At 39.7% G+C, this 144,179-nt stretch overlaps 11 protein-coding genes, 1 long non-coding RNA gene and 5 pseudogenes across 13 annotated transcripts in view; 9 read left to right on the plus strand and 8 right to left on the minus strand.

Annotated features, from left to right (window-relative positions):
- Positions 1-15,879: 15,879 nt before the first annotated feature.
- On the minus strand, positions 15,880-17,278 carry LOC113663526. The gene is made up of 3 exons (XR_003445515.2): positions 17,149-17,278; positions 16,737-16,784; positions 15,880-16,474 (listed from the first exon to the last, which is right to left on the minus strand). It is a non-coding gene; the product is annotated as an uncharacterized LOC113663526 (long non-coding RNA).
- A 5,764-nt stretch (positions 17,279-23,042) lies between these two features.
- Positions 23,043-23,151, plus strand: LOC113636882 (annotated as a pseudogene).
- Positions 23,152-25,079: 1,928 nt separating this feature from the next.
- Positions 25,080-27,088, plus strand: LOC113663812 (annotated as a pseudogene).
- Positions 27,089-32,016: 4,928 nt separating this feature from the next.
- Positions 32,017-34,080, plus strand: LOC113663802 (leucine-rich repeat extensin-like protein 5). The gene is made up of 2 exons (XM_027179229.2): positions 32,017-32,930; positions 33,247-34,080. Exons 1-2 carry the CDS (start codon positions 32,927-32,929, stop codon positions 33,834-33,836), a joined length of 594 nt encoding a protein of 197 aa, XP_027035030.2. The 5' UTR covers positions 32,017-32,926; the 3' UTR covers positions 33,837-34,080.
- A 16,089-nt stretch (positions 34,081-50,169) lies between these two features.
- On the minus strand, positions 50,170-50,887 carry LOC125139640 (histone H2B-like). Its single transcript, XM_047804240.1, has one exon. It carries the CDS (start codon positions 50,654-50,656, stop codon positions 50,282-50,284), a length of 375 nt encoding a protein of 124 aa, XP_047660196.1. The 5' UTR covers positions 50,657-50,887; the 3' UTR covers positions 50,170-50,281.
- A 224-nt stretch (positions 50,888-51,111) lies between these two features.
- LOC125139654 (histone H4-like) lies at positions 51,112-51,490 on the minus strand. The gene has a single exon (XM_047804335.1). It carries the CDS (start codon positions 51,476-51,478, stop codon positions 51,167-51,169), a length of 312 nt encoding a protein of 103 aa, XP_047660291.1. The 5' UTR covers positions 51,479-51,490; the 3' UTR covers positions 51,112-51,166.
- Positions 51,491-56,019: 4,529 nt separating this feature from the next.
- On the minus strand, positions 56,020-56,573 carry LOC113663770 (histone H3). The gene has a single exon (XM_047804330.1). The coding sequence runs from the start codon at positions 56,475-56,477 to the stop codon at positions 56,067-56,069; it is 411 nt and encodes a 136-aa protein (XP_047660286.1). The 5' UTR covers positions 56,478-56,573; the 3' UTR covers positions 56,020-56,066.
- Positions 56,574-56,956: 383 nt separating this feature from the next.
- On the minus strand, positions 56,957-57,397 carry LOC125139652 (histone H2A-like). The gene has a single exon (XM_047804332.1). It carries the CDS (start codon positions 57,395-57,397, stop codon positions 57,011-57,013), a length of 387 nt encoding a protein of 128 aa, XP_047660288.1. The 3' UTR covers positions 56,957-57,010.
- Positions 57,398-57,955: 558 nt separating this feature from the next.
- Positions 57,956-58,986, minus strand: LOC113636860 (annotated as a pseudogene).
- Positions 58,987-70,187: 11,201 nt separating this feature from the next.
- LOC113636871 (tubulin alpha-1D chain-like) lies at positions 70,188-84,629 on the plus strand. Of its 2 annotated transcripts, none has more exons than XM_047804328.1 (4): positions 70,188-70,339; positions 71,238-71,460; positions 71,555-71,703; positions 84,537-84,629. In XM_047804328.1, exons 1-4 carry the CDS (start codon positions 70,337-70,339, stop codon positions 84,612-84,614), a joined length of 453 nt encoding a protein of 150 aa, XP_047660284.1. In that variant the 5' UTR covers positions 70,188-70,336; the 3' UTR covers positions 84,615-84,629. The 2 variants fall into 2 exon arrangements, with proteins under 2 accessions (XP_047660284.1, XP_026993032.2); XM_027137231.2 differs by lacking the exon at positions 84,537-84,629 and adding an exon at positions 72,968-73,276.
- Positions 73,872-75,303, plus strand: LOC113636867 (histone H3). The gene is made up of 2 exons (XM_027137227.2): positions 73,872-74,272; positions 74,830-75,303. The coding sequence occupies exons 1-2, from the start codon at positions 73,890-73,892 to the stop codon at positions 75,254-75,256; spliced, it is 810 nt and encodes a 269-aa protein (XP_026993028.2). The 5' UTR covers positions 73,872-73,889; the 3' UTR covers positions 75,257-75,303.
- Positions 79,465-79,887, plus strand: LOC113658759 (histone H4-like). Its single transcript, XM_027171328.2, has one exon. The coding sequence runs from the start codon at positions 79,523-79,525 to the stop codon at positions 79,832-79,834; it is 312 nt and encodes a 103-aa protein (XP_027027129.1). The 5' UTR covers positions 79,465-79,522; the 3' UTR covers positions 79,835-79,887.
- LOC113636872 (histone H2B-like) lies at positions 80,240-80,781 on the plus strand. Its single transcript, XM_027137232.2, has one exon. It carries the CDS (start codon positions 80,294-80,296, stop codon positions 80,666-80,668), a length of 375 nt encoding a protein of 124 aa, XP_026993033.2. The 5' UTR covers positions 80,240-80,293; the 3' UTR covers positions 80,669-80,781.
- A 9,680-nt stretch (positions 84,630-94,309) lies between the features above and the next one.
- On the minus strand, positions 94,310-96,962 carry LOC113636864 (annotated as a pseudogene).
- Positions 96,963-115,197: 18,235 nt separating this feature from the next.
- Positions 115,198-115,784, plus strand: LOC113658756 (histone H2A-like). Its single transcript, XM_027171324.2, has one exon. The coding sequence runs from the start codon at positions 115,401-115,403 to the stop codon at positions 115,782-115,784; it is 384 nt and encodes a 127-aa protein (XP_027027125.2). The 5' UTR covers positions 115,198-115,400.
- A 548-nt stretch (positions 115,785-116,332) lies between these two features.
- On the plus strand, positions 116,333-116,775 carry LOC113658757 (annotated as a pseudogene).
- Positions 116,776-124,936: 8,161 nt separating this feature from the next.
- LOC113658753 (ubiquitin-protein ligase E3C-like) overlaps positions 124,937-144,179 on the minus strand; it is a 51,480-nt gene continuing 32,237 nt past the window's right edge. Inside the window, exons 22-26 of the mRNA XM_027171321.2 lie at positions 138,567-138,779; positions 138,138-138,326; positions 134,667-134,733; positions 134,304-134,434; positions 124,937-125,280 (exon numbers count right to left, since the gene is read on the minus strand). Coding sequence (XP_027027122.2) covers positions 125,110-125,280; positions 134,304-134,434; positions 134,667-134,733; positions 138,138-138,326; positions 138,567-138,779 — 771 coding nt within the window. The 3' untranslated portion in view covers positions 124,937-125,109. The remainder of the gene's footprint in view (positions 125,281-134,303; positions 134,435-134,666; positions 134,734-138,137; positions 138,327-138,566; positions 138,780-144,179) is intronic.

A 144,179-nucleotide genomic window follows, 5' to 3' on the forward strand; every position in this document is an offset into this window, starting at 1 on the left:
CGGTTGGCTCACCGCCTGCACCACCTCCTCTTCTTCCTGCCTCCTATCATCGGGCCCTCCCATTGCTATGAAGTCCTCTGAGAAGAGGCTAGCAAACGTCCGCTGCCGAGATGGACACTGGCGGTAGAGGTGCTGCTCGCTGCCACATAGGCTGCAGGTGCAGGGCACAGCACTCCGCGGTCATGTGGTTGGCAGATCCGCATGTGCGGCACCGTCCGCCGGTACACGCCTCCGTGTGACCCAGGGCCCCGCACCGCCGGCAGTAGAAGGGCTGACCAGGGTAGTGTAGGAAGCCCCAGTTCGGCCCGATAGCGAAACTGCCTGGCAGGTGTAAAAGGCCCCCAGGAGCCGCAGGGTCCACTTTCAGCTTGATGAACATTAAGATGTTGTTGTTAGAGAATTCAAATAGTAAAGTAAATGAATGCCTATGTCAAAATCTTACAGCACCTGGTATTCCCAGGCAGTCGCCTATCCAGGTACTAACCCGGCCCGACTCTGCTTAGCTTCCGAGATCAGACGAGATCGGGCATTCTTTTTTTTTATTAAGAAATTTCAAACAATAAAATACAATACAATAAAAATTTTAATAAAATAAAAAAAACAATCATTTTTACATCACACCTCACACATTTTCCATACACCATACATTTACATAAATACTTTAGAATTCTCCTTCACTTCCACATTAGGTCTTTTAAATCACAACAAACTTGTGCTGTAAAAATATGATAAAAGGCATCCAGCATTTTTTCAGATTTAAAATACACATATAGACTTTCAATGTACACTTCTGATTTCCTTTTAAACACATTCCAAACCTCCCACACAATTTTTTCCTTTTTAGCCACAATTCTTCTCTCGCATATTGCACTTTATCAACATTACCCACAGATTTATAAACTTCTTGTTTTGACACTTCTTTTCCCAACCAAACCTGACCACTCTGTTCCATTCCATTTTCATCCCACTCCACTGTCAAATCTTTAATCACACATTTGCATTTGCTTAAAAAATTCTCTAGTTCTTTACAATACAAAAACATATGTAAAATCCCCTCTTCCTTTTCTTGGCACAGATTACACACAACATTTTGTTCCATCCCAATTTTATTTAAAATAGACTCAGTAAAAACCACTTTATGTCTTATAAAATACTCCAAACATTCCAACTTTGTCTCCACACATTTTCCCCTCATCTTTCTCCATATAAACTCTTCATTGAAATCTTTGAATTTTCCACCCAGTACTTATTTACAATCGGTTCTTTAAAAACACCATCTCTAAAAACGCAATAAAACATTTTTACAGTACATTCTTTAAAATCACACAATTTTTCCCCCAGTTTCATGCAAAGGTTTTTTTTTCTTTTTGCTCTTCTTCCATACACTATCAATCCCCACTATCGGTATTGCATTTTTAATGATTTCATATTTGTTTGTAATTTCTTGTTTATTGTACTCTTCTTTTGCTACTTCCATTGCATCTACAATAACTTGTGTTGGTAAAAAAACCTTCTTTAAACTCATACAAAACATCTCTCACTCTCGTTATCCCCGCTTCCATCCACTTCTTTCCCTTGTTTTAAAATGTTATTATTTAAGAACAGAGGTTGATTTAAAATGTTTTCTCTCCCATGTGGATCATACTCAATTTTCGTTAAAAACTTTCCCCAAAGCACTAAAAATTTCCCTATAAAACACAGCTAATCCTTCCGTCATTCATTTTTTTGTTTTCATCCATAAAATTCCATCCCCCATGTTAAAATCCCCACATTTGTTTAAAAAGTAATTCATTGTTTTCTTCCACTCAGTTTTGTGCTCGTTATTAAGGTATTTCTTCACAATTTTCACTCTCATAGCATATTTTCGTTGTTCCACATCCATTAACCCCAAGCCCCCCTTTACCACCGCCCCTACAATCGTTTAAGTGCAAATCTTGCAGGTTTCCCCTCCCATAAAAATTCAAAAAAACATCTCTTCAACCTCTGTTCTGTCCATAAATGCATTTCAGAAACATAAAACATACCAAAGTTTAGAAACCATTAAAACATTCAATATTAAAACTTTCCCCTTTAAATATAAATTTCTTAATTTCCAAAAATTCAACCTCCTCTCTATATCTGTTACAATTTGCTCCCACATTTCATCTCTTACTTTCTTCTCATTCTTCCCCATTAAAACTCCTAAAATCCTAATTTCTTTCACTTCCTTGAAATTAAAACAATCCGTTAAAACCACAGCTTTACCAAATCTCATATATACCGTTTTATCCTCATTTACTTAGAGACCCTCTACAATATTATTTTACAAAATTCAGTACTTCCTTAACACTTGCTTGGTCTTTTATAATTATCGTCGTATCATCAGCGTACTGAAAAACTTTCCCCTCTGACTTATTTTCTTCAATTTCAATACCTATTATATCTTCTTTTTCTCTAATTGCCAATCCTAACGGTACCGATACAAGTGAGTACAGTAATGCAGAGAGCGGACAACCCTGTCTTATTGAACGTGTTATTTTAAAACAATCTGTTAAAAACCCATTACATTTAATTCTTGTTAGTGCACCTGTCACGGATAGTCACAGGCGAATGCGGATCCATGTGCAGTTAATAATTTCATTAATCAAAAAACAAGTAACAAACAAGCAGGCAAAACAGATCAGAACACTGAACAGGACAGGAAACAGGACCAGACATAACCCCACAGCACAGCACATACCAACAACGACTCACAACCGGGAAGTGAACAAAACAGAGTACAAATAGTGAACGAGAACCAAATCACAAGACGGAGACAGACAAGGACTAAGACAAAACACCTGGGGAAGAGATTGAATGCAATTAAATGTCCGTGGTAACAAATAGGTGGGCGGGGTCACCAATTAACATCAGGGAATGACAGCAGATAGAAACAAGGGAAAACACAGACAGACTCATTACAGCACCTTTATATAAAATCTCAATCCATTTAATGAAATTCTCTCCAAAACCAAAACTCCTTAAAACCTCAAATAAATACACGTGCTCAACCCTATCAAAAGCCTTTTCGAAATCCAAACTTATTATAACTCCCTCCAAGCACACACAGACACAAGCGGTTCTCCAACAACTGATTTATTTGAAGACTGATCTCCAAATCCACCGTGAAAACTAAACAATATTAACAACAAAATACTGTAATCACATTAACTTGACAAAAAGTGAAATCAAATACAAAGTGACATCTTACAAACATATAATACAGAAAATAAAGCAAATACCTCGTTGGCTGCATGCTATGAGAAAGAGAAAGCGTCTTTAATTCTTCCTTATGACCATTCAAGTCCTTTTTGACTGGAACAAACTTTATCGGAGCATACAAAATGTCCGTCCTTGCTGCTAGCCCTTAATGACTAGAAGTCTCACGTCAATTAAGCATTTAAGCACACTCTTACAACGAGGCGTCAAAATAAAAGTCCCACAACATACAATAATTTGAATAATATATAAAAGTCTAAACAACAGACACAGCTTATATTCAATGAAAATTGTTATCAAAAGGTAACCAAATAAAATGTTGTTGCTGCAGTTACACTTATTATATATCCCTCTTCATTTTTTTCTTTCATGTACCATATTGTGTCTCTTATACTCAATGTTGTGTCGGCTATATCTCTTCCTTTTACTGCATATGCTTGATTTGTTTTAATTATACGGGGCATTACTTCTTTTAATCTGTTTGCTAAAACCTTTGCTAAAATCTTAAGATCTGTGTTCAACATTGTGATCGGTCGGTAGTTTTTTTAAATCTACTTTTTCTCCTTTCCTTTTATATATCAGTTTCATCAGCCCCAACCTTGTTATTTCATTTATTTCTCTCTTTACGAAAATGTCTTTATTAAAACTTCTTTAAAACATACATAAAATTCAGTTCCCAACCCATCTATTACTGGACTTTTCTTTTTAAAAGCCGTTTGCTGCAGTCTCAGTGCTCTAGCGCCTTTCTTTCATTTTTTTTGTGGTTGTTTCACCTGTCCTCCGGCCGTATGTCTTGAACACTCGAGTAAAGAGAGGGGTGGAGCTGTAAACTGATCACCCCATTGTGGTGAGTTGGATCCGATGGCAGGGGAGGAAGTTGGACAGACTTGGCAGACCCAAACGTACTGTGAGGGTCTGCTGGGAACGTTTGGCAGAGTCTCCGGTCAGAAAGATCTTCAACTCCCACCTCCGGCAGAGCTTCAACCAGATCCCGAAGTTGGAGACATTGAGTCCGAGTGGACCATGTTCTCCACCTCCATTGTCGACGTGGCTGCTCGGAGCTGTAGCCGTAAGGTCTCCAGTGCCTGTCGTGGCGGCAATCCCCGTACCTGGTGGTGGACCCTGGAAGTAAGGGATGCTGTCAAGCTGAAGAAGGAGTCCTATCGAGCCTGGTTGGCTCGGGGGACTCCGGAGGCAGCTGATAGGTACCGGAGGGAAAGCCAGCTTCAGCCCGGGTGGTTGCGGAGGCAAAAACTCGGGTCTGGGAGGAGTTCGGTGAGGCCATGGAGAAGGACTATCGGTTGGCCTCGAAGAAATTCTGGCAAACCCTCCGGCGCCTCAGGAGGGGAAAGCAGTGCCCTGCACACACTGTTTACAGTGGTAGTGGGAATCTGCTGACTTCGACTGGGGACATTCTTGGATGGTGGAAGGAGTACTTCGAGGATCTCCTCAACCCCACTGACATCAATCTTCCACTGAGGAAGCAGAGGCCATCAGATTTTCGACTATAAAACAATCATCAGATTTCATCAGATTTTCGACTATAAAACATATTTTTATCAACATATTGGCCTTTAATGTGAATTATTAAAGTTTATATTATTGACCTTAAAAAAATGTAAAAAAGCTTTTCCCCAAGATTTCTGACATAAACACACCGTGTCCTATCATGTTTCATCGAAACAAGGTGAAACAGCCCTTTTCAAGCTTGTCAGATGTGTGCTTATTATAAGATTGCACGATAAACAACGAAAGGAAGGCGCTAGAGCACTGAGACTGCGGCAAAAGCCTTTTCAGCTCCTGAGAAGCACTTTTGTACATGCATGCAGGGAATCACTCAAAACACATGCTCATACCCATGATTGCATTAAACTGATCATACCACACACATACAGTATCATCAGATTTTTGAGTATAAAAAATATTTTTATCAACATATTGGCCTTTAATGTGAACTATTAAAGTTTATATTATTTACCATAAAATAATGTAAAAAAAGCTTTTTTCTGAGATTTCTGACACAAACACACTGTGTCCTATTATGTTTCATGGAAACAAGGTGAAACAGCCCTTTTCAAGCTTGTCAGATGTGTGCTTATATAAGGTTTCACGAAAAACCATGAAAGGAAGGTGCTAGAGCGCTGAGACTGCTGCAAACTTGGTTTTAGGTAATGGCCCTACACAGTCAATCAAGATTCGCTCAAATAGTTCTCCTAACATGGTTATTGGCTTCAACGGTGCAGGAGGAAGTACTTGATTACTTGGCTTACCAGCAATTTGACAGGCATTACCAGATTTACAACTACATTAAAATTTACTAAATTACAATTTACAACTACACTAGAACCACAGCTAGACTGTTCAGTAAATGGCAACACACTTTGCAAGATAAAGGACAGAGTGGAGCCAGTTTCCCTAAGAATGCGAATACGCTTTGTCTCAGAACTTATTTTCAGACAGTGAAATTACACCATCATAAATGACTGGTTCAAAAGTTGACTCAATTGACGAATTTACAGATTCGTTTTGCTTGAGTGTCAAAACTGACCTCTCAACCAATGCAATACTTTCTAAGAGTTTCCCCTGCTGGTTTTGTGTTTCAAAGTGGGACAATTAGAAATGAGGTGCCCAAGCTCATGACAATAATAACACTCACGGCTTTCCTGGCTGTCTACACTTCCCATTTTCTTATGCACCACAGCAGTATCCTCAACAGTACACACTCGACTAGGAACATTACATTTTACAGGTGAAAACGTTACCCTGGGCGTAATTACAAACTCATCTGAAAATATTGTGACTTCAGTAAGTGACCACACTGTCTGTTCATTTAAATACAACGACAATTTCTCTGACAGACAATTCTTGAATTCCTCCCACAGTATTAACTCTTTAAGTTGCTCAAACGTGTCTATTTTATTTGTGGCACACCATCTATCAAACAAGTTCACTTTGTCTTTAGTGAATTTAACGAATGTTTGGTTAGGGGTTTTCACAAGATTTCGAAACTTTTGTCCGGATGTTTCAGGGACTAATTCATATGCATGCAATACCACATTTTTCATTACATCATAGTCTAAGCTCTGTTCAAGCATTAACGTGGAGCAGACTTCTTGAGCTCTTCAATGTAGCAGCAATCTGCTCAAACACAGTGAAATAAGTATCTACTTCACTTTATACTTTTTATTTATTTACCTCCTTTTGGTTTTTATTTTATCCTTAATTCCATTCCTTTTCATGCTTGAATACTGGACAGACGTAAAAAGCATTTCACTGCATGTTGCATGTATGTATGTATATGTGACAAATAAAATCTGATTTGACTTGATTTGATTCCTTAGCCATCAGTGCAGCTTTAGGATGATGTTGTTTCATGTTTCAACCATCTCTTTCCCTTTGAACTTTAGGCAAAAAATTCATTTCAAACCTTTTGGGTCTTTTTATGTTTCTCAGAGACTTTTGTCCTCTTCTTTTTCCAAAACGTATGGATACCTCCAAACATCCAGCTTGTTGCAGTTTTGATCAGTAATTACGCATTTTGCACCTGAGGCTATCATACCACACATTCAACCCCTTAGAGGAGTCAGGATGGGTATGGCAGGGCTACCCTACAAAGGTTAAATAACTGAGCTAGTTTACTGAAGTCATAGTGACAATTCATCAAAAATGTCTTATTTAGTCTCCTTTTATATAATTCAAAACACATTCTTTGAAAATTGGCACATCATAAAAAAAACATTCTCACCTATCCTTGCTTATATGGCTTGCTTATATTTAAAAGTAGACAAATTCCATGTGACTTGGAAATGGATATGGATTATTCTTGATTCTATCGATGCTTACAGATGATGCTGTGAGTACATTTGTTGAAAGCAAAATATACACCACCTTCTTTGTCTGGATCAATGGCTTGAATAAGGACGGCAAATGAATATGTTAAGCTATCAGTCTTTGATGCCAAACAGCCACGGCTTGTGGAACATTTTTGAAATTTCTGGTGTCAGAAATGAAGCTTTCCTTCAAAACACATAGGTGCATTTTGGATTAACTGTAGCCTATTTATTTAAGATGCAGGACAACCACCAAGATGCAGGACAAATCAGACAAGTAGGATCTAAACCATCTTATTGTCAAACTGACAAATATGTATGCAGTTGGGTGGTTTTCTGGGTCCATTTGTGCTAGGACAACCACAAAGAGAAATACGTGTTTAGTGTAGTCTGGGTAGGCTAGTGCTGTACAATCAGTAGTGTTTTTAGGACGACAAGTATGTCATCATCCACGCTTATGCAGACCACTTGATTCCCTTCTGACACAGATGAGTCATTGTTGCATAGCAGGCTTGAGGAGTCAAAGAACTCCACTTGTACACAAGCAATATTACAGCAGCAATAGCTTAGCAATAGTAACAGTATAAAATAACGAATAGGTAAGAGCTTTTAACATAATATCACGTGACATAGAATAGACTCATAGAGTGACTTATAATCAGTAAAAATCATATACAGGAGAAGATAGCAAAAGGGAAACTTACTCATTTTAGTTGAATGCAGGATTAATCCTCAGGACAGACGTCTGTCGCAAAAGACTCAGAGGTAAATGGCAAATGTAACTTTGACGAGGAAATTGAGCCCTTTTTTGTGCACATTTGTAATAACAAATGTAAACTTGTTATGAAAAATGGGAAAGACAGTGGTTCTCAGACCTTGGCCCATAGCGATAACTTGTTATGTAGAATGGAAAAGACCATTGTTCCCAGACCTTAGATCACAAATTGTTATGGAAAATGAGGAAGACCATGGTTCTCAGACCTTAGCTCGTAGCGATAACTTATGTAGAATGAAAAAGACATTGGTTCTCAGACCTAGGCCCTGAGAACTAAAGGGAGGAAAATCCATAAATGGGCATGTGGTGCTCATAAACTTGTTGTGCAGACTGAAGAAGGCCCAGGTGTTTAGTCTGAGGTCATGAAAAATAAGGGAAGGAAAATCCATAAATGGGCATATGGTGAAAATGTAATGGGAAATAAGGGGAAATTAGGTCAGTGTATTTAGAAAACATAGGAGGTAATGCCGGTAAATAAGGTGATATGGCACCTGGGACTCCAAAAAAAATACTGGGAACCAAAGAGGGGGCGAGGAGTGCTAGGGTATATATATTGAGAAGATCTCGGGGGTCAAGGTGGGTGTTTTTATTTTTGCAAGGACGCCACGAGAGTTCTTGTTTTTCTTGATTGATTTTGCATGACATGCTCTTTTTGGGGGTTTTCATTTGTTACTTTTAATTTGGCAACTTTGTTACTTTTAATTTGGCAACTTTGTTACTTTTAATTTGGCAACATTGTTACTTTTAATTTGGCAATTTCTCTTATAAATTGTTGGCTGATTGACCACAATAAAGAAGTTTGCTCATTCTCATCCAGGCCTGAGGAGTTTTCTCAGTATTTTTTGTAGTAATTATAGAGGTAACAGTAAGTCTAACTAACACAGTTTTTAGTAACCAAAAAGGCCTAAGAGAAGAGGACACCCTGTTATGTGTCGGCTTGGAGACCGGCTCTGAGTTACGACATGAGCCCAACTATATCTAGTCGGTATCTCTCAACCTCCCGCACCAGCTCAGGCTCCTTCCCCCCAGCGAGGTGACATTCCATGTCCCTAGTGCCAGATTCTGTGTCTGGGGATTGGGTCGCCGAGGCCCCCGCCTTCGACTGCCACCCAATCCACATTGCACCGGCCCCTTACGGTTTCTCCTGCAGGTGGTGGGCCCACAGAAGATCGGCCCCACGTCGCTCTTTCGGACTGAGCCCGGCCGGGCCCCTTGGGGCAAGACCCGGCCACCAGGCGCTCGCATGCGAGCCCCAATCCCAGGCCTGGCTCCAGGGCGGGGCCCTGTTGCGCCTTTACAGGCGACGTCACGGACCTTGGTTTGACTTTACTCATAAGGGTTTTTTGAACCGATCTTTGTCTGGCCTGTCACCCAGGACCTGTTTGCCTTGGGAGACCCTACCAGGGGCAAAAAGCCCCAGACAATATAGCTCCTAGGATCACTCAGGAACGCAAACCCCTCCACCACATTAAGGTGGCGGTTCAAGGAGGACAGGATTATATGGACAGGATTATATGGACATTCTTATATGGACAGGATTTCTAGGCGCAGTATGGGGCCGGAGGGAGTCTGGTTTGGGGACCACAGGATTACGTCTCTGCTTTTTGTAGATGTTGTCCTGCTGGCTTCCTCAAACCAGGACCTTCAGCGTGCACTGGGACGGTTTGCAGCCGAGTGTGAAGCGGCGGGGATGAGAATCAGCACCTCCAAGTCCGAGGCCATGGTTCTCAGTCGGAAAAGGGTGGCTTGCCCCCTTCAGGTTGGTAGAGAGCTCCTGCCTCAAGTGGAGGTGTTTAAGTATCTTGGGGTCTTGTTTACGAGTGAGGGAAGGATGGAGCGGGCGATCAACAGGTGGATTGGTGTATCTTCTGCAGTGATGCGGTCGATATACCGATCTGTTGTGGTGAAGAAAGAGCTGAGCCACAAAGCGAAGCTCTCTATTTATCGGTCGATCTACGTTCCTACCCTCACCTATGGTCATGAGCTTTGGGTCATGACCGAAAGGACGAGATCCCGGATACAGGCGGGCGAAATGAGTTCCCTCCGCAGGGTGGCTGGGCACAGCCTTAGAGATAGGGTGAGGAGCTCGGTCACTCAGGAGGAGCTCAGAGTAGAGCCGCTGCTCCTCCACATCTAGAGGAGTCAGCTGAGGTGGCTCGGGCATCTGTTTCGGATGCCTCCTGGACGCCTCCCTGGGGAGGTGTTCTGGGCATGTCCAACCGGGAGGAGGCCCCGGGGAAGACCTAGGACACGCTGGAGGAACTATTTCTCTCGGCTGGCCTGGGAACGCCTCGGTATTCCCCCGGAAGAGCTGGAGGAAGTGTCTGGGGAGAGGGAAGTCTGGGCATCCCTGCTTAGACTGCTGCCCCCGTGACCTGGATAAGCGGTAGAAGATGGATGGATGGATGGATGGATGGATGAATACTATGGCATACTAAGTGGAACAGTGCACGAGATGAAAGGTGTCAAATTGTGTGCTCTGCTTAGTGAAAAACAAGGTGGCATTCTAGTTTTAGCTATATGCTAAGCTAAATGCTAAACTAAATACTCTTTAGTGATTAAAAAAACTAATTTAAGCTAAACAACATGACAGTAAACAATAACAATGATGCTGCACAAGGCATTGTTTCAACAGGAGCTAGAATTCTATGACATCACAGACCAAACTTTTGAAGCCAGACAAATGGCGCCGATCATATCTGAGCCTAATAGTGAATTGAAACTACAAATCTACCGAGCCTTTTTCTCAGAGTCAGTGTTTTAGTGTTTTAGTGTAGTGTTCAATCCAAACTGATTTGCAATGTTTTCTTTTGCGTCTCCAGTAAATATAGCCAGACAAATGGCACCAATCATATCTGAGCCTAACAGTGAACTGAAACTACAAATCTACCTGAAGTTAAGGTGACTTGAGCCAGGCCACCACCCACCCTGTTGTATATTATAGCTTCTGATTGTAAAAATAAAAACAGTGAAATATGACAAAGTGCTACATGGTACTTAAAAAAAAACAATTAAATAAAAGAATATTTGAAAACTATGGCATACAAATGTAAGAGTGTAAAAGATGAAAGCTGTCAGGGGTCTTGTAACTGGTGTAGAGTTATTACTTGAAAGCCGTGTTTTCGGATTTTCAGAATAGTTTTGCGTTGCCACTCTTATCTCCCTATTTAGTGTGTATTTGGCCGGTTTGTACAAAGCTTTTTCCGCACTTCTGTAGGCATCCTCTTTGGCCTGGCAAAGATTTATTCAATTCATACCACAATTATACCATGGTTATTCAACTTATTTTTTTGTATTTAGATATGTGTGCCTTGGTGGACAGTAGGTTGACATTTCTGTTATTTCAGTTATCCTGAAGTAATTTGGAACTGTGATGACCTCTAGTGCTGTGCATTGCGTAAATAAATCAGAATCAAGAAATAAACAGTGCTGTGGTAGGCCAAAGCTGTTTATTGCAACCAGATTCGGGGCTGTTAGGCCTAGTCAGTCTGAGCACATTTGTAATAACAACTTGTTATGTAGAAGGGAAAAGACCATTGTTCCCAGACCTTAGCTCATAAATTGTTATGGAAAATGAAGAACACCATGGTTCTCAGACCTTGGTCCATAGCAATAACATGTTATGTAGAATGAAAAAAACAGTGGTCCACAGACCTAGGCACTGAGAACTAAAGGAAGGAAAATCCATATATGGGCATGTGGTGCTCATAAACTTGTTGTGCAGACTGAAGAAGGCCCAGGTGTTTAGTCTGAGGTCATGAAAAATAAGGGAAGGAAAATCCATAAATGGGCATATGGGTGAAAGGTAATGGGAAATAAGGGGAAATTGGGTCAGTGTATTTAGAAAACATAGGAGATGATTCCGGTAAATAAGGTGATATGGCACCTGGGCTCCTAGGAGCGCCAGGGTATATATTGAGAAGATATCTGAGGTTTTTTTTTTTTTTGGGTTCTTTGGGGGCGAAGGTGTGTGTGTGCGTGTGGGGGCGCGTGCCCGTGTCCGCGGGTCAAGGTGGGTGGTTTTTATTTTTGCAAGGACGTCATGAGAGTTCTTGTTTTTCTTGATTGATTTTGCATGACATGCTCTTTTTGGGGGTTTTCATTTGTTACTTTGAATTTGGCAATTTGTTACTTTTGATTTGGCAATTTGTTACTTTTAATTTGGCAATTTGATACTTTGAATTTGGCAATTTGTTACTCTGAATTTGGCAAATTATAATTTGTTGGCTGATTGACCATAATAAAGAAGTTTGCTCATTCTCATCCAGGTCTGAGGAGTTTTCTCAGTATTTTTGTAGTAATTATAGAGTTAACAGTGAAATTTAACTAAAGGCCTAAGAGAAGAGATCACCCTGTGATGTGTCGACTTGGAGACCGGCTCTGAGTTCCGACATGGTAAATCATTTATTTAGTTTGAATTATGTTAGTTGTAAATGTTTTCAAAGTAAAGTGAAAGTGTCATGGAGTAGAATTTCATCAGTATACAGAGAAATAGTTACCTATATAGATAAACATAGAGTAGTATTTTTTCATAGTGTTTTTTTTTTAATTAAATTAGAGAATGTTTCAAAGTGACAGAGGAAGAATGAGAGAATCTCCAGGGTAAAATATCCTGCATATTTTCTCACATCACATTAATTACTCTTTTTCATCAGGAATAAAGTTAGTTCATGTTTATGATAAGATAATGTTTATTATAGGGGTGTATCTGTATCATGGTGATGCTTACAAATGGATGTAGGTTTACACAAAATGTGTGCAGTGAGATAGTAATTCATTACACGTTCGCAACTTTATCATTATACCTTAAACACCCCAAATATCAGCTGAATGACTGCTAATATTATTAAGTTTTTTATTATAGACAATAAAATTAAAACTGTTAGAAAGAAAAACTTAAATGTGAATTATTTACTTGACCCTTTACAAAACATTTAATAGTGAACTACAGTATATCTCATTAACTTTCCTAATACAAACAGATTGCTCACACTAAAAATGTTTTTTTACTATTTAGAGTTTAGTACTATTTAGTATAAATTTCTTCCTTCTTGTGAAACACCTTCCCATCTGCTTGTTTTCTCCATTTCACTGTGATATTCTCTGCCATCCCATGATCCTTCAGTTTCTGCCTTATCTAAAGAACAGAAAAATCTATAATACTATATACTGCAAAAAAGAAATACAAAAGCAGTAAAATTTAAACTATCAGATTTGGGGAGAATGGAGAAGTTTTGTGGAGAATGAGATTCACCTGATCCAAGATGGCCGCGTTTACTGCAGGATCATTTATATCCTGATTGGAACGGACATTCACTGCCATGATTTGCTGTGTTTTGGTTACTAAATGTATAAAAATAAATATAGATAAATACAAATACAAAAATAAACACACTATGTAACTGAAATCCTAAAAGCAAGTTTATCTAAACACTCAATGGAATGAATATTTAACTCACATGAGTAACAAAAGAAAGGCATTATGTCTGAGCATTGTGCATCAGCAGCCTGACCGTTGTTTATATAACCACAGTCTTCATTCCCATCAAGATTATCAGGTTCTCCAGACATCCAGCTAATGGTAGACATTTTGGTTTGGTCTGTCCACTTCCAGGAGTCTCTGAACAGACCGATCCATGACCAGTCACCGATCACACCTAATATAACTGAGTTTTCTGTTGCATCTCTATCACTGGCCAGATCAGTATACATCATTCTGCAGTAGGCCTGAGCTTCAGGCCATGTCATCAAATTATTGATGTAAATGTACCTGTCAGTGCCAGTTTTAGTGTCTGTGAGGGGAAAAATATATTTAATTTGATTGAGTTAAATTCTTAAAAGAGAAATGTTACATGATGTTAAAATAAAGACCTGCAGTACACTATTTGTTGTTAGGTCAACTAAATTAACTTCATAATGGTAAGGTGTTTTTGTTTTGTATTTATAATTTTTTCAAATTCTGTGTTCCCCAATCAGAAGCCATGGATGAACCAGGAGGTCCGTCTCCTGCTCAAAGCACGCAATACCGCTTTCAGGTCTGGAGACCGGGGGGCCTACAGCGTCACCAGAGCCGATCTGAGGAGGGGAATCTGCAAAGCCAAACATGCCTACAAACAGCAGATTGAGGAGCACTTCAACTCTGCTGACCCCCAACGTATGTGGCAAGGAATACAGGCTATCACTGACCGCAAACCACCCAACGCAACACCTGCAACCAGTTCTGCCTCACTCCCCAATGAGCTCAACCTCTTCTGCGCTCGCTTTGAAAAGGGGAACATGGAGCCCTTGCTTAAAACAAAGCCGTTACCAGGTGAGCAGCCACTTACACTCTCCACTTCTGAAGTGTGCACCAACCTGGGAAGGGTGAATGCAAGGAAAGCAGCTGGCCCTGATGGCATCCCTGGTCGTGTACTCAGAGCATGCGCAGAGCAACTGGCCGAGGTCTTCATGGACATCTTTAATCTGTCCTTGGCCCAGGCAATTGTCCCCACCTGCTTCAAGACTGCTACGATCGTGCCGGTGCCAAAGCACTCCACTGCAACAGAAATGGCTGACTTTTGTCCCATCACACTCACACCTGTCATCGCTAAGTGCTTCGAAAGACTGGTCCTCACCCACTTTAAAACCTTTCTGCCACCCAGCCTGGACCCTTACCAATTTGCATATCGCCCAAATAGATCAACTGAGGACACCATTTCCACCGTACTTCATTCTGCCCTGACTCACTTGGATAAACCCTTACACCTATGCCAGGATCCTGTTTGTTGATTTCAGCTCAGCTTTTAATACAGTTAGCCCTTCCAAGCTAACCCTGAAGCTGGAACAACTTGGCATCAGCACACAACTCTGCAATTGGACTCTGGACTTCCTTACGAACAGATCACAGTCATCTGAACACTGTCACCTTCTCCAGTCTCACCATCAGCACTGTGGTCCCCCAGGGATGTGTATTGTCTCCACTACTATACTCCCTTTTCACCCATGACTGCATACCTGTCCATACCTCAAACAGCATTATAAAGTTCGCAGATGACACCACAGTGGTAGGCCTGATTGAAGGTAACAACGAGACAGCTTACAGGGAGGAGATCCAGCACCTAGTAGCATGGTGTGAGGACAATAACCTGGAACTTATCACCAAAAAGAGCAAGGAGGTCATTGTGGATTTCAGATGTGCTGGCAATCACACTCATCCTCCAATTCACATCAGCGGAACTGCTGTTAAGCATGTACCCAGCTTCAAGTTCCTTGGAATACACATCTCTGAGGACCTCACCTGGTCTCTGAACTCCTCCATCCTGATCAAAAAAAGCACAACAGTGCCTATATTTTCTGAGGAGACTTAAAAAGTCTCGTCTGTGCTACAGGATACTGGAGAACTTTTAGCGCTGTACCATTGAGAGTATCTTCACAAGTTGCATCTCAGTGTGGTATAGCAGCTGCACAGCTTCAAACCGTAAAGCCCTTCAAAGGGTGATGAAAACCGCCCAACAAATCATTGGTATTACACTACCCACCTTGGAGGACATTTTCAAAAACCGCTGTTTGCAAAGGGCGAGGGGCATCATCAAAGATCCCTCTCACCCCAACCACGGACTGTTTACACTTCTCCCATCAGGCAGACGCTACCGTTGTCTCAGAACCAGAACAAACAGACTGAAAAATAGCTTCTTTCCCGTGGCTGTTTCTGCACTGAACAGCTAATCACCACTGTACTGTCACTTTTTCTTCTGTATTTTGCACTATTTTGCACCACTTTAAAATCAGGCATCCTTGCACCACCCAAAAACTATCATTACACTTCTGTGTGTCCATCCATATTTATTCTGTTTATTCTGTGTATATGTATGTATATACATACAGTATATATATGGATGTATGTATGTATAATGACATTCCTTTTGTACAGGTATCTGTCATACCACTTCATACTGTAACATACTTGTATAAAAAAACACACTATATATACCCTTATTCAGTTACATGTACATACACCTTACTACACCTTCTGTATTACCTCATACCCTTATTTATTACACTGCCACTTGTAAATAAGCCATCTATGCACTTCTGGTTAGATGCTAACTGCATTTCATTGACTCTGTACATGTACCTTGCACAATGACAATAAAGTTGAATCTAATCTAATCTAATCTAATTACAGTTAAGGTTAAAGGAACCCTGAAAGCACACAATCTACAATATTTTCATGACAACCTTCTGTAATAATAAGTTAATCATCTGCTATTTCTTAATGTCAAAGCACACAACGTTGTTTTCTTCTGTACATGGTCTGTCATTCCATCCACTTGGTTCTATCACACTACACTCCTGATGTCCATCACTGTTGTTAGGCTCATCTGTATCCCATTGTCTCACACTTCCCAGTGGCTCATTTCCCATGGACCAGCGCCAGCTGTTGATGTCATTGTACAGTCCAATCCAAGCATTGGAAGTGAACTTTTGTCTCTGTGCTTCAATCATAAGTTGAACCATCTCCTCATTACTCTGGATAATAGCCAGATCGGTGTGTGTAGCTTTGCAGTAAGCCTGAGCATCAGTCCAGTTTTTCGCCTGCTGGATCAGATAGTCAGATACTTACAAGAGATAGACAGGCTGAAACTGACAGTTGCTGTGGAGGAGAGGTTTGAAAGGTTATGTATTCTGACTGTGTCAATTTTTTTTTTTAATTTAATGAACTTATATTGTAACTTTTCAGTGTGCATTATATTGTTCTCATATCGTCTAAGACATCTATTGTAATTATATATCTTCATACTTATCTATCACTAATTCTCTGTGTTCTGTATCAGATATTTTATGAGATAAATGTTATCATTTGCCTTCCCCTGAGTCATATTAAGCCGTTGATAAATCCACACACACACTCTCACCTGAGAAAAACAGAAGTATGGACAGATGTAGTGCCATCCTCAGATAACCTTAGTTAACAAAAAACAAAACCTTTAACTGGGTCATCCAAATAGACAATGTCCTCTGCACACCAGCAAATCAACATGAATGACAATAAGAAAAAAAAAATCAAACATTTATTATATATATATATATATATATATATATATATATATATATATATATATATATATATATATAATATATATATATAAATAGTATTTGGATTCAATCAAATATTGTTTTAACAGGCCAAGGTCAAAGGTCATAAATGTTTTGTGTATGTCAAGGGTTAATGATTAAATGGAGTCCATAAACTGTGGTTTGAACCTAAAAAGTTAAAAACCTATGTGTAAAGTACAAGCACACAATCACACAAAAACACATACATACCAGATGGTAAAATCCAGCAATAAATTTCCAAGTTATCCTTCAAAAACTGAATTATATCTCTCGATTACCCATTGATTACAACCTCCACTCTTTCTCCCCTTCTTCTGTAGCTTCTGGCACTCTTTTTTCTCTTCCTGATCCTGACTCCCTTTCCTCACAACCCTTGGACTCAGCCACAGACACTTTCCTCTCCTCTCTTTCCACAACCATGGACTTTCTCTGTCCTCTGTCCAACTAAACCCTAGAAGACTTCTTGTTCTGCTCCTTGGCTTTCAGATGTATTGTGTGACAATTGAAGAGAGCTAAGAGAATATGGAAGAAATCACAAATTGATGCAGATTTTGACTTTTACTGTACACTCCTGGACAAGTTCTCTTCAGATGTGACTTCTGCCAAGACTTCCTTCTACAAGGAAAAGCTTGAAGCTTCGTCACAAAACCCTCGTAAGCTCCACAACATCTTCTCTTCTCTAATCAACCCCCTGGCTCCAGCTTCTTCAACATTCCTGACTGCAGAAGACTTTGCATCTTTTTACCATGAGAAGATTGAGAAAATCTGCAGGACCTTCATTTCTTCCTGACTGTACCTACATCTCACAGCCAGGATTCACCTTGGACACACCTTCTCATTCAAAGAGTTTTCTTTATTTTCATGACTATGAAAATTGTAGATTCACACTGAAGGCATCAAAACTATGAATTAATACATGTGGAATTATATATGTACATAACAAAAAAGTGTGAAACAACTGAAAATATGTCATATTCTAGTTTCTTCAAAGTAGCCACCTTTTGCTTTGACTACTGCTTTGCACACTCTTGGCATTCTCTTGACGAGCTTCAAGAGGTAATGAAATGGTCTTCCAACAGTCTTGAAGGAGTTCCCAGAGATGCTTAGCACTTGTTGGCCCTTTTGCCTTCACTCTGCGGTCCAGCTCACCCCAAACCATCTCGATTGGGTTCAGGTCCGGTGACTGTGGAGGCCAGGTCATCTGGCGCAGCACCCCATCACTCTTCTTCATAGTCAAATAGCCCTTACACAGCCTGGAGGTGTGTTTGGGGTCATTTTCCTGTTGAAAAGGTGGTGTGTCCAAACTTTTGGAATGTGTGTCCAAACTTATATATATATATTATATATATTTAATATATTATGTGCCAAAATTATATATATATATATATATATATATAATTTTGGAGTGTGCTGATGGATATTTGTGTTCAACAGCTGCAAGATTGTTACGAAAGGCAGGCACTGATGTAGGTGAGGTAGGGTGGAGTCAGCGTTCACATTCATCCCAAAGGTGTTCAGTAGGGATGAGATCAGAAAACAACCACATATAGCAGGAAAGGTCAGGTGACCAAATACTTTTGGAAATATAATGTATACCAAGTGTATCACCAAGGCCATATCCCAAACTGTAGGGAGATTCCAGCTCTGTCCTTGAAAACAACTCAAAATTATTGTGATGTTTTACAAATGACAAAATTAATGTTAAATATAGCTGCAAGCAGCGATGGCGGGCCCTCGCACGTTTTTTTTTTATCGCTATACGGTGCCTCCCAGAAAACAATGCACGGTGGGCCAGTGCATGAAGTTGGTAAATATCAGTGGACTATTTTACGTTGTTACTGACCCATTTGGGGACTGTAGGTAAATGAAACCCCACATTTTAGACAAATGGGGTGCTAGTGAGCTACTTAAGAGACACACCTTTGTCTGACCTTTTTGTCCACATTAACAGCCGACAAATGTGATGTATGTGTCAAATTTCAAGTTAATCTAAGCACGCCAAAAGCCTTAAATATGCCTGAAATAAAAGTAAACTTTGACACGATGCCATGGCAACAGTGTTTGAGATATCAACAATCCGTTCGCAATTTCACATTAGATTCAATCGCATGAATCCTCTAGGAGGAGTATTTAAAAGTTCATTGCATGCAACTGTGAAAAAATCCACCTTTGTGACTGACACACTTCCTGGCGCCTGTTGGTGGTGCTATGTCCAAGATTCACAATAGGCACTTCGATGCGATCTGAATTCTTGGCGAACATACACACTGCGTGTCATCCCAATAAGACATTTTTTGCTTTAGATATTAGACATTTCCTGTTTCTCTGAATTCGCCATAACTTAGTCGCCTGGCTGTGGCAGCACCGTTCAAGATATCAAAAATCCCTTCGGAATTTAGCAAGTGCAATGTCTCGGTATCATGTTCAGCACATTTGATATCAATCGCATGAATTCCTTGGAGGACTACTTAAAAGTTCACCACATGCAATTATTGAAATAATCCAAAATGGGCGACTTCCTGTTGGGCGGAGCTCATAGTTTAGAGCACGAAAGTTGTTCGGTCGATTAAATCTATATGTGTACCAACTCACGTACATGTGCGTACATAGTTGCCCGATCTGTGCACAAATGTTTGTTTTTGCATTACAGGGAGCGCTACAGAGCCCCCCTGCCACGTCCGTATTCCAGCCTTTGCCCAAGCCTAGCGTCGCCCGACTCTGACGTGTGTGCCAAATTTCAAGAGTTTTCAAGCATGTCAAGGTACCCCAATTGGCCAATGTGTGCAAAAAATAAAAATAAAAAAATAAACCCGAGCAAAAACAATAGGGTTTCGCACCATCGGTGCTCGAGCCCTAATTAAATTAAGCTCTTTGTGTTTTTTTCGTTGACACCAGGGGCGGTTCTAGGATTTCATCTTTAGGGGGTTTAGCCCTCAGTGAGAATTTAAAACAAGAAGAGTTCTACATTACATATTATATGACAACTCTGGTAATAAGAATAGTGACATTTCACTGCTTTTGGTTTACATTTACATTTACAGCATTTGGCAGATGCCCTTATCCAGAGCGATGTACATAAGTGCTTAAATCTCTAACAATGAATACATTAATGCTGGTTCACTAGGTTACATACTTAAGATACCATGAGTTTAAAACGTTTGTTCAACGTTACAATGAAAAAGTTTTTTTTTTTTTTTTTAATGCAAAAGATAAGGAAAGTTCTAGTTGAAGTGTTTCCTGAATACGTAGGTCTTCAACCGCCGCTTTTGGTTGCCGTCTTTGCGTCTTTCTGCCGATTAACGTTATAGATAAACGCCTCCAGCTCTGACTGCGTGTGCACGCTGCGCGTACCTGTGCTTTTCTGTTCAAATAAAGCAGACAGCTGAAGATGCACTTTTGAAAGACTACAACACACGCGTGTAAAAGCAAAGTAAAAAAAAAATCGCTCTTGGATCAAACTGATAAATAATTTTCTTTCCCATCGACGACATGTTCTGCATTTTAACATAATTTTTATTGTTTATTTATGAAAGTAAAAATGATCCTTATAGTTTTAGGGTGGCTGAGATTACAGACAGGGGGCTGAAGCCACCCTAAAAAAGGTCTAGAACCGCCCCTGGTTGACACAATTCGCAACGCATTCGCCAGGAATCCTTTTTGACGCCGATTATTACTAACATCTCCTTCATATATGGCCATGTGTGTTCAGGAATGTCCTCGTTGTTAGTTATTTTAACATTGGTGACTCCATCTGAATGAACATTAGCCATTCCTTTTGTAGGTGTGCTGCTCATTGTTAGCTCCGCTATCCTTAGTCTATGTCTGATAGCCAGTAAATAATACAGTACACCAGTCACATGGGGAAAAAGCCGCACAATGATAGGATGCTGGGCTGGAAACAGCGCTCAATGAGAAGAAATAATACTAAAAGTAACGAGTCCGTTTTGAAAATGTAAGAAGTAAAAAGTACAGATATTTGTGTAAAAATGTAATAAGTAAAAGGTGTCTGAAAAATAAATAGTGGAGTAAAGTACTGATACCAGAAAAATTTCCTTAAGTACAGTAACGAAGTATTTTTACTCTGCTCATTACTTATTTTTACAGGCTATATAACCTCAATTCACAACCAAGGTCATTGTCCGTTCTACAGTTTGGGCTGATGATATTTAAAAGTGTATGAGTACCAATCTTTAAGAATAAGGGTGACATGCATAGTTGCAGCAACTATAGGGGAATAAAGTTGATGAGCCATACAATGAAGCTGTGGGAAAGAGTAGTGGAAGCTAGGTTAAGGAAGGAGGTGGAAATTTGTGAGCATCAGTATGGCTTCCTTATTTAAAATTGTGTTGCTAGTGGTGTTTAGGGACCATTGGCAAAAAAGAAAAGAGTGAGAAGAATGATATTAACTATCTAATTTCACAGCATCTTACTGCAGAAGAGATATGCAATATACAGAACATGTATAATAAATTTCCATATTTATGGGAAATAAACCGTTTAGCAAAATGTCTTAAAAAATCTAAGTAACTTTGTAACTAACAAAGTTCCGGTCACGCGGAAGACCGGGGTTCGATTCCCAGACGGGGGAGACTGCTTTTCTGCCAAGTTCCAACTCTAAGAAGGGCAAGACATCTTGGACAAAAGTAGCACTGCTCTCAACTTGCCTGCGGAAGGCCGTGTTTTGATTTTGTTTGATTTGATCTTTGACCTTGGCACCCTATTTTCAGCATTTAATTGATCCTAGTTAATGTAATGTTACAGGTTTGACAGAAGCAGCACTGCCAAGCCAAAAGACTCAATCAGAGAGCAAGATGCCTCATGTATTGATTTGAACCCTTAACCTGGCACCCTATTTTCAGCATTTAACTTGCACTCGATGGGGAGGTTGCTTTATAGTTCAAACTGTAAGAAAGCCAAGACTTCTCTGATAAAAAGCAGCAACTTGATCCTAATTAGTTTAATGGAACAGGTTTGACAGAAGCAGCACTGCTAAGCCAGAAAACTCAATCAGAGAGCAATATGTCATACGGGTTGATTTGATTCTTTAACCTGGCACCTTCTTTTCGGCATTTAACTTGCACCCGACGGGGAGGCTGCTTTTCCGCCCCGTTCCAACTCTAAGAAGGCCAAGACGTCTTGGACAAAAGTGGCACTGCTCTCAACTTGCCTGCGGAAGACCGTGTTTTGATTCCTCGATGGGGAGGTTGCTTTATAGTTCCAACTGTAACAAAGCCAAGACTTCTCTGACAAAAGCAGCAAATTGATCCTAATTAGTATAATGGAACAGGTTTGACAGAAGCAGCACTGCCAAGCCAGAAAACTCAATCAGAGAGCAAGATGCTACAGGAATTGATTTGATCCCTTATCCTGGCACCCTATTTTCGGCATTTAACTTGCACTGGGGCAAGCGCAGTCTAGTCCCAGTTGCCAGCAGCCTTCAACTTTCAGGACAGGTATTCCTCATTAGTATAGTGGACAGTATCTCCATCTTGGACAAAAGTGGCACTGCTCTCAAGTTGCCTGCAGAAGACCGTGTTTTGATTTTGTTTGATTTGATCTCTGAACCTGGCACCCTATTTTCAGCATTTAATTGATCCTAGTTAATGTAATGGAACAGGTTTGACAGAAGCAGCACTGCCAAGCCAGAAGACTCAATCAGAGACCAAGATATAAAGTGGTTTTTACTGAGTCTATTTTAAATGAAATTGGGATGGAAAAAAATGCTATGTGTAAAGTGTGCCAAGAAAAGGAAGAGGGGATTTTACATATGTTTTTATATTGTAAAGAACTGGAGGATTTTTTGAGAGAATGCAAATGTGTGATTAAAGATTTGACAGTGGAGTGGGATGAAAATGCAATATGCGAGAGAAGAATTGTGGCTAAAACGGAAAAAATTGTGTTGGGGTTTGGAATGTGTTTAAAAGGAAATCAGAAGTGTACATTGAAAGTGTATGTGTGTATTTTAAATCTGAAAAAAATGCCTGATCTCGATAAATGAATGAATGAATGAATGAATGAATAAAGTAAAGAAAGAAAGAAGTAAGAAATAGGAAAAAATAAAAAACAAACAATTTATAAATGGTTTCCATACCATCTTTCATCTAGCTTATGGCCATTCCACTCTGAGAATGTCTGATCTCGTCTGATTTCGGAAGCTAAGCAGAGTTGGGCCTGGTTAGTACTTGGATAGGGGAATGCCAGGTGCTGTAAGCTTTTGACATAGGCATTCATTTACTTTACTATTTGAATTCTCTAACAACAACATCTTAATATTCATACCCTGTAGCTAATGTTTTGATAGAAAACAACAATTACAATAAATAAACATAATAAATAAATAAATAAATAAATAAATAAATAAATAGGAAAAAAGAAATAGGAAAAAAGAAAAAACAAACAATTTATAAATGGGTTCCATTCCAACTTTCCTCTAGCTTACGGCAATTCCACTCTGAGAACGCTAGCGGGCGCTGGTGAGAAGGAAGTGACTGGCTGCAGTTTGGAGAGAGAGGCTCTCCACCATTTTGAGTTCTCTGTTTGTTTTTTTGTATTATTTTTTGATTTTAATAGTTCTGTTTGTTTTGTTTTTCTTAGTTTTCTAAAACCACCTTACAGCAGCCTTGGCTGACTGGAGGGTGGTTGACATTCTTTTTTCTTAAAAATGGACGGATTAATGGCGAACGACCCTGGACTGGATGGAGAAACACCTATGGCAAACAACCCTGGACTGGCTGGAGAAGGACGCATGGCAAACAACACTGGAATGGATTATCGACGACTAGTAGGACACGGACAAAAACGGGCCGCGAGAGAAGGAAGGATGTATCTAAAGGAAGCGACAGTGATTGTGAACGTGGAGAACTTAAATGAGGTCAGAGCTATGGATATTATTAAAGCAGTAACTGAGAAATGTGGAAATGGGAAAATTCTGGCATTGAGGCCAAGGCAAGGAAAAGAATATGAACTAACGATGGAAAAAGAGGAAACGTGTGAGGCATTGATTGATGGACTGATTATAAAAGGGGTGAACTGTGAAATAAAAAATCTACAAAATAGAGATTACGTTGTTTCCTTCATGCACCTGCCCGTCTACCTGGATGATAGAGATATAATTGGAAAATTGGAGGGATGGGGAGTTAATCCCATATCTCAAATTAAAAGACGACACTACCTGGGCACCGAAGTCGAGGATGGAACAAGGTTCCTGAAAGTAAGGTTCCCCAAAGAGGTGGCATCATTGCCATACAGCACAAAAATGGAAATTGCGGAGGGGTCGCAGTATTTCTGGGTGATGCATAGCCACCAGGTGAAGACCTGTAGGCTGTGCATGAGCCCGGATCACCTGCTCAAGGACTGCCCGGATTTCCAGTGCTATAAATGCCAAGAAAGGGGACATTTTGCCAGAGAGTGCAATTCGGTAAGGTGCCTGGAGTGTCAGGAAATTTTAAATAAATGTACGTGTGAGATGGAGGAAGAGGAGGGAGGAAGGGAGGAACGGGTGGACGGACAGGTGCATGAAGGAAACAGCAAGGGGGAGGAACAAATGGATGAAGGACAAGAGGAAGAAGGACTACAACAAAAAGAAATGGAAGGAGAAATGAGTAACAGAGAGTAAGGGGAAAGAGAGAAGGAGAATATTAACTATACTAACTATATTAACCATAATGAACAAACAATTGAGAAGGACACGAAAGAAATGGTGACATCGGACAGTTTTAACAATGTTGAGGAAACAGACAGTGAAGAAGGAGCAAAGATGGACAATATGGACAGAAGGGGGAGAGGACAAATTAGAAGGAGAGCAACAAAGGTAACTCCAAATTTGGAAAGGGTAAGAAAAAAAGTTATGAAAAGGATACAGAACAGATATGATGTTATGAATGAGTATAAAAAGAGATGGGATGGAGGTATTTTTTATAATAATGGAGATGGGAGGTTGGGGAGAGGTCATCCTTTTAATGAAGGATGATGTGTTTAAAATGAGTAAAATTGTATACACAGATAAAATAGGGAAATGTATGGTTGTTGAGATAAAAGATGAAGGAAGAGATTTGATTTTAGTAAATGTACATGCACCAGTGTAGGAGAAGGAAAAGAAGGAGTTTTTTTAATATTTTAAGAAATGTTGTAAAGAAGTACAAAGAAATAATAATGATGGGGGATTTTAACACGGTTTTTAGTAAACAAGACATGGCTGAAGGAATGTTTTTTTAAACTGATACAGGTAGAAAAGAATTAAAAGTATTAATGGGAGAAAATAATATGATAGATGTGTAGAGAGAAAGAAATGAAAGGAAAAAGGAGTTTTCAAGGAGGCAGATAGTGGGGCAGTTTGTGTGCCAAACCAGAACTGATCTTGTTTTATGTAGTAGAAAGGTGGAGAATTTTATAGAAAATATTTAGTATGAGGACACAAGTTTTAGCGATCATAAGTTTTTATTTTTTACATTGGATTGGAGTAAAGTGCAAAGAGGGCCGGGAGTATGGATTTTAAATACACAGATTTTAAAGAATGACGACTATGTTTTAAAGTCCTTTTAAACATTTATGGTGGTGATGCTCATTCAACACAAGCCATTCCTTAACACCCCACACTCAACAAAGGTCATCACTCAACTTCCACTCAACACGAGCCACTCCTAACTCATTTTGCCTGTGCTTACACACAAGATGATTCCAACTCAACACGAGCTAGTCTTTACTCACCCCCCATTCAAAACCAGCTCTTCCAAACACAGACACAATGCATCTTGATATAGTTTGTACTGAATATTTGATATATATAAGTGATTATCAGCTCACAGTCACTTCTCACATCTCAGTTTCAGTTGTTTTTATATTTTATAATTCTTAAAAGGATTTCTGTGTTTCTGCTACCTTCATATCATTTAAGCCTTGTAAAGAGTAAACAGCACCCACTTGACAGTTTGTGTTTTTTCTGTTAATGCAGTGAGTCAGAGTCGTTCCAGTTCCAAGTCACAATGAGCTGGAGCTTCTTAACTAGCCTCTTAGAAGAAATTCACAACCATTCGACATATGTGGGAAAAAATTGGCTCATGGTCCTTGTGGTTTTTCGGATCGTTCTCACTGCCGTGGGTGACGAGTCCATCTACTCTGACGAACAGAGCAACTTTGTGTGTAACACACTCCAGCTGGGCTGCAAGAATACATGCTTTAATGCCTTTTTGCCACTCTCACACGTCCACTTCTGGGTATTTCGGATCATTTTGGTCTCCACCCCTTCTCTGTTGTACCACGGCTATGCAATGAACAAGATTGCCCGGTTGGAAGAAGGCAAAAAGGGCACTTCAGTGAAATTTTCCAAGAGTAGAAAGTTTCCCCTAGGCAGACGTCAGACTCGAGATCAGGAGGTTGCTGAGGAAGATCAAGAGCTTCTGTGATTTACGAGATGACCACAATGGAAAGTCTAAGTGATAGCGTAGCTCCGGATGCAACAAGAAGTGGTATGAAAACACGACATGATGGTCAACAGAATCCAGCGAGATACACTCTCATTAGTCTATGTCCTCCATCTGCTAACTCGGTCTGCTTTAGAAATAGGCTTTCTGTTTGGTCAGTATATGGTTTAAGGTTTTGCTGTTCCGTCTTTTTGTGTGCTTGAGTAAACCATGTCCTAACAGTGTAGATTGTTTTGTTTCCCGTCCGACAGAGAAGAAAATCTTTTTGCACATCATGTATGCTGTCAGCATTCTCTGCTTGCTACTTAATGTCTGGGAGATGCTCCATCTGTCTCAGAATAATTACAACATTCACACAGCGCTAGCATTAGGGCTGCTGGCATAAGGACTGGTATTGATTATTTCAGCCAACATTTAAAGGAATATGCCAAGGGCAGAGAGTTTTTGGATATCAGACCTGAAAGAGTTTTCCTTTAAACATTGAGCTTATCTAGAGCACAATCATAGGCATATCCGAAAAGGAACTGAAGTGAGGTGACAGTAATTGTCTGGTTCTCATTGAGGATAGTGTTGTTTTGGTGATGGACTGCATTTTGGGTAAAAGTTAAAGCGTTTCCTGGTTGTTTTCTTACTCGTTGTTATTTTTTTTATTATTTTTATAAATAATAATAAGTGAGAAGATTCTCAAGAGAGAATCGAGTTATCAGCATTACCCAAAGTGCATTGTTGCAGTTTGTGTTTCAAGAGGGATGATGAATCTAAATTTCACATGTTAACAGAAGCAATAAAATACTTTATTTCCTACATATAATGGTTTTTGTTTCCTCTAACATCCTCTAGCAGGCTCATAAATATAAATTAGGTGATGCACAGAGCTGAGAAAAGACAGTGCTGTCATGGTAATCACCACACTGTTTCTGAGTGTGTCCTAATTCTGATTTCAGTCTTGGCACTAAACCCAATACAAAAATTCTGATCATAAGTTTTGAAATGATTTAAACCTGTTGTGATTTAACATGCTCTGAAAAGATGTGGTTGTTTTATTACAACATAATCATTGTTTTTTAGTTTTCTCACAACAATAGCAAGTTAAACTGAGTATCAGAATGTCTCAGACACACCGAAGATGAGTGAATGTTCTTTATGACCTTTTGCAAGACCACATCCGATATGTCTTCATCCAAGTCAGATTCCCACCTGTGTTTCAGAATGTCCAGATTGGTCACATGCTATGAACTGAGCAGTGTGTAAATCCTGCTCAAGACCTGTTTAGTGTCTATCCTACAATCAAATATCTTATCCATAAGGGACTGAGCTAGACACTGAGGAAAACAATCAGAATTGTCCATAACAAAGTTTCTCAATTGCAAATATCTAAAAAAACTGTGATTTTTTAAATATTAAATTTCTCTACCAGTTGTTCAAATGAGGCAAACTTATTATCAATGTACAGATTATACAGTGAACGTAGTCCGTTCAATGCCCAACTATCAAAAGCTTCATCAGTTACCGAAGGGATAAACATGTGGTTCTCAACCAATGCAACCACGCTCTAATATTAGCTGCCCAGTTATAGTACATGAATTTAGGAAGTGCCATGCCCCCCAAATTACGGGGCAGTTGTAATATCTTTTTGTTGATCCTTGGATGCTTTTTATTCCAAATAAAGGATGATAGAGGGTTTTTATCCTTTTTAAGTAGTAAAGAGATGCCAGCTTGACACATAGATACTGGAAGTGACAAGTTTACAGAAGACTCATTGAAAACTGACAGTAATAAGGGAGACAGCGGTTCTGAAAATGTCTTGAAAAATTCGGCTGGAAAGCCATCTGGTCCAGGGGACTTGCCACTTTGCACGTCTCTAATTGCAAAAAATCTCATTTACCAAAATATCTTTTTCCAATTCATAGGCCAGATCCGGACTTACGGAGGGAAAGTTTATACCTTCAAAGAAGGTCTCCAAATCAGACTGATTAGAGGATGAATCAGAAGAGTATAGTGACTGGTAGAACTGACGAAAACATGTATTAATTTTCTCATTGTCTGAGCATTGAATAACTTGGCCATTGATTATAGCTGGAATATTTTGAGTAACTGATCTCTGGCATAGCTGATGTGTGAGCAGATACCCCGCCTTCTCACCATGTTCATAGTACCCATGCCTTGACTTAGAAATCAGGTACTCGGCTTTTTGGGTAGACAGAGTATTAAATTCAGCTTGAAGTGACTAAATCTGGCGAAGGGGAATGGCTATATTCCCTGTCCACAAGTAATATCTCGTCTGTCAACAATCTTAACCGTTCAGAGCTTCTCCTCTTCTCGTTAGCACAGTATAAAATTATCTGACCCCTTAAATAGGCCTTTAAGGACTCCCAAACCATAGAAAGTGGCATTCCTGGGGTTTGATTAACTTCAAGGAAGAATTTAATTTCTGCTCTTAAAAAACTGACAAAATTCTCATCTAAAAGTAGTAAAGTGTTAAATCGCCATGGGCGGTACAGTATATTGATTGTGAATCTGAAAAACACAATTTCATACTGAGGGGCCCATGGTCTAAAATGACTATGGCACCATAGTCACATTCCCTCACCAAGTGTAGAATTCAATTATTGATGAAAAAATAATCAATTTGAGAGTACGTCTTATGAACAGAGAAGAAAAATCAATATGCCCTCGAGGTAGGATTGCGAAAGCGCCACACATCAGCCACACCATACGTTTACAGAAATTATTTGATCGACTAAGCAGACTTAGTAAGGGTTGTTTTTCCAGCTGCACTCCGATCTAGAGATGAGAGCACACAATTAGTATATCCACCAATTATGAGACTGTGTGTTGACATATGTGGCATATTTGAAAATAATGTGTTAAAAAAGGTATAAACATCCCAGTTTGGTGCATAAACCGAGACTAAGACAACTGGAAGTGTGTACAATTTCCCTACCACGAGAACATATCGTCCAGCAGAGTCTGTATGTACACTAGAAGCAGTGAATTGTATGTGTTTACCAATCATGATGGCCTCAAACTCTTGATCTAGAGTGAAAATTTGATTAAACACCTGACCAGACCATTTTTAACCTAGACATATACTATCCGCTAAAAACGCATGGGTCTCCTGTTAAAATGCAATGTCTGTATCAAGCTATTTTAAATGCGCTATAACTTTTCTAAATTTTAAGGGACTGTTGAGGGATTTCACATTCCAACTCACACAGTTAACTGGATATTCAGAAGAATCCCTAGTACCTCTTTTGTTAGCCATGTTAAAACTGTGTACAATGATATATACACATAAGATCCTGACAAGAAACAACCCAATAGTATACAACTCCAGTATAATCCCACCCCCTTCTCTAACAAGAACCAGGAGAAAACAAAACCTCACAACAAAGAGATCCACACATTATAGTGCTTATATTGAGGAACATAACTCTAACTGCTAGGGCTCCTGACTAGCCCCCAGATATAATTAGAAAAGAAATCACCACAATAAAAAAAAAAAGTGATACAGTAGTGTTCTCAACGAAAATAATATAAATGTAAATGTTGAACCTCCAAAATTAGTTAGTTGTAAACAAAGTAGTCTACTGCCATCACCTGGAAAACATTTTTGTATGCAGACAATGTACATATTTCGGGATATAAAACAATTGCGACAATACAACCTGAGAAGTATGCAGGCTAAGGGAAACCCGGTTCACAGTCAATGTCCAACATCTGTCGCCAAGATAATATTCTCTTTCACATAAGCCATGGCCTTGTTTGGATCAGCAAATTCTTTGTCTTCTTCTCCGTGGGTGATACGAAGTCGTGCCGGAAAAAGTAATCCATGGCAAACACCCTGTCGGTTTTGACGAAGCCTCCTCACCTCTGTGAACGCTGCCCGAGCTTTGGCCACGCTTGCAGTGTAATCAGGAAGAATTGTAATATGCGCGTCATTGAAGCGAAGTGGGCCACGAGTGCGTAAACGGCACAGAATCTCCGCACAGTCTTGATAATAGTGTAACTTAGCAACAATTACTCTTGAATTACCGCCCGGTTTCTTTTGTCCTGGTGTACGATGTGAGCGATCAATCAGTGGCTCTTTCTCAAGTTGTAGCACCTCAGTTAGCATCTTGGCAACTCCTATGGATGAGCTGGAGTCCGGTATCTCGGGAACACAGAGAATCCGCACGTTGCACCTTCTCATCCGGCTCTCCAACACACATCTCACATGTCCTCACATCTCACCTTTAGCTCCTTTAGTTCCGATTTCAACTCACCCACTGTACTCTGTAGGGCGACAACCTCATCCGACCAATTAGATAAACCACCCTCTATATTGTTGACACTCGCTTTGACTTGGTCTAACTCCGAACGAAGCGCCGCGGTGCTGTTTATTATTTCAGATTTCACCGCTCGTAATTCGCTCTTAAGAAAGTCAAAGTCTTCTGCAAGAGCATCCTTCAGTTCTGATTTAATCACCGCTGAAATATCAGACTTCAGTGCAAGAAGTATTTCAGACTTCAAACCAGATGTATCCATTTCACTGGGATTTGGTGAGGGTGGAGCCGATTCACTCCTGCCCTTAGAAACATTCCGGTCCAAGGAGGCGTTCGGCCTATCGCCCGCAGGTACCGTGTACTTATATTTTCTAAGATTTGTCGTCATTTTTGTAGTTTTTAGAATCAACTTAGCAAGAGGGTCCAGTACTAAAACTTCTGGCGTTGAGTTTTGAAATAATACTTTAAGAAAAAACACTACATTAGGTAAGCATGCCAGGAATCTCTCTCTCTCTCTCTCTCTCTCTCTCTCTCTCTCTCTCTCTCTCTCTCTCTCTCTCTCTCTCTCTCTTCCTTTATGATATGTGAGTTTAATTAGCCACTTCCCCTAAACAACCTTAACCCTAACCCTAACCCTGGGTTAGGTTAGGGGAAAGTCCTTTGGGGAGATTTTCTTTTTGTTGTTGTTTTTTTCACCCTTAAAATTAGCATAAATCATCATAGTGTCTGGTGTTTATTATATTTAATAAAATAGTGTATAACAATTTTAAATGCTGTCTATGTTCAGTGGAACATTCTTGCTGGTTTTAAGTCTAACGTAAGAAAACATTTTCTTACAAATCGGCAATACTGTATATGATTTTGTCGTAAAAGTTTTAATCTGTTCTTCAGATCAACCAGAAACTGAAGGATCATTTGAGGACAGAGAACATCACAGTGAAATGGTGCCAACAACCAGATGGATTTGTTTCACAAGCTGAAAGAAGGAAATAATACTTTAGTAGAAAATAAAGTCTGAGCTCTAAATCTGAATTTTTAAGTTATCTTTAGATACTTTAGTTATCTTTAGATCTTCCTCACTGTTTGTGTCTTTGTGTTGCACAAATGATTTGTAAAAGTGTTTGTTTTTAAAAGGAATCCCAAGTAGGAGTCACATTAGAATTCATATGAGGAGTTTACTACAGGAATCACAAACAGACATTCCAAACATAAAAAAAAGAACTGAAAGGTAGAAACCCGCAGAGGTCCAAATATAAGATAAGATAAGATAAGATAAGATTTACCTTTATTCATTCCCAGTGGGAAAATTTCTATGTTACAGCAGCAAAGGAAAGAAAAAATATGGAAGCTTGTTTCACCCTCATTTTAAAGAATAATATTAATAAAAAAATAATTCAGACTTTATATGTCAGAACTCAGATTTTGTTCTCCTTGCGACACACAACCACTAGATGGCGACATCTGACCGCAGTATGTGAACCACACAACGTGCTGCATCATTTACTGCGCTCTTTCAGCCTATTGCAGCATCTCTGGCTACAGGCAAGGGTATGTCGGAACTTAGAAACCACCTCCAAGCTGACATATCACAAGGGTGATTTATACTTATAACTATAGCTGTGTTGTCATTTACTTTAACCAAGAACTTCTAGTAACTCTATAATCAGAATTGATGAAGTAATGATAAAACTCTTCAGACCTGGATGAGAATGAGCAAAAACTTCTTTATTGTAGACAATCAGCCATCCATTCCATTGAGCTCAAGAAATCAAATCACTAAGTCAAAAAAAGGAACAAATGAAAACTCAAAAAGAGCATTCACATGTAAAACAAAAACTCAAAGTATCAAAAGAATGAAAAAGCTGCAGCACTCAAAAATAGGTTCACCGTCTGAACTGCCCCACGAAAAGAACTGCGTACTTCCCCATAAAAGTCCCCTCAATATATACCCTGGCGCTTCTAAGCGCCTCCTTCCTCCTAAGTTGTTCTCTGGGGCCCCGCCTAGTTATTTACATGTTTCTTCTGAAATCCCCTTATTTCCCCGAATTGCCTCATACGCCCTTTAGTGACTTCATATCCTGCCTTTCTGAATTCCCCTTATTTTCCAGAATCATCACCTGACCCTTACTCATGTGCCCAAATATGGATTTTCCTTCTCCCGTATTTTCCGATTATTTTCGGCCTTTCTCGTCATTGTTATTAAAAAAATGAGCTCAAGAGAGCTTTACTTCCTTATTCTTATCACATTTATCGCTCAGCCTTTCATGACAGACGTCTCGTGGATTAGTCCTCTTGTCAGCTATAATGAGTAAGTTCTTACCATTTCTGTTTCTTGGTATTTAAAAGTGTGTATTGACTATATGTCTTAAATGATTATTTGTATGTTTAACTATTATAAGCTCTTACTTCTATTTGGTTATATTTTAATGTGCTATTGCTGCTAAGCTTTGCTGTTGCTGCTGTGTATATTACTAGAGCCCATAATGTTGGCTCTTTTAAGCTATGTTAAACTTTTCTGAACTTTACTCTGATCTCAGTCTGACCTTCAGACTGGGCTTGCTCATTGCATTCTTTAAGCCTTAGTTCCACTATTTCTTATCTGGGCTACTCCCTTTTTCCCTTAGATTCTCGGCCTCAGGGTCAGCCAATTCGTCCTGGTCACACCATCTGGATTTCTCGGTCTACTCCCTATAGGAGGCCTGTTCCTGCTGAGGTCATAACCAGCTATCGCCGTTATCAGCTGCGTCATCTTACTCAGGAGTTCTGCTCTTTCCTGGAACATCTATATTCCTCCCCACTTCCTGAGCAGCCTCTCTTGCTGTCTCACATTGTACAGACACCTCTGACACATACTTCTTCCACTCAAACCTCTCTGCCTCCCATCCTGGTGGACCAAAGGACACAAACTGATGGTTGTCCTCATGCTGAACCCTGTTGCCCTAGGCTGACAACTCCTGCCTCTCCTCCTCGTACATCCTCTCCCCCTGTTGCCTATATTCGCCCTTTGGCGGCTCCTTCCTCTCCTTCTCGTCTCACCTCTCCTCCTTTTGGCTACATTCACTCCCTTTCGTCCAGTCCAGCCTCCTCTCCCTCTTACTCTGAGCCTGGTTCCCCAGGCTTTGTTCCTTTCTCCCCTTCTCCTAGGCCTGGGTCCCCAGACTACACTCCTACCTCTCCCAGGCCTGATAGCTCTGGGTCTCCTTATTTTTACTAATTATATCTGTAATAAACTCCTTCTTTCCTTTCTATAGTCTCTGAGTGGTTCATTTGTTTATTATAACACTTACATTTACCCTATTATGACATCTGGGCTCTTATGCCCATATATCTTATGATACCAACCATAATAAGCCTTAATTATGCTTCCTTGGGGCGTCTCTAGTATATCAATCGATTTTTCACAACATCAGGTACACACACACACACACACACACACACACACACACACACACACACACGCACACGCACACACACTTACACTTATACACCTTAGAACAATTTATAGTGAGACAAATTTACCTCATCTGCACTGGTGTAGCAGAAGCTCTTACACAAAGAGAATGTATTATTTAATATATTGTATTATATTTTCCAGTATATTTACATATATGTTTGTTTTGTAATATATTTGTTGTTTCAGAATGGAAGACCTTATTTGTTTTTTTCAGAGAGAGAGAGAGAGAGATCCTTGTGTTGACTATACAGAGAATGCAGGAGAACAAGGTATTTAACCAAACTAAATGACCTATTTAATTTAATAGAACATAATGGCAATTGTTTAGGGGCAGTGGCTAATTAAACTCACATACCATAAAGAGAGAGAGAGAGAGAGAGAGAGAGAGAGAGAGAAAGAGAGAGACAGAGACAGAGAGAGAGAGTTCTGTAAAATGGTTAGCCAATGAGAGTGACAGACATCGTAACCCAAAGACTTCCAAGATTTTTGTGAAAATATGTTATTTGGGTAAACTATTTTTTTTATTTATTTTTATTTTTTATTTTTCTGCAAGATTTTGAAGATTACAAAGTGAAAATGTCCCGTTTTGTGGAATGACACGTGAATGTTGTAACCTGGAAGTATGTAAGTGTGACACAGTTCATTATAAAAGGTGGAGAAATGTTCAGACACTTACAGAATCTTTAGTTTTCTGAAACATTTCTCATTGTGCATGCCGCCTTTAACACAAGCTTTAATAATGTGAATGACGTTTACTTTTCAGGGCTCTCAAGTTTTGAAGACAGGCACGCGTGACCTTCTACAGCTTCAAACCCCGGCCCCCCCACCCCCATGCGGGGACACCCCTTCCGACAATAAAAAAAAAACAAAGAAACAATGGGAGTGTTGTTGTGTTTGGCAGGGGCGGTTCTAGACCTTTTTTTAGGGTGTTTCCAGCCCCCATGTCTGTGATCTCAGCCACCCTAAAACTAAAAGTATAATTTTTACTTTCATAAATAAACAATAAAAATGACGTTAAAATGCAGGACATGTCGTTGATGCAAAAGATCAGTTTGATCTATGAGCGATTTTTTTTTTACTTTGCTTTTACACTGAAAAAAAAAATTCTGACCCCTTGAAAATGTTACATGTTTTTATCTGGTTAATTTCACTGATTTTAATGTTATTTAATCCAACTTTTTTATTAGTAATTTTCAAACTCACTGCCCTTGTTTAAAACAAGCCAATTTAATTCAATTAAAAGTAACTAGAAAAACATACGTTGAATTTAAAAAAGTTTAAAATATTTATTGGACAATGACATTTGCCATCACACTGTAATTTACACATGTGCACAAATAACGTTACACAATATAACCTTTACAACACACATTTTCAGTCTTAGCTTCTCTTTTAGTGAGTAACAAGTAGTATGTGCTGACGATGACCATGTTTTTTTAAGAGGTGCTACCCGGAGTCGTTTGCCTTTAGACAACTCCTGCTGTATGTCTGCTTTATTCTCTGAAAAATTATAGAAAAAATAAGAAACAAAACTATATATCACTCATTTGTTTATATTGTGCAGTGAACGAGTTACGATAAAACAGCTACTGCTTAAGTTACATACCTTTAAGCATTAGTATTTGTGCCCTGAAGAAGTCTTGCTTCCATCGTACCCAATAAACCTGAGTTTGGTTAAACATGTCATAGTTAAAGTCCTTAATTTCGCTAGTTTATACAACAGCCGTGCAGCCGTCATCCAGGTACCTCACGTATGCAAACATTCTGATCCCCAGTGATCAGCAGATTCGTCGTGTAGAAGTGGAAGCTTTTTATTTACCCCTAAACATAATCCTAATTACGGTGGCAAAAACATGATGATCTGGAACACATGCACTTATACAGTACTAATTTCGATAAACACTGTAAGGTATATAAAATGTAGTCGAAAACATTGTGAGATTTATTTTTGGAAAGTGCAGGAACTACATTTACATTCGTGAACATAGTTGCTTTAAAGGTTGCATAGCAACGTTGATGCTGGGTAATATCTCTTCACATTACCGCTTTACTAAAAAAACAAACAAACTTAAACTTAAATACTTCTTAAATGAGACAAATGGATTTTATATATATCCAATATATCTTTCAAAAACCATCATTCTGTATGATTTATATGCTGCTTCCCTCATGGAGCATGGGAAGTCAACATTTGTTGGTATTACTATATTTAATTTGTGGAGACACTTTAATCGCTAACGAACGATTTTTAAATGTTTTTATTCTTTGTTATTCAAAGCTTTTTGAGTTTTGTTATTTCAGTTCTTTATTCAAAAGAAGGAGCAAAATAAATAACACACTTATAATTAAATATATTCCAATATATTGTGGTTTAATCTTATATTAATATGTTCTCAGTGAGAATTTAAAACAAGAAGAGAAGAGTTTTATATTATATATTATATGACAACTCGTAATAAGAACTTTACTGTTTCAACAAGAACCTCCTTCATAATTGAAAGAAATAAGGAAAATTCCTATTATCTTATGTATACAAATGCCACGTATATTGAATATTTTAAAAGGTTAAATTATTAATTTACGATATACATTAATTTTATAAGATAATATGTAATCTAAAGCATGAGCCTGCCTGAGAAAACCAAGCTAAGGTCATTTTTTGGCCATTTAGGTTTTTTTAGGGCTCTGTAAACAATAGATTTTTTCGACACTAAAGAGTTTAAAATGTGTTTAAATGTTGGTGATGACACACACAAAAAAAAATCTGGTCTGAATTAAGAAGTCACAATATCTGCCTTGCTTTCACTGACCCTATTGTTGTTATTGTGATTTAATATTATGGTCTGTTTACATTTTCATATGACAGGAAATAGGTTCCTGAAACTAATGATATAAGAATCTTCAGGTGTTTCTGTGTCTAAAATGAATACAGAGACGAATAAAGTCAATGTATACAAGCCAAGTTCAGGTATATTTGTGCAGAACTATAAAGTGTAGTGTCTATAAAATCACTAATTTCAGTATTTTTCATGTTATAAATAAAAGTTTGAATATTATATACTGATAGTTTAGTTTTTATTCTATTTACAGCAATAATCACAAAATTGCACATTTATGTCATTTGTATGGTCATGAATTCATTGAAGCTCTAAAATAGATCACATGACTTTAGCCAGGGTTTCACAGGTGGGTCACAAATGATTCTCTGACATTATACTAAATGTGATACGCACCTGAATAAAATGCTGGAAGAAAAACTGAATGAGACATTTGTCAATAAAGCGGTCAACAAAGTGTTCATCTTCTTTAAGTTGTTCAAAATGATCCATCCAAATCTGTATGCATTGGCTTCTGGCTATGTAGTGTGCCTCCACCAGTAAAATCAGGATCTCTCTATTTGTGAAAGCACAATGAAAATAATACTCTATAATGTTATCCATGACCATACAGCAAGATCTAAAATCGAAAGATTGAAAGTCAAGATCAAAAATCAGTAAGTGGAAGAAATGATGTCAGAATGATAAAATATATGGTGCATTATATTATGAAGCAATAGAATAGAATCACAAGAATTGCAGAGAAAAAAGTCATAATTCTGAGATATAAAGTCAGAATTATCATTTATTATTATTATTATTATTATTATTATTATTATTATTATTATTATTATTATTATTATTCGTAGTAGTAGTAGTATTATTATTTTAAACGAGGCAGAAAGAAGCTTCCATAGACATTTTAGAATAAAGGAAAACATTAGATTATAAAAATATATTTCTTCTTTTTCTACCTTAACGGTGAACATGTTGTCTGTAACAGAGTGGTACAAAAAAGCTCCCTTTCCTGAATAAAAAGAATAATATGAATAAGGATTTTGTGTCTGAGGTGGGAAAATATGGTAATTTGGGTGGACTAACATATCTTTAAGTTTGCTCTTAGATTTTGAAGATTACAAAGTGAAAATGTCACGTTTTGTACAATGACACGTGAATGTTGTAACCTGGAAGTATGTAAACGTGACACTTCACTATAAAAGGAGGAGAAATGTTCAATTACAGAAGAATATGAGTTTAACAGATTAGACACATTGCTTCATGTCATAACATGGTTTTACCAGCAGATAGCAGAAAAGGATTGTTGTATTTTCTTATGTACAATTTCTTTTACAGTTAGTGAGATGTATTTATGATTACTGTGTTCACATTTACAAACCTCTTCACACAGTTAGAACAACAACAGTCTATGTGACTGAATCACCTTTCACTGCTTTGTATTATGGAAAAGCATTAAATAAACTCAGCTTTCAAACTTCATGAATTCTTCTATTGTTCAAACTCATCAAAATCAACAAAACTGTGTATCTATAGAACATTTTTCACCTTTACATAATGTTTTATAAACTAATCAATATAATTAAAAAAGCCCAACCAAATTATCTTTATTATTATAGTAAAATATATTTATTCAAAGTTTTAATAAAATAAATAAACCAATAGAATAAAAATAATGTAACTAATGCAGAATATAATTAAGTGTATTATTAATGTGTTATGTGTAACTGAAGTAAATAAGTGTATTGAAGTGTAGGTGTTAAAAATGCAAACAAAATAATAATAATAATAATAATAATAAGAAGAAGAAGAAGAAGAAGAAGAAGAAGAAGATGAAGAATTAAATGTAAATATAATCCTTAGCAAATATAATCCTTATCATGTTAGCTAATCTGCTAGCGACCATAGCTGTCAGTTTAAATTCCATACTAAAATCCTGAAAGGAGTTGATGAGCTTAGATAACGAGAATTTAGTTTATTTCCACAATCTAATATTCAAGTCCATTAAAAAGTCACTTTTCACAACCCTGACTACTGGATTTACACTAAATCCTAATTAGACTAGTGATTAGTCAGATCTGGTGATAAAGGGCTTGGTGACAGATGTATGTTGTCTACCTAGAGAACTTCACTAAGCATTTCATTTACACAACATTATAGTGACTATAAAGATTGTTAGCCTGCTGAAGTCAGTTTGAACAATTATACAGGAGCATTTTTAATAGATGTGGGTGGTGGACAGGGGCAGGAGGTTTTAGAGAGTTTAATCAGGTCACTTGTACAGTCATTTTAAACTGTTTAAATCTATCAAAACATTTGAATATCTGAATATTAATATGGTGTTAAACTAGTAACCAGTCCCGAATCTGCTTAGCTTTCCAGATCAGACGAGAACTGCCGTTCGCTCTTATTTATTCGTTTACTTACTTACTTACTTACTTACTTACTTACTTATTTCCTACATCAAACACAAAATAGTTGTATTTACATTTACACATTCATTCGTTCCCCAAAAGATTCTACACTAACTATTTTAAAACATAACAAACACTTGGTGTAAAAACATCATAAATGCTTTCCTTCTTTTACTGTTAAAATGTACATACAACTTTTTTATATATGATTTGTTTTATTAAAAAAAAAAGATTCTGTTTTTTTTTGGCTACAATTCTTCTTTCCCATATTGCACTTTTCATTAACGTCATACTCAAATTTCTATTCTATTCCATTCCAAATCATTTTCATTCCAATCCCCACTCACATTTTTGATTAAAATTTTACATTGTTTAAAAAACAATCCCAAATCTTTACAATGTAAGAAACAGATGTGAAACTTCTTAATCTCTTTCCTGACACACTTTACACATTGGACTTTGTTCCATTTCTATCTTGGTTAAGATTATGTCAGTAAATACTGCTTTATGTCTTATAACATATTCAAATCTCTCCAGTTTCACTTCCACATACTTCTCTTTCATATTTCTGTTCTTTTTCTGCTTCCGTGTTATCTATTGTCCTAATCCACTTCTTTGGTTTTGAATCTTTGATTATTTTATATTTGTCCCTCAGTTCTTTCTGATCATATTCCTCTTTTGTGTCTTGCATTGCATCCATAACAAACTGTTCTGGTAGAAACTACACCAGGTTACGTATGTAACCCGGTTCCCTGAGAGGGGAACGAGACGCTGCGTCAGTGCTGACGCTATGGGAATGCTTCTTTGAGGAAGTTGTGTCTGAAGCTCTGTGTGCACACACGCCATTTAATGGCTCGGAAAGGACACGTGACGGAGTTAATTACTCGCCAGTAAGTCCATATAAGGGCATCTACGTCACGCTGCTCCAGCTCTCTTTGTCTGAAGGAAGCGGGAACGGATGCCTGGGGCGTGGCCAGCAACGCAGCGTCTCGTTCCCCTCTCAGGGAACCGGGTTACATACGTAACCTGGTGTAGTTCCCTTTCGAGGGAACTCGACGCTGCGTCAGTGCTGACGCTATGGGAATGCCGATACCCACGCCGCCACGCACCAGTCGATGACTGCGCCAGAGGCCGTGAGAGAGCACGAGCAGACTGGGAACAGCACATCATAGGCCCCGCAGTACCTGGGACCCTGGAGTGGGGTCCAAGTCCAGGTCATAGAATCTGATAAAGGTGTGCGGAGAGGACCATCCTGCCGCAGCACAAATATCTTCAATGGGGACACCCCTGGCCAAGGTACTGGATGAGGCGATACCCCTAGTGGAGTGGGCCCTGATGCCAAGAGGTGAGGCATGACCGCGCACCTCATAGGCCTGAGTAATGGCCTCCACCACCCAGTGCGCCAGGCGCTGTTTGGAAACTGGATTACCCCTATTCCGGCCCCCAAAACAGACAAAAAGGGCAGAGGAGTTACGCCACGAGCTAGAGCGGTGGACGTAAGTCCTCAGGGCCCTTACCGGGCAAAGCAAGTGCAGCCTCTCCTGCTCCGCCGACTCATGGGGCGGGGGACAGTAGGCTTGCAGGATGATTGGACATCCCGCCATCCTGGGCACCTTAGGGACATATCCTGGCCTGCGTGCAGGATAGCCTTGGACATACCGGGGGCAAACTCTAGGCAGGCGGGGGCGATCGACAAAGCCTGCAAATCCCCGACTCTCTGAGAGAGGCCAAGGCAAGAAGCAGAGCAGACTTCAGGGTCAGAAACTTCTCAGAGGCTGTCTCCAAGGGCTCAAAGGAGGCTTCCAACAGCCCCTCCAGGACCACGGAGAGGTCCCAGGAAGGAAGGCGTGGCCTAGAGGAAGGCCTCAGCCGCCTAACACCACGCAGAAAGCGAGAGACCAAAGGGTGCCTACCCAAGGAGGCCCCAAGGACAGGTTCGTGGTTCGCGGCAACTGCGGCCACGTACACCTTTAGAGTAGAAGGGGACAGGCCCCGAGAAAAGCAAGACTGCAGGAACTCCAGCACTGTACCAACCGGGCAGTGAACTGGATCCTGAGAGTGCTCGTCACACCAGAGGCGGAAAAGCCTCCACTTCAGAGCATACAGTTTCCTAGTGGAGGGAGCCCTAGCATTCAGCAGAGTCTCTGTCACCTCAGTTGAGAGGCCTGCATCTAGGAGCTGGTCCCCCTCAGGGGCCAGACCCAAAGCTTCCACATCTCGGGGCGGGGGTGAAGAATTGCCCCCTGCGCCTGAGAGAGGAGATCCCTCCTGACGGGAACCTCCCATGGAGTGCCGTACAGGAGGGAGACTAGGTCCGTGAACCAAACCCGAGAGGGCCAACGGGGGGCAACTAGGAGAAGGTTGACCCGGTCGTGGCGCACTCTGGCTAGGACTTGCGGGAGCAGAGCTACCGGGGGAAAGGCGTACAGACGGAGCCTCGGCCACGTCCATACCAGGGCATCCAGGCCCAACGGGGCCGGGTGAGAGAGGGAGAACCACAGCGGACAGTGGGTCGACTCCTCTGAGGCGAACAAATCCACTTCCGGCCGGCCGAAAATCTGACAGATTCGCTTCACCACGTGAGGGTGAAGACGCCACTCCCCGGGCAGAATCTGCCACGCCAACCTGAACAGGGGGCGTGAACGCAGACCGCCCTGATGGTTGATATAGGACACCACCGCGGTGCTGTCTGTTCGCACTAGGACATGACAGCCCTCCAGGTGCGGGAGAAATTGTTGCAACGCTAGGAAAACAGCCCTCATCTCCAGGCAATTTATGTGCCATGAGAGACAGGGGCTCTCCCATAGACCCTGGGCCGGGAGGCCATCTAAGGCTGCGCCCCAGCCCGAAAACGAGGCGTCCGTCGAAAGAGTCCTGCGACGGTGACACGCCCCTAGAATGGGACCCAAGGCCAAGAACCGGGGTCTTTTCCACATAAGGAGGGTACGAAGCCCACGGCGCGTAACCCGTATAACCCTGAGGGGATGCCTGCGAGGATGAAAGCCCGCCCCCTTGAGCCAGAGCTGGAATGGCCTCATGTGAAGCAGACCCAAAGGAATAACGTTGGCTGCTGCTGACATGAGTCCGTGCTCCCTCTGTGCCTTGGCAACAGAGAGGCTGCGGCCTAGCCGAATAGCTTTCACCGCCGACAAGATGGAGGCCACCCGGGTGGGAGACAGATGTGCCCGCATCGTGGTGGAGTCCCAAACCACCCCCAGAAAGGTGGTTCTCTGAGAAGGAGAAAGCACACACTTTCCTGGGTTCAGCCTGAGTCCTAAGGACCTCATGTGGGCAAGCACAGCATCTCGATGCCTGGCTGCCATAGCCTCCGACTGGGCAAGAATGAGCCAGTCGTCCAGGTAGTTCAGTACACGAATGCCCTGGAGACGCAATGGTGCCAGGGCAGCATCTATGCACTTCGTGAACGTGCGTGGTGAAAGGGCTAGGCCAAAAGGAAGGACACGATACTGGTACGCTTCGCCCCCGAAAGCGAACCTGAGGAACTGAGCTCCGGCAGAATGCTTATGTGGAAATAAGCATCCTTGAGGTCGATCGTGACAAACCAGTCCTCGGATCTGATCTGGGACATGATCATCTTGAGCGTGAGCATCTTGAACTTGTAAGTCTTCAGAGTACAGTTCAGAGCCCGCAGGTCCAGAATCGGACGCAGCCCCCCGTCCTTCTTGGGAACAACAAAATATCGGCTGTAAAAGCCGGAGTCCCGCTCTGGGAGGGGAACATGCTCTATGGCCCCTTTCTCCAGAAGTGAGAGGAGTTCCTCCCGGAGGAACGCCGCCTGGTGCCCGCCCACATTTGTGGGCAACACACCCTGGAAACACGGAGGACGGGAGGAAAACTGGATCCTGTACCCTCTTTCCACAGTATTCAGGACCCACTGAGACACCCCTGGCAGAAGTTTCCACGCTGCCAGGCTGCCTGACAGTGGCATCAAACTTGTGCAGACCTCCCGGGCGCCCTGAAACAGCGCACCGGCAGGCGCGAACCCGGGAAGATCCGCACAAGAAAGGGGAGCCGACACAGGCCCCACTGCCCCCCGAAACGACAAAGGCGGCGGGGCTGGCAGTAGGGGGAGCGTCTCTGAATAGGGCGCTCCCAGGAGCCCCTGCCCTCGGGCATCAGGACTCCTTCGTGGCTTGCTTGGCTGAGAGGACAGACCTAAGGTCCTCTCTCACCGGACGGGTCCGGGTCCGGGCATGTGAACCGGCCTCCCTAGTTTTAGACGGGGGGGCTTGGGCCGCCACACTAGCTCTTCTCACTGCCCTGAGTGAGCTAGAAGGGGGGGAGCGGCTAGATGATGGCCCAGGCTGCTCCCCGCGGCGAGGGAGAAACTCCTTGAACGCCGCTGACTGGCGTTTCACCTCCTGATGCCTGTCGACGACAGTACTAACTGCGTCGCCGAACAAGCCCTGAGGTGAAACTGGGGCGTCCAGGAGAAAGGACTTATCCTTCTCCCTTATGCCTGTCAAATTAAGCCACAAGTGCCTCTCTGCGGCAACCAGCACAGCCATAGTACGGCCTATAGAGCGGGCCGTCTGCTTCGTGGCACGGAGCGCGAGATCAGTGGCGCGGCGGAGCTCGGACACCGCCTGAGGTCCCAGCCCTTCACCGCCATCCAGCTCTGCTAGCAGATCAGCCTGGTAGGCCTGCAAGACCGCCATGGTGTGCAGCGCTGCACCCGCTTGACCCGCTGCCTCATAGGCCTTACCCACAATGGCCGAAGTGGTCCTACATGGCTTGGATGGAAGGGCAGGTTTTCTCCATGCGGGCGATGCAGGGGAGAGATAACTGGCTAGCATCTCTTCAACCCTCTGCATCGTCTGCATATACCCATGGTCTTCAAGCCCATTAATGGCTGAATAGTCTGACATGGCTGGAGAAAATACACGCGCCGAAAAGGGATTTTTCCAAGACCTCGATACCTCAGTATGGAGGTCTGGAAGAAATGGCAGACGCCTGCGTGCAGGTGGCTGACGGCCTGAAGTGAGAAAGCGGTCGTCCAGCTTAGAATGGGCGACACCAACTACCTCCTCAGGCCAATCTAAATTCAGCTTCTCAACAGCCCGAGTTATTACCTCGACCGTTCTGAGGTGGAAAGCCCCTCCCCTTCGACATCGAGCTCCTCAGAGCCGGATGCGGAAAGCAGCATGCTCTCTTCCGGGTTGGGAGAAATCGCAGCGCGAGCTCCCGAACGCGAAACCGAGCGATCGGAGTCAGGGGAGAGGGCAAGAGAAAGGTGAACACCCGTCTCTTGCTCCGCCTCCGCTAACTCAACCTGGGAACCCCATGATTGGAGCCGCCGCGCTGCCTTGGCAGACGCAGGACCCGAACCACGAGGCGCAGCCGAAGCTGAAAACACAGCCAGGCGGGATCGGAGCGTGCGGAGAGGGAATCCCTCACAATGCACGCAGCCGGCTCCCTCGAGAGCCGACCGGGCATGCTCCTCTCCCAAACACACCACACAAAGAGAATGCGCGTCGTCCGCCGTGATAAAGCGGGGGCAAGGATGCACGCATCTCTTAAAGTGCTTAGACTGCAACATTTTGCCTAGTCTTTCCCTATTTTTTTTCTTTCCCTGCACTTGACAGACAGACAAACGACACACATACACAGAGCGCTTCCTGAAGACAAAGAAAGCTGGAGCAGCGTGACGTAGATGCCCTTATATGGTCTTACTGGAGTAATTAACTCCGTCACGTGTCCTTTCCGAGCCATTAAATGGCGTGTGTGCACACAGAGCTTCAGACACAACTTCCTCAAAGAAGCATTCCCATAGCGTCAGCACTGACGCAGCGTCGAGTTCCCTCGAAAGGGAACTCATTTTTAAATACATATGAAATGTCCTGTACTCTTGTTATTCCTGCTACCATCCACTTCTTAATAAATATTGACATGATGTGTAGAGAAATTATATTCAGTATTAAACTTTTTGGCATCTGTTTGGTTCCAAAGAATGCTTTTCCAGAACCGGTCAGGCTTTTTTTTTTTTTTTTTTTTTTTTTTTAATATATATAGATGTTTTTTTTCTACTCTGGCCTTTCTATTCTTGAGGCTTATGAATGGTTTGCTATCATCTACTACTGTTGTCTTCCGTGGATGGCCAGGCCTTTTTATGTTGCTGAGCTCACCATTGCATTCTATTTTTTTATCAGTATCTACCAGACTGTTGATCTGGCCACTCCTAATGTTCCTGCTATCTCTCTGATGGATTTGGTTTGTTTATGAAGCCTAATGATGGCCTGTTTGACTTGCATGGAGAGCTCCTTTGAAGGCATGATGTAGGTTCACAGCAACAGATTCCAAGTGCAAATACCACACTTAGGATCAACTCCAGACCTGTTACCTGCTTAATTGATGAAGTAATAATGAAGGAATAGCCTACACCGGTACATGAAACAGCTTTTGATTCAACTGTCCAATTACTTTTGGTAACTTGAAAAAAAGGGGTTGTGGCTACTCTCAAGAGCTGTAATTCCTAAACCCTTCCTCCAATTTGGATTTAAATACCCTCAAATTAAAGCACACTATAAATATACAACTATAGCTTGGATATGTTTTGGTAAATACCTAAAAAAAAATCTAAAATTGTGCCTGTGTCAAAATATATATGGTCCTAACTGTATATGAAAATTGTACTCTACTTCTAAAGATTATCAGTCAAGAACGAAATGTATTGTTGCAACTTTGAAATTTGGCCAACAACTTATAAGATCAAATAGTATTCATAACAGTGAAGGTTTAATTATGCAATTTATTGCTTTTATATTAGTTTTCTTGTTGTTGTTGTTGTTGATGATAGTTGATAGAAGCAATATTCTAAAATGTGCAGAAGTAGCACTGGGTTAAACAAACAAACAACAACAGCAACAACATCAATACTACTACTACTACTACTACTACTACTACTACTAATAATAATAATAATAATAATAATAATAATAATAATAATAATAATAATAATAACCTTCAACTATATGTACTAGGGCAGTCTAGGTACCGCCCTATTAAACGCGGTTTTCACCTGAATGACCGGTGCGACAGCCTATTGGCTGCTGCTCCAGGTGTATTTAAGGCGTAGTTTGTCAACTGGGTACGCATCATACAATTAATACACATTTAAGGTGTATTTGTTTATAGCCAGGTTATGGTCCCGATTGGTACGACGTTGCTGTTGGGTACAGGCTGTCTTTCACTCCAGGTTGTGTGTGCTCTGGATTACCTGCATATTTGAAGTTCGTTGATTACAGATAAAGCTGTGAGTAACTGAACCTGTGTGCTTTACGCTCTACTTCCGGGTATGTACATTCAGTCCTTTTGAGCATAATCGGGGTGGTGTTTTTGACTATTGATTTTATTAACTTTTTATTTATTTTAGTGCATCTGCTCGTAAGCACATCGTTGCTGCGGACTGCATGGCGAATGCTCCCTAGACCACGTGAAGACTGCACTGTTTTGTTCTGCTGCTATTTTTATGACCGTGATTGTTTATTTGATTACTTTTTGTTTTTGTTTGTCACGCTCATGCTGGTGGCTTAGGTGAAGTGGGGTTAGTTCGAGCCGTCTTGAGCGAGAGGTTCCGTTAACGGTGCCTGCTCAACTTCACCGGTTGTTATATCGCCACCAACAGCGTGTTTGTTTTGTTTAATGTTGATTTTTGAGTTTTCTGTGACTCCTTTCAGCTTTAAGTTTTGTCCTTTTGTTAACTTGTTTTTTTGTAATTAGTGTGCTTTAATTTGAAGACTGTCTTCATGTGCATTGTTTGCTTTATTTTTTTCCTCTTGGTTGTGCTCTTCTTGTTTAACCCCTTGCTGCTCCATGGCATGTCTAGGTTTGAGCTGTTTGACACGAACCTAGTGTTACATTTTTCTGTTTGATCCTGGTGGCCAGTAAATTGTCCATTGTGTTCCCCTTTACGGGTGCACTTATTCTAATGCAAGTTGTTGGGTTGATTGTGAGTTGAACTAAGTTTTTTATTCTTTTGTTTTTCATTAGCTGGAGGCCCCAGTGAGGGAAGCTAGCTGTCTTGGCCCTGTGGTGTTTCTCACAGTGTTTGTTTGCCATTGATATCTGCGTTTCCCTCACTTAGAGTGGGTGTGGTGTGAGTGTTTGGGAGCAGTATGTCTTAGGATACTCCCTGTTCAGCTAGCTACCCTACTGGTAAGCCTCCGCCAGAAAGTTTCTTGTCTGTCTTTATTTTTTTGTCTCTGTTTGGTCAGTTTTTATTATTAATTATTGTGTAATAAAAGTATTTGATATTTGTATCCACGTCTCCTGCCTTCAGTGGTAACGAACCTGTGTGCTCTATTTCTGGTATAAATTTCCCCATTTATAGAAACAGGGTGGCGTAGTCTGCTCTAATCCTTAGTTGTATATGGTGCCAAGTCTTGCCATCCACCGCCCCGCCACATATATGTAACTATGAGGTTTTTTTTTTTTTTAATCACAATTCTGGAGATGTACACATGGTTCGACATGCTCTTTATCACTATTCAAATTATGGTTCATTTTAACTTGATTAAACCTTTTCTCTCAGTTCCTTTTCACTCGGTTTCTTTACACTGTATCACTAAAACTCTGGGTCCACCAAAAAGTTCCCCTTAGATGTGACAAATTCAGAAAATGAATGAAAATCCTTGGTCTTGGGTTTGACTGAAGATCATATTCAGAATATTTGATTTTCACACACTGTGTATACATTTTACACTATGTTTTTAGCTTTCTTTGTTTAGCCACATCATTATCACAATTTTATACAGACATCCAATAAATCCAGCTCAGTATGAGCTTGGATATTATATTACCCCAGGTACAATAGATTATCTGTATAGTTACACAGAATTATAGCAATGATGTCTTTTTGTGACTAATGTGAATAATGTCTTGTGTTTTATTTGAATTATTATTCCAAGTCTTAAGTCCTGAACTTCAAACCATGTGACTGGATCAGCAGAACAAACATGGGGATGTTAGAATAAGAAAAAGGACAGAATAAGACTTTTATGACTAAATCATGTATTTGCATTTTTATTAAAATGTTTTCTTACATCAGACTTAAACCCAGTAAGAATGTTAAACTGAACATAGACAGCATTTAAAAATGTTATACATTAGAGTTATAGTGACTGTCAGTAAATGCATTATATTTGTTTATTGGTTATTGAATGTAATGTTTATTAAATATAATAAACCCCAGACCCTATGATGCTTTATCTTTATTTTAAGGGTGAAAAATCAACAACAAAAATAAAATCCCCCCAAAGGACTTCACTATTATATGTAAAGACACTAAAGAAGCAGCGCTCCTGAGTAGAGACCAGGTAAAGGACAAAAGATCAATCTGTTCCTTCCCCAGAATAATCAACATACTCTATTACATAGACTTTGTATTAGTATCATTTACTGAAAGTGGACACTTTATTAATACACAATTAATTATATACACTGATGTCATATCTATTCATATAAGAGGTGAAAATCATGAACATTTAGGAGGGGGAAAGCAGCTATTACTTATTACTTTAGCTTATTACGATCCAAATGACAAGACATTACAGACAGAACATGAGGACTCAGGACACAAAGGGACAGGGGAGCTAGACTCACAATGGTAGGAGAACATTGACAGTGTAAATAAATAAACAGAATTAAAAACAGAGCCTCATGTAGTCTGTTTTTTTTTTTTTTTTTTTTTTTTGAGCTAAATAAATTGACAGCAAAGTACAGTGGGTGGCACCAGGACTCTTAGCTCTACATCAGGGTCATCTCTCTGCCCACTGGTGCTTTTCTCTCTTTTGTCCATTTATTTATACTGAACTGATAAACAGTGAACTGTCAATTCAGGTGGATTACAGACTTTAACATGAACTGTGAGTAAACATTTGAAGTGACGTTTCATATAAGAGCTCGTTCTGAGCTGAGATCTAGTGATTTTTTTAAAGTGCTTTTTTTAAAGGACATCCAGCTGGCCCGCCGTATTCGCGGAGAGCGCGCTTAAATCTCTATTCTGTCTAATGTACACAAAGGCTCTTTTAAGAGCCACCACAGTCTCTCTGATTAATGAGCACTTCTTCATCTCTCTCTCTCTCTCTCTCTCTCTCTCTCTCTCTCTCTCTCTCTCTCTCTCTCTCTGTGTGCTCAGAGTTTGTTGTATAAAGTTCACTTTGTGTGTATCTGTATATCAATTACTTACACCCCCATCTCTGACAAGTTAGTGTATGTATATATATATGTATATACATATATACATATATATATATATATATATATATATATATATATATATATATATATATATATATACACAATTTTGACACTAATCTCAGTCTAAAACTCAGTGTTGGAGACAATATTGCACATTTAGACTATAAACCTTATAGATTCTGTAATATTTTGTGTATATTAATATGTGTAACTGAAGTAAATAAGTCTATTGAAGTGTAGGTGTTAAAAATGCAAACAGAAGAAGAAGAAGAAGAATTAAATGTAAATATAATCTTTAGCCTAATGTTAGCTAACCTGCTAGCAACCATAGCTGTCAGTTTAAATTCCATACTAAAATCCTGAAAGGAGTTGATGAGCTTAGATAACGAGAATTTAGTTTATTTCCACAATCTAATATTCAAGTCCATTAAAGTCACTTTCCACAACCCTGACTACTGGATTTACACTAAATCCTACTTAGACTAGTGATTAGTCAGATCTGGTGATAAAGGGCTTGGTGACAGATGTATGTTGTCTACCTAGAGAACTTCACTAATCATTTCATTTATACAACAAATTAAAATACAGAAGCACTGATGAAATACATACGTGAAACAAGTTCCTGTGTGTGTGTGCGCGTGTGCCTGAGACTCACACAGAGAAAGGAGATTTGCACGTTGTATGAAAAAGTGGGTGGCTCTTAAAAGAGCCTTTGTGTTGATAAAGATGGCGCTAAGGCGCTTTACTTGGAGCTGGTGTACTTGGTGACGGCCTTTGTGCCCTCAGACACGGCGTGCTTGGCCAACTCTCCGGGAAGCAACAGACGCACGGCAGTCTGGATCTCCCTAGAGGTGATGGTGGAGCGCTTGTTGTGGTGAGCCAGACGAGAAGACTCACCGGCGATGCGCTCAAAAATGTCGTTGACGAACGAGTTCATGATGCCCATGGCCTTAGAGGAGATCCCGGTATCGGGGTGCACCTGCTTCAGGACTTTGTACACGTAGATGCCGTAACTCTCCTTCCTGGTCTTTCTGCGCTTCTTGCCGCCTTTCCCTGCCGTCTTGGTCACGGCTTTCTTGGATCCCTTCTTGGGCGCGGTCTTAGCTGGTTCAGGCATGGTGTTGCTGTTCGAATGAACTGAGAGAGAATGAGTAACAACCACCTAGCGTCTGCTCTATATACAGTCTGACATTGTAATTAGGCACAAGAGAACAAACGTGTGTTATTGGTCATAATCCCAAAGCTCCTGATGCGGAGCGCCTCCTCCCGCTCCTCCTACACACTTACTCCTCCCCCACTGTCCCCTCTGTGCTTTGTTCCCCTTCCGCCGTTTTACACTCAACTTTGTGCTTTATGACAAAAGGGGGAAAAAAAAATCCTGTTTCTACCACCAAACTTTACACGCATTTCTCACACACTATGAAAGAAAAAGAGTAAAATCGAGGCATATACACGAACTGACTTATATAATACTGGACTTAAAAGCATTTATAATACAAATTTCATCTTACACGGTTTTTGACATCATTTGCATCACACAAACACAGTAAATAAGGAACACCTCTTTGTGGATATTTGGGTGGCTCTTAAAAGAGCCGTTGTGTTGACGTGGTTTGGTGTTGAACGTTTATCCGCCGAAGCCGTACAGAGTGCGTCCCTGGCGTTTCAGAGAGTACACCACATCCATGGCGGTGACGGTCTTTCTTTTAGCGTGCTCGGTGTAGGTGACGGCGTCACGGATGACGTTCTCCAAGAATACTTTCAGCACACCGCGAGTCTCTTCGTAAATCAGGCCGGAAATACGCTTAACACCGCCACGGCGAGCCAGACGGCGAATAGCCGGCTTAGTGATTCCCTGGATGTTATCTCGAAGGACCTTACGATGACGCTTTGCGCCCCCTTTGCCGAGTCCCTTACCGCCTTTACCTCTACCAGACATGATACTACTTTATCAAAGTGAAACCGCTCAATAAAATACACCACACAGAGGCCGAATATTTATCCTCCATCTCCTGGACCTAGTTGAGAACAGGCAAGGAGGCGGGTCTAAGACCAGCGCTCACACAATAGAAGCCGTTCATAAACAAAGAGAAAGTCACAGCTTTTAACTTACTAGTGTATTTTTCTGCTGCAACCTCTCTGTACACACAAGGATCATCATCATCATCATCATCATCATCATCATCATCATTATTATTATTATTATTATTATTATTATTATTATTATTATTATTATTGATGTTGTTACTATAAGTCTTAGTAGTAGTAGTAGTAGTAGTAGTAGTAGAATTTAACCCAAGGTATACAAAGTGAGTATTTGAATAAAAATATCCAGACCAACACCCAGCAATGTATGGAGGTTAGTAAGAGCACTCTGTGGTTGTACAACATTAACCTGCACTGTTTAGATGTAAAACATCCATTTGAGCACATCTGTGGCTTGAGAACTGTATTCTATACTCCTAGGTCCACTACTAGGAGGCCCGGTGTTCCCCGATCATCTGGGTACATTATAAACCGAGCCCATGTTTAACCCTGATAGTAGATTACAAGAAACACAGAAAGGAATGTAAAGACAACATTCAGGAGTCATACAACCTGGTGCAAACTGTGCAGGACAAGACAAACAAGACAGTGCAGGACAAAAGACAGTGCAGGGCAAAAAACAGTGCAGGCACAAAGTTACAAGACAATACAAAAACTACAAAAAAAAAATGCAATATAGAAAAGAAAATATACAGTAACAGAAACAGTGCCAACATATACTGTGTGAATACTGAATGTTCAAACAATATTTCGTGCAGTAACATTAGAATGAACACAGTTTCTTAGCAGCAGGTCCTTAGGATAATACAGTTGAGGCCAAAATTATTAGCCCCCTTATGAAATTAGACAAAACTCTTGATTTCCCCATGGAAATGACCATTAACAACAAGTGTTTTATAGTGTATTTGTTTCCAAAATAACAAAGACAAAATGTCCACTAAGTTTGATTAGGATTTTTAATTGAAATAGTGAGTTGAAACAAGAAAGGGCAAAAATGAAACGTCCAAAATTATTAGCCCCCTGGTCATTAATAGTCAATAGTGTACCCTTTTGGTGCCACAACTGACAACAACCTCTTAGAGTAGTTCTTTACTAGGTTGGCACAGGTCTCCTGAGTGATTTTAGCCCATTCTTTCATTGCAAATTGCTCCAGCTGGTCCAAATTGTGTAGTTTCCGAGCATGGACATTCACTTTGAGCACTCGCCAGATTCTCAATAGGATTGAAGTCCGGGCTCTATGCAGACCACTCCAGGACCTTGGTTTTGGTATCCTTCAGGAACTGTTGGACCAATTACGATGTATGCTTTGGATCATTGTCTTGTTGAAAGGCCTATTATGAGGCATATTATCCCTCAAAATGTCAACATAATTGTCATTTTTGATGATGCCATGCACTCGAACAAGGCTCCCTGTGCCTGAAGCTGCAAAACAGCCCCACAGCATGATGCTCCCACCACCATGTTTAACTGTGGGAACCGTGTTTTGTGCAAAAACAGCAGAAAAGTGTGCAAAACAGCATGTAAACAGTTTGATGGATTGTAAGCAGCATGTAAACAGTATGATGTGTCAGTGTGTGTTTTCTGTGGGTCTGTGCAGTCCATACAGATGATGTGTTTGTATGTTGTGCTCAGTACAGTTCAGTTCAGTTATTGAGAAGTCTGATGGCTTGTGGGAAGAAACTGTAACACAGTCTGGTCGTGAGGGCCCGAATGCTTCGGTACCTTTTTCCAGACGGCAGGAGGGTGAAGAGTGTGTGTGAGGGGCGTGTGGGGTCTATAAGTAGACTCTGTTTGTTATAGATAAACAAGACAACAGCTGAACAACAGAGTCTGATACACTGTACACTCTGTTGTACTCAAAGCAGAGCAATGCAGTGTGATTGTGATAGGTGTGTGTGTGACTGCCAGAATCTGGAAATCAACATGTAAACTGGTTATTAATCACTGTCTCTCTCTCTCTCTCACACACACACACACACACACACACACACACACACACACACACACACACACACACACACACACACACACACACACACAAAGTCCATATATATTTGGACACATGCACACAGTAAGTCCATATATATTTGGACACATGCACAATTTTCATATGTATGCCACAGAATAAATTGAAAATGAAAAAAAAAATAATAAAAAGATGCATTTGAAGAGCAGATGTTCAGCTTTAATGTAAGGGATTGAATAAAATTAAAAAGTAATAGGTTCAGGAGCTGCAACCATTTTTATGCACAGTCTCCACATTTTCAGGGGCTCAAATGTAATTGGACAAATGGATATAATCATAAATAAAATGTTGATTTTTAATATTTTGTTTAGAATCCTTTGCAGGCAATGACTGCCTGAAGTCTGGAGCCCATGGACATCACCAGAGACTGGGTTTCCTCCTTTCTGATGCTTTACCAGGCCTTAACTTCAGCTGTCTTCAGCTGATGTTTGTTCGTGAGTCTTTCTGCCTTTAGTCATCTACTACTGTTGTCTTCCGTGGACGGCCAGGCCTTTTTATGTTGCTGAGCTCACCATTGCATTCTATTGTTTCTCAGAATCTACCAAACTGTTGATCTGGCCACTCCTAATGTTCCTGCTATCTCTCTGCTGGATTTGTTTTGTTTATGAAGCCTAATGATGGTCTGTTTGACTTGCATGGAGACCTCCTTTGAAGGCATAATGTAGGTTCACAGCAACAGATTCCAAGTGCAAATACCACACTTAGGATCAACTCCAGACCTGTTACCTGCTTAATTGATGAAGAAATAATGAAGGAATAGCCTACACCGGTACATGAAACAGATTTTGATTCAACTGTCCAATTACTTTTGGTCACTTGAAAAAAAGGGGTTGTGGCTACTCTCAAGGGCTGTAATTCCTAAACCCTTCCTCCATTTTGGATTTAAATACCCTCAAATTAAAGCTGAGAGACTTTCAGCCCACTATAAACATACAACTATAGCTTGGATAAGTTTTGGTAAATACCTAAAAAAATCTAAAATTGTGCCTGTGTCCAAATATATATGGTCCTAACTGTATATGAAAATTGTACTCTACTTCTAAAGATTATCAGTCAAGAACTAAATGTATTGTTGCAATTTTTAAATTTGGCTAACAACATCAAATCGTATTCATAACAGTGAAGGTTTAATTATGTCATTTATTGCTTTTATATTAGTTTTCTTCTTGTTGTTTTTGTTAGAAGTAGCAGTAGAAGCAATATTCTAAAATGTGCAAAAGTAGCACAGGGTTAAACAAACAAACAACAATACTACTACTAACCCTAACCTGAATCTATTTGTGAGGTTTTTTTTAAATACAATTTACTACTAATACCACCACCACCACCACCACCACCACCACTACTACTACCACCGGCAGCAACATTACTACTACTTAAAGGAGCAAATTGTAGGAGCAAATAGAAGCAAAATTGGCAATCAAACATCCATCGTAATTCTAGAGCTCTGTACCTGAGGTAATAATTAGCTCATAATAATCAACACTGGTGAATTTTGCTCTCTTTCTGTTTAAACACAAAACAAAGAAAAAACACATTTTTTGTCCATTCTACTATATTTTAATATGTAATTACAAATTAGATAATAATAATAATAATAATAATAATAATAATAATTCAGCCTTCTGTTTACTCAGTAAGGCAATAATCTTATTTTCCCAGCTTCAGTTGGACTCTGCTTCATTAAATATTCAAATATACTAAGAGGAGATGACGACTACATGTGGTCTTTGAGTACAACATCCTCATCATCAATACAACATTGTCAGACTGTATATTTACAATCACACCTTCCAGTGTCACCCACATGAGGATGAGATTCCCTCTTAAGTCCGGTTCCTCTTAAGGTTTCTCCATAAGGGTGTTTTTCCTCACTACAATCACTTGAGTCACCTCAGGCTTGTTCATTAGAAATAAATACAAACACATTTAAATACAAGTCTAATACTATCTTTGAGTTTTTGTTTTATATTAATCTCTAAATAACTAAATATGTTGTGTTCATGTTCTGTGAAGCTGCTTTGAAACAACATCCATTGCTAAAAGCACTATACAAATAAGTGTGTATTTATTTTCAATTACTCTTCTTATCCCTGAACACAATATTCCTAACACAAACTCTCTGTACTGTGTCTGTAAATCATTTCTCTAAAGCAGATTCACATTTACATACATGTGAGATATTTATATACAATATACATACATACATATATATATATATATACACACACATACATATACATATATACATACATATATACACACACACACATATATATACATATATACATACACACATATATATATATACACACACACACACACACACACAAAGTGAACTTTACACGACAAACTCAGCCCTCTCTCTCACACAGATATGAAGAAGTGCTCATTAATCAGAGAGAATGTGGTGGCTCTTAAAAGAGCCTTTGTGTACATTAGACAGAATTGAGGTTTAAGCGCGCTCTCCGCGAATACGGCGGGCCAGCTGGATGTCCTTAGGCATGATGGTCACTCTCTTGGCATGAATGGCGCACAGGTTGGTGTCCTCGAACAGACCGACCAGGTATGCCTCGCTAGCCTCCTGCAAGGCCATGACGGCCGAGCTCTGGAAACGCAAGTCGGTCTTGAAATCCTGAGCGATTTCTCGGACCAGGCGCTGGAAGGGCAGCTTACGGATAAGCAGCTCAGTAGACTTCTGATAACGGCGGATCTCCCTCAGAGCCACGGTGCCGGGCCTGTAACGGTGAGGCTTCTTCACGCCGCCGGTAGCCGGGGCGCTCTTGCGAGCAGCCTTAGTGGCGAGCTGCTTCCTGGGCGCTTTGCCACCAGTGGACTTACGGGCGGTCTGCTTGGTTCTTGCCATAGCGTCGAGCTGTGAACTTCACGGAGGAAAAACACACAATAAACGGCGCTGGCGAACGCTGTCTATTTAAGCCCTAAGGCCGCCCTGTTCTTATTGGGCGGATTGAAAGCACACGTCTGCCATTGGATAGAGCGTGTTACGTCACCTGATGACTATTGGACCGTTCTCTATCACGGACACAGTTTGATACCCAAACCGCCCGCCCTTATTTTACTGGCGCTCTCAGTAGCACAGCGCTTTTGTTTTCTGTAAGCAACCTACTGTCTCTTTGTGTCGTTTAGACAGCAGGCTTCATTATTTATTATCGTTATTATTATTATTATTATCATTAATGTTGTTGTCTGTCATCCGTCTTTAAACAAGACCAGTTATTATTAGAGTTAGATTTTAACACTTATTTGGGGAAATTGTCTTTATAAAGTTGACACTCACAGTATTAATAAAAAGTAGGATGAAATTGCACTTTTTCAGTAAAAGTGGGTGGCTCTTAAAAGAGCCTTTTTGTGTGGTGAGAAACGCAGCGCTGAGCGAGTTTACTTGGTCTTGACGGCTTTCTCGGTCTTCTTGGGCAGCAGCACGGCCTGAATGTTGGGCAGTACACCTCCCTGAGCGATGGTCACTCCTCCGCGCAGTTTGTTCAGCTCCTCGTCATTACGCACAGCGAGCTGCAGGTGATGGGGAATGATACGGGTCTTCTTGTTGTCACGGGCGGCATTACCGGCCAACTCGAGGATCTCAGCAGTCAGATACTCGAGCACGGCGGCCAAGTAAACCGGAGCGCGGGCACCGACGCGCTGGGCATAATTACCTTTACGCAGAAGCCTGTGTACACGACCCACGGGGAACTGCAGTCCGGCCCTGGATGAATGAGTCTTGGCCTTAGCCCTAGTTTTACCGCCGGTTTTGCCTCTTCCGCTCATCTTATAGTTCAGATATGTTGTAAGAACAACCCCGAAATAACAGCGCTGTTCTTCTAGCACTCTGTCATATAACATCACGGCATCTCTCTTATTGGCTAAGATACTTGTGACGGAAGAACGAATCCGAAACACACCGTAGAATTCCAGGGTCAGTCCATCATTCTATTGTACGTCACACGCCCCTCCCACTGCAGTGTGTGTGTGTGTGAGAGAGAGAAAGAGAGAAAGAGAGAATGAAATTAAAATAAAAAAAGATTAAATGCATATCATTGTAGAGAGAAAATATTTTGTAAACTGATTTATGATCAGTATCTTGATTATTCACTGGTTTTATATCTATAAAGCATATATTAGTACAGAAGAGAGTAAAGACAAATACACATGGATTTAAAATGTAAACTGTCCAATTGTCCCTAGTTGTTCATACGTTTATGTGAAGGTGAATGTACAAGTCTGTAGCTGCCTAAACACTCGGTACAGAATCCACTAAAGTCACCATGACGTCATCATTTTGTTTTTTCATGTTTATCAGAATAGGAAACAGCTCTTTAAGGAAAACATGGGTGGCTCTTATAAGAGCCGTTTGAGGAGTAAAAAACATAAGAAACACGTTTACTTCTTCTTGGGAGCCTTTTTGGCCTTCGCTGCTTTGGGCTTTACAGCCTTTACCTTCTTGGGGGTCGCCGGCTTTTTGGCCCTCTTGGGGCTCTTGGCTGCTTTCTTGGGGGTCGCCGGCTTTTTGGCCTTCTTGGGGCTTTTGGTGGCTTTCTTGACGGCAGCGACGGGCTTCTTTGTCTTCTTGGGAGACTTCTTGGCTGCGGGTTTCTTGGCCGCTACTTTCTTGGGCTTCTTAGCCGCGGCGGGCTTTTTGGCGGCCGCCTTTGTCGCTTTGGGCGCGGCTTTTTTGCGGGCTTCTTCACTTCGGTCTGCTTCTTGTTCAGCTTGAAAGATCCAGACGCGCCGGTCCCTTTGGTCTGCACCAGAGTGCCTTTAGTAACGAGACCCTTAACGGCGAGCTTGACGCGAGAGTTGTTCTTCTCCACGTCGTATCCGCCGGCAGCCAAAGCTTTCTTCAGGGCGGCAAGAGACACGCCGCTCCTCTCCTTGGACGAGGAAACCGCTTTGACGATGAGCTCGCCGACGCTAGGGCCTGTTTTCTCGGTCCTCGAAGCTGCCTTCTTCTTGGGCGCTTTGGCCGGCGCAGCGCCGGGAGCGGGAGCGACTTCAGCCATCTCTCTCTCTCTGGGAGCTAATAGTAGAATAAACGAGTGTAACGCTGTACGCTGTGTAACACAGGAACCTTCCTCCTCTCGACCGGGAGGCCGGGCTTAAAAGTAAGCATGAGAACGTTGTAGACTCAACCCGGCCGTGGTTGAATGACTGCGCTTCCGAGACACAGTGACAAGTGTGTTTTCTCATGGCGTTTCTCGGCGAACATACGACGCTGCAGACAAGATCCCGAGCGTTCAGCAGCATGTTTGTTGAGCAGAGACTTTGTTGCTCGCTACGAGATCACGTCGGGTCTCGGGAAAAAGGACAATGTCGTGCAGCGAGCACAAAAGTGTACGGCGCGTCTGGGGCTCGCTCCGGTTTGCAGCGCATGTGGGGCGATGTGGCGTGTAAAAACTAGACAAAAAGAGGCTCGGGGCTTGTAAGTCATGTTTACTGAGTTGTGGGAGAACCTTGTGAATGACACTGATGTATTTGTAGCGTTGAGTGTTGTGTGTAATAATTGTAACGGAGCTTCGTTTGTGCTGCGTAAAGCACATGTATACTACAGATAGACAGACAGTCCTGGCACAAGCGCTCTCTCTCTCTCTCTCTCTCTCTCTCTCTCTCTCTCTCTCTAAGTGAGACGCCCTTCTCCCTGACAGCTCTCAATAAAACTTCAGCTAGTGCCATAGAAATTAAACACTATTTGTGTTTTGGTTTTTATTTATTTATTTAATTATTACCTCTGATTGAGTGATCAATTACATGAAAGTAGTTAAAAATAATTTGCAACATTAAAGAAATAAAAAGAATAAACTTTTCAGAAATTCCTTATTAATCTTCAAAATGAATTGAATTTTTTTTCAAGAATACATTTCAAATTTTCACCTTCTAACATTCACTTAAAAAAATCACTAGATCTCAGCTCAGAACGAGCTCTTATATGAAACGTCACTTCACATGTTTACTCACAGTTCATGTTAAAGTCTGTAATCCACCTGAATTGACAGTTCACTGTTTATCAGTTCAGTATAACTAAATGAACAAAAGAGAGAAAAGCACCATTGGGCAGAGAGATGACCCTGATGTAGAGCTAAGAGTCCTGGTGCCACCCACTGTACTTTTAGGTAGTTTAGATTAGGGTACGCAGCTAGATTTTCTTTGCTGTCAATTTATTTAGCTGGGGAAAAATATGTATTTACACTGTCAATGTTCTCCTGCCATTGTGAGTCTAGCTCCCCTGTCCCTTTGTGTCCTGAGTCCTCATGTTCTGTCTGTAATTTCTTGTCATTTGGATCATTAAAGTAATAATCTGTCGATAGCTGCTTCTAAATTTTTTTGATTTTCACCTCTTATATTAATAGATATGACATCAGTATATATAATTATTTGTGTATTAATAAAGTGTCCACTTTTAGTAAATGATACTAGATTGATCTTTTGTCCTTTACCTGGTCTCTACTCAGGAGCGCTGCTTCTTTAGTGTCTTTACATATAATAGTGAAGTTCTTTGGGGAGATTTTCTTTTTGTTGTTGTTCTTTTTTCCTCCTTAAAATAAAGATAAAGCATCATAGGGTCTGGGGTTTATTATATTTAATAAAAATTACATTCAATAACCAATAAACAAATATAATGCATTTACCAACAGTCAAGGCAAGGCAAGGCAAGGCAAGTTTATTTGTATAGCACATTTCATACACAGAGGTCATTCAAAGTGCTTTACATAGAAATTAGGAAACAGTTTATAAAATAGAAAAAATAAAATAAAATATATATGAAAAATAAGAAACAGGATAAAATCATAACAAAAACAAATAACAATTAAAGAAAATAGATGTGATTTTAATAAAAACAGTTTAAAATCTGTTAAAAAGAATAAAACAGGAGTAAAAGTGATTTGGATAAAAAGGGCAGTCAGTGTGAAGCAGCACAGTCAGTGTGGAGCAGCACAGTCAGTGTGAAGCAGTACAGTCAGTGTGAAGCAGCACAGCGCTCATTCAGTAAATGCAGAGTTAAACAGATGTGTTTTTAATCTTGATTTAAAAGTGTCTACTGTTGAAGCACATCTGATCTCTTCTGGAAGCTGATTCCAGCTATTGGTGGCGTAATAACTAAATGCTGACGCACCTTGTTTTGAGTGAACCCTTGGTATCTCTAACTGACCTGATCCTAATGATCTGAGTCGTCTGCTTGGTTCATATTCAGTTAGCATATCTGTAATGTATTTCGGTCCTAAGCCATGAAGTGATTTATAAACCAGTAACAATACTTTAAAATCTATTCTAAATGTAACTGAAAGCCAGTGTAAGGACCTGAGGACTGGACTGATGTGCTCAGATGATTTGGTTCTGGTCAGAATTCTGGCAGCAGCGTTCTGTATGAGCTGCAGCTGTCTAATGGTCTTTTTGGGGATCCCAGTAAGGAGTCCATTGCAATAATCCACCCTGCTGGTGATGAAAGCATGAACAAGTTTCTCTAAGTCCTGTCTTGAGACAAAACATCTAATTCTGGCTATATTTCTGAGATGGTAGTAAGCTGATTTGCTTATCGCTTTCACATGACTACTGAAATTAAGGGCAGACTCTAAAATTACACCAAGATTTCGGACTTTATTTTGTGTCTGTAGACCCCTAGAGTCAAGGTGTGTGTTAACCTTGAGAGTTTCATCTTTATTTCCGAATACAATGACTTCGGTTTTGTCTTTGTTTAACTGGAGGAAGTTTTAACGCATCCAACTGTTAATTCCATCAATTCACTTACATAGAGAGTCAATGGGGCTGTAGTCATTAGGGGACAGGGCTAAGTATATCTGGGTGTCATCTGCATAGCTGTGGTAAGCGATTTGGTTCTTTTTCATTATTTGACCAATTGGGAGCATATACAAATTAAAGAGAAGCGGTGCAAGTATTAAGCCCTGTGGGACTCCACATGTCATGGATGTCCACTCGGATTTATGGTTACCTATGTTCACATAGTAACCTCTCCCTTTTAGGTATGATTTAAACCATTTGAGGACCACCCCAGAAAGCCCTACCCAGTTTTCCAGTAGTACCTAAGAGTATGGTGTGATCTACCGTGTCAAAGGCAGCACTAAGATCTTGTAGCTCCAGCACTGATATTTTACCTGAATCAGAGTTTAAGAGAAAATCATTTATTATCTTTATGAGCACTGTCTCTGTGCTGTGATGCTGGCGGAAACCAGCTTGAAAATTGTCCAGATAGCCATTTGAGTTTAAGAATTTGTTCAGCTGATTGAAAACAACCTTTTCAATGATCTTGCCTATAAAAGGAAGATTAGAGATTGGTCTGTAGTTGCTAAGTATGGTTTTGTCTAGGTTATTCTTTTTTAGGAGAGGCTTAACAACTGCTGTTTTTTAGGGACTCTGGAAAAGTGCCTGTGAGCAGAGAGATATTTACTATTTTTAAGAGGTCAGTTTCTAAGCAGTTAAGTACCCTTTTGAGAAAGGATGTGGGGAGGGTGTCAAGGCTGCAAGTTGATGCTTTAAGATGTTGTACTGTTTCTTCTTTTTATATCAATTATGTCAAATTCTGAGAAAATGACAAATGTTTGAGGTTGTTGTAGTGAGGTCTGACTGACCACATTACAATATGAGGCCGTATTGATTGCCATTCTGATATTACTGATTTTCTCAGAGAAAAAGGTTGCAAACTCATTGCATTTGTTGTCAGAGAGCATTTCACTAGGAACTTGATTTGGGGGGTTTGTAAGTGTCTCTACAGTAGCAAAAAGAGTGTGAGTGTTATTTATGTTGTTGTTTATAATGTTAGAGAAGAAGATCTGTCTAGCTGTGCCTAGTTCTACATTGAAAGCACAAAGACTGTCCTTATAGATGCTATAATGTATTTCAAGTTTTGTTTTCTGCCACATACGTTCAGCTTTTCTGCATGTTCTTTTCATGCTCTGTACCGCTGTTGTGTTTCTCCAAGGTGCTTTACATCTGCCAGTGATCATCCTGACCTTTACTGTAGCTATACCATCAATAACATCTTAAACTTTTTAAGTTAAAATTTTCAAGGAGAACTTCAACAGAGTCTGCCGATATGTTTGGCAACATTGATATAGCCTTCATAAAAACCTCACTGGTGTCTTCATTTATGAACCTTTTTTTGACATAGAAAGATCTAGCATCAGTGGCAGGACAGATCAATAAATCAAAGTAAACACAGAAATGGTCAGATAGCACTTCATCCTTGATAACAGTGGATGGAATGTTTAGACCCTTGCTAATGAGCAGATCAAGAGTGTGTCCCCTATTGTGTGTAGGACCTTGCACGTGCTGGGTCAGATCAAAAGTGTTTAAAACATTTAACAGTTCAATTGCAGTATTGTTTTCTGCATTGTCTATATGAATGTTGAAATCTCCAGCAATAACAAAATAATCAAATTCAGAGGAGATTGTTGATAAAAGTTCTGTGAATTCATCAACAAAAGTTGGGGTGTATTTGGGAGGCCTATAAATAATTGTAAACAGAATGCGTGGTGTACCTTTTAGAACAATACACAAATATTCAAAAGACTGGTGATCACCAAGTAACACTTGCTTGCATTGAAATGCATCTTTAAATAAAGCAGCTATTCCTCCACCTCTTCTAACAGCTCTACAGACACTTATAAAAGTAAAGTTGGGTGGGGCTGATTCATTGAGGACTGTAGCGATGCAGCTGTCATCTAACCAGGTTTCATTTAGAAACATGAAGTCCAGGTTGTTAGTGGTGATAAGATCATTAACTAAAAATGATTTGTTCTTTAATGAACGGATGTTCAGAAGTGCTACAGTAATTTAACAGTAACTAGTTTTGGCCCTGTCTCCAACTCAGAATGACGTCTTAAAGGCAGTAGATTAGATAGAGTTGTCGTGCGGCTGGAGAGGGCCTTCGTCTTTCTATCACATACCAGGACAGAGATAGGGAAAGCTAAAGGGACATTGGGCTCCCGCTTGTTCTGAAAACATTTCTGATTGTTACTGCTGTCATAGTGGGGACCCAACACATATCAGTTACCAGTGCTGTTTGCAGATGAGGGCTGGTGTGATCCCTGACATTGAGGCAGAGGTCGGAGTGCCCTCTCAGATGGAGGGGGAGGGCGGGCTGGGCCCGGAGGCTTTGGTGGTTGTGGAGCCCGCCGTTTCTTGGTTGGTATTTGGGGACTCGCAGCAATAGAGTGGGAAAGCTTAGTTCCAGCAGATACCAGTTTCTCCATTGTCTCTGAAAAGCACAGAAGTGGTGATGTTGAAGAGAGGGAGAGAGAGTGTGACGACATCAGCTGTGATTCTGGTGTTCCTGGAGACTCGGGTGTGTTATCTTGTTTTTCCAGGTTGTTATCCACAGAAACGTCCTTGGGTGTTGATTCACCATCCAGCTGTAGTGAGTTCTGTGGGCAGGGCTCAGCCTGAGCTGTGTCTGTGAACAGTAGTTGTTGTGGCTGCGGAGTTTTATCCTTGTCAACTGAATGTCCATCCAGGTGTTGGTGTGAAATCCTGTGGTCATTTAGGCCGATCAGGAGTGGACTGACACACTCAGCTGATGAAAGATGAAGGAAGAAAAAGATATTGTCTTTAAGCAACCTAGCACCTAGTTTGTTTGGGTGGATACCATCTCTGTTAAAAAGTTGCCTTTGACTCCAGAAGATATTAAAATTGTCAATGTAATTCAGTCCTCTCATGGTGCAGGTTTTTTGCAGCCATGAATTTAAACTTAGTAGCCGAGAAAACATATTTGTTCCTCTGGCTGGGAGAGGTCCACTGATGAATGATTGAACTTTCAGTCTTGCAAGTGTTTCAAAAAGTTCAATGAAATCCCTCTTGAGGAGCTCAGACTGCTCTTTCCAAATATCATTCTTTCCCACATGTATGACAATCCGACTGAGAGACTTATGTTTCATCAGAATGTTGCAAAGTTCCTTGTTAACAAAGTTTCCGTTGCCCGAGGAAAACAGTATGTACGGGTAGCCTTGCTTCCAATGTTTCTGATAATAGAGTCACCCACTATCAGCGTGCTTGGCTTGGCTGCTGTCTGAGTGGAGTGCCGCTGCCTGTATGATATTGAGCGTCTGTTAGCTCCGTTAGCTACTGGCTGATGTGATCTGTGTCCATTTGCATTTGGGGATTCTTCACTCAAACTCACTAGTGCTTCAAATCTATTTTCAAGCTGCACAGGGGGTGGTGGAATACCAATATTAGCTACTCGAGTTGGACCCATATCTGGGGTAGATGATGCTAATGCAGCACCTTTGGGTCTCACACCCTGTTTATGCCATCGGTTTGTGTCCTCAATTACTTTAAATTTCTCTGAGCTCACTATGACCTGTTTAGAAGCATTATGTTCACAGGACTCACCAGCTTTATGTTGAGAGGGACCACGATGAAGCTCTGCTGTATGTCCTGGCAGGGTCGGCAGCACCACAAGTAACTTTGTTTCGAGAACTGCAATCTTTTGTAGAAGTCTGTGGCAGTTTGAGCAGCAGGTGGATTGAGATCCAAAAGAAGGCATTTTCTCTTCTGTTTGAGTGTGGGCAGCTGTGTTGTCCTGATTTAGGATTGTAAACTGCCGGCAATAGCAGACTGGTAGACCGCTATGACAAATTCCCCAAGTTGTTGAATATTCCAAATGTCAATATAGTTCCAGGAATTTGTAGTTTTAGTGTGAGTGCCCAATTGTTTAGTTAGAGCACTGTGCTGAACTACTGGTAGTTAAATCAAAAGATAAAAGCGAAAAAGCAAAAGCGCAAAGCACAGAGCGCAAGTAAAAGCATCCGAACAGTAGCGAAGCAGGAAGTCACTATAACTCTAATGTATAACATTTTTTAAATGCTGTCTATGTTCAGCTTAACATTCTTACTGGGTTTAAGTCTGATGTAAGAAAACATTTTAATAAAAATGCAAATACATGATTTAGTAATAAAAGTCTTATTCTGTCCTTTTTCTTATCCTAACATCCCCATGTTTGTTCTGCTGATCCACAGTCACCTGGCATGAAGTTCAGGACTAACAGTATACTGTATAAGACTTTATATCTCAGAACACTGACTTTTTCCTTGCGACACACAACCACTAGATGGCGACATCTGACCTCAGTAAGTGATCCACACCATGTGCTGCATCTGTTACTGCTCTTTCAGTAAACTTTCATCCTCAACATTAGTGTGCAGAACATTTCACGTCAACAACGTATGACATTACTGTACAATATTTAATACAATAAAAGTAAATCTGACTTCATCCATGTGATGTTACCAGCATCAGTAAAGCTGATATAGACCAACATCTTCACAGAATGTTTATCTAACACAGTTATATCTCTAAACTGCCCCAATACTCTAAAACCATTCTAATACTTAGTTAACAATGTTAAAAATGAATGCATCTTTTGTTTGTAATGTTTTAGTTGTCATCGAAAATGTATACAGTGTTAAAGTTACACACCATTTTATTAAATAATTTCAGTCCATCCATTCATCATCCATCAATTTTCCAATGTCTTAACCTCTGTAAAGTCACAGGAGGATAGGAGCCTGTCCCAGCATCTCGGGCCACAGGCAGGGTACACCCAGTAAACACACACACACACACACACACACACACACACACACACACACACACACACACACACACACACACACACACACACACACACACACACCTAACAGAAATTTATAGTGAGCTCGATTTACCTCATCTGCATGTTTTTAGACAATGGGTAGAAACTGGTGTATCAGAAGTTTGAAACTGGTGTATCAGAAGTTTGAAACTGGTGTATCAGAGAATGTATTATTTAATATATTGTATTATATTTTCCAGTATATTTACATATATGTTTGTTCTGTAATATATTTGTTGTTTTTTATTTTGTTTCAGAATAGAAGACCCTATTTCTGAGAGAGATATCCTGGTGTCCACTATACAGAGAATGCAGGAGGACAAGGTATTGAACCAAACTAAATGAGCTATTTAATTTAAAAGGATATAATGACAATTTTTTAGGGGAGGTGGCTAATTAAACTCACATACCATGATGAGAGAGAGAGAGAGAGAGAGAGAGAGAGAGAGAGAGAGAGAGAGAGAGAGAGAGAGAGAGAGAGAGATTCCTGGAAAATAATTAGCAAAAGATCACAGACATCGTAACCCAAAGACATCATCAAACAGAGGACAGTTGGAAAAGTTAAAGGGACCATGATAAGAAGAAACAGTGAAGAACAACTTAATTAAGCTTGTTTTCTAAGCTAAGTTTTCTGAGGCTTTCAGTGCACTATGACAGCTATCCTGACCTTAGGTTAGAAATGAACAAAAATTTTTATTCCCTGAAAAATAATGGTTTTGGAAATACGAGGATTCCGCCCGACAGCGACGATATGTGGAACCAATGAGATTTGTGTGCATTTATGATACAGTGGCCAATATAAGTTGTGCATTAAACTTGTGCATTAAATAATAAATTAAATAAATTCACTATTTAAATATGTATTCCAGTTTTTTCGCCACTAGGAAAACAATACAATTTTGTAGAATCTTGTTATTCTAAGGCACTTCAACAGTGGTAAATTGTACAGAAATACAGCCAATTTGGTCAGCTATGAGTGGTAAATGATGTCTGAATATAGTACTATTTAATGGTTACCTCTAGAATGGAATTAAAGGGGTTTTAGAGCAAAATATCCCAACATTCATAATGTACATTTTATTCAAAATACCAAGATGATAGAAAAAGTTCATCAAATTTTAAGTGTGTGTGTGTGTGTGTGTGTGTGTGTGTGTGTGTGTGTGTGTGTGTGTGTGTGTGTGTGTGTGTGTGCATATAATATATGTATATTATGAATGATATACAGGGAAAATTTTACTGTTGAAATCAGTTATAGTTAGATTGTTGAGGTTAAACGTATTTACTGCACCAAAAATAACCTTTTTTTTTTTTTCTTTTTTTTTCCTGATAACTAAAATTAAGCAGTTTATACACAGAAGATCTCCAGTCATTTCTGCCCTGGGATAACACAAGGGATTATTCACATTAGTCACAAAAAGACATCATTGCTATAATTTTGTGTAACTATACAGATAATCTATTGTACCTAGGGTAATATAATATCCAAGCTCATACTGAGCTGGATTTAATGGATGTCTGTGTAAAATTGTGATAATGATGTGGCTAAACAAAGAAAGCTAAAAACATAGTGTAAAATGTATACACAGTGTGGGAAAATCATTTTAGGATATTTTCAAATATTCTGAATATGATCTTCAGTCAAACCCAAGACCAAGGATTTTCATTCATTTTCTGAATTTGTCACATCTAAGGGAAACGTTTGGGTGGACCCAGAGTTTTAGTGATACAGTGTAAAGAAACCGAGTGAAAAGGAACTGAGTGAATAGGTTTAATCAAGTTAAAATGAACCATAATTAGAATAGTGATAAAGAGCATGTCGAACCATGTAGACATTGTACATCTCCAAAGGTTTTCTGTGTTAGCCTTGATAAGACATGGTGCACCGGGACACTGGGCTACTGACCCAAAACATAGATCTTTTAGAACAGACTTCCAGATTTACTGCCATCTGGAGTAATTTACTGGCATAAAATCTGTCCCTCCAACTTCACCAGGTTCTGCCAGGTACAACATGATATTGCTCTTAACCTTTAAAAGGCAATTAAACATTTAGGAATTAAAAAGTTAAAATGTAAATCAATTCTTCTGCTAAAGGGACTTGTTTAAGAAGAATTTTGGTTATGATAATAAAATGGCAGAAGCATGACCTACTGCTGATATTATGTGCTGCTTCAACTTATAAATAATTATCACAAAAAGTGCCTTCTTTAAATTATGTCTTGTGAACAAAGCAAGTTTATGGATAAGACAGAAACTGCACACGTCCACATTTATGCTAGATACAGTTGCTTGTCCTGGACCTTAGACACACCCCTTTTTGGGATAATGATATGAAAAGTGATAGTTACTGCACAAGAGCTGTGGATATATATATATACCGTATTCGGAAAGGCACAAATAGCGTGTTTTTTACGAATACTTATTTCGAACAAATACTTAAAAAATAATTTGTATTCGGGAACAAGAAAAACTTCATATCAAAAAGCTGCGTTTTCTCATGAGACCGCAGTGCAGCCCGCATGAGTGAGTGAGTGACGTTCGGGAGGGGGGGGGACGGGGGGGACTTCACTGCATCACTATTTTTGTTGAATAGATTTTTGTACCTTAACTGGGTTCCGGAGGCAGTTCATAACGGAGTTTGATCGGGAGATTATTTCATTACGCTGCATTATTGACGTCTGCAGTCGGGTGCTCTTATATTCGCTCTGTTTACGTACAGTAGCTCTATTAGCTCGGTAATTTAGACAATAGGCTGTTGACAGAGTAACGTTAACGTTCGGTTAAAAAGGATAAACAATGCTTGTGTAGTTGTGTTGAATTGTATGTACTTGTGGGAGTTATATGGTACGTTTAAGGTACTCTGTCTTTTGCAGACAGCAAGATGTAGGCTATAGGCTAGAAGAGTGTGGCTGCTGCTGAGCATCTCTTGGTCCTCCACCTGCCAAAAAAAAATTGCTCAACTTCTGTGTGGAAGCATTTATCTTCTTCCAAGTGAAATATGGTTAAGTTATGGTTAGCATAAAACATTTAAAAAAAAAAATAAAAACATAAAAAAAAAAAAAAAAGAATTAAAAAACATAAAACAACCTTTGTGTCTTTTTTGGCAGACAGTTGACAATAGCATTGCTGTATCTTTTAGTATTAAATAGAAGAATACAACTTTTGTTCTGCCAGATCTCCCAGTCAGTGGGTGATAAAGTTTAGTTCTTGGAATTCTGTGCATTAGAAAGAAGTTCTTTCAGAAGAAGAACAGTTCTTTGAAGTATTATTTGTTTTTATTCTATCTGTTCAGCATCCTCCAACAAGGACGGGTGGTGGTGGGGTTCATAATGTTCACAATGCTATTTTATTAGTTGTTAGTTTAACCATGGATGAGGTAATGGCTGTTATGTTATTTTCTTTTCAGTGACGTTCCTTGTTACATGTTCAAAAACATCAACCAATATTGCATATGCATAATTATTATAATGAATATAAAGAATACTTACACTATAACGTAAATTAGAAGTGTAACGCAAAAAAAAAACTTTTTACGGCTATTTTGAATACAAATACAAATACTTTATATATATCTGTGTGTGTCTTTAATTTCTGTGCTTTTTTGTGTGTGTTTGTGTTTTTTCCTTGTATTTTTTTTTATTATTTTTATACTTACTATACTTCTTGAGCTCTGTTTCGAGCTATTGTGTTTCCTTTTTGTTAAATGTTCCAGTCAACCTGTTCATTGTTTAAAAAACCTCCCACCAATGCACCCCGGTTGAAAATGTTTTCAGAGGAAGAAAATTAAATTCAAAATTCAAAATTAAAAAAAATTAAAAAGCACCAATGGAATAAAAATAATATTTTTTAGCAAATAGCTAAAAATTAAAAAGCACCAATGGAGTGCGGCTTAGTGTTTCTCCACCAATGAGAGTCAAATCAGGAAGAGGAAATGCCCCATCTCCATGACGACGGAGCCGAGAAGTATAAATAACTCCACCCCCAAATTTAAGACCATTCCGTGTTCTCGCTACAGACTCTTTACGTTTAAACTTTGAGAATTCAAGGTCAAGTTCAACTTTTTTAAAGAAGCTTGTATTTAGATACACATTAAATCCACCGTCTTCAAAATGGTAAGTATTATCTGTCTTATTATTTGTCTACCATAAAAAATGGTTACCGATCAGTTTATTCATACTTTATGAGTGAAATCGTTAAAGTTTATTAAACCTTAATGTATGCAATATAATGTTTTTTATAAAGTCTTTGTACTGAATTTACTAAACATTTTACACGGTTTGATTTGTATTTGATCTAAGGTTTCACAATTATTTCCTTGTATGAAATAATAATGGACATTTAGAATCAGAATCAGAAAGAGATTTATTGCCAAGGATGATTGTGCAAATACGGAATTTGTTTTAGTGTAAAACCCTTCCAGTACACAGAGACGACACACAGAAAATAAATTAAAAAATAAAATAAAATAACACTTATTTAAATATAAATATACAAACAATTTTAAAAGTAAATAAATTGTCTGCTAAGTAGCAGAGGGCTTTGTGCATGCTGAGCAACACCACAGCCATTGCCGAGGCCTGGGCTCGTCTCGATCACAAGTTTGAGCTGATGTACGCCAAGCGTGCCTTACTCAAGTGTAATATTTTCACATAACCCGCATAATTAAAAAAAAAAAGAACATTCTGTTCAGAAGAAATTTAGTGTACTCTGTTTTAGCAGTTACTCACTTAGTGAGGTTGCTAACAATTATTAGTTGTGCACTGCCTCTAGTTTTCTTTTTGGAGAGAGGCCAGTTTTATATACACACACACACACACACACACACACACACACACACACACACCACACACACATATAGATGTAGAAATTATATGTTCAATGTGGAGATAGAAAGTTATCTGATTTTCATATCTGCGCTGCCAGGAAGTTAAATATTGTGTTCAACAGCACAACAAATATGGCATAGAGCAAGAATAAAATGTCTTGCATCTGTCCTTTTTGTTTCTACAGCGTGAGTGCATCTCTATCCACGTGGGTCAGGCTGGTGTCCAGATTGGCAATGCCTGCTGGGAACTCTATTGTCTTGAACACGGCATCCAGCCGGACGGACAGATGCCCAGCGACAAAACCATCGGAGGTGGAGACGATTCCTTCAACACTTTCTTTAGTGAGACTGGAGCTGGAAAACACGTCCCCAGGGCTGTGTTTGTGGATCTGGAGCCTACTGTCATAGGTAAGATTAATATCTTATGGCACATGTCTTTCAGTTACTAGTGCTCTGGATGTTAACATAATTGATTTATATTTGATTTTTTTTTTCCCTTTAGATGAGGTGCGTACTGGAATATACCGCCAGCTGTTTCATCCTGAGCAGCTCATCACAGGAAAGGAGGACGCTGCTAACAACTATGCTCGTGGTCACTACACCATTGGCAAGGAGTTGATTGACATGGTACTGGACAGGTGCCGGAAACTGGTGAGCACCTTTTGGGCAATTACTTTTATTATATTATATATTAAAATATATATACTTATTATATATACTTATATATATATATATATATATATATATATATATATATATATATATATATATATATATATATATATATATAATTATATACTTATATAAGTATATATAAAGTATATATATAAATATATATACTTTTATTATATTATATTATTAAAATTTAAAAGGTAAGCAAAATAATGCCAAATATCAGGGCTGAAAGTGAAACGGAGATTTCATTATTTGTGTGATAACACACAATTTATTGTGGCAATTTATTGCCACAATAAAAACTACAGATTAAAGTTAATGGCTGTGTAACAGAATTATTTCTCTGAAGCGCTGCACTCTAAATCAGTTTACGCAAAATATTCATAAAAAAGTCATTAGAGAGTACATGGTTTAAGAACAGTGGCAGGAAAAAAAAATCACAACGTTTGATATTAAAAATGAACATTTTATTTATGATTATAATCATTTATAATGAATATTATATTCAATTATATGGACCTGAGTGTGTGTGTGTGTGTGTGTGTGTGTGTGTGTGTGTGTGTGTATACTGAGCTGAGATCTAGTGATTTTTTATATGAATGTTAGAAGGTGAAAATTTGAAATGAATTCTTGAAAAAAAAAAATCAACTCATTTTGAAGATTAATAAGGAATTTGTGAAAAGTGAAAAGTTTATTCTTTTTATTCCTTTAATGTTGTAAATTATGTTGAACTACTTTCATGTAATTGATCACTCAATCACTCGACTGGTTCCACCATCTCTCAGGGTAAGAGGCAAGTATACTACAAGACTCTTCTCTGTACTGGCACCAAGGTGGTGGAATGAACTTCCCATAGAGGTCCGGACAGCCGAGTCACTGGCTATTTTCAAGCGGCGGTTGAAGACCTACTTATTCAGGAAGCACTTCAACTAGCACTTCTTTCCTTATCTTTTGCATTTAAAAAAAAAAAAAAAAAAAAAAAAAAAAAAAAAAAAAAACCTTTGACACTTTTTCATTGTAACTTTGAACAAATGTTTTAAACTCATGGTATCTTAAGTATGTAACCTAGTGAACCAGCATTAATGTATTCAGTGTTAGAGATTTAAGCACTTATGTACGTCGCTCTGGATAAGGGCGTCTGCCAAATGCTGTAAATGTAAATGTAAATGTAAATCAGAGGTATTAATTAATTTAATAAAAAAATATATATAGTATTTAATTTCTTTATCACTATCCGAAGTTTTATTGAGAGCTGTCAGGGAGAATGGCGTCTCACTTAGAGAGAGAGTGCAAAAGCCGGTGACCCCCAAGAAAGCAGCCAAGAGCCCCAAGAGGGCCAAAAAGCCGGCGACCCCCAAGAAAGCAGCCAAGAGCCCCAAGAGGGCCAAAAAGCCGGCGACCCCCAAGAAAGCAGCCAAGAGCCCCAAGAGGGCCAAAAAGCCGGCGACCCCCAAGAAGGTAAAGGCTGTAAAGCCCAAAGCAGCGAAGGCCAAAAAGGCTCCCAAGAAGAAGTAAACGTGTTTCTTATGTTTTTTACTCCTCAAACGGCTCTTTTAAGAGCTGTTTCCTATTCTGATAAACATGATAAACAAAATGATGACGTCATGGTGACTTTAGTGGATTCTGTAGCGAGTGTTTAGGCAGCTACAGAGTTGTACATTCACCTTCACATAAACGTATGAAAAACTAGGGAGAATTGGACAGTTTACATTTTAAATCCATGTGTATTTGTCTTTACTCTCTTCTATACTAATATATGCTTTATAGATATAAAACCAGTGAATAATCAAGTTACTGATCATAAATCAGTTTACAAAATATTTTCTCTCTACAATGATATGCATTTAGTCTTTTTATTATTTTAATTTCATTTTCTCTTTCTCTCTCTCTCTCTCTCTCTCTCTCTCTCTCTCTCTCTCTCTCTCTCTCTCTCTCTCACACACACACACACACACACACACACACACACACACACACACACACACACACACACACACACACACACACACTGACCCTGGAATTCTACGGCGTGTTTCGGATTGGTTCTTCCGTCACAAGGATCTTAGCCAATAAGAGAGATGACGTGATGGTTATATCACAGAGTGCTAGAAGGACAGCGCTGTTATTTCGTTGTTGTTCTTACAACGTATCTGAACTACAAGATGAGTGGAAGAGGTAAAACCGGCGGTAAAACTAGGGCTAAGGCCAAGACTCGTTCATCCAGGGCCGGACTGCAGTTCCCCGTGGGTCGTGTACACAGGCTTCTGCGTAAAGGTAATTACGCCCAGCGCGTCGGTGCCGGCGCTCCGGTTTACTTGGCCGCTGTGCTCGAGTATCTGACCGCTGAGATCCTCGAGTTGGCCGGTAACGCCGCCCGTGACAACAAGAAGACCCGTATCATTCCCCGTCACCTGCAGCTCGCTGTGCGTAACGATGAAGAGCTGAACAAACTGCTCGGAGGAGTGACCATCGCTCAGGGAGGTGTACTGCCCAACATTCAGGCCGTGCTGCTGCCCAAGAAGACCGAGAAAGCCGTCAAGACCAAGTAAACTTGCTCAGTGCTGCGTTTCTCACCACCCAAAAAGGCTCTTTTAAGAGCCACCCACTTTTACTGACAAAGTGCAATTTTATCCTACTTTTTTATTAATACTGTGTCAATTTATGAAGACAATTTCCCCAAATAAGTTAAAATCTAACACTAATAATAACTGGTCTTGTTTAAAGACGGATGAACAATAATAATTAATAATAATACCGTTGTTAAGAACGACAATAAGAACGCTAATACTACTACTACTACTACTACTACTAATAATAATAATAAATAATGAAGCCTGCTGTCTAAATGACACAAAGAGACAGTAGGTTGCTGACAGAAAACAAAAGCGCTGTGCTACTGCGAGCGCCAGGAAAATAGGGGCGGGCGGTTTGGGTATCAAACTGTGTCCGTGACAGAACGGTCCAATAGTCATCAGGTAACGTAACGCTTTCTATCCAATGGCAGACATGTGCTTTCAATCCGCCCAATGAGAGCAGGGCGGTTTTACGGCTTAAATAGACAGCGTTCGCCAGCGCCGTTTATTGTGTTTTTCTTCCGTGAAGTTCACAGCGCGACGATATGGCAAGAACCAAGCAGACCGCCCGTAAGTCCACTGGTGGCAAAGCGCCCAGGAAGCAGCTCGCCACTAAGGCTGCTCGCAAGAGCGCCCCGGCTACCGGCGGCGTGAAGAAGCCTCACCGTTACAGGCCCGGCACCGTGGCTCTGAGGGAGATCCGCCGTTATCAGAAGTCTACTGAGCTGCTTATCCGCAAACTGCCCTTCCAGCGCCTGGTCAGAGAAATCGCTCAGGATTTCAAGACCGACTTGCGTTTCCAGAGCTCGGCCGTCATGGCCTTGCAGGAGGCTAGCGAGGCATACCTGGTCGGTCTGTTCGAGGACACCAACCTGTGCGCCATTCACGCCAAGAGAGTGACCATCATGCCTAAGGACATCCAGCTGGCCCGCCGTATTCGCGGAGAGCGCGCTTAAACCTCAATTCTGTCTAATGTACACAAAGGCTCTTTTAAGAGCCACCACATTCTCTCTGATTAATGAGCACTTCTTCACATCTCTCTGTGTGTGTTCAGAGTTTGTCGTATAAAGCTTACTGTGTGTGTGTGTGTGTGTGTGTAATTAAATATATATATAGTTCGTTTTAATGAACCAGTTTTATAATCAAGTTCGCCAGTTCTTATACGTAATGACGTAATTATCAATGACGTCATGACGTAAATTCCTTCATCCCGCCGCTGCCGGCAGATATTTATACAATCAATTTAACGCATTTGAGAACTTATTTGTAATCATAACTTTAGTTGAATACGTAGGCATTTATGTGCAAACGTGGATGTTTTACGTGTCTTAAAGATATAAAGTTAATAAATGAATCATCATCTTACAAAAACTTATAAAAAGCATAATTTTGAAATGTTTCTTTCGCTCCATTAGTTAAAAAAACTAATGCAACTGAGTTAAACACTCATACGTTGATAAGACATTAAATCATAACCATTTCTATTTGTTGCTGTATCAGTTCAGTGATGTACGCATGCGCAGTAACAACAGGTCATCGGATCTCAGTATGTCGGACGCGTCCGAAAGAAACAGTTCTCAGTTCAGTGTACTGATGATTCGCTGTATCGGTTCAGTGTTTCACGCATGCACAGTATCAACAGCTCGAGCTCACAGTTCAGTGTACAGGAGTTACATATACTGTAACTCTGGGATATTAGTTTATTTAGAGTCGGAAAGGCATGACCGAAAGTGAGTAACTTTAGTAACTTTAGTAACCCTGATTCAAGACGCAAACTGTTTAGAACGAATCAGTCCGTTTTGGTGAACTGGTTCATCCCGTTCAAAAGAACGATTCGTTCACTAACCAGCCATCACTAATGTATGTAAATGTGAATCTGCTTTAGAGAAATGATTTACAGATTGAGAGTATGGAGTGTTTGTGTTAGGAATATTGTGTTCATGGACAAGAAGAGTAATTGAAAAAAAAAATAATAAATGCACATTTATTTGTATATTGTTTTTAGCAATGGATGTTGTCTCAAAGCAGCTTTACAGATCATGAACACAACATAATATAGAGATTAATATAAAACAAAAACTCAAGGTGGGGCATGGTGGCTTAGTGGTTAGCAAGTTTGCGTCACATCTCCAGGGTTTGGGGTTCGATTCCCGCCTCCGCCTTGTGTGTGTGGAGTTTGCATGTTCTCCCCGTGCCTCGGCGGTTTCCTCCGGGTACTCCGGTTTCCTCCCCCGGTCCAAAGACATGCATAGTAGGTTTATTGGCATCTCTGGAAAATTGTCCGTAGTGTGTGAGTGAATGAGAGTGTGTGTGTGCCCTGAGATGGGTTGGCACTCCGTCTAGGGTGTATCCTGCCTTGATGCCCGATGACGCCTGAGATAGGCACAGGATCCCCGTGACCCGAGAAGTTGGATAAGCGGTAGAAAATGAATGAATGAATGAATGAATGAATGAAAAACTCAAGGTTAATATTAGACTTATATTTAAATGTGTTTGTATTTATTTCTAATGAACAAGCCTGAGGTGACTGAAGTGATTGTGGTGAGGAAAAACAACCTAATGGAGAGACCTTGAGAGGAACCGGACTTAAGGGGGAACCTCATCCTCATGTGGGTGACACTGGAAGGTGTGATTATAGATATACATTCTGACAATGTTGTATTGATATTGAGGATGTTGTCCTCAAAGACCAAATGTAGTCGTCATCTCCTCTTAGTATATCTGAATATTTAATGAAGCAGAGACCAACTGGAGCTGGGAAAATAAGATTATTGCCTTACTGAGTAAAGAAAAAGAAGGCTTTATTATTATTATTATTATTATTATTATTATTATTATTATTATTATTATTATTATCTAATTTGTAATTAAATATTAAAATATAGTAGCATGGACGAAAAAAGGGTTTATTCTTTGTTTTGTGTTTGCTGAATTTTGCTCTCTTTCTGTTTATACACAGTGTTCAGTGCACAGTGATCATGAGCTAATTATGACCTCAGGTACAGAGCTCTAGAATTACGATGGATGTTTGATTGCCAATTTTGCTTCTATTTGCTCCTACAATTTGCTCCTTTAAGTAGTAGTTGTACTGTTGCTGATGATAGTGGTAGTAGTAGTAGTAGTAGTAGTAGTAAATTGTATTAAAAAAAAACTCACAATGGTTACAAATAGTTTCAGTTTACTGTTCTTATTATTAGTAGTGTTTTTTTTTCCACTTTAACCCAGTGCTACATTTGCACATTTTAGAATATTGCTTCTACTGCTACTTCTAACAAAAACAACAAGAAGAAAACTAATATAAAAGCAATAAATTGGATAATTAAACCTTCACTGTTATGAATACTATTTGATCTTATATGTTGTTGACCAAATTGCAACAATACATTTAGTTCTTGACTGATAATCTTTAGAAGTAGTGTACAATTTTCATATACAGTTAGGTCCATATATATTTGGACACATGCACAATTTTAGTTTTCAAGTATTTACCAAAACATACTCAAGCTATAGTTGTATATTTATATTAATTTAATTTGAGGGTATTTAAATCCCAATTGGAGGAAGGTTTTAGGAATTACAGCTCTTGAGAGTAGCCAGCCCCCTTTTTCAAGGGACCAAAAGTAATTGGACAGTTTCATGTACCGGTGTAGGCTATTCCTTCATTATTTCTTCATCAATTAAGCAGGTAACAGGTCTGGAGTTGATCCTAAGTGTAGTATTTGCACTTGGAATCTGTTGCTGTGAACCTACATCATGCCTGCAAAGGAGCTCTCCATGCAAGTCAAACAGGCCATCATTAGGCTTCATAAACAAAACAAATCCATCAGAGAGATAGCAGGAACATTAGGAGTGGCCAGATCGACAGTTTGGTAGATAAAGAGAAAAAATAGCTCAAATCAACATTAACTGAAGACAGCTGAAGTTAAGGCCTGGCAAAGCATCAGAAAAGAGGAAACCCAGTCTCTGGTGATTTCTAGCCAAAAGTATGAAAATTTTGCATGTGTCCAAATATATATGGACCTGTGTGTGTGTGTGTGTGTGTGTGTGTGTGTGTGTGTGTGTGTGTGTGTGTGTGTGTTTCAGTTTGTCTGTACATTCTTTACTGCTTTTGATTTCTTTATTTCTTTTATTGTTTTGTATTGTTTGGTTCTGTCTTCAATTCTGAATCTTGGTTAACCCTTTGTTTGAATACGGCATGTCACAGTGATTAATAACCAGTTTATATGTTGGTTTCCAGATTCTGGCAGTCACACACACAACTATCACAATCACACTGCATTGCTCTGCTTTCAGTACAACAGAGTGTACAGTGAATCAGACTCTGTTGTTCAGCTGTTGTCTTGTTTATCTATAACAGAGTCTACTTATATACATCTAACATAGCTGTTCAAATGATCCCATTTACAGTAAGTCCTGTGTCTAGACGGTGTCGACTAAATATTTCAAGTAGAACAGTGACGTTTTGTTTTGACCCACATTTGATATTTGAATTTTGACTTCAATGAGCTTTCTTTGTGAATGACACTGAGTTTTAGAATGAGATTAGTGTTGGAGACAATATAGCACATTTAGACTATAAACCTTATAGATTCTGTAATATTTTGTGTTTTACAGCTGATAAAATGACTCCTGAATGTTGTCTTTACATTCCTTTCTGTGTTGCTTGTAATCTACTATCAGGGTTAAACATGGGCACGGTTTATAATGTACCCAGACGAACGAGAAACACAGAGCCTCCTAGTAGTGGACCTAGGAGTATAGAATACAGTTCTCAAGCCACAGATGTGCTCAAATGGATGTTTTACATCTACATAGTGCAGGTTAATGTTGTACAACCACAGAGTGCTCTTACTAACCTCCATACATTGCTGGGTGTTGGTCTGTATATTTTTATTGAAATACTCACTTTGTTTAACTTGGGTTGAATTCTACTACTAAGACTTATAACAACAACAACAACAACAACAACAACAATAATAATAATAATAATAATAATAATAATGATGATCCTTGTGTGTACAGAGAGGTTGCAGCAGAAAAATACACTGGTAAGTTAAAAGCTGTGGCTTTCTCTTTGTTTATGAATGGCTTCTATTGTGTGAGCGCTGGTCTTAGACCCGACTCCTTGCCTGTTCTCAACTAGGTCCAGGAGATGGAGGATAAATATTCGGCCTCTGTGTGATGCATTTTATTGAGTGGCTTCACTTCAAAAGAGCAGCATCATGTCTGGTAGAGGTAAAGGTGGTAAGGGACTCGGCAAAGGGGGCGCAAAGCGCCATCGTAAGGTCCTTCGAGATAACATCCAGGGAATCACTAAGCCGGCTATTCGCCGTCTGGCTCGCCGTGGTGGTGTTAAGCGTATTTCCGGCCTGATTTACGAAGAGACTCGTGGTGTGCTGAAAGTCTTTTTGGAGAACGTCATCCGCGACACCGTCACCTACACCGAGCACGCCAAAAGAAAGACCGTCACTGCCATGGATGTGGTGTACGCTCTGAAACGCCAGGGACTCACTCTGTACGGCTTCGGAGGATAAACGTTCAACACCGAACCACGACAACACAACGGCTCTTTTAAGAGCCACCCAAATCCACAAAGAGGTGTTCCTTCTTTATTGTGTGTGTGGACGCAAATGACGTCAAAAGCCGTATAAAGTAATATCTAATATATATTTATATAATAGATATTCATTTAGTACAGTATTAACTTTATTGTTTTATATGCATCTCTATCTTTTTATTTCATATATTGTGTGTGTGAGAAACGCGTGTAACGTTCCCCCCCCCCCCCCCCCTTTATCATAAAGCACAAAATTGAGTGTAAAACGGCGGGAGGGGACAGTGGGGGAGGAGGCGCTCCGCATCAGGAGCTTTGGGATTATGACCAATAACACACGTTTGTTCTCTTGTGCCTAATTACAATGTCAGACTGTATATAGAGCAGCCGCTAGGTGGTTGTTACTCATTCTCTTGCAGTTCACTCGAACAGCAACACCATGCCTGAACCAGCTAAGACCGCGCCCAAGAAGGGATCCAAGAAAGCCGTGACCAAGACGGCAGGGAAAGGCGGCAAGAAGCGCAGAAAGACCAGGAAGGAGAGTTACGCCATCTACGTGTACAAAGTCCTGAAGCAGGTGCACCCCGATACCGGGATCTTCTCTAAGGCCATGGGCATCATGAACTCGTTCGTCAACGACATTTTTGAGCGCATTGCCGATGAGTCTTCTTGTCTCTCTCACTACAACAAGCGCTCCACCATCACCTCTAGGGAGATCCAGACTGCCGTGCGTCTGTTGCTTCCCGGAGGGTTGGCCAAGCATGCCGTGTCTGAGGGCACAAAGGCCGTCACCAAGTACACCAGCTCCAAGTAAAGCGCCTTAGCGCCGTCTTTATCAACACAAAGGCTCTTATAAGAGCCACCCACTTTTTCATACAACGTGCAAATCTCCTTTCTGCGTCGGAGTCACACAGACACACACACACACACACACACGGATACCTACTTTATGTATTCCATCAGTGCTTCTGTGTTTTTGTGTAATTACAATTAGATGCTTTGCTGTTTTTTTTTTTCTTTCTTCCAAACTTTTAACAAAGATTTCAAATTACTTTATAAAATTCTCATTCACAATTACATGTCTTTTACAATCATACATTTGAATACAAAAATATTAAACTTAAGTCAGTTACAAAAAAACAAATTGTCATATCTGCTTTAAAATTGTAGACACATTTACACATTTATAAGCATCTGTCAATGAACCATTTTTAATAAAGTCCAACGTAAATTGTTTTTTGATTGTCGGATGTTCTTTTGTGTTTTTAGCTCACAATTTGTTTGTACACTACCTCAGCAGGAATATGACCCTGGTTTGTCTTGACAATACAAACAATTAGCCAGTAAACTTCCATCACACATGTTAGCTTACTGTATATTACAATACGTGTTTTTTTTTTTTATTCACATTTATATTTAAATCTTTTTTACTTTATGCCATATTTCTGATGATTGTGTATAAAAAGATGTAAATAATTTTAGAGGATGAGAAAATTTAAGATTTACGGCATTTAATTAGTCTTTATATTTGAATGTAAATTCTCTGTATATTAATTTATAAAAAGTTCTCTCGCTTTTCCTATCCTCTTTCTCCTTGTGTTCATATCTCTTATCCATTCAGTCCTTCTTTCCATTGCCTGTGTCACATGTTTACAAAAAGCTATGTTTAATTTATAACCTAGCTCAGAAGCATTCAGACCTCCTAGTTTTTTGGTTTGTATACAAATGTTTGTGTTGTAACTTCAGCACATAGAGCACTATATGAGTCAGAAACAACCAGAGACTCTAAAGAACTTATTATCAGAAGTCTAAAGCTCTCAGATGCTGCACTTTATCAGTATTCTTTTAGAAACATAACACAGACATAATACAGAGCCAGTGACAGGCTGTACAAACACTAGACAAGATTTCATAGACACATGCAAGAGGTTTCTAAAAAAAACACATCAACTTTAATCAGTTAGCCACAGACATTTAAAAAAAATGCAGCTGGAAGAAATGCAGCACATATAAAAATAAAGAGGGTACAAACGTGAATGAATAAGGGAACATCAGCAGTGCTTTGGATAAAATCAAACAGACACAGGTGAAGTGCTTCAGTTATTATTCATATCCAATATCAGAATGTAGAAAAATATGATGTGAGTGATGTTGTGGCTTGTTCTTTGGTACAAGATGAGCTAGTTTGAGTATTTCAGAAGCGTTTCATGCAATAATATAAATAAAAATATATAGAAATAACATTTCTTTACAATCACGGTCCCTTATGAATTATAGCTCCACCCTGTGACTTAGATTAGTGCCAGAGTGAATGGGACAATTAAAAGAGTACGTGGGCCAATGTGTAGGTTCGAGAAGAGCAGTGGTGAGAAACTTAAGACAGACAGACAACATACTGTAAGGTGTAATAAACTTAACAAAAATATTTAATGTTAATATAAAAGCTGTATATTCAATCCAAACGTATGTAAACAATGAACAAATAAAATACATATCGGCAGATTTCAAAATCTAATTAAATTACATCCAGATGTTATACTTGATTTAGGTCTGGCCTATTTATACAGTCCTTCCTAATTTATAAAATCAGACCTAAATTAACTTTTGACCTGTTTATAATTTAAATTTTGAAATCTATTTATTTGATCTAATTTTAAATGGCTAGAATGTATATACTTTTCCCACTTTTAGATTTTTCTGATTTGTTTTAACTTTAAACCCTGGTAAATCAACAAAGGGAAGAAAAGACAAATGGAAAGCAATAAAAATACAGCAGTATGCAGAACAACAATTTAAACAACAATATATCAATAATAATTCAAATTCAATTAAATGTATAAACAATTCTGAGATGATTAAAGTCACTTCACTTTTCCAGTATCAGTTCCTACAGAAAGTGACGCAGTGCAGTGAGGTTAGCTGCATGTTCACCAAAAGTCCTGTTGACCACAAAATAAGTAAAGAAATCTGTCTTGAGGAGAAAAAAAGTTTGTCAACTCACTTTGTCCTTGTTGTAGTAATTCTCTGGGTGTCTGGCCATCACAGGACACAAGCTGGTATCTGTTTAGTGTTGTTGTCGAATCCATGTTAAAAACAGTGATTTGTTGAACCCTCGACTATTAATTTAAAGAAACATTATGTTTTTTCAACAAAAAAGGAAGAAAAGGAAAATAAAAGAAAGAGAGGAAAAACATCCTCATTCTCATATTCACATCAATATGTAAAAAACAAAAAAAAATTGGGGGGGTTCTGTGCCTTGTTCAAAGGCACCTCAGTCGTGGCCGGCTCGAGACTTGAACGCACAACCATAGTGTTAGGAGTCAAACTCTCTAACCATTAGGCCATGACTTCCCCAATGTGATGTATATATGATGTATATATGATGTATATATGATGTTGTGCAAATTATTGCTTAGATTACTGTTCAAACTCAAGGACAGTTTTAAAAGAAAATTATTAGTAACACATCCGCAACTTAAGTCTCTGTTCAATGTCTTTCCGATGTTTCCTTCCATTCTAAACGCTACACTGAGTGTTCTAGTTGAACACCTAATTAGATGCGTTACACTTATAAAAAGCACAGATTGTACATTGACCATTTTAAGTTCAGCGCTTTTCCAACTCTTCTTCTTTCCTCTCTCTCTCTCTCACGCTCTCTCTCCAAGCACACGAACACCCAGCATGCATCATCACATGACAGATAACTTAATCAAACTTACAAACAAAATACAAATTCTTTTTACAGTTTTTTTACAATCGCAATGACAGTTTTTTCAATACATTTAACAAGTTTCCTAAATTTTTACATGGTTAGCACAACATCCGTCTTTGTAGGCTATACAATTAACGCATTTCTTGTTGCTTTGATACAAAATACATACAGTTAACACCAATTTAAAATGCTTGAACTTCTCTTATACACAAGCTCAACCAAGACCAAAACAATGTAATTTTACAGTCAAATTTACAAATGCTTTAACACTGTATGTCAGAACAGATAACATCATGTTCTAAACATAACTTATATAGGCTAAAGTCAAAGTCAACAGTTGTTCATATTGGGGATTGAAACACAAATATATCCCCTGTATTTTATAACATTGCTAATAAGAAACAGCTTATTACAGTTATGCAAATATATAAATCACAGCTGATTCCCATCTAGGAACCACACTCGGGTGTTCAGGTTTTTTCAATCGCATGATCATATGTCCTGAAAGAGGACTCTTTGGGCTGATCTTGTGTGGAAAACACAAAGAGAAAGAAAGAAAGAAAGAAAGAAAGAAAGAAAGAAAGAAAGAAAGAAAGAAAGAAAGAAAGAAAATGCCAGCACGAGGAAGAGGAAGACGAGTACCAGGACAAGGGAGAGGAGTGGGGCAAGGACAAGGGAGAGGAGTTAGATTGTGTGGTGGCGCTCAAAGAAGGACCAGAGCTAGGGTAACTGATCAAAAAAGAGCTACTATCATTGACCATGTCATAAACCACGGGCTATCATACAGAGAGGCTGGTGAACGAGTACAGCAAAATCTCAGCCGGGACACAGTGGCATACATTGTCTGTATTTTCATAGAAACCAACAGAAAGGATATTGCTTCTCCTACAGCAAAGTGTAAATAATTTACTGTATTAGAGTGACTGTATGCTTCCGGTCTCTAATATGTAACTGTTTTCGTCCCTCCAAGGATTCAACATCTCCCTCCCTCAGGGGCAGAGGAAAGCTCTTGAATGAAGAACAGGGACTTGCTATTGTCAACATGTGATTGCTGACAATGAAATAAAACTGAAGGACATTCAGTCCAGAGTTGTAGAGTACAACGTTGTCTTTGGGAACATTGCAGCAATCAGCGTAACATCCATTTCTCAGACTCTAGTTAAACACAGAGTCTGAATGAAACAACTATACAAAGTTCCTTTTGAAAGGAACAGTGAGCACATCAAAGAACTCCATCACCAGTACGTCCAGGTAAAGTTCTGCAATTCTACTATTCCCGCGCAGTCACAGCCTGGTTTGATGCCCATCCAAGGATGATGTCCCATTTCCTTGCCCCTTACTCCCCTTTCCTCAACCACATTGAGTTTTTCTCAGCCTGGAGATGGAAGGTTTAGCTCACTCCCCAGACACGATTCACCTGTGACTTTAGTGGAAAGTCAGCCACAGCTACTCTGAGATGGTCATTAATTTTTTGTATTGAATTTCTGCAGCAAAAGAAACAAAATGCATGCATTTACTAAACCCAACAAAACAAAAATGTAGAGAGGCTTCAAAAGAAACTACAGTGCAAAACACAATCTATGTTCAATACAATATACTGTCTATTGTATAAGGGCAAACCTGACACATAAAATAATGCAGTTTCTGTCATTTCAGCTGATGATAGTGTTGTTGTTTTTTGTCGTCATTGTGTTATGATTGACTAAATGTTCCTGTTGGAAGAGAACCTGTGTTAGTGTTTTGAATAATTATTTGCTTTTGAAACATGTTTGCAGTGTTTTGTTGACATGGTGTATTGTGTTAGTTTATTATTGTATTTTGAAAATTAGTTTTGGGGTTTAGTTTACAATGTGTGATTTTGAGCATGAAATTAATTGTGTGTTTTAGGTGTGTTGGTGCGTTAAGAGTTTAGGAAACTTGTTAAATGTATTGAAAAAACTGTCATAGCCATTGTAAAAAACTGTAAACACTGACAAACACTGACATGACACTCACATCATACATTATTTTGTCATTATTTTATTTTTGTATGATGCTTTGACACTGCATTTTATTATCTATTTATTAATATTGTTATTTATCACTTTATTTATTCAATGTAATTCAAGTAAAATTGACTACAATAATCCCTCACTGATTCTGTGTCCTTGTGTTACAAAACAGATTTGTAAAAGTGTTTGTCTGTCTTCTGTACAAGGTCAGTTATTCATTTAGATAAAAACTTTAAAAATGTTTGGAAATGTAAAAAAAAAAAAAAAAAAAAGGATGAATGGATATTTGAAGGAAGAAGATGGGGGTTAAAGTTGCAAATAAATAAAAAAAATAAAGAAATAAGACAATAAATAAGCAAATAAACAGAAAACAGAAAACCTATATAAAATTTTAAAATAATGATGATGTACTAGAGAATTTGTATTAGGTTTTCACAAAAAATGCATGTATTGTTTTAGAGAATTTTGTTTTTTATATAAGATGTGAAAGTGTATGAAAATTTCATGGGTTGTCCAGCATGTACTGTAAAACTTTAAAACTGATTAATGTTTTAATATTCATTCATTCATTCATTCATTCATTCTTTCATCTTCTACCGCTTATCCGAACTGCCTCGGTTCACAGGGTCATCTCAGGTGTCTGGGTGTCTCCGTCCAGGGTGTATCCTGCCTTGATGCCCGATGACGCCTGAGATAGGCACAGGCTTCCCATGACCCGAGGTAGTTCGGATAAGCGGTAGAAAATGAGTGAGTGAAAGAGTAAACTATATAAAAACCAGGTACATATAAAAGACAGGGCTGTCAAGTATCACACATTGAGAGTGACAGTCATGCAATGGGAGGCAACAAAGACAATAAACACCAACAATCATAATCTGTCTCTCTTTCTCTCTCTCTCTCTCTCTCTCTCTCTCTCTCTCTCTCTCTCTCTCTCTCTCTCTCTCTCACAATCTTGCGCGCACACACACACACACACACACACACACACACACACACACACACACACAAATTAATAAATAAATCAAATTTGAATAAAAACTTGGTTAAATTGTGGCCAGAGATCCTTACGAGACACAACACCCGCACTTTTAAGCTTGTATTGGGTCTCAAGAGGCCAGTCTCAATTAATAGCATTTTCTACACTGTTAGCCTGCCGATTAATTCTTACAAATTGGAAATCTCCCTCACCTCCAAAACACTCACGTTGTGTGTGCGAAATTATGTCCTTCCTCCAGCTTGAAAAGTTAAGAATTATAGTCTAAAACTCAGCAGAAAGGTTCCAGAATGTATGGCAACCTTTCCTGGATTATTATGAAAATGCATTTGATGCTAATTCTTTAGATTAAAAAAATTAGGTTCTCATCTCCTCCTTTTTTTTTTGTATTGCTTTGTTTTGTTTATATGTTTTGTGTGCATTCTCAGTGCTTGTACGAACATTGGATGCAAATCTGTGGCAAAAGGGGATATGTGAGATAATGTTTACAAAGTATGAGGTTTGTGGATAGGGATGCCTTGTATGACATAAGAGAATGTATGTTGGTTTGTTTGTGTTATGTACATTTAAAACAATAAAAACACTTTGAAATAAAAAATAATAATAATAATAATAAGCTTGTGTTAAAGGCGGCATGCACAATGTTTGAGAAATGTTTCAGAAATCTGAAGATTCTGTAAGTGTCTGAATATTTCTCCACCTTTTATAATGAACTGTGTCACACTTACATACTTCCAGGTTACAACATTCACGTGTCATTCTACAAAACGGGACATTTTCACTTTGTAATCTTCAAAATCTTTATTACAGTTTTATTCAATGTAATTAATAAAGTGATAAATAACAATATTAATAAATAGATAATAATATGCAGTGTCTAAGTATCATACAAAAATAAACTAATGACAAAATAATGTATGATGTGAACAGAACTGCTCACAACTACAGTAAGATGTATTCAAAAGACTTGCTGTGAAAATAAATAAGTATGAGTATAGTGAAATATAAACATCTTACTTTAAATGAAAAAAAAATATATATATATATAAACTTGAAGCTTATATCTGAAAACATTAGTGATGTAATATGGCTTGTAATTGAAAACTCGCTGTGAGATGTGTAGTTAACTCTAGTTGTTTATAAAGTTCAGAAAACTTTTTCATTGTGATTTTGCACAATGTTTTAAACTCATGGTTTTTATAAATTGTACACAATCAGCAGAAAATGGCATGAAATGAAAAACTTAGATTTAAATATAAATATGAAAAAAAACACTAATGTATTGTAATAATGTAATTTTTGCCACAAATCTAACAAAAATGTGATGGAAATTTACTGGCTAATAGTTTGTATTGTCAATTCAAAAACTTTGGAAACCAGATGTAAAATGATTAGTAACCAGTGCCATATTCCTGCTGAGGTAGTGTACAAACAAATTGCTTGTGAGCTAAAAACACAAAAGAACATGAACCGACGATAAAAAACAATTTACATTAAAAATGGTTTGCTGATAGATGCGTGTAAATATGTGTAAATGTGTCTACAATTTTAAAGCAGATATGATCAAATTTTTTTTTGCAAGTCTTATCTTTTTTTTATTCAAATGTATGATTGTAAAACACATGATATACTTTTGAATGAGAATTTTATGAAGTTATTTGAAAATATTGCAATAAAGTTTGGAAAATAAAAAATAAAAGCAAAACCGGCAGCAAAGCTGGTAATTGTAATTACAAATTAAAATACATAAGCACTGATGAAATACGTACATGAAAAAAGTGGTTATCCTTTTTTGTTTGTTTGTTTGTGTGTGTGTGTGTGTGTGTGTGTGTGTGTGTGTGTGTGTGTGTGTGTGTGTGTGTGTGTGTGTCACTCACATGCAGAAAGAAGATCTGCACGTTGTATGTAAAAGTGGGTGGCTCTTAAAAGAGCCTTTGTGTTGATACTGCTCCGGGTGTGTGTGTGTGTGTGTGTGTTCACTGCTGTGTGTGTGCACTTTGGATGGGTCAAAATGCAGAGAACGAATTCTGAGTATGGGTCACCATACATAGTCGTATGTCATGTCACTTTCACTTTAAAGACGGCGCTAAGGCGCTTTACTTGGGAGCTGGTGTACTTGGTGACGGCCTTTGTGCCCTCAGACTAGTGATGACCAGTTCGTGAACGAATCGTTCTTTTGAACCAGTTCTTTTTAGTGAACTGGATGAACCGGTTCACCAAATCGGACTGATTCCTTCTAAACAGTTGGCGTCTTGAGTCTGCACTGATCCACAAGTTACTAAAGTTACTCACTTTCAGTCATGTCTGACAGTCGGTCCGACTCTAAATAAACTAATATCCCGGAGTTATATGTAACTCCTGTACACTGAACTGAGACATGTTGTGCTGAGAGAACTGTGAGCGCGAGCTGTTGATATTGCGCATGCGTGAATCACTGAACTGATACAGCGAAGCACCAGTACACTGAACTGAGAACTGATGAACTGGTACAGCGATTCATCAGTACACTGAACCGAGAACTGTTTCGGACGCGTCCGACATACTGTTGATGCTGCGCATGCGTGAACCTTCAGAGCAAATTATACATATTGGATATGCATAGTAACTAGTCATAGGCTAAAAAACTATCGGCTTAAAAAATCAATATATGTCACTCAATATATGTCAGTTAATTTTACTATTGACTATTGTGCAGGTTAGTCTGTATTTTTATATTAACTTTATATCTTTAAGACGCGTAAAACATCCACGTTTGCACATAAATGCCTGTACTTGGTGTTTTAGTTGCAAAACTTAAATGTAAGAAACGTATTCAACTAAAGTTATGATTACAAAGAACTTTTCGAATGTGTTAAATTGATTGTATTAATATCTGCCGGCAGCGGGATGATGGAATTTGTGTCATTACGTCATTGTGAATGACGTCATTACGTCAGGACGTAAAAGAACCGGTGAACTGGATTTTTGAACTGGTTCATTAAATTGAACTGTCCGAAAGAACCGGTTCGTGGAAAAGAACCGAACTTCCCATCACTACCTCAGACACGGCGTGCTTGGCCAACTCTCCGGGAAGCAACAGACGCACGGCAGTCTGGATCTCGACCCAGACAAGAAGACTCACCGGCGAAGCGCTCAAAAATGCAGTATATATATAAGATATTGCTTTATACGGCTTTTGACATCATTTGCGTCCCCCCCCTTCACGGATATGTGGCTCTTAAAGGAGCCTTTGTATTGATGTAGTCAGGTGTTGAACGTTTATCCGCCTAAGTCGTACGTACGATTTGGATATAAAACATTCCTGATTGGTTCTCGATCAGAGCACAAAGTTAAAAAAAAACTGTATAAAAGTAGGTCATATGAACCAAGCGGGCATTTCAAATAACATTTCTAGACGGAGAATATATTTGTGGAAACGCAGTTCGGGGACGTCCTCCCCATCCAGGTCAGGTTAGGAGGCAAGATTGAAGACGCCAAATCCAACACATCTGCAGAAAAAGGGATCCCCCGAGAACAGCAGATCCTAATACTAGGTGACACCATCATAGAAGACCATAGAACCCTAGACGAGTACAACATACAGGCGGAGTGGACCGCTTAGTGATCCGCCTAAGTACATTACCCCTACCAGTCTGTACCAGACATGATGCTGCTCTTTTGAAGTGAAGCCACTCAATAAAATACACCACACAGAGGCCGAATATTTATCCTCCATCTCCTGGACCCAGTTGAGAACAGGCAAGGAGGCGGGTCTAAGACCAGCGCTCACACAATAGAAGCCGTTCATAAACAAAGAGAAAGTCACAGCTTTTAACTTACTAGTGTATTTTTCTGCTGCAACCTCTCTGTACACACAAGGATCATCATCATCATCATCATCATCATCATTATTATTATTATTATTATTATTATTATTATTATTATTATTATTATTATTATTGATGTTGTTGCTATAAGTCTTAGTAGTAGTAGTAGTAGTAGTAGTAGTAGTAGTAGTAGAATTTAACCCAAGGTATACAAAGTGAGTATTTGAATAAAAATATCCAGACCAACACCCAGCAATGTATGGAGGTTAGTAAGAGCACTCTGTGGTTGTACAACATTAATCTGCACTGTTTAGATCTAAAACATCCATTTGAGCACATCTGTGGCTTGAGAACTGTATTCTATACTCCTAGGTCCACTACTAGGAGGCTCTGTGTTTCTCGTTCGTCTGGGTACATTATAAACCGAGCCCATGTTTAACCCTGATTCCAGAATCTGGAAACCAACATATAAACTGGTTATTAATCACTGTGACATGCCGTATTCAAACAAAGGGTTAAGCAAGATTCAGAATTGAAGACAGAACCAATATATATATACACACACACACAGAAAAGAAAAGAAGAAACAAAAAAAAACAAGATGCATTTGGAGAGCAGATGTTCAGCTTTAATTCAAGCAATTGAACAAAAATATCAAGTAAAAGGTTCAGGATCTACAACCATTTTTATGCACAGTCCCCACATTTTCAGGGGCTCAAATGTATTTGGATAAATGAATATAATCATAAATAAAATGTTAATTTATAATATTTTGTTGAAAATCATTTGCAGGCAATGACTGCCTGAAGTCTGTAGCCCATGGACATCACCAAATACCACACTTAGAATCAACTCCTAGAACCAAATACCACACTTAGAATCAAATACCACACTTAGAATCAACGACCTTTTACCTGCTTAATTGATGAAGAAATAATGAAGCCTACACCTGTCCACACACTGCTGCCTGAGTCACCTCAGACTTGCTCATTGGGGAATAAACACATACACATTGTGAACTATATACATCTAATAATAATCTAGAATTTTTTATTCTGTCAATTCATTTACTTTTATTATTCATTATTTCCTTCATCATAAATTATGTTTACCTTCTGCTCTAGTTTATGTTCTGTAAAGCTGCTTTGAGACAATGTCTATTGTAAAAAGTGCTATACAAATAAACTTGAATTGAATTGAATTGAATTGAATTGAATGCATGGTAATTTGATTGGCATCTCTGTAAAATTGTCCGTAGTGTGTGTGTGTGTGTGTGAGTGAATGAGAGAGTGTGTGTGCCCTGTGATGGGTTGGCACTCCGTCCAGGGTGTATCCTGCCTTGATGCCCCATGACGCCTGAGATAAGCACAGGCTCCCCGTGACCTGAGAAGTTCGGATAAGCGGTAGAAAATGAGTGAATGAATGAATAATATTTACTACAAATTATTTCTAAGGTGTGAGTAACCTGCACTCCCTAAACGTGGCCACACGATGGCGATCAATTCAATTCAATCCATTGTTGTCCATATTGCATTGCTGTAACCTTGATTGAGAGACTATAAACGTTGTCGTTTAGGAGTGTTATCACGTTATTTTTTGTACTGGTCCCCAAACAGATTTTGCTGCTGGAAAGCACACACGTCATTTCGTGCACGATTGCACATGCATACTGTATGAACGCATGTTCATGCGCAGCGCGGTTATCGAGCTGCCGTTTATAAACACCGTTGCCTTTGGGCGTTTTTTTCATGCAAATGTTCACGCACAGCTAATTTAGCTAGTCAGATAGAGACTAGAGACAGAATCACATCAACTTAACTTTACTATTATTTGCTCTTGCTGACATCAAACCTTGTGATTTTTTTTCCTGCCACTGTTCTTAAACAATGTACTCTCTAATGACTTTTTTATTAATATTTTGTGTAAATTGATTTAGAGCACTTCAGAGAAATAATTCTGTTACACAGCCATTAACTTTAATCTGTAGTTTTTATTGTGCCAATAAATTTGTTATTTGTTATCACACAAATAATGAAATCTCCATTTCACTTTCAGCCCTGATATTTGGCATTATTTCTCTTACATTTTAAATTTTAATAATATTCCCCAAACACTCGTTAATATCCATGTCCATGTTTGATATCCATGTTTTCTCTATAAATGTATTATTTTATTACACTATGGATTTTTTTTATCCTGTTTGGGTTAAATGTGGACATATAAAACATCTGAATTACTAAATCTGAATTACGAAGTATAAATGAATTAATTATATATAAACATGCCATCTTCAAGCTACATGCTGAATTATTAGTCTCTCTTTTGTGATTAAGTAATTTACTATAATTGACTATTATCTGACTATCTTTGTGTGTTTGTGTGTGTGTGTGTGTGTGTGTGTGTGTGTGTGTGTGTGTGTGTGTGTGTGTGTGTGTGTGTGAATATTTAACTTGACTGTCATTGCTAGATAATCTGAATCTACTAAATATTCAGTTCTACAGGCCCACATTGCACTTACAGTAGTAGGACAGCTGAAGCAGAAAAAGAGTGTTAAATGTACCAGATCCAACAAATCATTCACACACATACAGTAGTAGATGGAAAAAAAAGGTGTGTATGATTTCAGTATTATGGCAAGATCATGAAGGAAAATTAAGACCAGTAGGCAATTTTTCAAATAAACTGGATCCATTAGCAGTGGGACTGCCTACAGTATGTATATAAGATCTGTAAGAACATATGAAAAATAAATCAATGCTTCTAGTGTACTTCCAGTTCCAGATGCAGTAACATCTTCTCTAACAGAAAACAGCACATATGTCAGCAAACAGCACAATGGTTGAGAGATAATGTCTTACTCTTAAATTCCAAATGTGAAAGTGGAATACTGATCTGTACTAAACCCTGCAGTCACTTCTTTTACAGAAGTTGGATGGACAACAGTACAATTATGTAACAGATGCAAATATTATATTTGTCAATATAATATATAAAAATGTGTATATGTCATGTCTAAAGCACCCAACCTATATATCCATTGCATATTTGTATGTATATTATCCTGTTCATACTGTAAGTACTGTACATCTTGCACTTGCTGCATATTGCACTTCTGGTTAGATGCAAAACTGCATTTTTTCGACTTGTATAGTACATGTATAATGACAGTCAAATTGAATCGGACACCTCTCTGCACCAGCACAGTTAATTGCTCTAACAGAAGCCTGCAAATTAGCACAAGGCAAAAGTGTTACAATTTATACTGATAGCAGATATGCTTCCAGAATAGTACATGATTTTGAAAGGAAACAGGGTTTTCTTTTTTAGGTAAATAAAAATCACACACAAGGATTTCTGTTCTCCTGGATGAAGTCATATTAACAAAATCTATCGCTATTTATAAATGTGCAATATCTTTAAATATTGGTACAGCAAGGGCTCCCAAAAATGTTGTGAAAGATGCTGTGTTATAATATTAAAAGGCTTTTAATTAAGGACATTAAGACTACAAACACTGGGACCATTGAAACAGAAAACATCAACAAACCAAAAACAAGAAATCAGCATGTCATCCATATATAAACCTGTTGTCTTGGGCCTATCATTGAAACACAACGAACAGGTGTATATACAGTATAGGATAGGATAGGGCGGTGCAACACACATAATACACAAAATCAAAAACAAAATCACACGGAACACAACAAAAACTGCCAGAATGTCCCTCCTAGTGTCCTGGCAGGGAACAGTCCAAGCCATTCCTGGCAAATAAATTGTGAGCCTTATAACTCTTGCACATGCCTACCAGTGTGCTATTTTCTCAAAATGTTCACAATGTGTGTTGGCTACTAAAACTGTTTTGCATTGGAAATTGAGTTTTTTTTTTCTTTTTTTCTTTCTATTTCTATTAGATTTTTTTCTTGGAAAATGCAATTAAAGACAAACAAGTGTGTGAACTGGAAATAAGTTTTATTTTTATGTTTTTGCATACAGTGATTTTTTTTATTTATTTATTTTTTGTTTTTTTTATCATTATTTAAAATTCATTACATCTCACAGTAGAAAATGACTTTCATCTAAAATTTTAATACTCCTCTCCCTCTTCTTCTCCCTCACCTTCAATGGAGTCAACACCAACTTCTTCATAATCCTTCTCCAGGGCAGCCGTGTCCTTTCTGGCCTCTGAGAACTCGCCCTCCTCCATACCCTCACCCACATACCAGTGCACGAAGGCACGCTTGGCGTACATCAGATCAAACTTGTGATCGAGATGGGCCCAGGCCTCGGCAATGTCCGTGGTGTTGCTCAGCATGCACACGGCCCTCTGCACCTTGGCCAGGTCTCCACCTGGAACCACAGTGGGGGGCTGGTAGTTGATGCCCACCTTGAACCCAGTGGGACACCAGTCCACAAACTGGATGCTGCGCTTTGTCTTTATGTTGCCGATTGCAGCATTCACATCTTTGGGCACCACATCACTACGGTACAGCAGGCCATGTACTTGCCATGACGTGGGTCACATTTTACCATCTGATTGGCGGGCTCAAAGCAGGCGTTTGTGATTTCGGCCACAGAGAGCTGCTCGTGGTAAGCCTTCTCTGCAGAGATTACTGGAGCATAGGTGGCCAGTGGGAAATGAATACGGGGGTAAGGCACCAAGTTGGTCTGGAATTCAGTAAGATCGACATTGAGGGCACCATCGAAACGGAGAGATGCAGTGATTGATGACACAATCTGGCTAATAAGCCTATTGAGATTGGTGTAAGTAGGACGCTCAATATCTAGGTTCCTACGGCAAATGTCATAGATGGCTTCATTGTCTACCATAAAGGCACAGTCGGAGTGCTCTAGGGTGGTGTGTGTGGTCAGGATGGAGTTGTAGGGCTCCACCACAGCTGTAGACACCTGGGGAGCTGGGTAGATGGAGAACTCCAGCTTGGACTTCTTACCATAGTCAACAGACAGGCGTTCCAACAGCAAGGAGGTGAAACCAGAACCGGTTCCACCACCGAAGCTGTGGAAAACCAGGAAACCCTGGAGCCCTGTACACTGATCAGCCTTCAGAGATGATTAGAAAGCTGATCTGAATGATTTTTCAAAAGAATATTGATAATTTTACAAAGTAATTGCCCAAAAGGTGCTCACCAGTTTCCGGCACCTGTCCAGTACCAGGTCAATCAGCTCCTTGCCAATGGTGTAGTGACCACGAGCGTAGTTGTTAGCAGCATCCTCCTTTCCTGTGATGAGCTGCTCAGGATGAAACAGCTGGCGGTATATTCCAGTACGCACCTCATCTAAAGGAAAAAAAATCAAATATAAATCAATTATGTTAACATCCAGAGCACTAGTAACTGAAAGACATGTGCCATAAGATATTAATCTTACCTATGACAGTAGGCTCCAGATCCACAAACACAGCCCTGGGGACGTGTTTTCCAGCTCCAGTCTCACTAAAGAAAGTGTTGAAGGAATCGTCTCCACCTCCGATGGTTTTGTCGCTGGGCATCTGTCCGTCCGGCTGGATGCCGTGTTCAAGACAATAGAGTTCCCAGCAGGCATTGCCAATCTGGACACCGGCCTGACCCACGTGGATAGAGATGCACTCACGCTGTAGAAACAAAAAGGACAGATGCAAGACAATTTATTCTTGCTCTATTCCATATTTGTTGAACACAATATTTAACTTCCTGGCAGCGCAGATATGAAAATCAGATAACTTTCTATCTCCACATTGAACATATAATTTCTACATCTATATGTGTGTGTGTGTGTGTGTGTGTGTGTGTGTGTGTGTGTGTGTGTGTGTTTGTTTCTCTAAAAAGAAAACTAGAGGCAGTGCACAACTAATAATTGTTAGCAACCTCACTAAGTGAGTAACTGCTACAACAGAGCACACTAAATTTCTTCTGAACAGAATTTTCTTTTTTTTTAATTATGTGGGTTATGTGAAAATATTACACTCGAGTAAGGCACGCTTGGCGTACATCAGATCACACTTGTGATCGAGACGAGCCCAGGCCTCGGCAATGGCCGTGGTGTTGCTCAGCATACACAAAGCCCTCTGCTCCTTAGCAGACAATTTATTTACTTTTTAAATTGTTTGTATATTTGCATTTAAATAAGTGTTATTTTATTTTATTAATTTATTTTCTGTGTTGTTGTCTCTGTGTACTGGAAGGGTTTTACACTAAAACAAATTCCTTATTTGCACAATCATCCTTGGCAATAAATCTCCTTCTGATTCTGATTCTAAATGTCCATTATTATTTCATACAAGGAAATAATTGTGAAACCTTAGATCAAATACAAATCAAACCGTGTAAAATGTTTAGTAAATTCAGTACAAAGACTTTATAAAAAACATTATATTGCATACATTAAGGTTTAATAAACTTTAACGATTTCACTCATAAAGTATGAATAAACTGATCGGTAACCATTTTTTATGGTAGACAAATAATACTTACCATTTTGAAGACGGTGGATTTAATGTGTATCTAAATACAAGCTTCTTTAAAAAAGTTGAAATTGACCTTGAATTCTCAAAGTTTAAAAGAGTACACGGAATGGTCTTAAATTTGGGGGTGGAGTTATTTATATTTTCTCGGCTCCGTCGTCATGGAGATGGGGCATTTCCTCTTCCTGATTTGACTCTCATTGGTGGAGAAACACTAAGCCGCACTCCACTGGTACGTTTTAATTTTTAATTTTGAATTAAATTTTCTTCCTCTGAAAACATTTTCAACCTGGGTACATTGGTGGGAGGTTTTTTAAACAATGTAGTAGAACAAAAGGATGAACACAATAGTTACTAAACTTTACAGCGATAGAAGGAACAGGTTGACTGGAACATTTAACAAAAAGGAAACACAATAGCTCGAAACAGAGCTCAAGAAGTATAGTAAGTATAAAAATAATAAAAAAATACAAGGAAAAAACACAAACACAAACAAAAAAAGCACAGAAATTAAAGACACACAGACACAGATTTATATATATATATATTAGGGTGTGCAAAGCAGCTGGTATTTGTATCTATTTGTTGAGGGGGTACAAGTATTTGTATTTGTATTCGAGTAAAATTCAAAATAGCCGTAAAAAGTTTTTTTTGCGTTACACTTCTAATTTATGTTATAGTGTAAGTATTCTTTATATTCATTATAATAATTATGCATATGCAATATTGGTTGATGTTTTTTGAACATGTAACAAGGAACGTCACTGAAAAGAAAATAACATAACAGCCATTACCTCATCCATGGTTAAACCAACAACTAATAAAATAGCATTGTGAACATTATGAACCCCACCACCACCCGTCCTTGTTGGAGGATGCTGAACAGATAGAATAAAAACAAATAATACTTCAAAGAACTGTTCTTCTTCTGAAAGAACTTCTTTCTAATGCACAAAATTCCAAGAACTAAACTTTATCACCCACTGACTGGGAGATCTGGCAGAACAAACGTTGTATTCTATTTAATACTAAAAGATACAGCAATGCTATTGTCAACTGTCTGCCAAAAAAAGACACAAAGGTTTTTTTATGTTTTCAATTATTTTTTATTTATTTTTTATGTTTTCAATTTTTTTTAAATGTTTTATGTTAACCATAACTTAACCATATTTCACTTGGAAGAAGATAAATGCTTCCACACAGAAGTTGAGCAATTTTTTTTGGCAGGTGGAGGACCAAGAGATGCTCAGCAGCAGCCACACTCTTCTAGCCTATAGCCTACATCTTGCTGTCTGCAAAAGACAGAGTAACTTAAACGTACCATATAACTCCCACAAGTACATACAATTCGACACAACTACACAAGCATTGTTTATCCTTTTTAACCGAACGTTAACGTTACTCTGTCAACAGCCTATTGTCTAAATTACCGAGCTAATAGAGCTACAGTACGTAAACAGAGCGAACATAAGAGCACCCGACTGCAGACGTCAATAATGCAGCGTAATGAAATAATCTCCCGATCAAACTCCGTTATGAACTGCCTCCGGAACCCAGTTAAGGTACAAAAATCTATTCAACAAAAATAGTGATGCAGTGAAGTGTCAGCCTGTGTCAGTCACCTCTTTTACCACCCCACCCCCCCGACTCCTGAACGTCACTCACTCACTCACTCATGCGGGCTGCACTGCGGTCTCATGAGAAAACACAGCTTTATGATATGAAGTTTTTCTTGTTCCCGAATACAAATTATTTTTTAAGTATTTGTTCGAAATAAGTATTCGTAAAAAACACGCTATTTGTGCCTTTCCGAAAACCGTATTCGGTTTCGGCTCCACCCCTAATATATATATATATATATATCCACAACTCTTGTGCAGTAACTATCACTTTTCATATCATTATCCCAAAAAGGGGTGTGTCTAAGGTCCAGGACAAGCAACTTTATCTAGCATAAATGTGGACGTGTGCAGTTTCTGTCTTATCCATAAACTTGCTTTGTTCACAAGACATAATTTAAAGAAGGCACTTTTTGTGATAATTATTTATAAGTTGAAGCAGCACATAATATCGGCAGTAGGTCATGCTTCTGCCATTTTATTATCATAACCAAAATTCTTCTTAAACAAGTCCCTTTAGCAGAAGAATTGGTTTAAATTTTAACTTTTTATTTCCTAAATGTTCAATTGCCTTTTAAAGGTTAAGAGCAATATCATGTTGTACCTGGCAGAACCTGATGAAGTTGGAGGGACTGAAGGAACAGATTTTATGCCAGTAAATTACTCCAGATGGCAGTAAATCTGGAAGTCTGTACTAAAAGATCTATGTTTTGGGTCAGTAGCCCAGTGTCCCGGTGCAACGTGTCTTAACAAGGCTAACACAGCAAAACCTTTGGAGATGTACAATGTCTACATGGTTCAACATGCTCTTTATCACTATTCTAATTATGGTTCATTTTAACTTGATTAAACCTATTCACTCAGTTCCTTTTCACTCGGTTTCTTTACACTGTATCACTAAAACTCTGGGTCCACCAAAACGTTTCCCTTAGATGGGACAAATTCAGAAAATGAATGAAAATCCTTGGTCTTGGGTTTGACTGAAGATCATATTCAGAATATTTGAAAATATCCTAAAATGATTTTCACACACTGTGTATACATTTTACACTATGTTTTTAGCTTTCTTTGTTTAGCCACATCATTATCACAATTTCATACAGACATCCATTAAATCCAGCTCAGTATGAGCTTGGATATTATATTACCCTAGGTACAATAGATTATCTGTATAGTTACACAAAATTATAGCAATGATGTCTTTTTGTGACTAATGTGAATAATCTCTTGTGTTATCCCAGGGGAGAAATGACTGGAGATCTTCTGTGTATAAACTGCTTAATTTTAGTTATCAGGGGGGGAAAAGGGTTATTTTTGGTGCAGTAAATACGTTTAACCTCAACAATCTAACAGTGATTTCAACAGTAAAATTTTCCCTGTATATCATTCATAATATACATATATTATATGCACACACACACACACACACACACACACACACACACACACACACACACACACACACACTTAAAATTTGATGAACTTTTTCTATCATCTTGGTATTTTGAATAAAATGTACATTATGAATGTTGGGATATTTTGCTCTAAAACCCCTTTAACTCCATTCTAGAGGTAACCATTAAATAGTAGTACTATATTCAGACATCATTTACCACTCATAGCTGACCAAATTGGCTGTAATTCTGTACAATTTACCACTGTTGATGTGCCTTAGAATAACAAGATTCTACAAAATTGTACTGTTTTCCTAGTGGCGAAAAAACTGGAATACATATTTAAATAGTGAATATGCAAGTATAAATATGTGTGGTAAAAAGGAAAGGAGAACTTCATAGTGCATTATTTAATGCACAAGTTTAATGCACAACTTATATTGGCCACTGTATCTTAAATGCACACAAATCTCATTGGTTCCACATATCGTCGCTGTCGGGCGGAATCCTCGTATTTCCAAAACCATTATTTTTCAGGGAATAAAAAATTTTGTTCATTTCTAACCTAAGGTCAGGATAGCTGTCATAGTGCACTGAAAGCCTCAGAAAACTTAGCTTAGAAAGCAAGCTTAATTAAGTTGTTCTTCACTGTTTCTTCTTATCATGGTCCCTTTAACTTTTCCAACTGTCTTCTGTTTGATGATGTCTTTGGGTTACGATGTCTGTGCTCTTTGGCTAATTATTTTCCAGGAATCTCTCTCTCTCTCTCTCTCTCTCTCTCTCTCTCTCTCTCTCTCTCTCTCTCTCTCTCTCTCTCTCATATCATGGTATGTGAGTTTAATTAGCCACCTCCCCTAAAAAATTGTCATTATATCCTTTTAAATTAAATAGGTCATTTAGTTTGGTTCAATACCTTGTCCTCCTGCATTCTCTGTATAGTGGACACCAGGATATAAATATACTGGAAAATATAATACAATATATTAAATAATACATTCTCTGATACACCAGTTTCAAACTTCTGATACAAACTTCTGATACACCAGTTTCTACCCATTGTCTAAAAACATGCAGATGAGGTAAATTCAGCTCACTATAAATTTCTGTTAGGTCTGTGTGTGTGTGTGTGTGTGTGTGTGTGTGTGTGTGTGTGTGTGTGTGTGTGTGTGTGTGTGTGTGTGTGTGTGTGTGTGTTTACTGGGGGTACCCTGCCTGTGGCCCGAGATGATGGGACAGGCTCCTATCCTCCTGTGACTTTACAGAGGTTAAGACATTTTGGAAAATTGATGGATGATGAATGGATGGACTGAAATTATTTAATAAAATGGTGTGTAACTTTAACACTGTATACATTTTTCATCAGTTTGATGACAACTAAAACATTACAAACAAAAGATGCATTCATTTTTAACATTGTTAACTAAGTATTAGAATGGTTTTATAGTATTGGGGCAGTTTAGAGATATAACTGTGTTAGATAAACATTCTGTGAAGATGTTGGTCTATATCAGCTTTACTGATGCTGGTAACATCACATGGATGAAGTCAGATTTACTTTTATTGTATTAAATATTGTACAGTAATGTCATACGTTGTTGCCGTGAAATGTTCTGCACACTAATGTTGAGGATGAAAGTTTACTGAAAGAGAGCAGTAACAGATGCAGCGCATGGTGTGGATCACTTACTGCGGTCAGATGTTGCCATCTAGTGGTTGTGTGTCGCAAAGAAAAAGTCAGTGTTCTGATATATAAAGTCTTATACAGTATACTGTTAGTCCTGAACTTCATACCAGGTGACTGTGGATCAGCAGAACAAACATGGGGATGTTAGGATAAGAAAAAGGAGAGAATAAGACTTTTATTACTAAATCATGTATTTGCATTTTTATTAAAATGTTTTTTAACATCAGACTTAAACCCAGTAAGAATGTTAAACTGAACATAGCATTTAAAAAATGTTATACATTAGAGTTATAGTGACTTCCTGCTTCGCTACTGTTCGGACGCTTTTACTTACGCTCTGTGCTTTGCGCTTTTGCTTTTTCGCTTTTATCTTTTGATTTAACTACGAGCAGTTCAGCACAGTGCTCTAACTAAACAATTGGGCACTCACACTAAAACTACAAATTCCTGGAACTATATTGACATTTGGAATATTCAACAACTTGGGGAATTTGTCATAGCGGTCTACCAGTCTGCTATTGCCGGCAGTTTACAATCCTAAATCAGGACAACACAGCTGCCCACACTCAAACAGAAGAGAAAATGCCTTCTTTTGGATCTCAATCCACCTGCTGCTCAAACTGCCACAGACTTCTACAAAAGATTGCAGTTCTCGAAACAAAGTTACTTGTGGTGCTGCCGACCCTGCCAGGACATACAGCAGAGCTTCATCGTGGTCCCTCTCAACATAAAGCTGGTGAGTCCTGTGAACCTAATGCTTCTAAACAGGTCACAGTGAGCTCAGAGAAATTTAAAGTAATTGAGGACACAAACCGATGGCATAAACAGGGTGTGAGACCCAAAGGTGCTGCATTAGCATCATCTACCCCAGATATGGGTCCAACTCGAGTAGCTAATATTGGTATTCCACCACCCCCCGTGCAGCTTGAAAATAGATTTGAAGCACTAGTGAGTTTAGGTGAAGAATCCCTAAATGTAAATGGACACAGATCACATCAGACAGTAGCTAACGGAGCTAACAGACGCTCAATATCATACAGGCAGCGGCACTCCACTTAGACAGCAGCCAAGCCAAGCACGCTGATAGTGGGTGACTATTATCAGAAACATTGGAAGCAAGGCTACCCGTACATACTGTTTTCCTCGGGCAACGGAAACTTTGTTAACAAGGAACTTTGCAACATTCTGATGAAACATAAGTCTCTCAGTCGGATTGTCATACATGTGGGAAAGAATGATATTTGGAAAGCGCAGTTTGAGCTCCTCAAGAGGGATTTCATTGAACTTTTTGAAACACTTGGAAGACTGAAAATTCAATCATTCATCAGTGGACCTCTCCCAGCCAGAGGAACAAATATGTTTTCTCGGCTACTAAGTTTAAATTCATGGCTGCAAAAAACCTGCACCATGAGAGGACTGAATTACATTGACAATTTTAATATCTTCTGGAGTCAAAGGCAACTTTTTAACAGAGATGGTATCCACCCAAACAAACTAGGTGCTAGGTTGCTTAAAGACAATATCTTTTTCTTCCTTCATCTTTCATCAGCTGAGTGTGTCAGTCCACTCCTGATCGGCCTAAATGACCACAGGATTTCACACCAACACCTGGATGGACATTCAGTTGACAAGGATAAAACTCCGCAGCCACAACAACTACTGTTCACAGACACAGCTCAGGCTGAGCCCTGCCCACAGAACTCACTACAGCTGGATGGTGAATCAACACCCAAGGACGTTTCTGTGGATAACAACCAGGAAAAACAAGATAGCACACCCGAGCCTCCAGGAACACCAGAATCACAGCTGATGTCATCACACTCTCTCTCCCTCTCTTCAACATCACCACTTCTGTGCTTTTCAGAGACAATGGAGAAACTGGTATCTGCTGGAACTAAGCTTTCCCACTCTATTGCTGCGAGTCCCCAAATACCAACCAAGAAACGGCGGGCTCCACAACCACCAAAGCCTCCGGGCCCAGCCCGCCCTCCCCCTCCATCTGAGAGGGCACTCCGACCTCTGCCTCAATGTCAGGGATCACACCAGCCCTCATCTGCAAACAGCACTGGTAACTGATATGTGTTGGGTCCCCGCTATGACAGCAGTAACAATCAGAAATGTTTTCAGAACAAGCGGGAGCCCAATGTCCCTTTAGCTTTCCCTATCTCTGTCCTGATATGTGGTAGAAAGTCGAAGGCCCTCTCCAGCCGCACGACAACTCTATCTAATCTACTGCCTTTAAGACGTCATTCTGAGATGGAGACAGGGCCAAAACTAGTTACTGTTAAATTACTGTAGCACTTCTGAACATCCGTTCATTAAAGAACAAATAATTTTTAGTTAATGATCTTATCACCACTAACAACCTGGACTTCGTGTTTCTAAATGAAACCTGGTTAGATGACAGCTGCAGCGCTACAGTCCTCAATGAATCAGCCCCACCCAACTTTACTTTTATAAGTGTCTGTAGAGCTGTTAGAAGAGGTGGAGGAATAGCTGCTTTATTCAAAGATGCCTTTCAATGCAAGCAAGTGTTACTTGGTGATCACTAGTCTTTTGAATATTTGTGTATTGCTCTAAAAGGTACACCACGCATTCTGTTTACTATTATTTATAGGCCTCCCAAATACACCCCAACTTTTGTTGATGAATTCACAGAACTTTTATCAACAATCTCCTCTGAATTTGATTATTTTGTTATTGCTGGAGATTTCAACATTCATATAGACAATGCAGAAAACAATACTGCAATTGAACTGTTAAATGTTTTAAACACTTTTGATCTGACCCAGCACGTGCAAGGTCCTACACACAATAGGGGACACACTCTTGATCTGCTCATTAGCAAGGGTCTAAACATTCCATCCACTGTTATCAAGGATGAAGTGCTATCTGACCATTTCTGTGTTTACTTTGATTTATTGATCTGTCCTGCCACTGATGCTAGATCTGTCTATGTCAAAAAGGTTCATAAATGAAGACACCAGTGAGGTATTTATGAAGGCTATATCAATGTTGCCAAACATATCGGCAGACTCTGTTGATGTTCTCCTTGAAAATTTTAACTTAAAAGTTAAAGATGTTATTGATGGTATAGCTACAGTAAAGGTTAGGATGATCACTGGCAGACGTAAAGCACCTTGGAGAAACACAACAGCGGTACAGAGCATGAAAAGAACATGCAGAAAAGCTGAACGTATGTGGCGGAAAACAAAACTTGAAGTGCATTATAGCGTCTATAAGGACAGTGTTCGTGCTTTGAATGTAGAACTAGGCACAGCTAGACAGATCTTCTTCTCTAACATTATAAACAACAACATAAATAACACTCACACTCTTTTTGCTACTGTAGAGACACTAACAAACCCCCCAAATCAAGTTCCTAGTGAAATGCTCTCTGACAACAAATGCAATGAGTTTGCAACCTTTTTCTCTGAGAAAATCAGTAATATCAGAATGGCAATCAATACGGCCTCATATTGTAATGTGGTCAGTCAGACCTCACTACAACAACCTCAAAAATTTGTCATTTTCTCAGAATTTGACATAATTGATATAAAAACCCTGGAAGAAACAGTACAACATCTTAAAGCATCAACTTGCAGCCTTGACACCCCCCCCATCCTTTCTCAAAAGGGTACTTAACTGCTTAGAAACTGACCTCTTAAAAATAGTAAATACCTCTCTGCTCACAGGCACTTTTCCAGAGTCCCTAAAAACAGCAGTTGTTAAGCCTCTCCTAAAAAAGAATAACCTAGACAAAACCATACTTAGCAACTACAGACCGATCTCTAATCATCCTTTTATAGGCAAGATCATTGAAAAGGTTGTTTTCAATCAGCTGAACAAATTCTTAAACTCAAATGGCTATCTGGACAATTTTCAATCTGGTTTCCACCAGCATCGTAGCACAGAGACAGTGCTCATAAAGATAATAAATGATTTTCGCTTAAACTCTGATTCGGGTAAAATATCAGTGCTGGTGCTACTAGATCTTAGTGCTGCCTTTGACACGGTAGATCACACCATACTCTTACGTAGACTGGAAAACTGGGTAGGGCTTTCTGGGATGGTCCTCAAATGGTTTAAATCATACCTAAAAGGGAGAGGTTACTATGTGAACATAGGTAACCATAAATCCGAGTGGACATCCATGACATGTGGAGTCCCACAGGGCTCAATACTTGCACCGCTTCTCTTTAATTTGTATATGCTCCCAATTGGTCAAATAATGAAAAAGAACCAAATCGCTTACCACAGCTATGCAGATGACACCCAGATATACTTAGCCCTGTCCCCTAATGACTACAGCCCCATTGACTCTCTATGTAAGTGCATTGATGAAATTAACAGTTGGATGCGTCAAAACTTCCTCCAGTTAAACAAAGACAAAACTGAAGTCATTGTATTCAGAAATAAAGATGAAACTCTCAAGGTTAACGCACACCTTGACTCTAGGGGTCTAAAGACACAAAATAAAGTCCGAAATCTTGGTGTAATTTTAGAGTCTGACCTTAGTCATGTGAAAGCGATAAGCAAATCAGCTTACTACTATCTCAGAAATATAGCCAGAATTAGATGTTTTGTCTCAAGACAGGACTTAGAAAAACTTGTTCATGCTTTCATCACCAGCAGGGTGGATTATTGCAATGGACTCCTTACTGGGATCCCCAAAAAGACTATTAGACAGCTGCAGCTCATACAGAACGCTGCTGCCAGAATTCTGACCAGAACCAAATCATCTGAGCACATCAATCCAGTCCTCAGGTCCTTACACTGGCTTCCAGTTACATTTAGAATAGATTTTAAAGTATTGTTACTGGTTTATAAATCACTTCATGGACCGAAATACATTACAGATATTCTAACTGAATATAAACCAAGCAGACTACTCAGATCATTAGGATCAGGTCAGTTAGAGATACCAAGGGTTCACTCGAAACAAGGTGCGTCAGCATTTAGTTATTACGCCACCTATAGCTGGAATCAGCTTCCAGAAGAGATCAGATGTGCTTCAACAGTAGACACTTTTAAATCAAGATTAAAAACACATCTGTTTAACTCTGCATTTACTGAGTGAGCGCTGTGCTGCTTCATACTGACTGTGCTGCTTCACACTGACTGTGCTGCTTCACACTGACTGTGCTGCTTCACACTGACTGTGCTGCTTCACACTGACTGTGCTGCTTCACACTGACTGCACTTTTTATCCAAATCACTTTTACTCCTGTTTTATTCTTTTTAACAGATTTTAAACTGTTTTTATTAAAATCACATCTATTTTCTTTAATTGTTATTTGTTTTTGTTATGATTTTATCCTGTTTCTTATTTTTCATATATATTTTATTTTATTTTTTCTCTTTTATAAACTGTTTCCTAATTTCTATGTAAAGCACTTTGAATGACCTCTGTGTATGAAATATGCTATACAAATAAACTTGCCTTGCCTTGCCTTGACAACACATACACCCGAGTTCACTGCTCTTGTGAAATCTAAAATATGTCATTTATCTCGTTAGAAGGCAGCCTAAATGTTTGCCAATTATTGAGATGGCTGTTGTAGTTTAAATAGCCATGCTAAAATAATTTAGTTTGACAAAAAATGCTAGGAAACAATGTTATTTTCCATATTGTAAACTTTATTTATTCAGGCAAATTACTTAAATTCTAAATGAGTTCTATATGGCTCTCTGATTTACCCATTTGAATGTAGAAAAAAGCCTACTTGGTTATCTTACAATGCAAAAGTTTTAATACAACACATGTTTAAATGTAGTGAAAAAAGCTTTCTTGTGTGTCATATAGTACAGAAATACAACATATGGGCTCCTATATTATTGTTGTGTCATTACTCATATTGCAAGCCATATCTCTCCTTCCCCTCATTTGGGATGCTTTTCATGAACTAGCCCCCAAGACAAATTAATTGAATGGTTCCTCAAAGACACATGAAGCCGGTCAACTTCTTTTAGAACTGCTGCTGGCTGTGTAACACTCAGAGGTAAGTGTTATCCCTTCTACATGAATGAACTCACACAGGCCAGATGCTGTTATTGACAAGGAGAGAGCATATGCTAACCCTCCTGTAGGTGGCTATGGCATCAACAGGATCTGAACTCCATAAGAAGGGAAGTGTTTTTGTCATGCCACTCAGAGGCTCCAATAAAAGAGTAATATTGATTTGTTTTCTGAGCATGCACACTTTCGTGGCGTCTTTATTTAGCTACTTGTACTATGGATCCCAGAACGCTGTTTCCTGATGTGATTTTCTAGATATATGTAACAATCCTTGTTTTATACTGTAATCTTGCCCTTATCCTTAAAATAAAACACATTTATGCTTGCATAATTTACAAATATATTTTATTATCAGTGGCTCAATGTTAAGTTAAACCAAGTATTTCAAGTACATAATGTTAATTTAATGGTGAAATTACAGTTCATTTTACTGATTAATGGTTGAAACTAAACACAAACTGGTGTTAAAGATCTTTAATTACCAGCTTTGCTGCCGGTTTGGCTTTGGTTTTATTTTCCAAACTTTATGTAAAACATGTGATATACTTTTGAATGAGAATTTTGCTTATTTGAAATGATTTCAATAATCATACATTTGAATAATAAGAAAAGACTTACAAAAAAAAAACAGAAATTGTCATAGATGCTTGTAAATGTGTCTAAACTTTTAAAGCAGATATCAGCACACCATTTTTAATTAAGTCAAAGTTAATGTTTTTTGATCGTCGGTTCATGTTTTGTTTTTAGCTCACTAACAATTTGTTTGTACACTACCTCAGCAGGAATATGGCACTGGTTCGTATTGACAAACAATTAGCCAGTAAACTTTCATCACATGTTCGCTTACTGTATATTACAATATATTACAATACATTAGTGTTTTTTCAATTTGCATTTATATTTTATATTTATATTTCTGCTGATTGTGTACAAAAAGATGTAAATTGTAATTAATTTTAGATTATAACTTCTTGAGTGATTTCCTTGACATGACTTTCAAATGTTGGAACAGAAACATAAATGTTGCATGTTTAAATATTCCTACCATCATTGTTGTATAAATCATTGTTAATAATCGTGGGGAATAATTAACATTGAAATTTGAGAAGTCTTTTCACTATTATTATTATTATTATTATTATTAAAAAGTGATCTGTGTGATTTTGCTATTGAAGTTTGTATCAAACAGGTAAGCCTTTGTAGTACTCCGTTCCCTTAAAGTTGCCCTCAGTCTTAAAAAGGTTGGTGACCCCTTCTCTATGTACTGTTATTGTATGCAAAAATAAAGGACACAATTGTCACACAATGGAGAAATTTGTTTCAGCAGCAAAAAGAAAGAAATGCACGTGTGTGTGTGTATATATATATATATATATATATATCAATACATATTATACATTACAGTATGTTCTGCACCATAAGGCGCACCATATTATAAGGCGCATGCTAAAACATACGGTCCACAAAAAAGGTAACAGAAGCAAAACAGTGAGTTTAGTTGAACTTTATTCAACAACATATATTTAACAACACACATTATTTTTGAATCAATCTTCTAACACAAATCCATCAAACTCCTCATCTACTGTGTCTTTTTAACTTGGCACAGTTCATTTTCTTGCTTCCCCCACTCCCGAACCATAGATTCATTGATGTTGAATTCTTTCAGCTGCTCTATTCCCATTTACAACCGTGTAACTGATAGCCTTGTAGTTTGTATTGTGCCTCGTATGCATCTGGTTTTATTACCGGATGGCAAACCAACTTAAGGTGCATTTACCGCCACCTACTGGACTGGAGTATGGAGCGCATAATGGTTAGGAAGAAAAAAATGTTGTTCTGCAACATACCGGTAGTTATACTGTACCTACCGGAGGCGTGGCGAAGGTAAGTGTAGGTACTGTACATATTACATAATGTTCTCTGATTGGTTTATCGCTGCTATCGTACGTAGTGTATGTATTACATCTCTGTGTCAGCGGGAAATGGTCCGACAGTCAACCAAGCAGAGCGCTTACTAAAGTCACAACATTTTTACAGATTTTTGGAACTCGGTGCACACAAGGCGCACCGGATTATTAGGCGCACGGCTGATTTTTGAGAAAATTTAAGGCTTTTAGGTGCGCCTTGTAGTGCAGAAAATACATATACATTTATATGAAATCCACCACCAGTTCTTTGGTTTTCCCCGCATTTAACTGAAGGCAGCTCCATTGACACCAGTCCACAAAGTTCCGGATCAGTCCTCTGTATTCCCTTTCATCATCATCTGTGAGCAGACCGACGATGGCAGAATCATCAGAGAACCTTCTGCAGGTAACAGGTTGCTGAGCTGAACATGAAGTCTGCAGTGTAAACGGTGAAGAGGAACGGGACCAGAACCATTCCCTGCGGGGCTCCAGTGTTGCAGACAACCATGTCAGACTCTCAGTCACGAGTACTCACATACTGTGGACGGTCTGTGAGGTAGTCCAATATCCAGGCAGGCAGATGATGGTCCACTACCATGTACACCAACTTATCCCTCAGGAGCACAGGTTGGATGGTGTTAAAAGCACGGGCGAAGTCATAAAAAACATGACTCTCACTGTGCTCCCTGCCTTTTCCAGGTGCGAAATAGCCCGATTTAGGAGGAAGATGACAGCGTCTTCCAGCTTCAGATAATTAATACAGTTTTTTTCAATCGCTAACAAGTGCTTACCTATACTTAAGATCATTTTTCTAAACTCTTAACACAGACTTATACCTACAAAACACAATTGGCCAAATTGATAATTTTCCTCTCAAAAACACATTTTGTTAAATATATACTAACTCTCCATTTCAAAACAGAACACATCTTTCTCTGCACACTAACTTTACCGAAACACTGGAAATCTGACTCAAAATGAAATTATTCTGTCAAAGAATAACACTTGTTTTCACTTCACAAGGTATATGCAGTCAATCAAAGTACACCAGGTTTCAAAATACTGGCTATTGTTAACATTAGAAAAACTGCATAGACTTTTATGTTTCAGGTAACATGCGATCCACCTTTTACACAAAATGTCTTAGTTGGGAACTGTATGTCCACATGTACAGTAATGTTTACATTCAAATGCATTCCAGTAAAAATCAAATCAGTTATTTTTTTCTTTACTGTTTACTAAAGGAGGTACAGTAGAAACACAATATAATAGAACAGAAAATGTTTTACAGTATTACTTACAGTGAACAAAATATCATATATAATAGCATTCTGAAAAACAAAAAACAAAACAGCAAAAAGCCCAGATAAGAAGGGGGGAAATAAAAAAGCACACAATGAATGTATCTAATCCCTGCGATCTTCAGGGTTAGGCCACTTGTTTTCGTCAACATCACATCTGACATCATCCAAGGCGATGCACCTGGGATAAAACCGCTTGGTATGTCGGATCCACCCTTGGCAATCTTGAACTGTGAAGTCCCTGCAGCCAGCATCCATGGCTTCAAGGAGGGACATCTGGTCATGTGGCTGATGGTCATAAACCTTCCACTTCCATGCAGAAAAGAACTCCTCTATGTGGTTGAGGAAAGGTGAATAGGATGTAAGGAAGAGGCTTACCAGTCTTGGGTGGACTTCAAACCATGCTGTTATTGCTTGCGAATGATGGAAAGCAACATTGTCCCAGGTACTGTAATTACAAAGGTCCGCATGCTGGTGGAGATCATTGAGAAAGGCAAGGAGACACTCTGTATTATAGGGTCCAACCTGACATCTGTGAAGGAGTAATCCTGCATTTCTATTGCTGCACACATGGTAACGTTTGCCTCTCTCTGTCCTGGCACATCAACTGTTGCCCTTTTTCCAATTATATTTCGTCCACGTCGACGCCTTTTGGATAGATTGAATCCTGCCTCATCTAAGTACAGTAAATGAATTCATGAAGGGCCTGGTTGGCCTTCAATTCCATAACTCTCTGAAACAAAGTTTATGTATATCATGTCATTACTATATACCATACTGTACTGTAACCTATTACTGTGTAGGTTTCCTACTTGCAAAGTGCAAAGCTTATAGAACTGGACATTGAATTGAATATACACTATACCTGGACATATTGTCGTCGTAGCTCCTTGACTCTCTCACTGTTCCTCTCAAAGGGAACAGTGTAGAGCTGCTTCATCCGCACTCTGTGTTTGGACAATGTCTGTCTAATGGTTGTGAGGCTGATGCTTTCTATATTGCCAAATATCTCATGGTCCTCCACAATTCTAGAAATTCTGGAAGACGTTGCATTCTTTAGAGGGGGAAAAATCAACATATGCATTACTGTATGACCTTATTGTCATGTCAAGTGAGAATAGAAACATTCCATGTAAAATGCAATACTTGAAAGATGAAAGATGCGAATAATGGAGGTGATTGTTTGTTGATTGTCAGCTGAGATATATTGTTTTTGAACTGATATCATTGCAGAAGCAGAGGTTTTTATACTGTATCTAAGGTTTGGAATATTGTTTTTGCTATTGTGGGATGTTGTGTGTTAACATTCGTGAATATTACAAAAACAATCCATAATTTTGTTGGGAGGTATAGCTTGTCTGTTAAGAAAATGTAAGCATTGTGGAAATGTGTTCACTGATTGCATATTGTGTGAAAACGACATGAAATGTGTGAAAGGTATGGCCACAAAAGACTGATGCTGTGCTAATTGTGTTTAGAGTTTTGAAAATGTGACAACTGTTTGGACAAACGCTTGTTAGCGACTGAAAAAAAACTGTAAATGCTATCATTGTTAGCGCCTGTTAACAAAAGCAAGCTTATTGTGAAACACAGTTATATTTCTACCATAAACCTATAAAATGCAAACTTTACAGTCTTTACTCAGCTGTTGTTTTCTTGCTCAGGGGGAAATGGTGGCTGTACATGCTACACTGCTCAAGCTGATGCTCGCCTTGACCGGTCTTCCTTATCCTTACTCGATTTGGCACCTTAACACAAATTAATACAGAGAACATGGATTCACTTAGCAGTTTCTTTAAAACTTTCAAATGGAGTACAGCGAGGTATGGTGGTTAAATATACTAATTAATGTTGTATAGTTTGTGTTATTGATATATAGGAGTCAGTAAAACATTATATAAAAGGTAATTTGTTATAATTTGGTAGCTAGATCTACAATAGTAGTGCATATATAGTTATATCCATACAGAAAGTCTATAAAATGCATAATGTTGCTTGTTTGCGTTACAGCAGCTCACAGTCAGATGGCACCTGTAAATGCTTCCCTGCGCTGTTGTGCGTGCGTGACCATGCTTCCCTTTGCTTATTTTGGCGCTATATTTCCATAAAGAAAGTATATAAAATGCTAACTTTTTAGTGTCAACATGAACTTCGTCACACAATGGGGAAATTTCTCTGTTTCAGCAGCAAAGAGAAAGAAATGCAAATAAATAAAAGAATAAAGGACATAATATAATATACATTACACACACACACACACACAAACACACACACACACACACACACACACACACACACACACACACACACACACACACACACACAACACAATGTATACTGTAAATACAGAGAAGAAAAAAACGGGACCAGGAGTAAGTAGTTATGCTAACAGACATATTGCACACAGGTAATATTGCATGTTTTTCAAAACTTCTGTTATTGTTCATGTGTTGTTTAAATGCTTTCTTATTGTTATTATTGCAGTTAAACAGTAATAACAGTGTGTATTGGTGACTGGTTCACTGGGAGTAGCTTTGGTTGTAAAGTCTAATAGCAGCAGGGAGAAAAGTCTGTCTGTATTGCTTCAGACACTTAGGATGTAACAGACTGTCACTGAAGGAGCTGCTCAGAGATGAAACCAAGAAAAAAGAAAACTGCTGTAAAAATAAAGACTAAAACAGCTAAAGTAGTTACAGACCCCATCATGTTCTAAGTAATTAAGGGGACAAGATCCACTAGAGAAAGTGCTGTTAATGCACAAAATAGGGCCAGAATGGAGCACTGAACTAATAACATACAACAATGAACCAATTCTACGAAACCCTCGTAAAAAGGAAAGGGCAAAAATTTGAAAAATAATACGGGAGCATGGCCTAACCATATTCCTAACAAAAGAAATTGACACAGGTACAAAGAGACAGGCTATTTTAGAAATTACAGGAAAGAAATACCTAATAGAGGCATATGATGGTGAAATAAAAGAAAGAGGTGTATGATCTAGAAGGAATTGAGGTCATAAAAGCCAAAGAAAACCTGTTAGCCCTTACAGATGTAAAACATGCAAAGGGCAACACTAAAGTGAATCTGGAAAAAGAGATAGAAAGGATTCTTAATGAAAGTAAACTTAACAAAAGAGATTAGAATTGCTGCTAAAATACAAAGAAAAGTAAAAATGACTGTGGCCCAATAATATTAACATGAACTGTGAGTAAACATTTGAATTGACATTTCATATAAGAGCTCGTTCTGAGCTGAGATCTAGGGATTTTTTTATGTGAATGTTAGAAGGTGAAAATTTGAAATGAATGCTTGAAAAAAATTGCAATTAATTTTGAAGATTAATAAGGGATTTGTGAAAAGTGAAAAGTTTATACTTTTTATTCCTTTAATGTTGTAAATTATTTTGAACTACTTTCATGTAATTGATCACTCAATCAGAGGTAATAATTAATTTAAAAAAAAAAAAAAAAACGGATAGTGTTTATTTTCTGAAGTTTTATTGAGAGCTGTCAGGGAGAAGGGCGTCTCACTTAGAGAGAAAGAGTGCAAAAAGCCGGCGACCCCCAAGAAGCAGCCAAGAGCCCCAAAAGGGCCAAAAAGCCGGCGACCCACAAAAAGGTAAAGGCTATAAAGCCCAAAGCAGCGAAGGCCAAAAAGGCTCCCAGGAAGAAGTAAACGTGTTTCTTATGTTTTTTACTCCTCAAACGGCTCTTTTAAGAGCCACCCATGTTTTCCCTTAAAGAGCTGTTTCCTATTCTGATAAACATGATAAACAAAATGATGACGTCATGGTGACTTTAGTGGATTCTGTAACGAGTGTTTAGGTAGCTACAGAGTTGTACATTCACCTTCACATAAACGTATGAACAACTAGGGACAATTGGACAGTTTACATTTTAAATCAATGTGTATTTGTCTTTACTCTCTTCTGTACTAATATATGCTTTATAGATATAAAACCAGGGGGGCACGGTGGCTTAGTGGTTAGCACGTTCGCCTCACACCTCCAGGGTCGGGGGTTCGATTCCCGCCTCCACCTTGTGTGTGTGGAGTTTGCATGTTCTCCCCATGCCTTGGGGGTTTCCTCCCCCGGTCCAAAGACATGCATGGTAGGTTGATTGGCATCTCTGGAAAATTGGCCGTAGTGTGTGAGTGAATGAGAGTGTGTGTGTGCGCCCTGAGATGGGTTGGCACTCCGTCCATGGTGTATCCTGCCTCGATGCCCGATGACGCCTGAGATAGGCACAGGCTCCCCATGACCCGAGAAGTTTGGATAAGCGGTAGAAAATGAATAGATATAAAACCAGTGAATAATCAAGTTACTGATCATAAATCAGTTTACAAAATATTTTCTCTCTACAATGATATGCATTTAGTCTTTGTTTTATTTTAATTTCATTCACACTCTCTCTCTCTCTCTCTCTCTCTCTCTCTCACACACACACACACACACACATACACACACGGCAGTGGGAGGGGCGTGTGGGACACAATAGAATGAAGGACTGACCCTGGAATTCTACGGCGTGTTTCGGATTGGTTCTTCCGTCACAAGTATCTTAGCCAATAAGAGAGATGATGTGATGGTTATATGACAGAGTGCTAGAAGAACAGCGCTGTTATTTCGGTGTTGTTCTTACAACGTATCTGAACTACAAGATGAGCGGAAGAGTCAAAACCGGCGGTAAAACTAGGGCTAAGGCCAAGACTCGTTCATCCAGAGCCGGACTGCAGTTCCCTGTGGGTCGTGTGCACAGGCTTCTCCGTAAAGGTAATTACGCCCAGCGCGTCGGTGCCGGCGCTCCGGTTTACTTGGCCGCCGTGCTCGAGTATCTGACCGCTGAGATCCTCGAGTTGGCCGGTAATGCCGCCCGTGACAACAAGAAGACCCGTATCATTCCCCGTCACCTGCAGCTCGCTGTGCGTAACGACGAAGAGCTGAACAAACTGCTCGGAGGAGTGACCATTGCTCAGGGAGGTGTACTGCCCAACATTCAGGCCGTGCTTCTGCCCAAGAAGACCGAGAAAGCCAAGACCAAGTAAACTCGCTCAGCGCTGCGTTTCTCACCACCCAAAAAGACTCTTTTAAGAGCCACCCACTTTTACTGACAAAGTGCAATTTCATCCTAGTTTTTATTAATACTGTGAATGTCAACTTATAAAGATAATTTCCCCAAATAAGTGTTAAAATCTAACGCTAATAATAACTGCGTCTTGTTTAAGGACGGATGAAAGACAATAATAATAATAAAATTTAATAATTATACCGATGATGAGAACAATAACGATAATATTACTACTACTAATAATAACAATAATAATAAATAATTAAGCCTGCTGTCTAAATGACACAAAGAGACAGTAGGTTGCTGACAGAAAACAAAAGCACTGTGTTACTGAGAGCGCCAGTAAAATAGGGGCGGGCGGTTTGGGTATCAAACTGTGTCCGTGACAGAGAACGGTCCAATAGTCATCAGGTGACATAACACGTGATATCCAATGGCAGACGTGTGCTTTCAATCCGCCCAATGAGAGCAGGGTGGCGTTAGGGCTTAAATAGACAGCGTTCGCCAGCGCCGTTTATTGTGTTTTTTTCCTCCGTGAAGTTCACAGCTCGACGCTATGGCAAGAACCAAGCAGCCCGCCCGTAAGTCCACTGGTGGCAAAGCGCCCAGGAAGCAGCTCGCCATTAAAGCTGCTCGCAAGAGCGCCCCGGCTACCGGCGGCGTGAAGAAGCCTCACCGTTACAGGCCCGGCACCATGGCTCTGAGGGAGATCCACCGTTATCAGAAGTCTACTGAGCTGGTTATCCGCAAGCTGCCCTTCCAGCGCCTGGTCAGAGAAATCGCTCAGGATTTCAAGACCGACTTGCGTTTCCAGAGCTCGGCCGTCATGGCCTTGCAGGAGGCTAGCGAGGCATACCTGGTCGGTCTGTTCGAGGACACCAACCTGTGCGCCATTCACGCCATCATGAGTGACCATCATGCCTAAGGACATCCAGCTGGCGCGCCGTATTCGCAGAGAGCGTGCTTAAACCTCAATTCTGTCTAATGTACACAAAGGCTCTTTTAAGAGCCACCACATTCTCTCTGATAAATGAGCACTTCTTCATATCTCTGTGTGTGAGAGAGAGAGCTCAGAGTTTGTCATATAAGGTTCACTGTGTGTAGTTAAAATGTGTGTGTATATGCATGTATGTTAGTGATGGCAGCAAATGAATGTATGAAAAATTCAAGGTTAATATTAGACTTATATTTAAATGTGTTTGTATTTATTTCTAATGAACAAGCCTGAGGTGACTGAAGTGAATGTGGTGAGGAAAAACAACTTTATGGAGAAACCTTGAGAGGAACCGGACTTAAGGGGGAACCTCATCCTCATGTGGGTGACACTGGAAGGTGTGATTAGAAATATAAAGTCTGACAATGTTGTATTGATGATGAGGATGTTGTCCTCAAAGACCACATGTAGTCGTCATCTCCTCTTAGTATATCTGAATATTTAATGAAGCAGAGTCCAACTGGAGCTGGGAAAATAAGATTATTGCCTTACTGAGAAAACAGAAGGCTGAATTATTATTATTATTATTATTATTATTATTATTATTATTATTATTATTATTATTATTATTATTATTATTTAGTTTGTAATTACATATTAAAATATAGTAGAATGGACAGAAAAAAGTTTATTCTTTGTTTTGTGATTGTCTTTAAACAGACAGAGAGCAAAATTCACCAGTGTTGATTATTGTAAGCTAATTATGACCTCAGGTACAGAGCTCTAGAATTACGATGGATGTTTGATTGCCAATTTTGCTTCTATTTGCTCCTACAATTTGCTCCTTTAAGTAGTAGTTGTACTGTTGCTGCTGATATTAGTAGTAGTAGTAGTAGTAGTAAATTGTATTAAAAAAAACACAATGGTTACAAATAGTTTCAGGTTATTATTATTAGTAGGAGTTTTTTGTTGTTGTTTTTTTATTTTTTTCCTTTAACCCAGTGCTACATTTGCACATTTTAGAATATTGCTTCTACTGCTACTTCTAACAAAAACAACAAGAAGAAAAAATATAAATAATAATATAATAGCACTAAATTGCATAATTAAACCTTCACTGTTATGAATACTATTTGATCTTATACGTTGTTGGCCAAATTTCAAAATTTCAACAATACATTTAGTTCTTGATTGATAATCTTTAGAAGTAGGGCACGATTTTCATATACAGTTAGGTCCATATATATTTGGACACAGGCACAATTTTAGATTCTTTTTGGTATTTACCAAAACATATCCAAGTTATAGTTGTATATTTATATTAATTTAATTTGAGGGTATTTAAATCCAAATTGGAGGAAGGGTTTAGGAATTACAGCCCTTGAGAGTAGCCAGTCCCCTTTTTCAAGTGACCAAAAGTAATTGGATTGAATCTGTTGCTGTGAAACTACATCATGCCTTCAAAGGAGCTCTCCATGCAAGTCAAACAGGCCATCATTAGGCTTCATAAACAAAACAAATCCATCAGAGAGATAGCAGGAACTTTAGGACTGGCCAAATCGACAGTTTGGTAGACTCTGAGCAAAAAATAGAATGCAACGGTGAGCTCAGCAAAATAAAGACTCACGAACCAACATTAACTGAAGACAACTGCAGTTAAGGCCTGGCATCAGAAAGGAGGAAACCTAGTCTCTGGTGATGTCCATGGGCTCCAGACTTCAGGCAATCATTGCCTGCAAAAGGATTTTCAACAAAATATTAAAAATAAACATTTTATTTATGATTATATTCATTTGTCCAATTACATTTGAGCCCCTGAAAATGTGGAGACTGTGCATAAAAATGGTTGCAGCTCCTGAATTTTTACTTTTTAATTTTATTCAACCCCTTGATTTAAAGCTGAACATCTGCTCTTCAAATGCATCTTGTTATATTCTTTTATTTATTTATTTTTTTATTTCAATTTATTCTGTGTCATACATAGGCAAAAGTATGAAAATTTATAATATATATGGACTTAACTGTGTGTGTGTATTGTTTGTGTATTGTTTGGTTCTGTCTTCAATTCTGAATCTTGGTTCACCCTTTGTTTGAATACGGCATGTCACAGTGATTAAACAAAGTAACTGCAATTACCCCACAACATGGTGAAAACAGGAAAAAAATGGTTTTCTTTTGAATCCCTGAGAGGAGATGGATTAGTATTAGGGGTTGTGTCAGTGGTCTATCAAGGCTAAATGTTATGAAGCAGCTAAAATAAAGACTTTGGGGAGACATAAATAATGCATATTTAATTTTTTATAAATAATGCATACTTTTTTTTAATAATTCATATTTTATTTTACACGTGTACACATGGACATGAGGGTGATGCAGTTTTTTGTTTTTTTTTTAAATAAATGAATTTATTATGAGTGTAGGGCAGGGGCGGTTCTAGGATTTCATCTTACATTTACATTTACTTTTACAGCATTTTGCAGACACCCTTATCCAGAGCGACGTACATAAGTGCTTAAATCTCTAACATTGAGTCCATTAATGCTGGGTCACTAGGTTACATACTTAAGATACCAAGAGTTTAAAACATTTGTTCAAAGTTACAATGAAAAAGTGTCAAAGTTTTTTTTTTTTTTTTTTTTTTTTGTGCTGGTTGAAGTGTTTCCTGAATAAGTAGGTTTTCAACCGCCGTTTGAAAATAGCCAGTGACTCAGCTGTCTGGACCTCTAGGGGAAGTTCATTCCACCACCTTGGTGCCAGAACAGAGAAGAGTCTTGTGGTATACATGCCTCTTACCCTGAGAGATGGTGGAACCAGTCGAGCAGTGCTAGTAGATCGGAGGTTGCGGGGTACAGTGCGAGGAGTGATGAGGGCTTTGAGGTAAGAGGGAGCTGGTCCATTTTTGGCTTTGTAGGCCAGCATCAGTGTTTTGAATCGGATGCATGCAGCTACCGGAAGCCAGTGGAGGGACCGCAGCAGCGGGGTGGTATGCGAGAACTTTGGCAGGTTGAAAACAAACCATGCAGCTGCATTTTGGATCATTTGCAGAGGACGGATTGCATTCATAGGTAGACCTGCCAGCAGTGCATTGCAGTAATCCAGTCTAGAAATGACAAGAGACTGAACAAGTACCTGAGCAGCCTGTGTGGACAAAAATGGCCGAATCCTTCTAATGTTGTAGAGAAGAAACCGACATGAGCGAGTCACATTAGCAACATGAGAGGAAAAGGACAGTTGATTATCCATGGTTACCCCAAGGTTGTGAGCTGTGGCTGAAGGGGAGATCAGATCGTTGTGCAGGGATATAGTAAGATCATGACCTGGGGATGAATCACCTGTGATGAACAGCAGTTCAGTTTTGTTAGGATTGAGCTTTAACTGATGAGCAGTCATCTATGATGAAATGTCTGCCAGACATGCTGATATCCGGTCAGAAGCTGTGGCATCTGAGGGTGGGAAAGAGAAGATAAGTTGTGTATCATCAGCATAGCAGTGGTAAGAGAACCCATGTGATGAAATAACTTTACCAAGAGAGTGAGTATACAGGGAGAAAAGAAGAAGATCAAGTACTGAGCCCTGTGGGACACCAGTGGAGAGTCTGCGTGGAGCAGACTCCCCTCACTCCCCTCCATGTTACCTGATATGAGCATCCTTCCAGGTAGGAAGCAAAGCATTCCCCAGCTGATCCGCAAATCCCAAGACTCTTGAGGGTGGATAAGAGAGTCTTGTGGTTGACCGTATCAAACACTGCTGAAAGGTCAAGGAGGATAAGGATGGATGACAGTTTGGCTGATCTAGCAGCATGTAGCTTCTCAGAGACATCCAAAAGGGCTGTCTCTGTAGAGTAAGCTGCTTTAAAGCCAGACTGGTTGGGGTCTTGGAGGTTGTTCTGTGAGAGAGAGACAGACAGTTGGTTATAAACAATGCGTTCAAGAATTTTTGAAAGAAACGAGAGAAGTGATACCGGTCTGTAGTTACTGATGTCTGATGGATCCAGAGCAGGTTTCTTTAGGATGGGAATGACCCTTGCTCTCTTGAAAGTAGTTGGTACTTGACCAGATGCTATGGATCTTTATGGGGGTTTAGCCCTCATTGAGAATTTAAAACAAGACGTTTTATATTATATATTATATGACAACTCTGGTTATAATAATAGCGAAATTTCACTGCTTTTGGTTGCCGTCTTTGCGTCTTTCCGCCGATTAACGTTATAGATAAACGCCTCCAGCTCTAACTGCGCGTGCACGCTGCGTGTACCTGTGCTTTTCCGTTCAAATAAAGCAGACGCACTTTTAAAAGACTACAACACGCGCGTAAAAGCCAAGTAAAAAAAATTGCTCTTGGATCAAACTGATAAATAATTTTCTTTCCCATCGACGACACGTCCTGCATTTTAGTGTAATTTTTATTGTTCATTTATGAAAGTAAAAATTATCCTTATAGTTTTAGGGTGGCTGAGATCACACACAGGGGAGCTGAAGCCACCCTTAAAAAGGACTAGAACCGCCCCTGGTGTAGGGGCATCTGTATTCGGCCTGAACGTAATGAAACAGGTGTATTGTTTACATGTATTTGACTGCATGCAGCACTGCGCAGACAAAACAATCTATGACATCAAATTTCTGAGAGAGCCATTCAAAAGCTTATCACTCTCACGTTACATTGATCTCATGTGTCAATAAATCTGCGCCATGCAGGTTGTTAATCTCTCTATTGTGATATGCCTCAATGGCAAATAATCAGACAAAAAATGCTAAATTAGTACATAACTACATAAGAACAACCTCTATATTGCGATATGCTCAATGCAAATAATCAGACTAAAAATCATGTGTTAAACAGTGTTTATTGTTCAGAGAACATGAACAGGAGCTTATTTTTATAAAAAAAAAAAAAAAAAAAACAACAACTCAGCATCACACATTGTATTTAGATAACATTGTGTTTTATAAAATATATAAATAATGACTTAAACACGAGGAAATTAGCATCGAGCGGTACCAAAAAGCAAGCCTGACAGCGGAGATGGTCGCAGATGTGACTGTTTATGTAACCGGCAAAAGACAATAACACACATTGTTCACTCGTCAGCCTACATGAAACACAACTGCCCTCTACAGGTTTTTGAATTTCCCACGCCGAACGTTTGACCCCCCTTCGATAGGCTCTCGCAGAATGCCAGAACTCCTCACGGCATTCCTCTCTCCCAGGCGGGCTTTTTAAAAGGCCACATCTGTACACAAAGGCTCGTTTAAGAGCCACCACATTTTCTCTGATAAATGAGCACTTCTTCATATCTTTGTGTGTGACCTCAGAGTTTGTTGTATAAAGCGCACTTTGTGCGTGTGTTTGTGTGTATATATACACATACTCATGCTTCTACAGATATAACACACATGTAAATGTGAACATGTGAAAATGTTAACATTTTGGATTGACCTAGAGCAGTGTAGTTGTACAATAACAAAAGTAATCCTCAAAAATACAACTTGCCTAATAATTGTGCACACAGTGTAAATACTAATAACAATAGCACATGATTAACAGGTGTGCAGAGGTGGGGAGGAAGAGACAAGGGCGGGGCAGACATGTGAACACAAAACATCAACAAAAGCAGGTCACCAACTTCTAGGTTTAAGATTTGCAATAAACTTTACATCTGACTAAAAGTAGTCTGAAAAACTAACAGGTGTTATTTTGCTAGCTTTAAAAACAATGAAATTATGTTTAAAAGCACAAAATTTGTATAATCTAGCAAAGGAAATAAAATGCACCCATATGTATTGTCTTTCAGTGCCATGTAGTCTTCTCCATACATCTACCAGATCCTGAGTTTTTAAAAGACGTGTTAGCGCTAGGGGTGCACCGATTCGATATTTCGGATCGGTATCGACGCCGATCCAAGCATTATGAGTGGATAGGGTGTGACCGATCCAAATTCAGTACCTGTTTTCATGGATGTCAGCGCATATCTTTTTTTTAAATACTTTTCAAAGCGCCACCAGTTGAATCCATTCTGCTTGAGGAATGCTGTAATAAATTAAACTCTGTTCCGCATTTTACCTACAGCATTGACCACACTCCTTCTTCCTGAAATCCATGGCCGTCGGAACCATTATATGTGGGTTTTATTTATTTTTTTTATTTTTTTATTTTTTTTATTTACTTCCGACGCCCATGCCCGTGGTGGTTGATTAATGAACAGAAAACATCATAGACTATTGCTTGAACTTATAAGAAAAATACACTTATATATTAAATTACATTAATGGAAATAAATATATTAAATTTTATGGGAAATATGCGAGAGGCAGGCAAGTTTAGCAGGCACCCTTTCCATTTACCTCAGCGCATTAAACATGTCGCTCATTTGGGTGCAAGGTTTACTATTTAATACATTTTGCATTGTGTTTCAAGAGTTCTAAAACTCACTTTAAAATATTGTCTTTTCTTTAATTAATAATTAAATAATTAAATTTAATAATTGCAGTATTTGGTTTAGATTGTTATACCACTAACTATTAAAAGTACTGTTTGCTACTGCATTAATACTTTAAGGTTTCTTGTGTTTTCATTTTTCATCCAGTAATAATGGGCATTTTTGTATTTCTTTGCCATAAACAAATAAATCTTAATAACTGAGCGAGTTGTATACATTCTTTAGTTTTAAAGGTAGAAAAGAACACAGATATCGGATCAGTATCGGCTGATACTGGCAAACTCTGGTATCAGAATCGGATCGGAAGAGAAAATGTGGTATCGTTGAACCCTAGTTAGTGCATACTTCAATGCTGTGTGAGGTTTTGTGTGATTCCTATCCATTCAGTCATTTTGAGTGCAGTTAAATCTCCTCCTAAAAACAGATAATCTTTCAAATCACAGCTGTATAAAAGTTCATTTCATTTATTTAAAAATAAAATTCCTGCATTTACTGAACTCAGTACTGTACCTTTCCATCCCATTGAAGTGTTAAAAATAATTATTTTCATCATCATTTTTTGACTCTCTCTTAATGCCTCTTTGCTTGTTGCTGTATTTGTCTTGACACTTATGGATTTACACTGGTCAGTTCCAATCTTCTTGGGTGCAATTATTATGTAACTAGTACATTGTGTGTTAGCTGGGTAGGCATCATAAATCAATTAGTATACAAATCATTCCAGATAATTTACCTCATGTGGTCCGCTTTGAAGTTCTCAGAGAAATAAAGATGCGCACCAAAGGAGAGAAGCATTTCCATTGGCTCCAGTCTGCCAGTATTGGCCAATCACAAAAGTCGATATTGCACAGCCAATATCACTGAATATCCCACTATGTTTTATTATAATTACGCTACATTTATATGGATATTATATTATAGACTAGTGAGTGGATAAAATATAGAAATCCTTATAAATTATATGTTCGGGGGGTTCGTTCAAACCACCCGAACCCCCCCTGCCTACGAGCTTGCACACAGAGAGACACATACACAGTATTAGTGCCTCAAACCTTCATCGTTAACTCTAAAGCTCTAAAAACAAAGCCTCGAAACTCCAGGTGAAGCCAAGCTGCTTAGATGAAGGATCCAGGAGTGGAACATTACCCAGAAGGCACTGCGAGCTGAAGTGACTGGTTAGGAATTTAACAGGGAATAAAAATAGTAGCTGCTATCTGTTTCACAAACTAGCTCATTAGCTTACTGGCAAGCTAGGAGTGCAAGAAGAAATAGAACACAACATATTTAGAACAAAAAAACTAGCTATGTTGGATGTGCCAATTGGGGTAAACTACTTTATGTAGCTAGAGACATAGCAAAGAAGATAATTATTAAGCATGCTAGGCTTAGCTAGTTAGTGCTTCTATGTTTGAGGGACATCATTGATATAAATATAAATGTGTTTAGCAAGAAAAAAGAAAAATGGAGAATAGGTGGAGTGTCGCTGTATCCACTGCGTCAAACATAATAGCTGGTTATTATTAGCAAAGCTAAAAATCAAGATGCACGTTTGCTGATGCCAAACTACTACTACACTAGTATGCGCATGGTTCTCAGAGCAAATATAAATTGCCGTCTTAGCATGAAGGAACTCATCGCTACATCGTCCTCACAGTCACATCAGCATATCGTCCTACGTCACATCACGAACGTTCAGCACCGGTGCTAGAAAAATAACCTAGCAAAAATCTTTGGTGAGATATGCATTACGTGTTTCATTTTTATTTATTTATTCATTTATTTATTTATTTATTTATTTATTTATTTATTTATTTATTTATTTATAGCAGTACAGTCACTTCCTCATCCATGTTCAATATTAATATTCAAATCTCATTTACTAATAAAAATCCGCCCCATTTGTCACCACGGCAAGCGCTTTCCACCCGGCTCTCAATTGAAGTCGACGCCCACGTCCGACTCGATGGCTTGTAGTAACTTGCTCCTCATCAGGTGGTGGTTGTCGAACTCGGGCAGCTTGAGAAGGTTTCCGCATATGCCTGCGCCGGGAAGGCGCCCCAGATCGCTCCCTTCGTTATGGATGCGGAATGCTGGGTTGAGCTCCTGAAGATGAAACAGAGGCACATAGGACAACACATCAGACACAAGGGCATGGAGATGGTAGATTCAAACAACAGCACAGTACCAATAGATCTCACAGTTGATCTTTCCTTAGTTTCAGTAACATCTAAATTCGGTGTACAAATATAAAACAGCTGTGCAAGATAAATGAAATCAGCTAGGTAATCATGGTCCCTTTATTCTTCCTTCATCCTTTCCTTCCTTCCTTCCCTTTTATCCTTCCTTTCCTCCCTCCCTCTCTTCCTTCCTTTTCTACTTGCTTCTCGTTCCCTCTGTCATTTTATTAATTTCCTCTGTATTTCCTGCTCTCCCTTCTTTCTTCCTTAATTTATGTCCAAGATTCATATTTCTTTTTCGTGACCTGAAGCAGATGAGCACAGTCTAATGAAATCTGCACATGTCTACAGTTTGAATCCCAACTGGTCAAGACGCTTTCAACAACACAGCTATAGAAGTTGTGGAGGATCTTGGTTGACATGCCAAACTTCCTCAGCCTCCTCAGGAAGTACAGCCACTGTTGCACTTTCTTAAAACTGCAGCCACTTTGGCGGACTCTTCTGTCAGTGTACAGGATTTTGCCGAGTATGTGACTTCAAGTCAAGTCAAGTCAAGAAGCTTTTTATTGTCATTTCAACCATATATAGCTGTTGCAGTACACAGTGAAATAAGACAACGTTTCTCCAGGATCAAGGTGCTACATAAAACAAAGACAGGGCTAAGGACATGTAAGTAGTCTTAGCCACATAAAGTGCAACTGTGCAACCTGGTGCAAACAGTGCAGGACAAGACAAGCAAGACAGTGCAGGACAAAAGACAGTGCAGGACAAAAAACAGTGCAGACATTAAGTTACAAAAAAGACAATAAACAGTAACAGAAACAGCGCCGACTGACCGGTGTAAATACTGAATGTTCAAACAATATTTTGTGCAGTAAAAGAATGAACAGCAGCAGGTTCTTAGCAGCAGGTCCTTTGGATTATATATGGAGTTGTGCAAAAAACAGCAGATGACTGAGATATTGTCCAATATGTGCAAAAACAGCAGAAAAGTGTGCAAAACAGTGTGTGTGTTTTGTGAGGGTCTGTGCAGTCCATACAGATGATGTGTGTGTATGCTGTGCTCAGTATAGTACAGTTCGGTTATTGAGAAGTCTGATGGCTTGTGGGAAGAAACTGTTACGCAGTCTGGTCGTGAGGGCCCGAATGCTTCGGTACCTTTTTCCAGACGGCAGGAGGGTGAAGAGTGTGTGTGAGGGGTGTGTGGGGTCATCGACAATGCTGTTGCCTTTGCGGACGCAGCGTGTGGTGTAAGTGTCCATGATAGAGGGAAGAGAGACCCCAATGATCTTCTCCGCTGTCCTCACTATCCGCTGCAGGGTTTTGCGATCCGAGATCGTACAGTTCCCAAACCAGGCAGTGATGCAGCTGCTCAGGATGCTCTCAATGGTCCCTCTGTAGAACATGGTCAGGGTTGGGGGAGGGAGATGTGCCTTTCTCAGCCTTCGGAGGAAGTAGAGACGCTGCTGGGCTTTCTTGGTGATGGCGCTGGTGTTGAGTGACCAGGTGAGGTTCTCCGCTAGATGAACACCCAGAAATTTGGTGCTCTTGACGATCTCTACAGATGATCCGTCGATGTTCAGCGGAGAGTGGTCGCTCTGTGCTCTCCTGAAGTCCACAACCATCTCTTTAGTTTTGTCCACATTCAGAGAAAGGTTGTTGGCTCTACACCAGGCAGTTAGTTGTTGCACCTCCTCCCTGTATGCTGACTCGTCATTCTTGTTGATGAGACCCACCACGGTCGTGTCATCGGCGAACTTAATAATATGATTCGATCTGTGCATTGCTGCACAGTCGTGAGTCAGCAGAGTGAACAGCAGTGGACTGAGCACGCAGCCTTGAGGAGCTCCAGTGTTCAGTGTGGTGGTGCTGGAGATGCTGTTCCCGATCCGGACTGACTGAGGTCTCCCAGTCAGGAAGTCCAGGATCCAGTTGCAGAGGGAGGTGTTTAGTCCCAGCAGGCTCAGCTTCCCAATCAGGTGCTGAGGGATGATTGTATTGAATGCTGAACTAAAGTCTATGAACAGCATTCGTACATAAGTGTCCTTATTGTCCAGATGGGTGAGGGCTAAGTGGAGGGCTGTGGTAATGGCATCGTCTGTGGAGCGGTTTGGACGATACGCGAACTGTAGGGGGTCAAGTGAGGGTGGTAGCTGGGTCTTGATGTGCCTCATGACGAGCTTCTCGAAGCACTTCATAACTATGGGTGTGAGTGCAACGGGACGATAGTCATTGAGGCAAGACACTGTAGACTTCTTTGGGACAGGAACGATGGTGGTAGTTTTGAGGCACGTAGGAACAACGGCGCTGCTCAGGGAAATGTTGAAGATGTCCGTAAAGACATCCGCTAGCTGTTCCGCACATTCTCTGAGCACCCTGCCAGGAATGTTGTCTGGTCCAGCAGCCTTCCGTGGGTTAACTCTGCATAGAGATCTCCTCACGTCGGCCGTGGATAGACAGAGTACCTGGTCGTCGGGACGAGGGATGGTCTTCCTTGGCGTAACGTTGTTCTGTACCTCGAACCGAGCGTAGAACTCGTTCAACGCGTCTGGGAGGGAGGCGTCGCTATCACAAGCAGGTGAAGCTGTCTTGTAGTTTGTGATCGCCTGTATGCCCTGCCACATGCGCCGGGTGTCTCCGCTGTCCTGGAAGTGGCTGTGGATTGCCTGGGCATGTGCACGCTTTGCCTCTCTGATGGCTCGGGACAGTTTGGCCCTTGCTGTTCTTAGGGCCACCCTGTCCCCTGTTCTGAAGGCTAGGTCCCTAGACCTCAGCAGAGCACGCACATTAGCAGTCATCCACGGCTTCTGGTTGGGGCGTGTAGTAATGGTCTTGGAGACGGTCACATCATCAATGCACTTGCCGATGTAACTGGTCACTGCTGACGTGTACTCCTCCACGTTGACGGAGTCGCCGTTGGTTGCAGCCTCCCTGAAGATATTCCAGTCAGTGCACTCAAAGCAGTCCTGAAGAGCAGAAGTGGCTCCTGCTGGCCAGGTTCTCACCTGCTTCAGAACCGGTTTTGAGCGTCTGACGAGTGGTCTGTATGCAGGAATTAGCATAACAGTGATGTGGTCTGAGTAGCCGAGGTGGGGGCGGGGCTCCGCATGGTACGCGCCGGGAATGTTTGTGTAAACAAGATCCAGCGTGTTTTCACCTCTCGTAGCAAAGTCCACATGCTGATGGAATTTAGGGAGCACTGACTCTCCGGCGATGATAAAAAGTCCGTCGGGGTGAACATTCTGTAGGTCGCTAATAGCTCCGTATAGCTCACTTAGCGCCTCTTTAGCATTAGCGCTAGGAGGAATGTAAACTCCGACAATGTAAACAGTAGTAAATTCCCGTGGTAAATAAAATGGTCTGCATCTAACAGTCACAAACTCTACTGACGACGAGCAGTAAGTAGAAACAAGCACAGAGTTCCTGCACCATTCCGTGTTGATATAAACACACACACCACCACCGCGAGTCTTACCGCAAAGAGCTGCATTTCTGTCGGCTCTAAATGAAGTTAGCCCGTCCAGCTGAATGGCGGCGTCCGGAACTCTGTCGCTGAGCCACGTCTCCGTGAAAACAAACACACAGCAGTTTCTAACCTCTCTCCGTGTAGAGCGTTCGAGTCGGATGTAGTCCAGTTTATTGTCCAGGGAGCAAACGTTGGATAGTAGAATGGATGGGAGAGCCGGCCGGCTAGGGTTTGTTTTTAGCCTAGCACGGACGCCCGCTCGCTTACCACGCTTCCGCTTCCTCGCGAACCGCTTTTGGCGTCCCCTCCCCTGGTCTCTGGTATCAGGCGACACCGGGGACTGGAGGCCTGGTCTCCGCAGCAAGCCGAGGTCACGAAGCCTAACCAGTACATCATCGTGCAGGTTGGTTGTTACACGATTTCTGTACTTTATTAGGTCCTGGTGTTTGTATACATGTTTGTATACATGAACACCGCTGTCTCTGGCATCCATGTAGAAGCAATGGTCGGGCTCAAAACCGTAAATAAAAACTTAAAAACGTAATTAGCACCGTATTGAATCCGGAGAGGCCGCTGCGTGCTACTGCCGCGCCGCCATCTTGTTAACTCTCATTAATTGGTAGTAGTACGTGTGTTGAGAACACTGTACCCACCATACAAATAAGGAAGTTCCCCAACGAGAAGCCCTGGATAAAGTCAGGTACACCACATTCTGCATGCTCGTTCACTTGCATTTACATCAGGCAATGAGACAGAGTACAAAGCTGCTAAGTACGGACTAAGAAAAGCCATTACAGCGTCCAGGAGACAGTACAGAGAGAAGCTGGACAGCTTCTACTCCAATGCTGTCCCAAACTACAGGACCACCGCGAGCACTAATTTCAACTCCTCAGACAGCCTACCGGATGACCTCAACACCTTTTATTCTCGCTTCAAAACCTCCAGTACCGACACAAAGAGGAGGCACACACACTCAGCCCAACCAACCCCCCTCCCTGCTCCCTACTGTCTCATCAGCTGAGGTACAAAAAGCGCTGAGGAAAATCAACCCCCAAAAAGCAGCAGGACCAGACAACCTCCCTGGGTGGGCCGTCAGAGCTTGTGCTACGGAGCTGACTGAAGTGCTCACTTCCATTTTCAACCTCTCCCTGAGTCAGAGCATCGTCCCCACCTGCTTTAAGACCACATCCATCACCCTCCTGCCCAAGAAGAGCCCACCATCCTGCCTGAACGACTACAGGCCAGTAGCACTCATTCCAATCATCATGAAGTGCTTCGAGAGAGTGATGCTGAGCTATATTCAGAGCAGTGTGCCAGACATATTGGAACACTCCAGTATGCGTACTGGACCAACAGGTCAACCTCAGACGCCATTGCTGCTGCCCTTTATATTTCCCTCTCTCACCTGGAAAATAAGGACACTTACACCAGGACCCTCTTTATTGATTACATTTCCGCCTCCAACACACAAACTCACCCAAAAATTCCTTGTACTAGGACACACACTGTGACTGGCTCCTAGACTTTCTGACTGACAGACCACAGTCTCTTAGGATTGGGAATAGGACATCAGACACAATCATCACAAACATTGACACCCCACAAGGTTGCGTTCTCAGTCCTATCCTTTTCACGCTGTTCATACATGACTGTGTTGCTACACACAAGAACAACACATTCTGAAGTTTTCTGATGACACCACAGTGATAAGATGTATCACAGACGGGGACGAAGTGGCCTACAGGAAGGAGATGGCCAGTCTTGTGACATAGTGTGAAGACAACAATCTTATCCTCAACACAGACAAGAGAAAGGAAATGATAGTGGACCTGCGGAAAAAGAAGGGAACTCACCAGCCACTGTTTATCCAAGAGCTTGAAGTGGAGAGGGTTTAAATACCTGGGGTCCACATCAATGAGGACCTCTCCTGGAAAATGAACACCACCCGACTGTTTAAACACATCCCAGTCTGTCAGAGCAAAGCAGTCCTGCAAGATGCCCTCAGTTTGTGGGGTCGATAGCTTAACCTATGTGGTAACGGAGTTCGTTTATTTGCCTCGGGGGGCCACATGATTCATCTCATCATAAGAAAGAGACTGGGCAAAAATGACGAAGACCAAAAACCATTGCTGAGCAAAAAGAACATAAAGGCAGAGATTACTCATTTAAATTGAAGGTGAACCAGCCCTCTCTTCACTGTGCTTTAACTCTCTTCATTTAAATATATTGTCTTCTGGTAAAGTAGGTTCCTGACTTTTGTATACTGTCTGCTTAACTCACTTTGTTCTAGAGTAGTGTGATTTCAATTTTGTTATATTCTATACCATTGTTGATCTTATAGTGTTAGTCTTTGCTTAGTTGTTCTATCAGCTGATTAATCAGGAGTAGTTTCAGTCTCCCTTAAGGTGTGAATTGTGGGCAAGGCTTACTCAATTAATTTGAAGGTTTTCCACGTTTGTAAGTACGTCTCTAACACATTGTAACAGGTGTCTAGTACTGTTTGATATATTCTACCATACCTTATATCTCACTCTTGAATGACTCAAGAAATGTGCCTCAAACCCATCTCTGTACTCAATTCCTATTGTCTCAGACACTCTCGTTCACAGAGCAGAGGTCACAATCCCAGTAACCCCAGTAATCCCAGTGCTTCCCCTTCTGATAGCTCCCCTCTGACAGTGCTTGGTGATTTAAACCTCCTCTCTGACAAGCTTCAATATTCTTCCCTCCTGACACTTCTTGACTCATTTGCCCCGACACTCAACAGCTACATCCAAACACACAAAGGAGGCAATATCCTGGACCTGGTTTTCAACTGTCCATCTCCAGCTACAGACATGACTGCTACCCCACTACACGTCTCCGGTCATCATCCTGGTAGCCTTCACCATCACTCTGCCTATCATACCTAAAACTACCTCTCACCCCCTCACTCTTACCCGCCGCAATCTTCACTCTGTCTCCCCTTATTCTGAGGCTTCTGGCACTCTTTCTTCTCTTCCTGATCCTGAGTATTTTTCCTCACTACACTTGACCACAGATACTTTCCTCTCATCTCTTTCCTCAACTATGGACTTTCTCTGCCCTCTGTCCACTAAACCCAAGAAAACTTCTTGTTCTGCTCTTTGGCTTTCAGATATGCTGTGCAACAATTGAAGAGAGCTAAGATCATCAGAGGGAAAGTGGAAGAAATCACAACTTGATGCAGATCTTGATTTTTACCGAACACTCCTGGCCAAGTTCTCCTCAGATGTGACTTCTGCCAAGACTTTCTTCTACAAGGAAAAACTTGAAGCTTTGTCACAAGACCCTCGGAAGCTCCACAACATCATCTCTTCTCTAATCAACCCCCCGGTCCCACCTTCTTCATCCTCCCTGACTGCAGAAGACTTTGCTTCTTTGTACCATGAGAAATCTGCAGGACATTAACTTCTGCCACGACTTACTTACATCTAATAGTATGGAGTCCCCTACACCTTCGCATTTCTCAACTGTAGCAGCAGAAGAGATTTTACAACTTATCCAGTCTTGCAATCCTACCACCTGCCCATTGGATCCACTCCCTTCCACTATGCTCCTGACCATCTCACACGACCTTCTGCCCTTCTTTACCACTATCATCAATAGATCCATAGCATCTGGTCAGGTACCAACTACTTTCAGGAGAGCAAGTGTTATTCCCATCCTAAAAAAACCTGCTCTGGATCCATCAGACATCAGTAACTACAGACCGGTAACACTTCTCTCATTTCTTTCAAAAATTCTTGAATGCATTGTCTATAATCAACTGTCTGTCTCACACAGAACAACCTCCAAGATCCCAACCAGTCTGGCTTTAAAGCAGCTCATTCCACAGAGACAGCCCCTTTGGATGTCTCTGAGAAACTACATGCTGCTAGATCAGCCAAACGGTCATCCATCCTTATCCTCCTTGACCTTTCAGCAGCGTTTGATACGGTCAACCACAAGACTCTCTTGTCCACCCTCAGGAGTCTTGGGATTTTTGGATCAGCTTGGGAATGATTCGATTTCTACCTGGAAGGACGCTCATATCAGGTAACATGGAGGGGAATGACATCTGCTCCACGCAGACTCTCCACTGGTGTCCCACAGGGCTCAATACTTGGTCCTCTTCTTTTCTCCCTGTATACTCACTCTCTTGGTGAAGTTATTTCCTCACATGGGTTCTCTTACCACTGCTATGCTGATGATGCACAACTTATCTTCTCTTTCCCACCCTCAGATGCCACAGCTTCTGATTGGGTCTCAGCATGTCTGGCAGAAATTTCATCATGGATTAGTGCTCATCAGTTAAAGATCAATCCTAACAAAATTGAACTGCTGTTCATGCCAGGTGATTCATCCCTAGGTCATGATCTTGCTATATCCTTGCACAACGATCTGATCTCCCCTTCAGCCACAGCTCACAACCTTGGGGTAACTATGGACAATCAACTGTCCTTTTCCTCTCATGTTGCTAATGTGACTCGCTCATGTCACTTTCTTCTCTACAACATTAGAAGGATTCGGCCATTTTTGTCCACTCAGGCTTCTCAGGTATTTGTTCATTCTCTTGTCATTTCAAGACTGGATTACTGCAATGCACTGATGTCAGGTCTACCTATGAATGCAATTCTTCCTCTGCAAATGATCCAAAATGCAGCTCTATGGCTTGTTTTCAACCTGTCAAAGTTATTGCATACCACCCCACTGCGATCCCTCCACTGGCTTCCAGTAGCTGCACGCATTAGATTCAAAACACTGATGCTGGCCTACAAAGCCAAAAACGGACCAGCTCTGTCTTACCTCAAAGCCCTCATCACTCCTTGCACTGCACCCTGCCTACTCCAATCTACCAGCACTGCTCGACTGGTTCCACCATCTCTCAGGGTAAGAGGCAAATATACTACAAGACTCTTTTCTGTCCTGGCACCAAGGTGATGGAATGAACTTCCCCTAGGAATCCAGACAGCTGAGTCACTGGCTATTTTCAAATGCCGGTTGAAGACATACTTATTCAGGAAAGTCTTCAACTAGCAATTCTTTCCCTATCTTTTGCCTTTATTTAAAAAAAAAAAAAAAACACCTTTGAAAGTTTTTCATTGTAACTTTGAGCAATGTTTTAAACACATGGTAACCTATAGAACCAGCATTAATGTATATAATGATAGAGATTTAAGCACTTATGTGTGTTGCTCTGGATAAGTGAATCTGCCATATGCTGTAAATGTAAATGTTTTCACCTTCACTTAAAGACTGCATGCTGTGTTTACTTGTGTTATCTTTGACTAATATTTACATTTGTTTGATGATCTGAAACATCTAAGTGTGACAAATGAAATAAAGTGTGGCAAAAAAATAACAAAATCACGAAGGGGGCCAACACTTTCACACCGCTGAATGTACATATAAAATATGTAATTCCTCATGTATACGTATATATTGTATTCAAGTATTTTTTCTTGTTTTGTGTGTATACTGACTTTAAATCCCAGCACAGGAGGACGTGAGAAGCCGGTGACAAACTTGAGCAGCATGCGTTTCTCCTCGTTGCTGAAATTCTCCACCACGTCCCAAAAGATCTTGATGACTGGGTGAGTGGGAAAGTATCCTCCTGCACAGCACCAGTCACATTCATCATTCAGTCAGTCACATTCATCTACCTACCCACTCACACATTCATTCACTCACCCACTCACACATTTACCCACTCATTCATCCACTTACCCATTCACCCACCCCAGATGCACTCACTCAGTAGCGTTTATTAATGTTTGTGGTGTGACTTGAGTCATCAGAAATTAAGATCTCAGATTAAGTAACATGTGTGTGTGAGTGTGTGTTACCTGAGTAATTGGTGAATTTCTTCAGGTCATCCAGACAGAAAAGCACATGAGCACCAGAGATCAAGTCCTGTGAAATATTATTAAATCCATCAGAGTGCACACACACACACACACACACACACACGCACACAGACACACACAAAGTGCTTAACACCATAGGGTCATCAATGCTCACTGTGTTACTAAGGGATATAAATCCGATCGTTCATACCACTTCATTGAGGTGGTCTGGGACGCATTTCAGATTTCGCTGCCAGCGAAAATGCAGCAAACAGTAAGTGTTTTTTGTAGCATAAACGTCGTAACAAGTTTTTTCGTCTTCTTTTTGATTGCATTCTGAAAACCGCATACACCAAATCATGTTCTATTTCAATTATTTCAATTAAATGACGGAAAATATATTTTCATATTGGGCGGGAGTAGAAAGAACGGATTGATATCCGATTCACGAAGACGAATTTATGTGGCCCAATGTAAATGGAACAGTTTTAAAAAATCAGATAGCTATCAGAGACAACACATGAAGTGACCAGGTGTAAAAAGGCCCTTAGATACCATAGTGATTTTTAACTTTATTTGATATAACAGTGTTTGACTTTTAAGTGTTTAATAAATGCTTAATCATTAATAAATCTCCACTGTCTATAAGTGTAATTTTAATGTATTTTAAACAGTAAATTATAATTATAATATATATAATTAACTAGATGTATTGTGATTTCCTGACGACAATAAGGGGAATATTAATGTCAGGAAATCACAATACATATATTTAGAGTGGATGTTATACAGTGATGCCTCGAGATACGAGTTTAATTCGTTCGGTGACCTTGCTCATATCTCAAAACAATTTTCCCCGTTTAAATGAATTGAAATCCCATTAATCCGTTCCAGCTCGCAAAATTCCACCCCAGTTGTTTTTTTTATGTGTTTTGAATATGAAAAATGTACAGCACCTGCATTCATAAATGCCAAATATTGTATAAAAACATACAGTAATAAAAGAGAATTAAAAAAAAATAAACTGTTTTACTTTACTGAAGATGCGCAAGGAGGTTGAGGGAGGAGTAGGAGGAATTTTGTCTCGTACGTACACTTTCGCTTTATTTATTTTATGCTTTTTTACACTTTCGATCAGAATTCCGGAATTCCCAGTACGGAAGCTCAAAGGGTTTTTTTTTTCCCCATAGACTTGAATGGGAAATTCTTAAAATTCTTTTGTTCTCTCTGTAGATGTAAAGCACACTTTCAATACATATACAGTAACTATCAACTCCACATTATCAATCCACTGATTCCACAAGTATTGGCCCCCAGTCAATACACTTTTGTCCAAAAGTATTGGCACCCCACCGGGTATTCACGTGACGTCATGTGTAGCCCCGCCCCCAAAAAACTGTTCTATGCATTATAATAATAAGTAGAATTCCATAATGACTGCAGTTTTGACATGAAATGTCAAAATACTTAGTAGACACTTTTGTCCAAAAGTATTGGCACCCCACCGGGTATTCACGTGACGTCACAAGTAGCCCTGCCCACAAAATACTGTTCTATGCAGTATAATAAGTAGAATTCCATAATGACTGCTGTTTTGACATGAAATGTCAAAACACTAAGTAGTCACTTTTGTCCAAAAGTATTGGCACCCCACCGGGTATTCACGTGAACTCACGTGTAGCCCCGCTCCCAAAATAAGCGAAATCATAAATTTTGCACAATATGGATGTGTCATATATCAAAACACTCAGCCCAATGAGAAGTACCGTTCTACTTATTATTATTATTATTATTATTAAAAAAGCAAAGCAACAATCTTACTATTGTGCATACTCTTCCGGACAAAACTTCGGCACGTAACTTGTCCCGCAGCTTTTGACCTAGACCCATGAATGAAGTGTCAAATTGACCGGCTCATTGAGGAGAGGTGTGCTATGACTTTTCTAAGCGATCCTTTACCGGGTCTCAAAGTGGCCTTTATTCCTATAGACTCCCATTATAAACTTGGCAAGCTTTTGAACTATCTACACCAAACTCAGCCAGCTCCTTTAGGTTGATACTCTGAACAAAGTTTTAAATTGGTGTACCGACTGGCCGTTCGGTTGTGTCGCAGCCCAGCCCCCAAAATATGCAAACAAAAAACTTTTTACAACATGGACATGTGACATATCAAAACACTCAGAACAACGAGGGGGAACTTCCTCACATGTAATTTGAAGAAGTCAGGTGACATCATGTGATTTCACGTGAAAATAAAAAAAAATTGCACAACATGGACATGTGACATATCAAAACACTCAGCACAATGAGAGGAACTGCCTCACGTGTATTCTGGTCATGTCACATGATGTCACGTGAAATTCTAAATTTAGCACAACATGGACATGTGACATATCAAAACACTCAGCACGATGAGGGAAACTTGCCATGTGCAAGCACTATTCACATTTTCTTCAGGAAATGTACGTTCTAGTTATTATTATTTTGTTGGCGTTGTAGAAGCCAACATTCTGTTTTCCTATTTAATCTTCTAAGTATTATTATGTTGGCTTTGTTGAAGCCAACTTTCTGTTTTTCTATTTAAGTTTATTATTATTATTATTATTATTATTATTATTATTATTATTATTATTATTATTATTATTATTATGTTGGCTTTATAGACTGCATTTATACAGCATTTCCTTGTTTTGTACTTTTACATGTGTAATGACAAAGTTGAAACTAATCTAATCTAATGCAATCTAATATAGAAGCCAACATTCTGTTTTCCTATTTAAGCTTATTAGTATTCTTCTTAGCTTCTTACTTTTTATTAATTGCTACTCCTCCTAGAGCTATCTCCTCAACACAAAATGGACATGTAATATATCAAAACACACAGCCCAATGAGGAGAACTACCTCACGTGTATTCTGGTCACTTCACGTGATGTCATGTGATGTCACGTGAAAAAAAAAAACACAACATGGACATGACATATCAAAACACTCAGCACAACCTGCCTCATGTGTATTCTGGTCATATCACATGACGTCACAGGACGTCATGTGACGTCATATCACATGACGTCACATGAAAACAAAAAATTAGCACAGCATGGACATGTGACATATCAAAACACTCAGCCCAATAAGTGGAACTCCCTCAAGAGTATTTGGATGATGTCACATGCTTGTCTCCAATTGCATCCAAATGTTTTGGCACCCTAGCATTCTGTCCACTTGCGTCCAAAAGTAACACTGACCCTTATGTCTACTCGCCTCCAAATAGCACCGGCCTTTGCGATTCTTGCTTCGTCAAACCAACAAAAATGTTTGTCGCAGCAAACTTTAAAAATCTAGTTATAATTGTATTCCTGCTATTTAACAAAATTTTCTGCAGTTTTGACAAACATTATTTTTTCTCTTGGGTCATCTTTGGTCCTGTCAAAAAAATTAAAGCTGTGTGTGTGTGCTCAGTTGAGCAGTACCTGGATCTCCTGTTGGTCAAACATGCGCAGCCACTCAATGTTGAGCACTTCGGCCAGGCCCTGTCTGAATGCCAGGCAGTGAGCTCGGATCTGTTTGTTCAGCCGGTAATCGGCCACTAAATGGATGTAGGCGATGCGGTTCGCCGTGGTAACCGGGATGTCATTCCCACCTGGCTTCAGCTCAACCACCTGGAAAAGCAGACAGAATGAGTCTTGATGGTGTGATGAAGTGTCACTCTATTCCGGCAGTTTGTTAAATTGTTAATCTATAACCAGTATACTGGAGACAAAAAAGTATGTTATTCTGTTATATGAATATAATGCTGCAAAAAAAAAAAAAAAACAACAAAAAAGAAAAGTCGCAAAATACAAAATAAGAGAGAAAAACAGAAAGCAAAAGACAAACACAGAAAGAGAGAGATATATAACCTGAGCCTCTCCTAGGTCATTGTTGACAATGGTGAAGTTGAGCCCCAGATCCTCCACATCTCCTTCATAGCTCTTGAGGAACAGTAGGTTCCGGTACATCTCGGGATCGAGCGAGGCCAGGTGACGAATGTCCACATCAGTGCTGGTCCCGAGCAGCTTGGCCAGGAAGAAACTGGCAAACGGCAACTCCACTAACATGTTCTCATACAGAGCCTGAGGAAGCACAGAGAGACACAGATCATTAACCTTCTAAACAAATCAACATGCACTTGACTCAGTCTTCTTTATTCCCATTAGCTGTGGCTTTATCTACTGTGCAGAGTGCTGTGAAAAAGTATTTGCTGATTTCCTTTAAGGTAAGTGTGTGTATTTGTGTAACGGAAACAGAGAGAGGGAAATTGAGAGAGAGAGAGAGAGAGAGAGAGAGAGAGAGAGAGGGGGGGGGGGGGGCTCAGACATGGAGATAGAGTAAAAGAGAGAAAACAGATAATTGGAGAAAAGGGGTAGTATTGTTTTACACAAACAAAAAACAACAGTATTTTGTATTTCAGTGTGATAAATATGCAATCCAAATAAACAGAAACAATGAAGATAGAGAGAGGTGAGGTGTGGGTGCACCTTTTTTTTGTGGATCAGCAGTCCCAAAAACTTTCCCAACATCAGTCCTGACACATTTCAGAATATTAAACTCCACCAAGCTCGTTTAATGGATTGCACTCACCCCCCTGGCCATATCAATGAAATGGATTATAAATTTTCCAAATTTCCTTAATGCACACTTGAAAACACACAGGCAGCTCATAAATCAGGGCATTTTCCTAAACACGGGTTAACCGTGATACTTGGAGGCAGGGAGGGAAAAAAAACATCAAATTTTTTTTATGTATTACACACTGCTCAAAAAAATAAAGGGAACACTTAAGCAACACATCCTAGATCTGAATGAATGAAACAGTCTTATTAAATACTTTGTTCTATACATAGTTGAATGTGCTGACAACAAAATCACACAAAAATTATCAATGAAAATCAAATTTATTAACCCATGGAGGTCTGGATTTGGAGTCACTCAAAATTGAAGTAGAAAAACACACTACAGGCTGATCCACTGAAACCGCAATGGAGAATACGAAAATACCGTATTGAAGCGAACACGCACAATAAAAAGACACAAATACAAACTTCGATATGAACGTAAGAGCTGCATGAAACCGGGCAAAAAGCCGCATGCGACTCGGGAGCCGTGGGTTGGCCGCCCCTGTCGTCGACGACCACCCCAACTATAGTGGTGAACAGGGTGCAAGAAGATAATGTTATACACCCGTGGCCATATTTGCAAGAAATCTTTCTGTACATTGGAATGAAAGATTCTTCCTACCGGATGAAGTGTCTCTTATGCCTACTGAAAATCACTGAAATTTTAGATTTTACTTTTACTTCAAATACGTAAGTACGTTAAATATCAGAAAATTACTTTTGATACTTAAGTACAGTAAATATCAGATACTTTAAGACTTTTACTTGAGTAATATTCTAAAAGGTGACTTTCACTTCTACTGAAGTCTTTTTCAAGTATGATACTTGTACTTTTACTCAAGTATTGCTTTCTAGTACTTTATACAAGACTGCTCCTGAGGGATCTCCTCCCAGATATGGACTAAAGCATAAGCCAACTCCTGGACAGTCTGTGGTGCAACGTGGTGTTGGTGTGAGACATGATGTCCTAGATGTGCCCAATTGGATTCAGGTCTGGGGAACGGACGGGCCAGTCCATAGCATCAATGCCACACAATGGTCTCACAAGGGGTCTGAGGATCTCATCTCGGTACCTAATGGCAGTCAGGCTACCTCTGACGAGCACATGGAGGGCTGTGTGGCCCTCCAAAGAAATGCCACCCCACACCATTACTGACCCACTGCCAAACCGGTCATGCTGGAGGATGTTGCAGACAGCAGAATGTTCTCCACAGCATCTCCAGACTCTGTCTTGTCTGTCACATGCTCAGTGTGAACCTGCTTTCATCTGTGAGAAAAGAGCACAGGGTGCCAATTGCTAATTTGCCAATCTTGGTGTTCGCTGGAAAATGGCAAACGTCCTGCCCGGTGTTGGGCTGTAAGCACAACCCCCACCTGGGTCGGGCCCTCATAACACCTTCATGGAGTCTGTTTCTGACCGTTTAAGCATACTCCAAACTCCTCTTGTTCATTCTGCACAAAGGTGGGGGTAGCTGTCCTGCTGCTGGGTTGTTGCGAGCCTACGTCTCCTAATGTAGTGGCCTGTCTCCTGGTAGCACCTCCATGCTTTGGAAAATACGCTGACAGACACAGCAAACCTTCTAGTCACAGCTCGCATTGATGTGCCATCCTGGATGAGCTGCACTACCTGAGCCACTTGTGTGGGTTGTAGACTCTGTCTCATGCTACCACTAGAGTGAAAGCCCCACCAACATTCAAAAGTGACCAAAACTTCATCCAGAAAGCATAGGAACTGAGAAGTGGTCCTTGGTCACCACCTGCAAAACCACTCCTTTATTGGGGGGTGTCTTGCTAATTGCCTATAATTTCCTCTTGTTGTCTATTCCATTTGCACAACAGCATGTGAAATTAATTGTCAATCAGTGTTGCTTCCTAAGTGGGCAGTTTGATTTCACAGAAGTGTGATTGACTTGGAGTTACATTGTGTTGTTTAAGTGTTCCCTTTATTTTTTTGAGCAGTGTATTATAATCCACTTAGCAGCAGCTAACCTTCATTTTGGCGACAGAGTAGGAACATATGAAAAATACATGAGACCCCTTGATACCCATCAATAAAGCCGTGGCCAGGAATACGCGGCAATAACAAACATGAAGGCCTTCGTTCTTCCAGTGACTATTATTTATCACTGTTTATTGCTAAAGATTGTGCAAAAATGACTTTATGGATGGATTTACAGGAATTAAAAAGGATTAATGGCAAAGGTGGCTTTTAATGTCAGTGAGTGCAAATCACAGGTCTATCAGTGCCAGTTGGATTTGTTAATTTACAACATTATGAATCAATAAAAAAATATATAACAGAATGCTTCAAGAATGTTGAAAGCATCAGTCAGAGTGTGACCTCCTTCCCTGAGAAACTTTTCTCTGTGACGAACAGGTGTAACGTGCTGTGAAAGAATGACATGTCTTAAAAGAAGGAGCTCAGTTGAACAGACACAACCTTTTCAAGTAGGTCTGTAATTTGATACTTCATTTGGATCTAAATTAGATTTTTTGATGAGTGGCCTAATAACTGCCAACTTGAAGGATTTAGGGACATAACCTAAAGATAGCGAGGAGTTAATAATATAAAGAACAGGCTCACCAGCTTTATGTAACACTTCTTTCAGTAATTTAGTTGGGATGGGGTCTAGTGAACAAGTTGTTGATTTAGATGTGGTAATAAGTTTATCTAACTCTTCCTGTCCTGTACTTGTAAAGCTCTGTAGTTGTGTGTCTAGAGCCTTTGATGAAACTGGGTCACTAGTTGCTCTCATATTTTGAGCATCACCTATTTTATTACTGATACTTTTGATTTTATCAGTGAAGAATCTCATAAAATCCTCACTACTGAACTGATGGAAAAGTGTGTTCAGATTTCTGTTTTTTTTTTTTTTTATCAATCTAGCTACTGAGCTAAATAAAAAACTAGGATTGTTCTGGTTATTTTCTATGAGTTTTCTCAGGTGCTCAGCTCTGGCAGCTTTTAGAGCCTGTCTATAGCTGCACATACTTTCCATATACGCAATTCTAAAAACCTCTAATTTAGTTTTTCTTTCGCTCGAAGTTATATAAACTACATTTAAGCCAACAATAAGCCATTCACACAGCCCTCCAGTTCTGCTCGTGTTGTGTTTAAATATAAAACTAATGGATGGAAGTCAGAGTTAGCTATGCAAACATGGTCAGTGGAAGCAGCTGCTAATAGAGGGCCGGAGCCTAGGAGCCAAGTGACTCGTGGTGTGAGGTCATTTATTTAGGCAGACTATGTGCAAGTGCATTTTAAAAACTTTAAAGACAGACAGATCGCCACAAATCTGATCCCCAGCAACAGAGGATGGGTATTAAAGGAGGTGGAGCTAATGAGCAAACCTCTGACATTCATCATGTTGTCCAGAAGTGAAATGAACTTCGGTTGAGCAAATGGCAATATGCTATGATCACAAGCATGAAGGGAAGGGAAGGTAAGGAAAGGGAAAAAGGAAAGCAACGTTTATGGGAAATGGGAAGGGCAGGGAGGGGATGGATGAGAAGGAAAAGGGTTTAAATAATTTATTTTTAAAAACCTCTTATGGATCTTCCCCCCATTTTCATGATTTTTGAATTAAAAGACTGCATGCTCAGTTTAAAAGGCCTAAAACAAAGAGAACCCCTCTGCCTAGAAGTCTGCTCTGTAAAAAGGCCTGTAACCTGACACCCTGAGCTTTGAGAGTGTGAAAAAGTCGAGAATTGCGCAATAAAACCAACAGTGAGGGCTTGTTTGATTCATTAGGCCCTAGACTACAAATATGATGCAACAGTGTAGTTTTAGAAGCTTCATGGGAGAAGTGAGAGCCGAAACAAAGGATGGAGGTGAACTGCTGTTTCCAGTTTTCGGTCAGAAACGGAATATTTGCGAGGCAACCAAAGCATTTTGTATTATAAGGCTTACAGATTCCAGTTCCTTGGACCTTTGGGGATTTTTGTGAAGCATTTGTTTTGGAAAATATTACCCCAGTGACGAAAGGGAAGTGTCTAAAGTTAAGGGAACAACTGGTCTAGCACCGCCTAGTTCAGTTCACTACCAATTTTGATTCAAATAGTATGACGGCTATAAATAATATTATGCTTTGTGTGTGGGCTTAAAAAAATCTTGAAAGCTTTAATACAAAAATAAGTTTAACCGTGTATTTGGAGGATTTAATGCTTAAAAGCTACAACGAAGTTGCTTCAGGCTCATCCCCTAGTGGTCATTTTCTGTGCTGTGCCGTGGATGGCACGGCGGTCACATAACAGACAAGGAAATGAAAACAATAGTTAAAAAAAAAACAGAGAAAGAGATGAAAAAATAATAGCCATATAAATCCAAATGAAAGGATAATGGGGATAATGGAAAAACCAGGGACTTTTCCACAAAAGAAGAGTATGAATTCCATGGTGCGTAACCCTTATAACCCTGATGGGATGTCTGCAAAGATGAAATCCCGCACCCCTGAGCCAGAGCTAGAATGGCCTCATGTGAAGCAAAAGGGGTATCCAAAGGGATAACTTTGGCTACTGCCGACATGAGGCCTTGGTGACAAAGAGGCCTCGGCCTAGCCGAATAGCTTTCATTGCTGATGGAAGCCACCAGATAGGGAGACAGATGTGCCGTCATCATGTTGGAGTCCCAAACTACCCCAGAAAAGTGGTTTTCTGAGAAGGAGAAAGCACACACTTTTTCTGGGTCCAACCTGAGGCCTATAGACCTCATATGGGCAAGCACAGCATCTTGATGACTGGCCACCATAGCCTTTGACTGGGCCAGAATGAGCCAGTCGTCCAGATAATTCAGTACACAGATGCCCTGGAGATGCAACGGTGACAGGGTAGTGTCCATGCACTTTGTAAATGTGCGTG

This window comes from Tachysurus fulvidraco, chromosome 19, assembly GCF_022655615.1.
Source record: "Tachysurus fulvidraco isolate hzauxx_2018 chromosome 19, HZAU_PFXX_2.0, whole genome shotgun sequence".
NCBI lineage: Eukaryota > Metazoa > Chordata > Actinopteri > Siluriformes > Bagridae > Tachysurus > Tachysurus fulvidraco.

Excerpts from the sequence above, each read along its gene's own strand:
- LOC113636871 (XM_047804328.1), top strand. Across the intron at positions 71,461-71,554 it reads TCTGGAGCCTACTGTCATAG|ATGAGGTGCGTACTGGAATA; the intron begins GTAAGATTAATA and ends TTTTCCCTTTAG. Across the intron at positions 71,704-84,536 it reads TGGACAGGTGCCGGAAACTG|GATTCAACATCTCCCTCCCT; the intron begins GTGAGCACCTTT and ends CGTCCCTCCAAG.
- LOC113636867 (XM_027137227.2), top strand. The coding sequence starts at position 73,890 with ATGAGTGGAAGAGGTAAAACCGGCGGTAAAACTAGGGCTAAGGCCAAG. Across the intron at positions 74,273-74,829 it reads GAGAAAGCCGTCAAGACCAA|TTCACAGCGCGACGATATGG; the intron begins GTAAACTTGCTC and ends TCTTCCGTGAAG.
- LOC125139654 (XM_047804335.1), bottom strand. The coding sequence starts at position 51,478 with ATGTCTGGTAGAGGTAAAGGCGGTAAGGGACTCGGCAAAGGGGGCGCA.
- LOC113658759 (XM_027171328.2), top strand. The coding sequence starts at position 79,523 with ATGTCTGGTAGAGGTAAAGGTGGTAAGGGACTCGGCAAAGGGGGCGCA.
- LOC125139652 (XM_047804332.1), bottom strand. The coding sequence starts at position 57,397 with ATGAGCGGAAGAGGCAAAACCGGCGGTAAAACTAGGGCTAAGGCCAAG.
- LOC113658756 (XM_027171324.2), top strand. The coding sequence starts at position 115,401 with ATGAGCGGAAGAGTCAAAACCGGCGGTAAAACTAGGGCTAAGGCCAAG.
- LOC125139640 (XM_047804240.1), bottom strand. The coding sequence starts at position 50,656 with ATGCCTGAACCAGCTAAGACCGCGCCCAAGAAGGGATCCAAGAAAGCC.
- LOC113663770 (XM_047804330.1), bottom strand. The coding sequence starts at position 56,477 with ATGGCAAGAACCAAGCAGACCGCCCGTAAGTCCACTGGTGGCAAAGCG.
- LOC113636872 (XM_027137232.2), top strand. The coding sequence starts at position 80,294 with ATGCCTGAACCAGCTAAGACCGCGCCCAAGAAGGGATCCAAGAAAGCC.